The sequence below is a fragment of the Cryptomeria japonica genome, chromosome 4, assembly GCF_030272615.1.
Source record: "Cryptomeria japonica chromosome 4, Sugi_1.0, whole genome shotgun sequence".
NCBI lineage: Eukaryota > Viridiplantae > Streptophyta > Pinopsida > Cupressales > Cupressaceae > Cryptomeria > Cryptomeria japonica.
Window position 1 is genome coordinate 747,600,928 of NC_081408.1, and position 144,179 is coordinate 747,745,106.

Below are 144,179 nucleotides of genomic sequence, written 5' to 3' on the forward strand. Positions count from 1 at the left end.
TAGACATAAACTTCAACTCCATTGTTTGCAGATTGAGAGTGATCTCACCAAGAGATCACAACCATTGAATGCCAAGAACTGCATCATTAGTACCTTCGATACTCACCACAAAGAAGTCATCCTTGACTTCATAGTTTCCCAACTTCAAAGACATGTTGGAAACCATTCTGTTGCAAGAGATAGCTAAACCATTAGCTACCATAACTTTGAATCCATCAACCTCCTCAGTTATCAAGCCTCTCTTTGCAACAATCCTTTCATCAATAAAATAGTGAGTTGCTCTAGTATCAATAAGGGCAATAACTCAGTTCTCTCCAAGTACTCCCTGAACTCTGAATGACTCATTTTTATGAATGCTAGATAGTTGAGCAACTACACCCCTATCTTCTGGATCACTTTCAGGCCCTTTTGGAACCTCTTCATACTCACTCTCCTCCATGTTAGTCTAATGTTCTGAAATTTTAGAATCTGATCAATCAGCTGAATAGGCTTCCATATGATGTGCATTACCCTTTCCATTACACCTATGACCTAGGGCCCAAGGTTTCCTATAAGAGTAACATAAATTCTTCCTTCGAAGCTCTTGGAAAAGCTCATCATCCATCTGAGAAGGGAACTTCTTGGTATGATTTGTAAAAAAAAATTAATCCTTCCTATAGGAGAAAGGCTTGGACTGAAACTTAGACTTAGGGGCAGCCAACTCCATACTCCTAGACTTCTTGGCAGCTTCATTAAGCGTGGGAGGATCAAATTCTTTCACCCACCCCTTCAATGGCTCCTCCAATCCTTTGATAAAGAGGACCACAAGTCTCTTCTCTGTAATGTTCGGTATCATCACAACTAATCTTTAGAAATCAGCAATGTAGGTGTCTAATGACCCTTGTTGTTTCAGTTGTACAAGCTCGAGGAACTTCACCTTTGGGTCCTTAGTGTCAAACCTTTCAATGGGCTTGTTGGTGAACTCATTGTAGGTGATAATCGAGCTATGGCCAAGGGTGACCAACCCATGATACGACCACTCGTGAGAAGCTCCATCCAAGTGCAAGGTAGCGAACTTGATGGCATCTTCCTCCGACATTGATCTCAAAGACAAGTAATTATCCAGCTTCTGCACCCAAGCTCTAACAGAACACTTATTGCTTCCATCAAAATGAGCTAGAGTCACCTTCCTAAGAGCTTGTTGATAGTCACTTGGAGCATGAGGGCGGTTGTCATATCTTCTACCTCTTTTCATCTTTTGATTCATAAACTAATCCAGAGTGAGGATATTCTAGATCTCAGCAGGGAGGGAAGCATATTCCATGTAACTATTCCTTATCTCATAAGCTATTGGGATCTCAACTTTAGGTTGTGGCACTTCCCTAGGTAGGAAGACAGGTTGTAAAGGTCTTGAAACTGAACCTCCATTGTTGCTCCCATTGTTACTCTCGTTTCTATTTCCATTGTTACTCCCATTTCCATTTCCTCCAGGGTTGTTGGAAGTGATAGCTTCATGGCCATTAGTGGGTTGATTAGGAGTTCCCATAACATTCTGGTTAAGCTTAGCCAAGAGTTGTGACATCATATCCATCATGGCATTAAACTGTCTTTCCACTTTGACGTTAGGAGCCTCATTTTGTTCTATTGTCCTCTCTACCATAGTATCAAATGAATCAACTAAATCAATTGCTTTCTCTCTATTTCTCAAAACCTCTGAAAAAGTCTCTTCAAGTGGCACTGCAGGAATATGATATTGTTGCCTTCTCTATTGTAATTTTTTATGTCTCTGTCACTCATGGAGAACCCTTATCACACAGGTTGGCATAATAAGTGGCTCTGATGCCATTGAAATATGCCCCTTATTTTTATTTTTTTTAACACAATAAGATTCGCTCATTAAGGTTAGAATAATCAAACTTGCACAGAAAGGAAATGTTGAAAGTAACCCTTTCACTTTCTGATCACCGAGAGCCTAGTGTGGGAGGGTGAGAGCATATGGTGTCAAGGGGGTCATTAGCTCAAATAATTGTTGGAAATGAAATCTCAAATACAATATTGGGTGACAAGCCAACCCCTTCCACTTATCTAGCGGGTGTAAGAACTTATACAGTAGTATGGTGGTGCAACCAACCAATTAGAAGATTACAAAATTGAAAGTACAACAATCACTCAACCGCTTATGCAACAGGAGGACAAGAAATGAAATAGCAATCAACTCAACCACTTATCAGTGGGAGGAAAGCGTTACAATAGATAAGAAGGCAGCAAGCCAACCTCTTCCACTTATGCAATGGGACAAGAGCAACAATCCAAGTATATAGCTATTAGTACTATTAATCAGCTTTACAATGCAACATGGACTACAAAATTACTACAATCACTATCCAAACTAGGCGGCAAGGCCAACCTCTTCCACTTATGCAATGGGACTAAGAGAGTTCAAAGAAATTGTTGTTAGTACTACTAACCAACATTACAATATGATCCATCATATATATTCAATGGCCAAAACCCAAACTAATAGCTGCAACTTATTACCAAGACTCTTCACACCACTCCAATGAACTCACACACCTGAAAACCAACTTCAACCCCCAAAACTAAATCTAATATGAAAGAACAACAGGTTGGAAATACATACCAACAACATGAAAATCCTCACAAACACTTCTAAATCACTCCTAACGCACCCAAATTATCTCTAAACACACTCCAAAGACCCTAGGATTAAAGAAACTAAGGCTACACTGAGAAAATGACACCATCAAATCACAAACAACATAACACACAACCCCAAACACCTCCTAGCAAAGAAACTTACAATTGAAAAGTTTGACTTGTTAAATAAAATCTAATACTCCAAGATATTCAATAAAAACTTACAAGAAGAATTGCCCAAGGCATAGGAAATGAGTGAGCAAGTACTCAGAATGATCCGACGTATACACAAAGAACTACGAACGAAAACACACTTTATCTACATTGGAACACACTACAACACTCCCAAAAATCAGAAACCTATAAAATTTCATCTTCAGTGAGCTCCAATTTGTTCCTTTGGATGAGAAATAGTCACAGATTCAGCTAGATGCTGTCTCTCAAGCACGAAACTGAAGAACTAGGGGGTAAGCATCCCTCGAAGTAGAAAGTCTGACAACATTTCGACAACACTTCATTATCAAACAAGAATGGACACCAAAATGAGAGCCCAAGGCCTGAATTTATAACTTTTTGGCAGCCAAATTCAAATTCAAATGCTCTCCAAATACGCCCAAACCAAATTCCATTACATTTCACCAACATTTGGCATTGCATTTCATTTCATTTCCCTTACACAAGTTCGCCCAACTCATTTTCACCATAAATCGCTATATTTGATAAGTTTAAGACACATAAAATAATGTGTAAAGTGGGCGCTCAACTTTAACTTCAAAAATAAAAATATAACTAAGGTAATGTACTTAGAAAATCACCCATTTGCCTTGAGTTATATTTAATTTCTAACACCAAGTCGACCCCTTGAAGTCATAACAAATTTCACCTAGGCCATGGTTAAAAATAAAATATTAAAAATACTTCCTCTTCTAAAAGCTTAATATTGCCATAATGAATTGAGGCCAAGGTACTGACTGCATTGTCAGAAATAGACACTGAGTTGAGTTGTCGAACCCCTACTAAAAAAAGCACTGCCAAAAATAGTACTTACTATAAATAGCATATTGCTAAAAATAGTAAGTGTTTCCAAAGTGATTTCTCTACATTTTGAGCAGTTGTCGAACTTACTAAAAATAGTAAGTTAGTCAAACTCTATTACTTACTATGCATGTACCCTTATTATGAAGCTTTTTGAAAACGTAGAAGGAATCCAGAACCCAAACTGACAAACTCCAACATGCTAGCCTTCGAAAATGCAAAAATGTCCTCCCAGAGGTAGGAAACCCTAATTTCTGCTTTTGACTAGCCTACGAGTCTCCAGAATAGGCTAACGGTCAACTACACTGATTACTGCCGAGAAGGGGACATTACATTTTGAGTGTGAAGCATCTCACTCTAAGAGTTTTTACTCTGGTTCTGAGAATGAACACCTCGTTTAAGACATGCAAAAATGATATGCAATAGGTATAGTACAATATAGTATGAAGGGAGTGATATGGGCGCCCCCCCCCACCCCCCCCTTAAGATGTCAACATAACCCTATGTTGATGTCTTAAGGAAGCTAGAGACAAGGATTCCTTACCTTCAACACCAAGGAGATATCCTTTAAGCAACAAGGTCATAAATCCAAGCCAAAGAGGGGATACTCTTCAATCAAGAATAAGATAGTTGAAAAAGAGATATCTTGCAATGTGTGTAAAGGGGATCCTTGGAGGAGAAGAGATCTTTGCTCAAAATACATCTACCTCCAAGAGTAGCTATCTTGAACAAACATAACGTCTTCTACCAAAAGAAAAGGAAGGAGGACAAGAATTCGTACCTTCCTCCCATTGCTAGGTGAAAGGGATTCTTGATGAAGGATGACATACTTTTGACCCAATGTGAGGGGTAAGTTTATGATAAATGTACATTGCCAAGTGAAGAAGAGGTTGTAGCCAAGGACGTACACCTCTTGTATAAGAGAGAATCCCTTGATCCAACAATAGCTTTACACAAGGAATGACATCAAATCATGAACAAACAACACTCCACAAAGGAAAAGTAGATCCTTAGAGGAGAGAGAGAGAAATAAATGATTGCCCCCCAAGTGTAAGGACAATGAGAAGAATTACACAATCTTATAAGAAGAGATTAAGCATAAGAAAATGCACAATATACTCACATGAAGAAAATACATTAGTATACGTAAAATGCATCTCAAAAGAAGTGGTAATCTTGAAAGAGAGAAAGAAGGAAAGAAAGATCACATATTCCCCTAAGGAGGGATTAATCATAAGAGACATACCATTGAAAGAAAGGATATAAACACATGCAAAATGCAGCCCCTAAAGGGAATGGTGATAGATTAGATAGAAAGGGAGATATAGAAAAAGGCATCCTTGCCACCCAAGCAAGAGGACAAGGAGAAGAACTACACGTCTTCTAAAGAGAAGTTATGCATAAAGGATGTGTCGTTTCAAACAAGGAATAGATCCTAACCAAGGAACAAACATATGCTCGCATGGAGGATATCCCTATGCAAGAAAGGACATCAAATAATGCAACACACAAGAAGAGGTAATATCTTCAAAGAGAAAGAGTGAGATAGAAGAGGGATCACAAATCCTCTCTAAGGAGAGATTATTCTTAAAACATGTACCTGTTTATGGTAAAAATGGAAACAACAATATTGAAAGACTAAAATGAATTCAACCACAAAACCCTAGCCTAACAATCAACAAAGATCCACCATAACATATGAAGATTACCTAAGACAATGCAAATCAAATGAAATCACAAAGATTATACCATCACATGTCCAATAGGGTTTGGATCTCCATTCTTCCTATCTCCATTGATCTTGCTTGATATATTTGCTCTCAAATTTTATATGTGCACAATAGCTCAACAAAGAATGGAAATATGGTTGCAAGTAGGCTTGATCGCATATGAAAGTTCGAATGCGTAGTTAGGAGTCAGTTAATGAAGGAAGCATCTCCTTATATAGAAGACACTGTAAGAAATGGAGGGATGAGATTAAGAGGTGTAAAAGATAAATGGTCAGCTAGGATTAGAGGGTAGGTAGAGAAAATAATAAAATAATGAGAGGGTAGGTAGCGTAGGAATTAAGAGATGAATGACATGTGTGATGGGTAGAAAAGGGCAATGAATTAATTAAATAAATACAGATTTATTTATTTAATAGAAGAAGGATCAATCAAATAAATAACATATTTATTTAATTTAGGAAAGGACAATTTAAATAAATAAAAGTATTTATTTAAATGAGAAATAAGGCTAGAAGAGGATAAATGAATTAATTAAATAAATAAAGATTGCTTTAATTAATAGAAGAATTAGGCTTAAAATAATTAAATAGATAAAGATATTTATTTAATTAGACTGGACAATTTTAGGTGTCTATAGTTGTTAGGGTTTCAAGTGGATCCGAAGCAAATATGAACTAACAATTATATGCAGATTTAAATACAAAAGATAAAGAAATAAAACAGGACACAGATAACACAGAGATTTAACGTGGTTCACCCAGAATGGGTTACGTCCACCATACACAGCCGTCCAATCTTTCTTATTATCTAGCAAAATAGTACATCAACCTTACAATGCCTTAAGCATCCCAGCCACTTATAACATGCGTTTTTAGGGCAACAAACAAAGTCGGCCTTTTTAGGGTTTTATTACAATGTCGGTTTTCATCAACAAAAACAGCAAAAAAAATTTTCTCGGGGGCTGCCGCCCCCGAACCCCCGCTTTCTCGAGGGCTGCTGCCCCCAAACCCCTGCCCGGGGCCCGGCCCGGCCCCGGACCCCGGCGAGGATACGTGTTGAGTGTACAGTACTTTGCTGATCAGTCGCCACATTTCAACAACAGTACCATTTAAAGAAAGTAAAGGTCCTAACCAAGGAACAAACATGTGCTCGCATGAAAGATAATTCAATGCAAGAAAGGACATCAAGTTATGAATAATGCAAGCCATAAAAAAAAATGGTGAAAATAAAAGAGATTGGATAGAGATAAAAAAGAAACATGTCGCTACCCCAAGATATTTGAAGTTGAAGAAGCACCACCTCTAATGAAAAAGAGCCCCCAATTAAGTTAACTACTTGTGTCAAAGGGTGAGGAGAAACATGACGGTGAAGGGAGTGCTAAGGCACTACCTTTTCACCTAGAAAGAGAGCAAGATCTGTTGAAAGGCATATATGAGCACAATCGTATTGTTCTTGAACAAATTCCTTAAATGCTTTACACTTTCCAAGAGAATGAGAACCACCATGATGAAAAAAACAATATCCATTTTCTTCTTTATGTTTATTGCTAAACTTCATAAAAGGAAAGACAACATTCTTATCATACTTCAATTTCCAAAATATTCTAATTGCCAATTTTTCTTGATCATCAATGGGTGTAAGCTTATTCTTTTGAGATTGAGGATAAGAGTTGTTATTAGAAGAAGAAGGATTGTATTCAATGACTTTAATGGTTCCATTATCAACTAACTTTTGTATGCCTTCTTGAAAATCTAGACAATTACTAGCATCATGATCATGAGTTTGATAAAATGAACAAAAAGAAATCTTTGAAGAAGAAACCCTTTTAGCTTCTTGAGGCTACCTCCGTCTTGCAAGATGGTCTTTCAATTATTGAATCCTAAGGGGATCATCCATAGGAGATTTATTATTGTTTCCTAAGCCTTTTGTTGTAACTTTTGTAGGAGGGTTTATAGGGACTTGAATTCCTTGGTCAAATTTCCCAAGTTCTTATCCTCTAAAACCTTGTTTTGATATTATGTTAAATCCACTCCTATAAGAGTCTTTTAATTAACAAGTGGGGGAAACATCATATTTCATAGTGTAAGGATGTTTAGAAGGAATTAAATAATTAGTAGATGAAGAAGGAATATCTTGTGGAGGAGGATTTTCCTTTCTTTCATCATTCATATCCTCTTTGGTAAATTGGGAAGGGAGATCCTTATCATCTAACGCCTCATCTTTACTTAATATTATATGGGGAGAGAGATCATGAATGAAATACATGACATCGTCTTCTCTACAAATGTTTTGATGTTTGAGATAGGCTCTTGGAGAATAAGGAGGATCTATAGAGATGGAAACACCAATACTATGATCTGACCCACTTTGCGTAAGGGTATGTGTATGAGAAGAAGATGGGGCCATGTCGCTCTTCAATGCTTTCTATCCATTAGAGAGATCATTGATATGAGTATTAGCTCTTTCTTCATTCACATTGGATACCATAGGAGGGGTACAAGTGTTAGGTGTTTCATTAACATCTCTAGGATTGGGATCTATAAAAGCAATACACTTTCCTAAAAACATCACCATAAAGTAATGTAAATGATAAATGCATGCTTTGAGATCTAGTTGATGAAAAGAAAGCAACTTAGAAATTCTAAAAATGCAATATGTCCAAGTGCTATGAATGAAAAGAAGTAACATGAAGTGAAAGAAGCCATTATCTGACACATGATTATAATAAATGTATGTAAAAGGCAATGTAATCATATGTGAAATAACAAATAGATTCAAATTCATTGATTGCCATGACAAAAATAAATTAGGATTTTATAAATAATTCTAATAAAACCTCTTAATTTATTTAAATTGATGAGATTTTCAAATTTGATGGTTTTTATTGTTAAATTTTGAAAAATGTGAAATGAAGTGAGAATTTGGAAGTTGAGATTTGGAAATTGTAATTTGCCAAATAATTGAATAATGCAAAATTTTAGAAAATTAAATTTAAAATTAGGATTATGTGAAAATAATCTCTTAATTTAGAATTAAAATTATCCAAAAGAGATGTAAATTTAAAATTAGGGCCTTGTGAAAATAACCTCTTAATTTTAAAATCTAAATTTGAAATGTTGAAATTTGGAATGGAAAGGATTAATTTAATTTTAAAAACTAGGGTTCTTTTAGTTAACCTCTTAATTTTTAAAATTTAAATTTGAAATTGTCCACAAGAAAATCAAATTTAAAATTAGGGTCTTGTAGAAAGAACCACTTAATTTTAAAATTTAAATTTGAAAATAGATCTAAGATTGGAATTTGCAAATGAAAAAACTGGAAAATGCACAAGATTAAATTTAAAAATTAGGGTCTTTTTAATTAACCACTTAATTTTAAAATTTAAATTTGATCCAAGACTGCAATTTTGACTTTGAATTGGAATTAACAACAAATTTGAAGAGGGAAATTCAAAATTTAAACAACCCACAAGCTCAACATTTTTATTTTATTTTAAAAATAGGGTTTTTGGAATCAACCACTTAATTTTAAAATTTAACTGTGAAATTTGACTTGTAGATAAAAATTTAAATTTTGAAATTGAATGAATGCTCATATCTAAAATAATTAGTCCAAATTATTCAATTGTTTTTTGATTGATAATGTTGTGATTTTTTTATTTATTAAGAACGCTTTTAACTGGAGCTACGAACCAGTGGGGGTCACAATGGGGGACCCCCTCCCTGAGGGATTACATGATGAGGTATTAACACCTCCTCGATGATCTGAATTCCACACTTACATATATTTTGTTATATCTATCTCTCCTTATCACTCCATATGCCTTATCTCTCCAAACATCTCCTTGTCACTCCATTACAATTCTCCTCATCTCTCCAACACAGGCTTTGTTGCTCCTTAAATTGGCAGGGGGGCATCATGATCTTGGTAGGGCACAACAAACATGAAGAGACATCAGCACCTCTAGGCAGAACGAACACAAAGAGACATCAACGCCTCACCAATGAGAACACACAACACAAGTCACAGGAGCAGCATGGATACCAATCACAGGAGGAGATCAGGTCAGCGGTCAAATACCGCTACAACATAAAATCCATGGTATGAACACCACCAAGAGAAAGTGTATCCGCACAAGACGAAGGGACTGAAACATGGGACTGCCCTCTCAACAGGGCTCGTGACAACTATCACGCTGCGAGGTCATCCCCTAAAATTAATGGTTTGAACCAAGGATGTTAGCACTACAGGCAAGAAGCCCCACTCTTTCTCCAAGGTTCTCCCCAGGGTAAGGGTACTCCATTTTTAACACAGTAGAGACAAACCCATTGGGGTTTCAACCTAGATTGTAGGCACTACAGGCAAGAAGCCCCACCATTTCATCAAAGGGTCATCCCCAAAGTCCAAATTATATAATTCACAAGCTCAATTTTGAAATAAAAACTAGGGTTTTAATGAAATTAACCAGTAGATTTTTAAAATTTGCAAGGAAGTCAAACTTGTAAATAAAAATTTAAATTTAAAATTGCATACACTCAAATCTGGAAGAAAAATCAAAATTAATGGTGTAAGGAGTCAGGTTCACCAAAATGTAAACTGGAAAATTTGGGCTTAGCAAATTCACCAAATGGAAGGGAGAAATCACTAAGCCGATTTTCACTTGGAAGACTTTACATTCAAAAGAGGGGATGAATTTACTAGATCCAATCCTAAATGAGATAGGGATTGAATACTAAGTAAATTGATTATGTTTAGAATGTATTTGACCCTCTTTTGTAAGTTGAATAAGTAAAATGCTGAAAGTGAATACAAAATAAGCGGAAATAGTGAGCTACAGATTCAGTATTTTGTCATGCACCTAGATCTGAGAAGTATGAGATGATTCAGAGCTGCTCTACGAAATCTGCCAAAAGTAGCAAGGACTATGTGTTCAGACCAAGACACCCACCCTCTTGGTCCTTTGCAATTTCCAATCGCTGAAAAGGGTTTTTTCCGTCTCTGTGTTTGAAGCTTATTTTTAGAGGTACAACTGCACACCTATTTCCTGCACATAGAAAGAAGGAGAAATGGGTTGGGAATAGGGGTTTGCCTAAGTCAAACCTTGGTTTTGAATCAACCTTGAACAAAATACTACAAATGCTTGAAATAAATGATGGAAAAGTATACCTTCAGATCTGCAATAGATGATGATGATGCTTTGCTTCTTGAATGTAATCACATATGTTGTATGAAATGGCATGAACATGACAAAACCCTAACACACACACATGCTTGAAAATGAATGATGTAATGTTGGTCCAAGGGATAGATGAAGAGTATGCAGCCTTATAAGGAATGATGCTTGAATGCTTGAATGCTTGAATGTAGTCTCCTTGCCTTCTCCTCCTATTTCGCCTCATGATTGTATATCATGCTATCATTGTTTATCAAAATGAGAGGGGAAGACCTCCTTATATACTTGCCTATTGTCAAAATATTTTAATTTTCTAACATAGGCCAACATGAGATTGTTTTCCCGCTCAAAATTGGGATAGGGCCTAGGGGCCAAAATAGGTCCCAAATAGGGAGGACCAAGGCGTGGTGCCCTGGTCCTACCCCAGATTTGGCTAAGAACAAGAGGCCATGCAAGGTGCAAGATGGAAAAATGAAGCTTAGTTGCATGGGGGAGGCACAAATAGGTCTTGATCAAGCATGGAGATGAGACCGCTAAGGTGAGGGCCCCAAATGCGGTAAAAATTGCAAGGAGTACAATTTTAGGACGCTACAAAAGAAAATATTGGCTACCATGCATGCAGTTAAGAAATGAAGACTTTATCTCATGGAAAGACATTAAGTATAAATAGGCTATAATAGTTTTAAATATTTCATAGAACAAAGGTTTTCATTAGAAGAACAACAAAAATGGAGCACAAAAATGTTGTTATATAACTTTGTGATTATATATAATAAAATAAAAGGGAATTTTGTAGTTAATTATCTATTAGGATGGATGAACCTACATAGTCACTATTATATACCATTTTCATCGTATAGTTAGAGTGGATAAATGAAGGATGATAAGAGTGGGAGAAAGAAATGAACAATCAAATTGCTATTGAGAACTTCTAATAAGAGTTAAGTGTGTTACACAAATTTATATGGAAAGGACAATATTTATGACATAAGGACAAGTTAATATTGTGTAAGAACTCAAACCTCAATTTTAAGATTTTGGTAGAGCTACATGCTTCTTCAGTAGGTGGGCACTCAAGATTCTTATCAATTTTGTTGAGCACACTATATTTGAAAGGGGGTGTGTGAATCATTATACCTTTGAAATTTAAACTTTTTTGCACTGACTTTTGATTCAAACCTTTAAAATAATCAGTACAAATGAAAGATAAAAACAATCAACATAAGTGCATAAGAGAGCACCAGATATACATGAAAAACCCCATAGGGGAAAAACAACTATGTGAAAAGTTGTTTGGAGCCACTGTCCAAATCCAACCTCATGAAAATAGAATCAAGATTACAACTTTGTTCTAGGGCTACAACCCAAGGAAGTTACAAATCCCTAATACACTATTTTATGGCTACAACCAAAGGAAATTTACTACTTCCTAAATATCACAACATTTATAGAAGAGGCTACAACCTTAGAATATCATGAAAAATTGATTGACTCCCACAAGAACACCTTTGTTTGACCACATCAAGTACCTTTGGCACACTCAATCTAGCTGACAAAAGTCACTTTTGTGAATTATTGCAACCATTGGCTTACTATCTCTAGTATGTCATTGAAAATCCACCTTGAAAGCAAGCCTCTACATCTCTCCAAAAGATGATCTTCAATATATATGCTTTACAACCTTCAATAACCCTTTCTCCAAGTTGGCCAGAAATGAAAAGCGTGAAACATGCATTAGGTCAGCCCAAATACCTCTGCATAGCAAAGAAACCTACTATCATATTATCCAAAAGATAAACATGACCAAAACATCTTTGACACACATTCCCAAGCAAGAGCGCATCCATCCAAGCATCGATGCAGGTCACTCCAAGTTGGCAACAAGGAAACATGTAGCATTTTACTGGTCAACCTTAAAGAGATCAAAATTTGATATATGAGTCACACAAAGATGTTCCATGAATGTTCACTCATATTACCATGCACTCATTTGATATTGTCATGCCAAATTAGACTGGCATAAGCAAACAAAGATAATTTTTTTCATTCTTAGTAGCTTGAAAAACACATTCTTGATATAGAATGTTGACAACCATAACTTTGGTACCCTTCAACACTTGAAACTTGAATGAAGACATTTCCCAAACAATATAAGCATGCTCACCAAGTTGCAGGAGCAAAAACATAAATGCAGAGAAATGCAGACTAATCCTTAGATATATTCTATAATACACCTACATTGTTTATATATTGTAATTACCAAAGAAATATGAAGCAACATACGTGTCCTAAAAAGGGAAAGATACATCATTCACAACACATGAAATCTAATTTCCAAACTGCAAGTCCATATCTTCAACTATAGAGAAATGTAGAGCATTCTCACAAACAGTTTCTAGGACAACTTCCTACACTCTCATTCTTTCAACTATAAGCAGAGACAAGAGCTTCTTGGTAACATCAATTCCTCACTCAAGAGTAGCAAGAGAGATAGAACAATATTTTATATCATTCTCAACAACATATCCAATTCATTTTCATACTCCTAATCCTCATCTTAATACTTCTAATCCTTGTCTTAATGCTTTTGATCTTAATACTTCTAATACTCATCTTAATGCTTCTAATCCTCATCTCAATGTGTCTAATCCTAATCTTAATGTTTCATCATGATACTCAGTATGTTGACCTTTTTTGACATCAATGGACAACAAGAAACCATATGCTGACATTGATGACAACAATATACAATAGATTTATCATACAATCAAGCAATATTTCTTTTGAGATTTGTCGAGCCTTTAAAATTTCAATTGAGATTTGGGACAAGTCTTCACATCTCAGCGATATAAATCTATGCTGAGAAATCCTTTATGGCTTAAAGGCTACACTTACTTGTCAACCAAGGGTAGTACAACTTGAAATGGTGCAACACTATACGTGCATTACAAACTTGCCTTGGGTTTCTATCCTATGTTAACTACAAAAATAGTTGTGAAAAAAAGTGTTGGAAAACAAGTACTGAAAATAACTATTATTGAAATGAAAATATCAAAGAAAGAACAAGTGCAAGGTAAACTAAACATTATACTACAATAATTCAATATAGAGTAATTGAAACAAAGTAACCATTTAATTATTGTTAAGCATACTTGCATTAGCAATTATAATTCAACTTAAATGTTACAAGAGCTAGTAAACAATGAAACTCTTATCCTTCAGTAGCGTAGTCCATATTTCAGGCCCTCGCCTTAGTGTACGTCCCCCAATGCCTAATTAAGGCTTGATTGTGCTTGTATCATGCCAATCTGACCTTGTCTTCATTTCATACACTACATAACCCCTTGTCTCGGCCCAAAAATAGGGTAGGAATAGGGCATGGCGCTCTAGTCCTTGTTGGGACCAGAGCACCATACTTTGGTCCCCCTTAATTGGGCCCCTCTTTGAACCCCTCTTGCATTCTCAAATTTGAGCGAGAAACCCCTCCTCGTGTCGGACTATGTCAGAAAATTCACACATTTTTCGACAGGCAAGTATATAAGGAGGTTCTCCCCTCTCATTTGATCATCACATCATAAGCATACAAGGATATTATGATACAAGGGAAAAAATATAATCATCAAGCAATCAATCATTGAAGTATTTATCATTAAGCATTCGTAGAGTTCTTCAAGGCTGCATTCTTCATTCATCAATTGTGGAGAAACATTACATCATTCATATGCAAGCATGTGTGTGATTAGGGTTTTGTCATGTTCATGCCATTTTATACAACATATATGATTCAAGAAGAAAATCATCATTATCAGTCATTCTAGATTTGAGGTATATCTTTCCATTACTTAGTTTAGTATTTGCAATATTTCAATCAAGGTTAATTCCTAAACAGAGGTTTGACTTAGGCAAACCCCTGTTTCCAACCTATTTCCCTTTCTTTCTGTGTGTAGGAAATAGGTGCGGAGCTGCGATCTTCAAAATCAACATTACTTGCAGAGATGAATCAACTCCCTTTGGTGTGCAAAAATTACGGAGGACCAAGGTGAATTTCGCTATGATCCCGACATCTTTGGAGTTTTTTCGCGGATCAGATCCAAATATGCTTATATTTCTTAGATCCAGGTGTGAGCCTCAATCTGACGACTGTAGCTCACATTTTTTGCATTTTTATCTTCACTTTCAACACTTTACCCTAATTTCAGCAATTCAACTCACAAAAGAGGGTAAACAAATCCACTCCCTTGAAATCCAATCAACATTCAGTCTTATCTTTTTGGTTTGTGATTGAATCTATTGAATTTCACTCCTCGTTTGAATGTAATGGTCATCCCAAGTAAAAATTAGTGGTTTTCATACATCTAATGGTGGAAACCCTAATTTTTCACCATTACACCTTCCAAATTCAAAAGAACTACTTCAACGTTAAAGACCTGATACAAATCTAACTAAACTAACTGTAAGGAAGTTAAGTAGCGGAAACAACTTCCTACACTAACCTTGAGAGGAGGGTAATGCAAAACTTTTTTTCAGATCATTACAACAGTTACAGAAAATAGAAATGGATATAATAGCATTCATACCACAACACAATGATTTACGTGGGGAAAACCCTTTCGGGAGAAAAACCCCACCCTCCAAAAGCAGCTCAATATTTTATTCAGCAATAAAAAACAGATTACAAAATACTTGCAGAGCAAGCTCTTCGCAGGAGTACCACTAATCAGAGATTCAGAGGCAACTCAATAGCCATAAGACTCTTACACACAACCTCTATCTCACACACCTCATAAATAGGAGATACAATACAAGAAACCGTCAAAACGGTATTACAAAACCATGGGCTAAAACCACCCAATAAGGTGTAGTCGACCTTATCTCCCTTCTAGATGCCCTATGACATGTTAAAGCACACATCAACATGTGTCGCTCCCTTTTACAGCTCATTTATGTATTCGATACAAATTATTTTTCCTATTTCAGGAGTACAAACATCCGGAGGCCATAACTTGAGAACCGGGTGTCCGATTGACGAACCGTTTGAAGCGCCGGAAAGCTCGCGAAGTGCTCTATCACCTCGTAACCAACTTCGCCAGTTACGGCAACTTTTCAGGGCGTTTCGGAGCCTCTAAAGTCCCCAAAATTAAGTTTAAACATTTTATTGCACCCCTCCAAGACGAAAACTTTAATATCTTCAAAACTAGCTGTGACCTTGCGACGCAACTTTACCGGAATGCTTATCTAGCCAACCAGAAGCTTCAGGGAGAGTTTCGCACCATTTCGTGCTCAAATGAAAACTTACTATAAATAGTAACCTCACATAAATGCAAGGTTGAGACACCATTTTTCCCAACAAATCTCCCACTTGTCGAACACCTTGCATGAGCGGAAGGGAATGTCAACACAATGAATCAATTGCTAGGGGCCATAAGGCCCATAGACTCTGAACACCATCTGAACTTCTCTGTGCTCACAGCCTTAGTTAAAGCATCTGCAACATTCATCAAAGTGTCCACCTTAACCAGCTTCACCCTACCATCTTCGACCATATCTCTAACAAAATGATACTGAACATCAATATGTTTGGTCCGGGCATGAAATGTCGGGTTCTTAGCTAGGCTAATTGCACTCTGACTGTCACAGTAAACTGTCACTGTACCTTGTTTTATTCCAATATCCGAACAAAGTCTCTTAAGCCAAATGGCCTCTTTACAAGCATGAGTAGCTGCCATATACTCTGCTTCAGTAGTGGATAAAGCAACCACAGCCTGTCGCTTACTAATCCAACTAATTGCACCACCAAACAAAGTAAACACATAAGCACTGGTGGATCTTCTGCTATCAATATCACCTGCCCAATCTGAATCCACATAACCATGGATATCAAGGGAAGTCATGTCTCCAACTGAATTACCATGATAACACAAAGAATACTCTGAAGTACCCTTCAAATATCTGAAGACTCTTTTGACTGCATCCCAATGAACTCTACCAGGATTAGACATATATCTAGAAAGTACTCCCACTGCTTGGGCAATATCTGGTCTAGTACAGACCATAGCATACATCAAGCTTCCAACTGCACTCTGGTAAGGCACTCTGCTCATGTCTTCCATCTCTAATGGGGATGTAGGACAATCTGAAATAGATAGTTTCATTCCAACTATAAAAGGAACACTCAATGGTCTATAATTCTGCATGTTGAACCTCTGTAACACTGAATTCACATACTTACTCTGGCCTAGCCATAGCTTTCTGTTCACCCTATCTCTTCTAATTTCCATCCCAAGAATGTGCTTTGCTGCACCAAGATCTTTCATTTCAAATTTAGCAGCGAGCTGAGACTTCAGTTCTGAAATCATACCTTTCCCTTTACCAATGAATAACATATCATCAACATACAATGCAATGAATAAGAAATGATCACCATAAGATTTATAATAAACACAGTGATCTGATTTAGAACGTTCAAATCCCAAACTCAACACATATGTATCAAATTTCTGGTACCACATCCTAGGACTTTGTTTGAGGCCATACAAAGATTTCTTCAATTTACAGACCAAATTACTTTTGCCTTTCACCACATAGTGCTCTGGCTGTGTCATATAAATATCTTCCTCCAAATCACCATGAAGGAAAGCAGTTTTCACATCCATTTGTTCAACCTCTAAATCATAAGCAGTAGCAATAGAAAGCAAAAATCTAATGGACGTCATTTTTGCAACAGGAGAAAATATCTCACCGTAATCAACACCCTCAACCTGAGAGTAGCCTTTTGCAACCAACCTTGCTTTATACTTCTCAATGCTTCCATCTGAACCAATCTTTTTCTTGAACACCCATTTACAACCAACAGGTTTTCGTCCTTCAGGCAATGGTACAAGATCCCATGTATCATTCTTTTTCAAAGCTGCCATTTCTTCCTCCATAGCAATCTTCCAGGATTCTGCATCATTCATACCCAATGCCTCTTCTACAGATTTCGGTTCATCCACACTAGTATTCAGAGCAAAAATACATCTCCAATCATCAGGTGAATACCTTTCAGGTGGTTGTCTATGTCTTGTAGACCTTCGAACAAGCTGAGTTGGAGGTTCTTCCTCCTCTTCTGAAGATTTAGAGCTAGACGAGCTCTCCTCAAATTCTTGCCTATCTAGGGGTCTCGATTCAACTCTTTCAGGTGTAGAAGGAAGTTGAATCACATCTTCTTTTTTAGTCTGTTCTGGCTGCAATGTAATAGAAGGAGACTTAATTTCTCTAAAAATAACACTTCTACTGTGAATTACCTTTTGTGCAACAGGGTCCCAAAGCTTGTATCCTTTCACACCATAACTATACCCGATGAAGATACATTTCACAGCCTTGTTCTCCAACTTTGTTCGCTTCTCCTTTGGCACATGTGCATATGCCTCGCAACCAAAAACTCTAAGATGTCTCAATGAAGGCTTGTGACCTGACCATGCTTCCATAGGCGTTTTATCAACAAGAGCTGATGTAGGAGACCTGTTAATCAGGTAGCAAGCAGTGGCAACAGCTTCAGCCCAAAACTTTTGTTCAAAACCAGCACCACTCAACATACTCCTAGCCTTCTCCATCAGTGTCCTGTTCATTCTTTCTGCAACTCCATTCTGCTGTGGAGAATACGGAGTTGTCTTCTGCCTGTTAATTCCACAGTCTTTACAAAATCTATCAAAATCATTAGAGCAAAACTCACCGCCATTATCAGTTCTCAAGCATTTTATTTTCTTTCCAATCTGCAACTCAACCATTGCTTTAAATTCTTTAAAACGACTAAAAACTTCCGATTTACTCTTTAGAAAATATACCCATGTCCTTCTACTAAAATCATCAATAAATGAAACATAATATGTGGATTTTCCAATCGAAGAGACATCTACTGGACCAAACACATCAGAATGGATAAGATCCAAAACACCACAAGTTTTATGAGAACTCGAGTAAAACTGAACACGGTTTTGTTTTCCATAAATGCAATGCTCACAGAAATCAAAGTCAAGATTACAGTCATTCAAACCTTCAACAAGGTTTTTATTTTTCAAGGTCCTTAGACCCTTTTCTCCAATGTGGCCAAGTCTCTGGTGCCATAACATAGTCTTCTCTGCAGGTAACTTTGCTTCAGACGAAAGAGCACCCTTAGGTACCCAAAAACCATTTCCATCTGCTGAAGGTGAAACCTTCAAATCTTCCAGTGAAGTATCCGCAGATTTACTTTTTACAGAAGTGCTATTACACTCAACAGTGTATGCTTCAAGCTTATACAAAGTGCCAAACTTGACACCTCTAGCAACTACCATAGCACCCTTAATCATCTTACATCCTGCTTCAGAAAAGACTACCTGCACACCCGCATCTATCAGTTTGCTCACAGATAACAGGTTTCGTTTTAATCCAGGGATATGCAGCACACCATTAATCCTTTTTATTCTACCATCAGAAAACCTGATTCTAACCTTACCTCGACCAACAATGTCTAGAGGTGAATCATCACCCAAGTACACCTTACCTCCATTAAATCCTTCATATTCAGAAAACCAATCTCTATTGGAAGTCATATGAAAAGATGCACCTGAGTCAATTAGCCAGGCATCATTACCTGTATGAGTCGCCAAAGCCGCAATAAATGCATCACCATCTTCCTTGTCGGACTCAGAATCAGAATCGAACTTTTTCTTTTTCTTCTTCTTTTCTTCTTTGCAGTCCTTACGGATGTGACCCGGTTTACCGCAATTCCAGCAAATGAATTTGGACTTTCCAGGAGATTTCGATCTCCCTTTGGATTTGGACTTGCCGCGCTTCTCATTCTTCTTGCCTTTCTCCTTAGGTCTTCCACGAACGGTTAGGGCTTCCTTTGAACTGATGGATACCTTCCTTCGCATCTCTTCACCGAGTAGGGCACCCACCACGTCTTCAGATTTCAAAACAACAGAAGTACTACCAATAGCCATAACAAGAGAATCCCACGAATCAGGCAAAGAACAAAGCAAGATCTGACATTTCTCCTCCTCGTCCATCTTAACACCGACGAATACTAATTGAGCCACAATCATATTGAATGCTTCCAGGTGGTCTGCAATTCGTCCACCCTCTTCCATCTTCAAGGAATACAATTTATTTCTTAAGAAAATTTGATTTAATAAAGATTTCACTTGATACATCTCACCAAGCTTAGTCCATAGCTTCTTTGCAGAGTTCTCTTCATGGACATTGATTAGAACAGAGTCTGCCAGGCACAGTCTGATTAGACCCTTGGCTTTTCGGTCCATAACATCATACTGAGCTGCTGCAGTAGGATCTGAGGGCCTTTGGACATTCGCATCAACAGCATCCCAAAGATCTCGATCTATTAGCAGATCTTCCATCTTCAGCTTCCACATCTCAAAATTACTTCCGTTAAATTTCTCCACCTCTATTCTCCCTGACGAACTCGCCATCTGAATATTCCTGCAACAAGATCAAAAAGTGTCTTCTGCACAAGCTCCCACTCAAATCTGGATTAGTTCAAAAAACCCAACTGCCCACAATTGAAACCAAAGGTGATCAGGCTCTGATACCACTTGTAAGGAAGTTAAGTAGCGGAAACAACTTCCTACACTAACCTTGAGAGGAGGGTAATGCAAAACTTTTTTTCAGATCATTACAACAGTTACAGAAAATAGAAATAGATATAATAGCATTCATACCACAACACAATGATTTACGTGGGGAAAACCCTTTCGGGAGAAAAACCCCACCCTCCAAAAGCAGCTCAATATTTTATTCAGCAATCAAAAACAGATTACAAAATACTTGCAGAGCAAGCTCTTCGCAGGAGTACCACTAATCAGAGATTCAGAGGCAACTCAATAGCCATAAGACTCTTACACACAACCTCTATCTCACACACCTCATAAATAGGAGATACAATACAAGAAACCGTCAAAACGGTATTACAAAACCATGGGCTAAAACCACCCAATAAGGTGTAGCCGACCTTATCTCCCTTCTAGATGCCCTATGACATGTTAAAGCACACATCAACACGTGTCGCTCCCTTTTACAGCTCATTTATGTATTCGATACAAATTATTTTTCCTATTTCAGGAGTACAAACTTCCGGAGGCCATAACTTGAGAACCGGGTGTCCGATTGACGAACCGTTTGAAGCGCCGGAAAGCTCGCGAAGTGCTCTATCACCTCGTAACCAACTTTGCCAGTTACGGCAACTTTTTAGGGCGTTTCGGAGCCTCTAAAGTCCCCAAAATTAAGTTTAAACATTTTATTGCACCCCTCCAAGACGAAAACTTTAATATCTTCAAAACTAGCTGTGACCTTGCGACGCAACTTTACCGGAATGCTTATCTAGCCAACCAGAAGCTTCAGGGAGAGTTTCGCACCATTTCGTGCTCAAATGAAAACTTACTATAAATAGTAACCTCACATAAATGCAAGGTTGAGACACCATTTTTCCCAACACTAACTAAGAGTAGCTTTCCCTCAAGTGGCCCCCCTTGGGTAAGTACTTGTTATGAAATCACAAGCTTACACAACTAGTTAAAAAATACATTATATTTTATTGATCACAAGTTACATAATTTCTTCAAAACATGGTTGTTATCAAAATCATAAAGTTGTTAACCTTTTGAGGTCATTTGCAAACTTATTTATAGAATTAAACCTATGACTAGTTCTTCTAACTAACTACAACTCGATCTCCAAATTTAGGGAGAGGTTTATTAACTCGATAAGATGAAAAAGAGTCCTATTGGGATTTTTATTCCTAACAACCATTAAGAGATAAATGTCCACTCGAATAGTTCAACAGATCACTAAGTGACACCTCCTCAGGAGGTTTAAACCATTATGAAGGGCATCCACATGTGAGTGTTTCCCTTGGATAGCTTGACCCGCTTAGAACTACTTTTGACTAAATCAATGTTGATTATACCTTTAGTTACAAGAACTAACACGACGCTTAGATGCAGGAATGATTGATTCTAGCCCAAGAGAAAGTGTTGCACGATAGGTTAGGTTACACAACATTGCAAATCATAACAATCAACCATTTCCATCGATAACATTCACAATTATAAGTATATATGTATTATATTAGACCTATTAATTAAATACATCAAAAGTGCTCTAACGAGGGCTTAATATCATAACATGACACAATATAACTAAAGTTTGTAATGCTTATATCATAAAACTTAACTAAAGTCTATAGTGTAAATAATAAAAGATTTACAAATTATGGACCTATCAGGATTGACCCAAAAGGGATGTTCAAATTTTTGCAGTAGAATGCATGAAATTATAATAAAATAAAGGAGAGACAATCTTAAGACTTATGAGACCCTTATCTATTCCAAGCCAAAGGTGGGAGGATGTATCCATGAATGTCATCATAGGGTTGCTTAATTTTGAAGGAAAAAAATGTTATAATGGTTGTTGTGCATCAACTCACCAAATATGCACTTTTTGTGCTTTGTCACACTCATTTGTAGCAAACACTAAAGCGATGCCTTTTATGGATACTATTCTAAAACTACATGGAACTCAAAAAGTCATGTAGCAAGTGATCATTGTCTTATATTTGTAAGTAATTTTTGGAATAATTTATTTGATGTTTGGGCACTCAACTTTCTCATTGCCCATCTTATCATCTTTAATTAGATGGACATAATGAGGTGCTTAGCAAGTGCTTGGAAGGTTATATTTGATGCTTTTATTTTGATAAATAAATTAGATAGGTACATTGACTACCAATAGAAAATAGTTGTACAACTCCTTTCCATACCTCATCCAAAAATTCTCCATTTTTGACACTGTATAAGTACAATCCACCATTAATGACCTCTTCATTATGGGCACACCCAAAGGTCTAAACAAATTGAAGAACACATCTGACATCAACAAGAGATGCTTACTAGTCTTAAAGACAACTTGACGATGACACATAATAGAATGAAGTGACTTGGATCAACATTACAGTGAAATAAGTTTTCAAGTAAGAGATTGGGTCTTTGTGCAATTACAACATTATAAGAAAATGATACTAAAAAACAAAAGAAGGATAACAATCTCGTTGCACCCAAGTATTATGATCCTTATCAAGTTTTGTAGAGGATTAGTAGTATAATGTACAGCTGGAGTTACCTATGTTGACAAAAACCCATCCAATATTCCATGTTTCATGGTCAAAGAAGCTTATCAAAAATAGAGTTTCAACTTAGATTAAGTCATTAGAGATTAACAAGGAGGATTTAATAAAATTAAAACTAGAGGGTATCCTCCAAAAATATGTTAAGAGGATATGGGAAAAGGTGATTATAAAGTATTTGCAAATGGAAGAATTCTCTAATTGAAGATGTTGTATGGGAAAATGAAGATTTTGTGCAAAATCATCCATAATCGATTAGTGTTGAGAATAAAACTTCTTTGAAGAGGAGGCAAATGCTACACCCTAAATCTCTTATTTAGAGTGGGATATGTGTAGCTAACCCATGACAAGCATAACCATTAATTAAGTTATATAATAATTTATGTAGTCTTCTGTATGTTGTTAAGACATCTAAGGTATAAGTATGATAAATAGGAGCTAGTGGCTAGTTTATGATGATCATATTGTGAATTGTGTTCTTATTGGAGAATTTCATATGTCTTCCCCTCAAAATGACTTGTTATTCTCAAGTATTTGTAGCATATCTTCCTCTTTATCCTTTCCTTTTACTAGTTATTTCTTTATAGTAAGAGGTGTAAGAAATAATTTATGATGACCTATAGTGAAGTTGGATGACCAAGTTCATGAGAAAGGTCTAAAAAGATGTTTGTAACTCTTGAACACATGTCATGAGATCTTTTTTACATGTTGACCACTTGACACAGTATTTAAGTTTATTGTATCGGAAACCATTTATAATTTATTGGATTGCATTTGCCAATATATTAAAGGCATGCCATAGTAGTTTATATGGTTTTACATGTTATGTTGTTGGACCAAAGGGGAAAATTATACTAATGTACTCTCTTTGGCAGTGGATTTTTTCACACAAAATGTTTTTCTCTATGTATATTGACATTCTTGTGGTTTGCATGTTTTATTGTGGCACTATTATTTTCATTTCCATACATGTTTTATCACTATTCAATGAATTTGTAAGCACTAAAGATCAATTAATGTTACAACATTTCACTTGGATTATCATAAGAAAATCCTAATTTTGTTTAATATCTCCTTAAATATGTTTTATATTATCTCAAATCTCCTAATTTACTTGCTTCAATGTGTCCTTGATCAACCCTTTAGATTTAGAGAAAATTTAGCATGGTGAGAGATAGTACAATTGATAATACAACCTCCTAAATTGAAAAAAAATGTCTTCTTTCTTACCTTCAAAGTGTTAAGATCATGATCCAATACTAGTTGTAATGAAATTACTTGCACAAGAGGAGAAAATAATAAAAAATAAAATACATTATGAGGGACGACCTTCAAAAGCCTTAATAAGAATAGAAATTTCAATACAATGCTTAACAACTACCCACTACCTCTTATATATGGATATTTTAAGGAAATAATAGCACCTTAATTTCCATAAGATCGACTTAACACATATTAATTATATATAGGATCTTATAAATGAGTCAATTAAGCATTATTTGAGCCACAATTGACTATAACATATCCTATGCAATCAATAGATTAGGGGTATCTATTGAAATTCAAACATTAGTATCTTTGTTGATAGATAACAACCAAATCCTAAAACTATCAATATTAGAATACAAAACTTTACATTTAAAAAAATTAAAATTGCAGTAGCCACCTTGTTTAAGAAAAAGATCCGATATTTGCAATTTTATCAAAGGTGAATAAATTGATAAAATAAAACGAAAATGACTACAAACAATATAAAATGCCATGTTAGAGTGGTAGATTAGATTATATGGAAGTGTATGAGTGCGATAAAATAATAGCCTAGAATTGTAAGTTTGTAATGTTGTCAATTGCATCCTGTGCAATTCCATGCTACATAAGTGCCTTCGCTTTATGCTGATTGGAGAATTCTTTCATCTCTTCCTTTTGTCCATTTGGCTTGCCTTGCCACCCTTTGTTTTGTCCTTTTCCCAACTCTGCTAATTGGTTGACTCGTGGACGCCTGTGCACCATAGAGACATTCACACACCACACTAGCGTCCCATGAATTTTGTAGTCCAAAGGTGGCCATTGAAGCATTACGCCTCTTCCTGCATCCACCGACGTTGGTTTTGTTCCCAAGCTTCATATCTTGCCTTGGGAGCTTCATTTTTCTTTCTAGATTCACTCTATGCACTCTCTCTAGCTCTCTAACATTCGAATCGAAGCTCTCATATCAATCTCCAACACTCTTGGCTCTCTTTGGTGCATCTTTGCTCTCTCATGTTCCAAAGTTTGTGCTTGAGACCATCACCATTTTCGTACTTTAAGGAGGACTTCGTACTTCTTCTTCTTCATCCGACAAGCTCTCCGCTTTGGGTGTGGAAGGGGAATTTTTCTCTTCTCACTTTTATCTCCACTAGCATATTTATTATTGCACTTACTTTTTGTCTTGTTTATCTATCAATCTATCTTGGTTGTCTATGGAGGTGGAAACACCAAAATGAGGGTTTGACTATGGCAAACCTCTAAAAGACAACCCCGACATTTTCTTTTCTAGCTTGTGCATAGGTTGCTAGGAGGAGTCTATTGCTAGAAGCTTCATTCATGGACCGATTGTGAGACCATCTCTTTCCTTCCTTTCATTCTTTCATTTTAATAGTTGTAGTCGTTTTACTTTTTGTTACATTACCACATTTAAAACACATAAGAAACACACATTCGTCGCATTGTGTTTTCTATACGAAACTTCGTACTTTGTACATGACACCAGTTCGCCACGTTGTCATCCACGATCCGCACATGCGTTCTCAAACAAAGAGTTGACAGAGGTCCTTAGAAAATCTTTGTGACCCATCCTATGTTATCTACAAGATACCTAACAACTTTGTGCGTATCATGAATAGAGTGGCTGATTAGTAAGTTCCCCAAAAATTGTTATCCGCCTCTTGAGAATGGTTCACTAATTCACTTTCCCCCTCTACAAAGTCGCAAATAATGATAAAACAAAATCCCAAATAATAAGAACTAAAATGAAAGAGCGTACATTATGCTTCTCCAATCTATCCCACCCTTGACCACATGAATTTTTCTATTCTATTGTCCTCTCTTAAATTCATTTATTACCCAATTAAAAAAAAACAAAAAATTGTTTGTGCTTAAAAAATCTTCTAGCTAGATTCCGTCCACTTACGGCTCAAAATGTTTCTTCCATCAGAAAAAGCTTTCAAACCTTCCCCAGTCCTGGGGACAGATGGTTTTGCTGTAAATCCCTCTTCTCATGTCACCACACTACATAAGTTGCATTCACGCCATGGGGATATTTAACATTGTCGAAGTCTAAGTTTTCAGGAACAAATAATTAGAGATGTTGAAACTCCCTGATTTTAACGCTTTGAGGATTGCTAATGGATATGGGCCGACACAGTTGAATCGCAGGAATTCTTGTTATCTTTTACACCAATGGAGCATGTACAGGAGCCCTATTTGCAGAGCAGGCCATTTTGGTGGCGAGTATAGTGGAAAGGGTGCATATAACAGGAAGAGAACAGGTAGAAATTCAAATGGGATAGGGGGCCAGCAGGAACATTACACGGTATTGGGATTGGCCAAAGGTGCCACTTCTGCTGATATCAAAAAGGCTTTCAGAACACTGGCTCGTCAGGTTGGCATTTTTTTTTCCTTTGAAATAGGGACAATTTAATAATGCAGAATTCGACTGTATAGTTTCGAAGGTATTTATATTGATCCATATTTCACCATTAATTGTGGACAAAAGTCATTTCTCAGAAGTATGAAGGGTCCATCTAATGCTCATCTCGTCTGTCCAGTTCTTCTCATGCTCAAGCATTCTTAATTACAATCAAGACCACTCAGCTTGCTAGCTCATTTACAAAACCCTCTGCAAGTTTTTTTTTAATTTGGTTGTCCTAAAGATTACTGGAAGCTAGTTCAATATGAAAACGTAGGTATCGTATTTTTAGTTTCAGTTTTATTCCTTAGGTCGATCTTAGATGCTTTTTAATATGGGCTGGGATTACGCTTGAATGTACTCCCAAGTTTTGAACTTACACTACACCAAAAAATTTATTTGTCCTATGGAGTTGTTTACCATCTTATCGTAGATGGGGATTTGAACCTAGGTCACACTCTTACTGCTTGGACAATGTTTCATTCGTACCTTGATTTTACGATCGAGTTATCATCCAGAAAGGAGAACTTTTTGGTGGAACGGATAATTTGAATCTGCCGTATTTATCTTCTACAAACTATACAAGACATGCCCCATTTGAAGTGATGTTTATATTAGAACTTGTTCCAAACATGGATGCCATTGAATTATTGGTGGTTTCCAATTACCTCTTTCTTTTAGGCCTGTGAAATCTATGATGGATATTTGGTAAAAGAGGAAACAGACCAATAACTATATAAAAATGTATTTTTCCTCAGTAAATTGGTAAACTCACTCGCACCCACTGAGGGGTGCGTTATTAAGCTTGTAAATTTATAATACCTCCAGGCTATGATGTCCTGTCTTAAGTGTAGGCATTCTGCCGAATTTGCTGGTAGCCACTCGCCCACTAAGTGGTGCACTACAAAGCTTAGATTGCCATTCAGCTAAGAATTTTCATCTCAGGGTTATCTATTCTGCCAAAATCTGCTTGAAACATGCACCCAATCTTATCTCCAGGTTTTTGGCCGACATTATTATAACTATTTTAACATGGGAAGTATGCGCAGTGGTGCTATTATCATGGCATTGCTCCACCTTACCACTAGACCATAATCTGCTGGACAACTGTATAGAAATGTTAGCTACAAAGTTCCATATACTAATTCATCTGAGGCTACCGTGAATATCCCATTTATTCTTTCTCAAGGTTTTTTCAGCAAATAATGGTTCACTGCTAGCTTAAATATGCAAACACGTAACCAGTAACATGCCATGTAAAAATTCTCTTTCTTCATCCTCCCAGTTGTATGTCTGTCTATATTTGGTGATTTAGTTTACTGGTCAGATGAGTATTCTAATGGGGACTGCCTCAAGATAAAGGTTGGTGTGACCTATACGTGGTCTGTAAAAAGACATAAAACTACAAAAATTGAATCATAAACATAAAAGGGGATGAGAGATTGCGTGGGGAAGGTTTTCTTCGACAGGCTTCAGTTTTATCAAAAGTGACTGAACTAAAATTTAATCTGTTAAAGCTATTTGACTATTTTGCAATCAGAGCCTTAGTAGCAGAGGGATAGTTTCTTCTATTTATTGTGAATGTCCTAGATAGGACACGAACCATGTAAGCATCAGACTTCTTCAACTATTCAATGATAAAGTAACGACATGCCAGTGGTTTGGACATTGGAGGATTTATGCGAAGCAGAGACAATCAGTGTTGGTCTGTCACCAGCAAATCAATTCTTCTAATGTGGATATCCAAGCAAGCAAGTTGCAGTAACATATTTAACATCTGCAATTGTGAATGATGCACACTCTAAGCAGTTCTTGCAACAGCATAATCTGTTCTTGATGCATGAAATGGTGTACTGTTTATAAAATCAGCATAGCCAGAATATGCATTCAGAGAAGTGCAGGAATGTGCCTACATCGTATCAAGTCCCCAAAATTCAGGGAAAGCCTGGAGACATCTGTTGCTCATCCTAGGGATGTTGTTGTTGGCAATGTGCTGGATTTGGTTAAGTGTTGTCATTGATGTCAACACTGTATCCTGGTTGGACCTATCTTGGTTAGTCTTGGTGATCATCTTGGTTTTGGCTACGATTCTGATCCGGTATGATCAGACCTCTGGAATCGGTTTTGTATTCTTACTCTGGATGGTTATATGCTTGCTATATTCTGTTGGTTCATGATTTGGTGCTTTGGCTGTTATCGCTTTTGGTATTTACTTGTAACGGCTAGCTTCTAGCTTTCCCGGGTAGCTTTACTGGTAAGTGATATTTGGTGTTTTGGTCAGTCGATCTTGGTCCGGCTTATGGAATTGGTTTCTATCATGCTGAAGGTGCTTCTTGATCATATTCCGAGTGTTTGGTGACTTTGCATTGGTTGACGTGCTGTTATGGTGGTCCTATTTGGATCTGGTTAGAATTTTTGTGTTACTTCACTAAGGGTTTCTACCGGTTGGTGAAGCGTGTTGGATTTTGGTCTTAGCGGAATTTCCGGTGGATGGAATTGTTTGGTTACTTGATTTAGGTCCATGCTATGTAATGTAAATCATAATATTGGTCTAGTGATACCGTGTAATGTAATTTTTGTTATTATGGGTATTTGGGTTTAGCCGACTTTGTCAATAAGGTTGATGATCTGTATTTATAGGTGACTTATTCATGTAATTTGAATATCGATGAGATGGATGGTTATGTTATCAGAGGAAGGTTTATGTGCGAACAAGTGATATATCATTCGGTGAAGGTTTTTGTATTGTAGGGCAGACATCTGTGCTTAACCGGAACTGTATCGAGCATTAGGAGATGCTACTTTCACAGTTCATTCTTTCCGGATTGTAGTCCGATGTTTTTGTAAGTTAGTGAGACTTCTTTTTGTGACGAGCAGTGTGCTCTAGGCTGTTGGCGTTTCTGCAAGTGTAGACCCCATTGTAATTGTTAACAATACTAATGCAGAGTATTCATCTGATTGTTGGTAGGGTTTCCCACTGAGGTTTTTCCCTTTACCAGGTTTTCCATGTCAAATATTGGTGTTGTGTGTACTGAGCTTTCATGTTGTATACTTCATTGTGTTGGTTCTTTTGTGCTCCGGTTTAATGGTTTTGATATGCATTAAGTTTTGATTTCTGATGGTAAATTGATTCACCCCCCCCTCTCAGTTTACTCCTGGTATCAGATTTGTCTAACAATTGGTATCAGAGCGAGGTCCTCTTTGCAGAAGCTTAACCGCTTGAGGAGATCTGATGGCAACTGCATCTAGTTCTACATTCAATCCCTATCGGAAGGAGAGTCCCAGATTTGATGGCACAAATTACAAAATATGGAAAAGGCGAATGAAGTTTCATCTCAGATGTCTTGGAGGTGAAGTTTGGGAGATAGTGGAGAAAGGGTATATATCTCATGATCCTAATTCTGGAACATTGACACCTATTGATGAACAGAAGAAGGCTGAAAATGATGTCAGAGCTAAAGAAGCATTGCTAAGCGCCCTATCTAATGAAAAGCTATTGAATGTCGTAGAGTTGGAGAATGCAAAGCTGATCTGGACAAAGCTTGAAACTCTTTATGAAGGTGACTAGGCTGTGAAAATTGCAAAATTTGAAGGTTTCCGGGTAAGGTATGAAACTTTGAAGATGGAAGAAGATGAGAAGATAAGTTATCTCATGGACAGAGTAAATGAGATTGTTACGGGAATCAAATGCTGTGGCAGATCGGTTAGTGAGGATGATATAGTGTCAAAAGTTCTGAGAGTTGTACCTCCGACTTGTAAGATGAAGGCTACTGCAATCAATGAATTTCGGACAATGTCAAGAACCCCTGTTATTAGAGATACACTGCTTTGAAAATTGACTGCTTTTGAGCTTGAGGAACTTGGAGATCAGAGTGCTACTAAAACTGAGACTGCATTTAAAGCATTTGCCTCCGGTAAGCAAAAGATAGATTGGAAAGAGATGTATGCTAAAAATATGGAGGACATTGAAAGAGAAGAAAGAGAACTTGAAGAGCTGGAAGCCTTGATTGCTAGAAGAATTCCTAAGGGACCAGTTGGAAGTAAGTATGAAGGAAAAGTCCCTTTTAAATGTTTTTCATGCAATAAAATTGGTCATTTTGCTTCTAGATGCCCTGAAAGAGCTGCTAGGAATCATGAAAGATTTGTGAAGAGTTATAAGCCTAATTTGGAATATCAGAACAAACCTAGATTCAAAAGGAATAAGGATAAATTATGCTGGTGATGATGATGAACCTGTGAGTGGAACCGGTAATGGAGTTGCCTCCGGTAAGGACTGGGTTTTTTATTGCTATCTAGGATGATTCTTTGGAACCTATCATTGAAGCAACTCATACTGAAGAAAAGGCTTTAGCTGCTAAAATTGAAGAAAAGGATGAATGGGTTATAGATAGTGGATGCTCACATCACATAACTGGTGACAAGAGAAAATTTCTATCACTACAAGAATTTGATGGCGGATTAGTCATATTTGGAGACAACAAGGCATGTAGGATCAAAGGCAAGGGAACAATATCATTGGATGGTAAGACTAACGCTGATAATGTTTATTATGTTGAAGGCTTAAAGCATAATCTTTTAAGTGTAGGTCAGATGGTGGATAAAGGATTTCATTTACAATTCAAGGATGGAAAATGTTAGATCATCAATAGATCTGGATTGGAAATAGCTTCTGGAACTCAGACCAATGGAAACATCTTTCATTTGAACTCCAGTGAGAAAGCTTGCTTGATTGCTCAGATTGATGAAAGCTGGTTATGGCATAAGAGGATGTGTCATTTAAATTTTGATTGCATAGTGATGACCAGTTCAACATAGGCTGTTAGAGATTTGCCCAAAAATGTCAAACCTCATAATCCGGTATGTAGAGAATGTCAAATGGGTAAGCAAGTCAAAACTTCTTTTAGAAGCATACATGATTAATCTAATGAAATTTTTTATCTTATTCATACTGATCTGTGTGGACCGACAAGGACTAAAAGTTTTTAAGGTGACAGATACTTTATCTTACTTATTGATGATTATTCTAGAATGATGTGGGTAGCATTTTTGAAAAAAATCTGAGGCTTTTGAGAAATTCAAAATCTTTAAAGCTATAGTTGAGACTGAGACAGGATTGAAGATAAAGTGTTTGAGATCATATCAAGGCGGTGAGTTTACATCCGGTGAATTCAACAACTTTTGTGAGAAGAATGGAATTAGAAGACAACTTTTTGCACCTAGGACTCCACAACAAAATGGATTGGTGGAAAGGAAGAACAAAACCTTATTGGATGCGGCAAGGACTATGATGACAAAAGCTAAATTGTCTGATATTTATTGGAGGGAAGCTGTCAATACAGTTGTATACACTTTCAACAGAGTACACATAAAAGGTGATATTGGTAAGACTCCTTATGAATTATGGTTTGGTCATACTCCTATTGTTAGATATTTTAGAATTTTTGGAAGTAAATATTACATTAGAAGAGATGATGCATTGGGAAAATTTGATCCTAGAAGTGATGAAGGAATATTTTTGGGTTAACCAAGAGCAAAGCATATAGATGTTATAACAAAAGATTGAATAGGATAACGGAGAGCATAAATGTCAAGGTGGATGTACATGGTAGTAATCAGATCAGATCATATGACTGTGGACCGGAAGATGAATTTATCAGACTTGAACCCGTAATGCATGAAGTTGCTCAGAACAGTGAACCTATCACTTCGATAACATCAGAAAACTCAACTGTGACAGAGGAACAACAGAAAGAGTTAGTACATCAAGAAAATTCAAAGACTCATAGGTATGTGAAACTAAATCATTCTGAAGATCAAATCATTGGAGATAAAAGCAAAGGTGTGATGACTAGGAGAAGGCTAGCTATTGAAGAGGCATGTTTGATTTCTCAAATTGAGCCAGAATCATTTATTGAAGCAAGTAAAGATGAAAATTGGATAAAAGCAATGGAAGAAAAAATAGATCAGATTGAAAAGAATAAGACATGGGAACTTGTTCCTAGACCTAAAGACGAGCATTATTGGAACTTAATGGGTTTACAGGAATAAATTGAATGAGGAAGGTCAAATTGTGAGGAACAAGGCTAGATTGGTTTGCAAAGGTTATTCACAGGAAGAAGGAGTTGATTATGGTGAGACTTATGCCCCGGTTGCAAGAATTGAAGTGGTAAGACTTTTTTTTGCTTATGCTGCACAAGAACTACAAGGTATATCAGATGGATTTCAAATGCGCGTTTCTGAATGAAGATCTTGAAGAGGAAGTCTACATTGAGCAACCTGATGGATTTTCTTTATAAGAAGACAAGGACATGGTTTGCAGATTGAAGAAAGCTTTATGTGTACTAAAACAAACCCCTAGGGTATGGTATGCTAGATTGGACAAATATATTTCTAAGCTTGGTTTTAGCAAAGGTAATGTTGATAGTAACCTATATTACAAAATTGAGCATAATGACATACTGATTATTGAAGTCTTTGTGGATGATACCATTTTTGGAGGAGAAGATAGTCTATGCATGAAATTTACTGATGATATGAAGAATGAATTTGAAATGTCTATGATTGGTGAGATAAATTTTTTCTTAGGTTTGCAGATTACTCAGACTGATAAAGGTATTTTCATTTGTCAAACTAAGTATGTGAAGGAGTTACTTAAGAAATTTAGACTTGAGAATTCCAAACATGTCGGTACTCCTATGATAGCCGGTTGCAAATTGTCAAAGGATGATGAATTCCCTAAAGTGAATCCAAGTAGATACAAATCAATGTTTGGTGTATTGCTGTACTTAACTCATACTAGACTTGGTATTGTGAATGCTGTTTGTATTGCCTCTAGATTTCAATTAGATCCTAGAGAAACTCATGATATTGCTGTTAAGAGGATATTCAGGTATTTGGCAGGTACAACAGACCTTGGGTTATGGTATCCAAAGAATGATGACTTCAGATTATGTGCATATACAAATTTTGTTTGGGTAGGAGATATGGATGACAAGAAGAGCACTACCGGTGGTGAATTCTTTCTTGGGAAGAAGTTGGTTTCATGGCTTAGCAAGAAACAATCATGTACTTCATTATCTACTGCTGAAGTGGAATATGTAGCTGCTGCTACCAACTGTACTCAGATTTTATGGATGAAATAAATGTTAAAAGATATAAGGGTAAGTTATGATGAGCCTATTGTTATTCACTGTGATAATACTGCTGCTATTGATATGTCAAAGAATCCGGTATCTCATTCCAAATCAAAACACATTTCTATAAGGTACAATTTCTTGAAGGAAAAGGTGGAAGCAAAGGAAGTCAGATTGGTTTATGTGCCTACTAAGGAGCAGATTGCAGATATTCTAACTAAACCATTGCTTAAAGATACTTTTGAATATCTCAGAGATTAGTTTGGGGTTACCAACCCTCCATAAGAGATTTAGGGATACATGAATGCATCAATCCGGTAAGCTTATCATATATTTTCTTTGATCTGGGTTGATGAGATGATGCTACTACTCAGGGGGAGTAGTCAGTTGTTTGGTTCAATAGCCGTCTTTTGCCATTGATGTCAAAGGGGGAGAGGTGGTATTCATGTGAAAATCAGTCACATCTTTGAGGGAGATTGTTGGCATTCCTCGGCACTTGGATATTTTTTACATTCAGTGTTGCCATCAATGCCAAAGGGGGAGATTGTTGGCAATATGTTGGATTTGGTTAAGTGTTGTCATTGATGTCAATAGTGTATCTCGGTTGGACCTATCCCGGTTAGTCTTGGTGATCATCTTGGTTTTGGCTATGATTTTGATCCGGTATAGAATCGGTTTTGGATCCTTACTCTGAATGGTTATATGCTTGCTATATTCTGTTGGTTCATGATTTGGTACTTTGGCTGTTATCGCTTTTGGTATTTATTGGTACAGGCTAGCTTCTAGCTTTCCCAGTTAGCTTTACCGGTAAGTGATATTTGGTGTTTTGGTCAGTCGATCTTGGTCTGGCTTATGGAATGGGTCTCTATCATGCTGAAGGTGCTTCTTGATCATATTTCGAGTGTTTGGTGACTTTGCATTGGCTGGTGTACTGTTATGGTGGTCCCATTTGGATCTGATTAGACTTTCTAGGTTACTTCACTAAGGGTTTCTATCGGTTGGTGAAGCATGTTGGATTTTGGTCTAAGCGGAATTTCCGACGGTTGAAATTGTTTGGTTACTTGATTTAGGTCCATGCTATGTAATGTAAATCATAATATTGGTCCGGTGATACAATGTAATGTAATTTTTGTTATTATGGGTTTATGGGTTTAGGGTTTAGGCGACCTTGTCAATAAGGTTGATGATCTGTATTTATAGGTGACTTATTCATGTAATTTGAATATCGATGGGATGGATGGTTATGTTATTAGAGGAAGGTTTATGTGCGAACAAGTGATATCATTCGGTGAAGGTTTATGTATTGTAGGACAAACATCTGTGCTTAACCAGAACTGTATCAAGCATTAGGAGATGCTACTTTCACAGTTCATTCTTTCCAGATTGTAGTCCGATGTTTTTGTAAGTCGGTGAGACTTCTTTTTGTTACGAGTAGTGCACTCTAGCCTGTTGGCTTTTCTGCAAGTGCATACCCCATTGTAATTGTTCACAATACTACTGTGGAGTATTCATCTGATTGTGGGTAGGGTTTCCCACCGTGATTTTCCCCTCTACCGGGTTTTCCATGTCAAAATATTGGTGTTGTGTGTATTGAGATTTCATGTTGTATACTTCATTGTGTTGGTTCTTTTGTGCTCTGGTTTAATGGTTTTGATATGCATTAAGTTCTGATTTTTGATGGTAAACTAATTCACCCCCCCCCTCTCAGTTTACTCCTAGTATCGGATCTGTCTAACAAATTTTCCTGTGTTTCTTGCTGATCAATACATCTAGATGTCTTCTAACCTAAGTGGCTACATCTATAAGTCTCCTATAGGGTCTCTTTTTATAACAGAGAAAAAATATATTTTCCTAGAGTTTTTCTAATTGCTGATATTCTTGTCCACCTCTCGAAAATGGCAGTATTTAAAAAGTATACCTCATTTCTTATCTCACCTTTTCTGCTTGGCAGTAGTATATAAACTTTCATGACTTATACTTTACTTGCCATTATTTCTATAGCTAAATGATGATATTTAATTTGCTTTCATTTTGATTCAATATTGATAAGTAAATTTCAATTGTGAATTCTAGATTGAATGTTGCATTACGTCATTTAAATGTTCATTTCATTGTCTTTTAAGATCATTTAGCCAAGGTTTTTCCAATTTGCAATACAAAATAACATTGAACTACAGGGAACTACAATAGTTCTTGTAGCCTATCATTCCCCTCATAGTGAGGCTTCTTATAGCCTTCCTCTCATTAGAATCCCCTCTTCACATTCGGGGGTCTTCATTTTTTCCCCTTCTCAGTAGAGGTCTCTCATCCCTCTCTCCTTTCTCTACTGAATAGCCTGCTAAACCCGAAAGAGTCTCTTTATACTAGAAGATCAAAACCTATGTAACAATGATTAACTCTAGTCAATAAGTTGTTATGAATCTTGTTGTCATCCAGCAAGAAAGAATAAAATTTTTAGATCTTGATGCCAACAATAAAAGAAAAATTGCCACAAGAAACAACTGTGTACTAGAGTGGTCACTGCTATTCCAAGATAACGACACAAGGATAACGACCTAGATGAAGCCAACACATCGTCACATGCAATGTCCCCCTTTTGAAATAGGATTTAGTAGTAAATAATAATAAAAAATTAAAAACTTAAAAAAAATAATAAATTGAAATAGAAAAAAAATAATAATAAAAATAAAATACAGTATAATTATAAAATATAAATTTAATTGAGTTTAATGAATGGTCAAAGAGCATGAAATAAAAATTTATGATTATTGAAGGATTAAAGGTATAAAAGGAATGAATCAATCATCAACTTGGAAAGGAATGGGGGAAAACATAAGTAACTTGAGGAAATGTAAAATAAATAATTATTTTCAAAAGACAACAATTAAGGATGAATAGTTGGACTCTTTCAAAGAGTAGAAATAGTGTGACTCCATCCCAATTTTAATATATAGAAAGGACATCAAATCATTTGGAGATGTATCAATTCAGATCATAACAATTTAGAGCAGAAATTCAGAATGACACTCAGAAATAAAGGAATCCAAGAGATTTGGAAAATAATTTATTATTTTCAAAAGGTAGCAATAAAGGGTGGTGACTCAATTCTTGTGAAAGGTGGTGACTCTTTCACCAGTAAAATATAAAGAAGAGATCATTTCAAGGATTCGATCATCACTCTATCAATTCAGAATTCATTCAATCATTACTCACCAATACATTAAATCAACAATCATTAAATCATCACTCATGAATCTATCAAGGGAAATCACTCAATCATCCATTAATCATCAATTGGGAAAAAAGGAATCAATCAAGCAATCAATCATAAAAACATCCATCATTCAAACAACAACTATTCAAGCATCAACCATTCATCATTCTAACATCAAATCATTCAAATATCAATTGTTAAGACATGAACCATTCAAACATCAATTCCTTTTAGTATCATTTAAGCATTCACTCATCAATCCTTCAAGAAATGACAATAAAGAGAAATCAAGCAATCAACAATAATCTAGTAATAAATTAAGATATTGGTTTCGAATTCTAGTTAGTACTTTCAATTTGGATGGGGTCTGGGTCCACGGGGTGGGCTAAGGTTTGGAAGGACAGGGTCTTTTCTTACCCTTTGACAAGCCAGGGACAGGGTCCTTGGTATTGTCACTGGGACAAGGTCTGGGCAAATGGGGTGAGCTAGGGTTTGGAGGGACAATGGCTTTTCCTACCTTTGACAAACTAGGGATAGGGTCCTTGGTTTTGTCACTATTGAGCTAGGGACGAGGTCTTTTAACTCAACAGATTTGTAAGGTATCTACATGTTGTGACCTTTTCCACACATCGCCCCATTGCAAATGGGGACCCTCTCTTTTCCTGCTTTCTAGGGTTTTTGTTAGTGTCCCATGGCCTTTCGCTTCAGTTTTGCCAAGCCTTGCTCAGTTTTGAACGGTTCAAGTGCTAGAGATTGAAAGCTAGTTTTTGCAAGCCAAGTGATAACAGAGTCTGGATATCGTCAAAGTGCCTAGAAAGGCCAAAGGACGAAGATCGCAATTGATTTGGACGAATTTGGACAACTTTCTATTTTTAGAAAGTTTGCTTTTTTTGCTTTTTCCTATTTTTTAGGAAGTTTCGTTTTTGGTGTTTTTAGCCCGTTCCTGATATGGCTATTTTTAGAAAGTTTTCCCTATTTTTTAGGGATGTCTGCTTTTTGCTTTTTCGGAATGGGGACCTAGGGTTTGCACTTACACCACTGACCAGCTTCGACCGGGACTCAAAAATTCCAAGTTTTGACTTAAAAAGCTAAATCCCTAGATTTTAGGCTTTTTGCTTTTTCGGGATGCGAACCTAGGGTTTACACTTGCACCACTGACCAGCTTTGACCGGGACTCAAAAATTTCAAGTTTTGACCTAAAAAGCTAAATCCCTAGATTTTAGGCTTTTTTTTGCTTTTTCGGAATGGGCACCTAGGGTTTGCACTGATACCACTGACCTGCTTCGACCGCGATCGAAAATTTTCAAGTTTTGACCCAAAAAGCTAAGTTCCTATATTTTAGGGGGTCATGGCACATTCAAAGGATAATCAGCTCGAAAAATCATCTAAGTCTGGAATGTCATCCTGATCCTGAAATTTGACTAAGTCTGGAAAATTGAAGAATCCTCCAAAATCTAGATTTTGTATTATTAGTCCCAGAGGTCCGAAACCACTCTCAAACATCCTGACAATATATATGAAATATAACTTAAAGTATAAGTCTCTTTCTTATACTTAAATGTTATATTTCATATATAGTCCGCCCTCTTGAGAGCCTCCAAAAGTCCGCTTTGAAGAGAGAGCTCTAAACTCCGCCCTATATTAGGAGATGCCTAAAGTCCGCCAAGGGCCTAGTCTAAACTCCACCTTGGTAGTCAAGTCAGCAAAAGTCCACCAGACCATGTGGGAACACCTTCCAAAGTCTGCCATCCTAGACATGCATTCAAAGTCCGGCATAGGAGATGTGTTCTAAACTCCGCCCAAGAGGAGCCTCCAAAGAAGTCCGCCATGCAACTTGAGGAGCCCATGAGGGGAGGTCTAGAAGTCCGCCATGTGGGAGCCTTGTCTGAAGTCCGCCCAAGCTAGAGGACTCACCAAAGCCTGCTCTAGGAAAAGGTAACACCAAAGTCCGCCCTTGGATAGAAGGTCACCAAGGGGTGCCACCAAACTCCGCCTTGCATGGAGGTGTCTTAGAAGTCTGCCATGTGTGTGTGGGGTGCATAGGGGTATAGCCAAAAGTCCGCCCAAGCATGTCAAGTGGTGGGGACCTTGTCTAAAGTCCGCCCAAGGTACAAAGTTAACGTTGAGAACCTCCTAAAGTCCGCCATGACTTAGGGTCACCTCCTAAAGTCCGTCATATGTTGGAAAGCTCATCAAGAGAGCCCTTCAAACTCCGCCATAGCCATATGGAAGTAACACCTCCAAACTCCGCCATGTTGGAGAGATGTTTAAAGTCCGCTCATGATGGTGTGTAAGCCTCTTAAGGCCTCCCAAACTCCGCCCAAAACTTGATGATGAAGATAGTCATGGCATCCTCCAAAGTCCGCCATAGAGGTAGACCAAAAGTCCGCCATGCTGGTTGAAGACTTCCTAAACTCTGCCTTGAAGAAAGCCTTCCAAACTCTGCCATACCATGTGGGAGGGCCATCAAAACTCCACCCAAGCATGCCAAGTGGTGGTCATGCTTTGTCAAAAGCCCGCCCATGTTGGAGACCCTCTAAAACTCCGCCCTAGGCCTTCAAACGTTGAAGAGAAGTCTTAGAAGTCCGCCATAAAGAGGTTGACCAAGAGTTCGCCATAGGTTAAGAAGACTAAGAAGAGGAAGCTCAAAACTCCGCCCTCCTTGGTGCCACCTCTAAACTCCGCCCTATGACTTGTGGAGTGAGGAAAGAAGATATGGGGGTCTTACCTAAACTCCGCCCTATCCATGAGACCCTCCAAAGTCCGCCATGAGGAGATGCCATAGAAGTCCGCTTGAGGAGAAGGTAGTTCAAACTCCGCCATGGTGGAAGTAACACCAAAGTTCGCCCTATCCAAGGAGATGATAGAGAGCTTCTAAAAGTCCGCCATGCTGGTTGAAGACCAGCAAAAGTCCGCCATGTCGAGGAAGATAGAACTCCGTCCTAGGCCTTCAAAGGTTGTAAAAGATGCCTTAAAACTCTGCCATGCAAAGGAAGAGCATCAAAGAAGATCTTCAAAACTCCGCTCTAGGCCATGTGAAGGCCTTCTCAAACTCCGCCATGCCTTGGAGAGGTAAGGAAAGTCCGCCCAAGTTTGAGGAAGATGAAGGTAAGCCTCCAAAAGTCCGCCTACACATGAAAGTCAAACAAAATCAATTAGAATGCAAGTGATGTCATGAAAATCCTCCAAGATTTCGAACTTAGAGACCAAAATAGAAAGTTCTTTGGAAGAGAATATTTGAAGATTGATAAGGATTTCGAACTTAAATACAAAATGGAAAGTTTTAAAAGAGAATATTGGAAGATTAATAAATATTTCGAACTTATAGCCAAATTGGAAACTTTTGGAAGATATTTTTCTCGAATTTGGAAACATGACAACACTTTCCTAAAGCATGAAGTTAAAATTGGAAACATGAGTTGGAAGATTTTAAGGGTTTCTGATTGAGGATTTAACTTTATTTACAAATACTTCGTTGTAAACTTCATTTCTACACCAAGAAGTTCGAAAATATTAAGGAGAGCATAGTAAAATACTTTCAATTTGGAGTTCATCTGGAGAAAGTTTTGGATATTGCTGGAAGTTGGATAAACTTTTTTTTGACAAAAGTTTCACAGATTTTTGGAGAAAGACAACCAATATAAGGAAGAATTATTGAATCTCTCCTGAATTTTTGAGTATTTTTGAGAAATTTCCCGCTTTACTTCCGTTTATTCGAAGGTGAAGTTGAATTTACGATGCAGATTTGTGCATTTTCTGAGTTTTTCATAGTCATCGAAAATGATTTTAGTGGATTTATTCGAATTCATAATGAAGGAAAATCATTTTATTGACTAAGTAAGAGGGTTATAACACTTGGTGTTGGATTGTGATCATAGTTATCTTGAAGGTTGGAGAATTGACATGTGAAAATCCCATTCTCATGGCTAAGTATGAAAATGAAATAAAATCTCCAAACACTTAGCCATTCACGGCCTCGATTTTATTTAATCCAAGATAGATTTTTAACTTATTTTCCTTTGGTTTTATAGGTCACAAGAGGAAATAGAAGTGGGATCATCATAGAGATCGCAACTGGAGTTCCAAGCCAAACGAAAGATTGAGGACATTTTCACAGGCAAGGTTCATCCAGGCATGAAGATAGCCAAAATTTGGCAAGCCAAATGAAAGATTGAGGACATTTTCACAGGCAAGGTTCATCCGGGCATGAAGATAGCCAAAATTTGGCTAAGTATGGGAAATGTTTTATAGAGAAAATTCCAATTTCCTCAATTATGAGGAAGGCAGGGAGAAATCCTTCTCCAAATTTCAGGGTATCAAGAAGGAGGGCAGGATCACATCAAATGTCTGAACAGCTTGATCCCATCATTTCATATTTGCAAGGGGTTATCTAGAGCTTTTACCCTCCTCCCACGCAACATAAATTGGCAGTTGAAGGCAGGATCGTCACAGAAAACACAAATGGAGTTTCAAGCCAAATTCAGAATTGAAGATAGGACCACGAGCAAGGTTCGTCCAAGCATAGAGAAGGCCAAAATCTGGCTAAGTATGATAGATACTTCACGAAGGGATTTCTTCTCCAAATTCGAGGCACTTGAAAGAATCTCAAGGCATCAAGAAAGAAAAGTTCTCAGACTTGGTGAAAATATGGAAAAGTTAAATAAACTTCCAACCTCTTGAAGGATTTCATCTCCTGAAGAAATTAAGAAGGACAAGCTCCCAAGCAAAATCAAATGGCGACAAGAAGGAATCAAATTTCCATACTTAGACGATTTCTTGACACAAATTGGAGAATTCAAGGAAGACATCCAACACGTTGAGGTGGCGCCTCGTCATCTTCCAACCAATCAGATCGCTCCAAGTCAGCATGTCCAGGTTCGATGAACCTGACTTATCCAGAAGCTTCTAGAAGGGCACACTTCACAATGCAACAACCTTCTATCTTCATTTGATGGTTCATATTTAGCAAGAAGGACAAGTGTCCCAAATGTAATTTTCTCATTGGTCGAGGGTAGTTAGTTTTGGGAAACCCTAATTAGGGTTTGTAGCTTTCAATCTGGGCCCTTGATCACTATTTGATCTCGGCCATTCATTAATTTTTGAAAACTATATAAGGCTACCTCCTCTCATTTGGAGAGTGTGAGGTTTTTGATGTATTGTTGCTTAAGGTCATTTCCAGATAATATATTGCATGTGCGTTGCTTTGTAATCTCTATTATTTGAATGATTTGCATGGTTTCAATTTCCTCAACACCTAGTTAAAATTAATCTAGATTTGCTTTCATTGTTGTTAATTTGAATGAAGGATTTGATAAGTGTCAATTGATGGTGTATCTCCGCTCATACTTTGGTAAATGGATGATTTCCATTTTACCGTGCAAAGTTAGTCTGAGCCTATCCCTTGTGCATCCCAACATCTCGATCATAAGCACAACCCATTGAAGATTGCATCGGCCTTGTGTAGTTGTCCCTAGTGTGGCGAAGCAAGGTTTGGTTTCTCGAGAACATCCAATTGATACCGTCTCCAGAGTTCGTAGGATTAGATTAGCCTTCTTAACCCTATCCTTTTTTCCTTTTCTTTCGAAAGTCTAAATCCCAGAAAATCCCCCCAAAAAAAGAAGAGCCTAAAATTGCTAAATCCATCTAAGTCCAGCAGTTCAGGATACTTGTTAAATGTAAGTCCCCCTTGAAATTTCAGCATACACTACCCAAGAAGCTATTCCACTAAAGTCGCTTGTTCGCACATATAGACCTTGGAATCAGTAGTGATTTTTCAGGAGAGGATAGGATACCTCCTTCGGGTATCCTATCCTAATGTTTGGTAGATGATAAAACAAACACCAACACTACAGAGAATTCACGACTTGATCAATTGAGTATTGTGCTATGATTTGCTGATTTGAGTATTATTGATCGTTGACAAGATTGACAAGACAGTTTGAAGGAGAATTATTGCAGAAAATCAAGATAAGTATTATCTTTTGAATTATTCATAGAATTATAAGTTCAATATTATAGTAAAATTTCTTCATTTTTGATAAAATTATATTTATAAATATATTGCAATTGTCATCTTAATTTGGAACCATTGTTTTAGGGCAAAAATTAGGAGTATCCCAAGAAGGGACATTACATCACAGAATTGAGGAATACACCAATAAGTGGATGGAGCATGGAGAGAGAGAAAACAACCAACTAAATTGTTGCCATGTTACCAAAGAATATTGTAGTCGGTGTACAATGCCTATTGTTATGTTTGATAATATTGGTTATTCGACAATGTAGTAATTGTCCAAATTAAGTTTGTTGTCACTCTTGGGTATTTATGTGTCGGTTGGTTGACAGTGATGTTCATCTTGGCAATTCTTGAGTCCTTTAAATCTGTTGTGCATCGTCAAGGAAAGTAGCATGTTATAGTTAGACGAACTGGAATCCTTGGCCAACCATCTTTGGTCTTTTACTTTGTAATAATTTCATGTGCAAATAAAGATATATATTACTCCTATATCTGGTATGCATTGTCATCTGTATTGTTACTTGTATTTAATTTATTAGATATAGCAGTAAACATTTGGCGCTATTGCCTTAAAAGAAATTGGGTTAGATTGAGCGATTCATGCCCTTAGATCCCAATAAAGTCGGGAAGAGGCCACAAGGTGGTTAAGACCAATCGATGGGGAGATCTTTACGGATTGTAGAACAAAGAGAACTAAGAAGAAGATTACGAGGAACATTTGAGGAAAATCTAGTTGGACGATTAGATAATTCGTTCGTATAGTCAATGCTGGATGAGGAGTGCAAAGAGGGAAATCTTGAACTCATAGGCATATTCCATCGACTATCCATCTTAGGGGAACCAAGAATTGGAGGATCCGAACCACAAACTCTCGAATAGAGGGAGTACAAGAATGAGTTAGAGCCTAGAAGTACTAGGAGTGTTGGGTACGCCGAAGGCAGATGTATAGAGGACGCGCGCGTGGCCCACAATGCTGGGAAAGCATCGAAACGTAGTGGTTAGAACAATCCACCCAAGTCCAGCACGCAAGGGAGTAAGTAGGTGAGAAAGATGGTGACTCCTTCAACAAGTATGAATATGGATCGACAAAAGTTGTCAAAGTTCACGGGAATGGGTCAGAGGATCCTACGCGACATTGCAAGACGTGCAAAACCATCTGGTTGGCAAGCGGTCAATTAGATAAAGACTACTAGTTGAGGGTATTTCTTGCAATGTTACGGTGAATCACCATCGATTGGTTCTCATAACTAGAAGACGGACACACAAAATCTTGGAAAAAGATGAAGGCGGCGTTCTAGGCAGAGTTTAAACTTCTACAAGATGATAATGAAATTGTTGCTGAAATCTACAATACCAAACAAGGGAAGCATGAGAATGCGTAGACATACTATCGTAGGCTCGAGGAGTTGTTGAGTAAGATGGAGAGTTGACCAACCGATGGGTTGAAGAAGAGGTGGTTCATCAAGGGACTGATCACCTCGTTGTACAAGAAGATGAAAGTATTGCCTCTGTCCTCTTATGTTGATGCTTACAATTAGGATATGATGAGATTAATGAAAGAATTGAAGGCAGAGAAAGGAATTAGTAAAGAAACTAATGAACTATGGTGAACTGAGTGCAAAATTGAGGGGCACACGAAAGCTAATTGTCCTAGAAAGATGTTCTATGAGATTTGCTAGGTGATGGATAGTTGATGGGTGACAAACACCATCATTGATTGAGGCTCAGGAGTCAATTTGTTGCCAGAGGAAACGTGGAAATGTCTTGGAAAGCCAACACTCTAGCCGCCAACCTTCCACTTGGTGGGTGCCGATCATCATGGCGTTAAGCCATTAGGGACATTGATGGCACAAAAAGTAACAATTGCCACATAGTACTTTTTCCTAGATTTCGTAGTTATCCCATTGTAGAAGAAGGCATACGACTCTCTCCTTGGGGGGGTTGGTTGATCATTGCCAAGGCAAACCACAATTAGAAGCGAAACACACTCTCGATTGAGAGTAAAGGGACAAAGTACATCATCTAACTGAGGAATCAGGTAGTGAGCGAAGAACTGACATCCTTCAAATTAGAATCCGAAGATGGAGAGTGGGGTATGGATAAAGGAAAACAATGGAACCTAATGATGAAGGCGTGCTCAAGTTGGAAGATTGCTTTGAAGATGAGATGAGTTCCTTAAATGGACTATGCCACTGGCAAATGGAGGACTACAAGGTATTTTTGCCAATGTGTAATTTTCTTGAAGCCACAACTTTTGGTGAAGAGAAACTGATGAAAGTGTGTAAAGTTATGGATGATATGTCTGATGGTACGGAGATGGAAAATGGAAGGAATAAGAAATGGAATCGAAGAAAATTAAAAATTTAAGGAGGCAAAATATGGAGTTGGCCAATGAGAAAAAAATAAAAAATGGAGGTATTAAACTAGTACAACACCCAACATTGGTATGACACTTAATACTCAATGCATGACCTCTATGGAGTTTTATAGTATGGCATCCAAGTCTTCATTTCGTATGCTAGCATTTGACAAAGCCCATCCAACAATCTTGGTACGACACTTTAATATTTTGGCATCTGCATTATGAGGTCCGACATACTATATAGCATTCCCAGACCCTCACACAGTACGACAAGGATCCAAGACCATATGCCATAAACAACCTAGCTAGTTTGTATGGAGGAAGGGACATCAACACATGGCCATACAGGAACATTAAACCGTATGAGGAGCAGATTTGAAAGCCGTACAACAAGAATAGAAGGAAACCGTATGAGGAGAAGAGGATGTCATATGGACAAGAAAAGAGCACACTTCGTACGGACAAGTACTAACTGCATATGATCGATATCATCCAGCCATACATAGAGCAGAAGTATCCATATGCAACCCACATCATGGGGCCGTACAGGGAACAAAGGAGGCCATACGGGGGTGGTATAAGGCCATCTGGGAGGGCAAGGCAGACGTATGTGATTTGTATCAGTGAGTGCGTGATTTGTATTAGCCCGTATGTGATTTGTATTAGATTGTACGTGATTTGTAGCGGGCCTTACATGAGGTGAGGTGGGCCGTACGTGGTCAGGATGCACAGGAAGGACAACAAAAATAGGTGGTAGGATTGGTATGACAATCTTATGTGAGTTGTGATACAACAACTTCTAGTACAACCATCAATTTTGAAGTGGAGAGTACAACTTGATTAGAATTTTGACATCATATGCTGGTTAAACACTACAAAATTCTATTTTTTTGGCTTCATCAACATTGTTTTTGGTGTCTTAAAAATCACAAATTTGATGTGCACTGCCCCGGGACCCTGCAAGGGGCAGTGCCCCTTTACCTCCATTTTTTCAAGTACACTTCCACTTTGAGTTTGCACAATACAAGTCATTGTCTGCATTCTTGTCATTAGTCTTCCTGAATATTACTTGATGTTTACTTCTTGTCTAGAAGACAACTTTTTTCTTTTTGGGGGGATGATGTACTCAACATACAATGCCTATTGTTATGTTGATAATATTGGTTATCTGACAATGTAGTAATTGTCCAATTTAAGTTTGTTATCACTCTCAGGTAGTTATGTGTCAGTTGGTTGATGGTTGTGTTCATCTTGGCAATCGTCAAGTCTTAAATATGTCGTGTATTGTCACGGAAGGTAGCATTGTATAGTCGGATGAATTGGAATCCTTGGCTGACCATCTTTGGTCTTCTTCTTTGTAATAATTTCATGTGCAAATAAAGATATATTTTACTCTTGTATTTGGTATGCATTGTCATCTATATTGTTACTTCCTGTGGTTAATTTATTAGATATAGCAATAAACAAATATACTTGAGCTTCTGGGTGAAAGAATGGCCAAAGTCGATAGCAGATTACCAACAGCCCTAGAGAATAAATAAATAGCCATAGAGAAAATAAAAGGCCATAATAAATGGGAAATCATGTGGAAGGATAACAATGAGAGTAGATGCCAACAAAAGAAGACATTCCACATCCAATCATCAGCCAGAATAGAGTATATGGCCAGCAGTTATTTTGTCCATCATCAATTAAAGCTGCTAAGAAAAGGATACCCAGCTAACAGAAAGTCAATTGCGACAAAGAAAGGAGCTGAGAAATCATGAGCTGCCCAAACTAGAAGGAAAAATAAAGCTTGATCCCTTACTCAGCTGCCAGGTTTAAAATCAGCAATAAATCAAGAAGAAACATCATTACATGGCGTCTACATTGCATTAACAATAATAGATGCAAGGAATACTCATTTCCTGCTGCTGCCAATGTTAGAAAAGGGTAAAAAGCACCATAGATTTAAAAGTCAACAATTGGAAGTTTTAAAAGCTCATGATAGATCCTTTGTATTTGGTTATATTGCATAAAGAAAAAATAATTAATTATCCAACCAACCAATGTTTGACTTATCATTAATATTAAAAGAAAACCTTTATGCATTAAGTCTTCTGTTGCAGCCTATCACCAAGGTATTATGCTTTCAAACACAGTTCTGTATCAGTAATATATAGGTTCTGTAGCAGAAAATACATAGCCCTTGCATGTTTCTTTGTGGCAGCTAATAAATTCATGAAATTGTCTTGTAGCAACTAGAAGAAAGTCTATAGTGGTGCTACAAGTCTAAAGCCTATTAGGAATCAATAGTTTTCCTATAGCACTTTGGAAAAAGTAAGCTGACATGCAGCTACAAATCAACAAACATCCCAAAATTGGATAAAACTGAAAGCATAACCTACTATTGTTTTTGGTGACGCAAGATGATATAGTCATGGCCAGAAGGTCCAAAGGATTATCCAACCATGTGACCAAACAAACAAAATCAAGGGAACAACAAACAATATAGCCTTATTTCAGTACTGTCACAACAACATTACAATTTGTTGCAATGGGCTTCCAACATGCTAGGCCTTAGTTGTTTGTTTACGATCTGCAAATTCTATAGTTCAAAAGTTATTGCTATACAAAGGAATGTTTTAGGAGTGAAACTGGGTTCAAACAGGGATGTCTGTTTTCTGCCACACTATTTGGACTGTATATTATCAAGTTAGAGTGGATTGTCAAGTTTGGTGGTGGGGGTGTTCACTTAATAAAGTTGCTTCTATATGTAGATGATCTTATTTTAATGGTGAAAACAATGCACAATTTGAGGAAACACTTGAAAGCTCTAGAGTTGTTTTGTTAGGAGGTTGGATGCAAGTGACCAAACTAAGGTCATGATCTTTACCTTGAAGAGAAAGAAGGTTCATAACTTTACATAAAATTTGTCTTTGAAGGAATGATGTAGGAGCATCCCTGGTTCTTGGCAATCTTGTATCGACCAAAAAAAACCATTTCTTTTCAGTTTGTTTCCTGTTTTTCAATTTTAGCATTTCTTTCTGCATTTTCTTGCATTTGCTCACCGTATCTTGCGGAGCTGGATTTTGTTCGTGGACATGTTCATCTACCTTAACGTAAGTCCACGAGACGTTTGGATCTATTTCTAGCAAGTTATCACTTTTGGAATCTAAGACAGTTTTCTGGCTTAGAACATCGGAACCGCTTGGACCTATTTTGCTATTGCCGTATCTTGCGGATTCTTTCCATAGCTTGCAGAGCTTCAGTTCGTTGTTTCCAACGTTCCTTGGCATGTGGCTGACCTTCCCTTTGGTCTGCACTTCATCCTAGGAATTTTCCGGAGGATTCTCTTTAGCGGAGGCTGACCTGGTGGTTTTACACGTTTCGTCTTGTTCATCGGCATTTGATTCATCTTGGGCCGACGTGGATCCCTCTTGATCATATAAATCAGTGTAATTAAGCTTGTAGAAATCAGTTCTCAGAACATAGAAGATCTATCTTGAGATTAAGAGGTCTGGAGTTGACCGATATTGTATTTGAGAATGTATGTACTCAGGCCAGTGAGCCGAATCTTGTAGCCCGCATGTTGCCGGTAGATTGTAATTGGCTTTCATGATATAATTCAGTCTGTTTTGCATTGCCCCCATCATATTGTCTTGTTTTCGTTGTGTTAACTCTTGTTGCACGGTCCAAACTGTTCTCTTTGAGGACCCTCCTAACCGTGACTGCACCAAGTGGTATCAGAGCGAGATTTCGTTCCAAAGATTGCGTTGTCTTGAAAGATTTTGTTGTAGGGTGGCAGATTGGGGATTCGACTTGTAACTACAGAGAATTGGTGTGAAGATGGCGCAAAGAGGAAATAGGAATGGTGGAGCATGTGGAAATGCAGACCTCGTTGTGATGGAAATGTTGAGAGGAATCACAGCCCGATTGGAAGCTGTTGAAACGACCCAGAAAAGAGGTCGACATGTTGAAGATGTGAGTGAAGATGATGAAGAAGAAGTGCCAAAAGAACAAGTAGCAAACCCGCCGGCGAATGATCTAGATGAAGAAAGGTTTATAAGAGAATTGTCAAGAGCGAATACCAGACTGCATTTTAGTCCATCGGATTATGATGGCAAGTTGGATTTAGATGAATTGTTAGATTGGATCACGAAGATGAAAAAGTATTTTGATTTTGAAGGCATCGCAGAAGATAAGAAGGTAAGATACGCTTGTACTAAGTTGAAAGGTCATGCATCGCTTTGGTGGGAACATTTGCAAGTTGATAGACAGAGAAGAGGTAAAGAAAAGATCAAATCATGGGAGCAGATGGTTAACAAGTTGAAATCAAAGTTTATGCCAGTTGATTATCAAGTGAATCTGTTCCGGAAGTTGCATATTCTGAAGTAGAAGGAATCTAGTGTGGAGGAGTATACCGAAGCATTCTACAAGCTGAATATTAGATCCGGACATACTGATGATGTGGTTGAACAAGTTGCGAGATATTTGAATGGGTTGCAGATGTCTATTCAAGATGAACTCAGTTTGATCAAGTTGCAAAGTGTTGAAGAAGCCTATCAATATGCCCTAGAAGCAGAAGAGAAGTTGAACAAAAGGCATGAGCAGAGACAAAGAGATAGAGGCGGAGGTTTTCCGGTTCCGAAGGAAGATTTCAAGGAGGAAGAGGATATTCCAGAGGGAGAGGAACCTGTGCAGATCAGAACAAGGACAGGGTAGTTAGCAAAGATGGTAGTTCACACCGGAAGGATGTGTTGACGTGTATTTTGTACACTGCCTAACACAGAATAAAATACCCAAGGGTACCTTGTCCTCTCTTGAATAAAGCCTCTGATTGCTGAAGATATCGTGAAAAAGGATCAATCAGGATGACTCCAAGGTTCTTTGATGTAGGGTCTCTACGTGTGGATAAGCTCTTTGTGGTATGATGTGATTTGCTGGAATCACAAGGGGACTTACATTTGATGATTGAACTTCTGATCTGCTTTGAATATTGCTGGAACACAGGATTTCACTAGCTTTGACTTAAAAAAAGGAAAAAAGATGAGGGCGAGCAAAGGATCTAATCCTAATACTAAGAATGTAGGAGCAATGATTGATCTTTGATGAAATTCTAACTAGGTCTTGTTTTGACATCGCAGGACCATCTCCACAAGGCTAGTGCAATCTTCGAAGGAAAGCTTTATGATGTTCAAATCATCACTGCAGGCATAGACACCATCACGCTGATGCATATCAATGAAGAAGCGATAATTGAAGTTAGGCTTAAGCTGAACGATTCCAGTTGACTACGCAAGGCAAGTCTGCAATCAACAAACTGCTAGTACTATGGATATACGAATTTCACCATCAATCAAGCACATTTCTTCCACTCATCTAATAACATGAAATCAAATATGAGAAGTATAGAGACCATGCAAATTGTTGAATCGACCCATAAATTTCACCATTTCTTCAATGAAGTTACAAGTCTCTTACAACAACATCTTGGCAACAATCTTTGCCTTCTCTCTCTACTCTACTCTAATTGCTATTCTATCAACTAGCTAACTACTCTCTATCTGTCTTCTAACTGCTTCCTATATCCTTCTAACTGCCTTTACAAAATGAAATGCCAGGGCTTATATAGTGCCCTCAATACAATTCGATGGCTTAGATCAATTCGAGATCAATGGCCAAGATTCAACAATGAAAACCCTAATTAGGGTTTGTTACAACCATTACATAACATTTAATGCTTGACCAATGATAAAATTGTATTGCTTGGACACATGTCCTCGCTAGAAAAATCGACCAATGGATAGCCGGGGTAGGTACATCGGAGTTTGTGCCACCTTCCATGAGTTAGGTACATTGAATCTGGACATGCTAAGGTGGACCACACTGACTGGAGAAGTGATGACTAGGATGCCACCTCGTCTGACACTTGTAACTTGGTAAATATTCAACTTGATGTTGTTGAGAAGCTAGCTTTAATTAATTCTTCTGGAACTATCTGCTTCTTCAACGAACCCTTTCTCTGACTTCTTGTGTCCTTGATTTGCAGGATGATGATGTACCTCGCCTTGGAATGCTAGACTGGAGGAGGCCGCCCTTGTCCTTGCTTGATTGTCCTTGAGGAGACCGTCCGACTTGTAGATCCTTCGAGCTTGGGAGTCGCCATCTTGATACCTACACAACATTTCAAAATTAGTAATATATCTTGAAATCTAAAAATTAAACTTTAAAAGGAAGATTCAAGATTTTAATTAGGAAACTTCATGATAAATCTTGAGTTATCATTTCCTAATTAACCATGCAATACTTAGACTTTTCTAAAAAAAATGTCTAAAAAAATCAAACCTTGAATAAGGGTGTCAAGATGATTTTGCCATACCTCTTCTTGAGAATTAACTCTAAGAAATGATGTAAAAATAGATGAATTTTGCTAGGCAAAGTGTAGATCAAAGCTCTCCCTTGGATACAATGCACCTCCTTTAGCTTGCAAAAGAACTCCACCTTCCTCTTCAAAAATATGGAAATTCGCCTTCAAATACCTTCAAAACATCTGGAATTTATCCTCCAATCTAGCAAGAAATACACCTCTCCAATAGCCTTCAAGGTGAATTTCGCCTTCCTCAAATTGCTCTTCAAGTTCGCATGAGAGATAATGCAAGAATGATTTGAATTGTGAAAAAAAACACCTCCAATATATAGAGCGCTCACCTTCCACTTACCCATGAGGCCGACCTTGCAAGTAAAGGCAAAAAATAAATAAAATTAAAAAAGGAAGAGGCCGACTTGATAAAATGAATAAAAATAATACCTCAAGCGCTTCATCTTTTAATTTTAATTTAATAAAAATTAATTTTAAATGCCTTTATAATTAAAATTTCGATTTTTCTAAGGCTCAAAAATTAATTTATTAAATGCCATGCACCTTTATTAAATGCCAATTTAATTGAAATTTTTTAAAAATATTTTGAAGTTTTTAACGAATTTGGCATCTAATGTGATTTGCTAAAATAAGGCAAAAAATAACGAATGTTGATAACTTCGCTCTGGTCCCTTGGAGAGGGACAGGAGCGCTTTTGCCAATTGTCATCGAAATTTGTGGTCCTTGCAACTCCATTCCACCCCGAAGCACTTTAAGTATCATTCCAAACTTGTGCTTTGGCCTAGATTCGTCCAAACTTGGCGAGAAGGACTGGATATTAGGTTTTTCGCCCTGGTCCCTTGGAGAGGGACAGGAGCTATTTTGCAAATCCAAGCTTATCCGTCCTTTGTTAGCCTTCCAAATTATATTCAATGGATAAATCATGTTTTCCTTGGTCTCTTCAAATCATAAAATTGTCTTGATCCTGCAAGAACAGTGCAAATTTGAAATTCAAGCTTCGGTCCTTTAGTGAGGGCGGGAGCACTTTTGCAATTACAAGCCAATTCGTCCTTTGCTAGCTTCGAAAATTATCTTCAACGGATCGATTGTGTCTTCCTCCACCCACCTCAAACGCGAAACTTGCTTTCCTTTTGCCAAAAACTTGCCTTGAGGGAAAATCGCTCTGGTCCCTTGGAGAGGGACAGGAGCGCCCTTTGAAAATAGCCCTGGTCCCTGGGTGAGGGACAGGAGCGAACTTGTCATTTAGGTTGGTTTTCTCCTTTGTGGTCCACTTAAATTATATTCAACGGACAGAGCACACTCCCCTTGGCCTCCTACAATCGCAAAATTATTTAAGTCTTGTGAGGATAATGCAAATTTGGGATTCAAGCTCCGGTCCTTCAGTGAGGGACAGGAGCGAATTTTGCTCTCTAGGCCAAATTGTTACAATTTTCATCAAAAAATGTCTTGGCTAAGGAAGATATCATCTTACTTCATGCTATGAATAAAAGTTAATGTCCAAAAAAAGTCTAAAATTGTGCATATAAAGAAAAGCGCTCTGGTCCTTCAGTGAGCGACAGGAGCGAATTTGACCTTCTAGGCAAAAACTTTATCATTTCATTGTTTTTGGTCAAGTCTGGATGCTCTATCATGCTCATTTCGTCCTTCACCATGCTTTTGATGTCTCAATTTAACCAAACAAGGCCAGGAATGGCTCAAATAAGTATTTTCGCCCTGGTCCCTTGGTGAGGGACAGGAGCGCTTTGCCTTGGTCCCTTGGAGAGGGACAGGAGCGAAATTCGCTCTGGATCCTCAGTGAAGGACAGGAGCGAAATTTGACTTTTTGAACTCTCTATCAGGATAATTTATATGGAATATAACATTCTTATACTTTAAGTTATATTCCATATATACTTTCAGGATGTTTGAGAGTGGTTTCAGACCTCCAGGAGTTATATTGCAAAATCTAGTTTTTTGAGGTTTTTCAGTTTCCAGACTTAGTCAAATTTCAGGATCAGGACATTCCAGACTTAGCCAAATTTCAGGACATTCCAGACTTAGCCAAATTTCAGGATCAGGACCTCACTCAAGCCGGACTTGCTTATCCATGTGATCCCTCGGGCGACACTCAAAATGCAAAGGCTAACTGACAAAACCCTAAAAAACCTAAAAAGACAAACCCTAAAAAGCAAAAAAAAGCAGGGGTCCCCATTTGCAATGGGGCAATGTGTGAAAACGTCACAACAGGATGACATAAACTTTTACCGGAGGAGAGAACCTGATGGATGCTGGAATGAAGGTTATGGGAAAGATGACAAAAGACAGGATAAGAGAGTGTTTAGAGGAACCTGCTTTAAGTGCGGAGGAGAAGGACATCGTGCTTTTGAATGTAAGAAGGCAGAGTACACTGGAAGTACAACATTGGTAGAAGAAGACCATACCGGATCAACCAACAAACGGGAAGATGGAGAATTGTTGATGATGAGGAGAGCTTTGTGTCATACCGGAGATGATGAAGAACCTTTGTAGAGGAAGAATTTGTTCAAGACCAAATGTAAGGTATCCGGTAAGTGTTGTAAAGTCATTGATAGTGGTAGTTTTGATAATCTTGTTTCAGAGGAGATGGGGAATAAGTTGAATTTGAAAAGATTGAAACACCCTAAACCTTATCAGATAGCATGGATTCAGGATGATCATAAGATATTAGTAAGTGAGCAATGTTTGGTGAAATTGAAAATTGGAAATTATCATGATGAAGTTTTGTGTGATATTATGCCTATGGATATTTGTCACATCTTGTTGGGAAGACCTCGACAGTTTGATAGATAGGCAATACATGATGGGAGAAAGAACATATACACTATTGTTGCGAATGAGATAAAGCAGATCTTGTTGCCCTTGGAGGAGCCCCTGAAGAGTGAAGTTTGTACAAATGCAAGAATTTGTTTGGTTGATGGAAGGAGATTCCTGGATGGAATGAGACATGAGAATGTGTGTTTTGCCTTAGTTCCTAAGAATGAGAATCCGGAGTGTGAAGAAGAAGAACCGGAGGAGATAAAGGAGTTGCTGATAGAATATGAAGACATAATTTCAGATAATGTACCTGATGGATTACCGCCTGTGAGAAGTATCAGTCATTGCATGGACCTGATTCCCGGAGCTAGTTTGCCTAATAAAGCAGCACATTAGATGATATCGGTAGAGAATGAGAAGTTGAATAGACAAGTACAAGAATTGTTGAGGAAATGTTTGATTAGAGAAAGTTTGAGTCCTTGTGTAGTACCAACAGTGTTGGCACCTAAGAAGAATGGAGAATGGAGGATGTGTACTGATTCCAAAGCAATAAACAAGATCACAGTGAAGTACTATTTTCCTTTGCCTCAGATGGATGACATAATGGATTGTTTGAGTGGAGCCAAATACTACACAAAGATAGACTTGAAGTGTGGATATCATCAGATCAGAATTAGAAAAGGAGATGAGTGGAAGACAACATTCAAGACAAATGAAGGATTGTATGAATGGTTGGTGATGCCTTTTGGATTGACTAATGCACCGAGTACTTTCATGAGGTTGATGAATGAGGTATTGAAGAAATTCTTGGGTAAGTTTGTTATTGTATATCTGGATGACATTTTGATATTCAGTAAAAGCAAGGAAGAACATTTGTTGCATTTGAGACAAGTTTTGCAGAGGTTGAGAAAAGAGAAGTTATTGATAAACATTAAGAAGTGCAGTTTCATGAAGGAAGAGTTAGTCTATTTGGGATTTGTGATATCTGCGGATGGATTGAAGATGGACCTGAGAAGGTATGAGCAATTGTTGAATGGCCTATACCATAAAGCATTGGAGAGGTAAGATCATTTCATGGATTGGCTAGTTTCTACCGAAAGTTTATTAGAAATTTCAGTTCAGTTTGTAGCCCTATGACAAAAACAATGAGAGGAGACATAAAGGATTTCAAGTGGACAACCGGAGCAAATAAAAGTTTTGAATTGTTGAAGTAGAAGGTGACTGAGCAGCCTGTGTTAGCTTTACCGGATTTTAGAAAAGTACTTCAATTGGACTGTGATGCTAGTGGAAATGCAATTGGAGCAGTGTTAAGTCGGGAAAGAAGAGCAGTAGCTTATTCAAGTGAGAAGTTGAATGATGCAAGAAGAAGATATTCAGTGTATGATCAGGAATTTTATGCCATAATTCAAGCCTTGAAGAAGTGGAGACATTACTTGTTGCTTAAGGAGTTTGTGTTGTATATCGATCATCAAGCTTTGTAGTATTTGAACAGTCAGAGTAGGTTGTATCAGAGACATATGAGATGGGTAGAGTTCTTGTAGAGTTAAATCTTGTGTTGAAGCATAGAAGTGGAAAGTCAAACAAAGTTGTTGATGCCTTGAGTAGAAGGAGGAATTTGTTGACAGAGATGAGAGTGGCAGTATTAGGATTTGAGGAGTTGAAGACCTTGTATGATGAAGACCTGGATTTTGCAGAACCTTGGAGAACATGTAAAGACCCAATTATGGTGGATAGAAGTAAGTGGTTAGATTATTTTATTCAGGATGAGATGTTATTCAGAGGAGTCCAGTTGTGTATACCTAAGAGTTCTATGAGAGAAAGTCTGATAAAGGAAAAGCATAGTGGAGGATTAGACAGACACTTTGGTTTTGACAAAATAGTGGCATTGGTGAGTGAACATTACTGTTGGCCTTAGATTCATAAGGATGCCAGGAGATTTGTGCAGAGTTGTAGATTTTGTCAAATTGCAAAAGGTAGTAGTTAGAATGTTGGATTGTATAAACCTTTGACAATTCCAGAGAGACCTTGGGAGGATATAAGCATGGATTTCATACTTGGATTGCCCAAAACATAGAGAGGAAATGATTCTATATTTGTGGTGGTGGATAGATTCTCAAAGATGACACATTTCATACCTTGTAAGAAGACATCAAATGCAGTGCATGTAGCAGACCTGTTTTTCAAGGAGGTGGTAAGATTGAATGGATTACCTAAGAGCATAGTTTCAGATAGAGATACTAAGTTTGTTGGATATTTTTGGAGGACACTTTGGAAGAAGATGAAGACAGATTTGAAGTTTAGTTCTACTTTTCGCTCACAGACTGATGGATAGACAAAGGTAGTAAATCGGAGTTTGGGAAATTTGTTGAGATGCTTAGTTGGAGAGAAGACTGGAAGTTGGGACTTGATCCTTGCACAAGTAGAGTTTGCCTATAATAATTCAGTGAACAGGAGTACCGAAAGAACACATTTTGAGATTGTTACCGGAGTACACCCTAGAGGTATATCAGTAATGAAGACAAGAGGAGTGCAAAAGCAGAGGAATTTGCAGATCATATGAAAGTATTGCATGTTCAGGTTAAACAACATTTGGAGGATATGAACAACAAGTATAAGGAGAAAGCAGATGAGAAGATGAGACATAAGGAATATGAAGTTGGCGATGAAGTAATGGTATATCTAAGAAAAGAGAGATTTTCAGTCAGAACCTACAATAAGCTGCAGATGAGAAAGTTTGGACCTTGTAAAATCTTGAAGAAATTTAGTTTCGGAAATGCATATGAAGTGGGATTACTGGATAGTTTGGGTATTTCACTTATATTCAACATTGCAGATCTACATCAGTATCATGAAACATAATTCAGTGAAGACAGTGTTGCAGACTTGGAGAAGTAGATGCCCCAGATGATACCAAATCAGATTGAAGACATTTTGGACAGTAGGATTGGGCGTAGCACTTGGAGGAACCAGTACAGAGAGTACCTTGTGAAATGGAAAGAAAGACTTGTTGAAGATTCTTCATGGACTTCTCAAGCAAAGGTGGACCACTTTGGTTTTCCTTTGACCCCAGCAAAGTGAGGGACTCACTTTTTCAACAATCCCAGATATCTGATGTAGGAGCATCCTTGGTTCTTGGCAATCTTGCATCAACCAAAAAAACATTTCTTTTCTGTTTGTTTCCTGTTTTGCAGTTTCAACATTTCTTTCTGCATTTTCTTGCATTTGCTCATCGGATCTTGCAGAGCTGGATTTTGTTCGTGGACATGTTCATCTACCTTATCCTAAGTTTGTGGGATGTTTGGATCTATTTTCAACAAGTTATTGCTTTCAAAATCTAAGACAGTTTTTTGGTTTAGAACACTGGAACCGCTTGGACCTGTTTTGCTATTGCCGAATCTTGCGGATCCTTTCCGTAGCTTGCAGAGCTTTAGTTTGTTGTTTCCAACATTCCTTGGTGTGTGGCTAATCTTCCCTTTGGTCCGCACTTTATCCTAGGGATTTTCCGGAGGATTCTCTTTGGCGGAGGCTGACTTGGTGGTTTTACATGTTTCATCTTGTTCATCGACATTTGATTCATCTTGGGACGACGCGGATCCCCCTTGATTATATAAATCAATGTAATTAAGCTTGTAGAAATTAGTTCTTAGAACATACAAGATCTATCTTGAGATTAAGAGGTCCGGAGTTGATCGATATTGTATTTGAGAATGTATGTACTCCGGCCAGTGAGCCGAATCTTGTAGCCCACATGTTGCCGGCAGATTGTAATTGGCTTTCATGATGTAATTGAGTCTGTTCTGCATTGCCTCCATCTTATTGTCTTGTTTCCGTTTTGTTAACTCTTATTGCACGGTCCGTATAGTTCTCTTTGAGGACCCTCCTAACCATGACTGCTCCAAGGAAGCTCCTTGCAAGTGGTTAATTAATATATATATCTTGGCCTCGATTTCCAAAATAATCTCAACTGGGAGACGTGTAGAGAGAAAAGGAGACAAGGAGGATGTAAAGCTTTATAGCTATTGCAAAATAGATGCAAAAGGGTTGAACTATTGGATTGGAAAACTAAGAAAACTCTTTTTGGGTTGTTAGTGGTGTTAGTGGTGCTATATGAGTGTGAAGTTTGGGGTGGCAACATGTCATCAATGAAGTGGAGACAAATAGAGATGTTACAAAAGCATGCAATCACAAGTAGTTTCAAAATTAAATTGTTAGTTCTCTACGAGATAGCCTTAGTTGAAGGTGGCACCTTTCCTGTGGAGGCATCAGTTATGATCCAACTACTAATTTACTTTAAGAGACTAGAGAACATGGAGCTGCCCTGCTAGCCCAAAATGGCAGCAAAAGAGAAATTAGATAGAAGGAAGAGCGCTTGGATGAAATGGAATGACAAGTGGATGAATAAGTGACATATTAGCTTGAAAGAGTGTCCAAATAATAATGGGGCAATCAAAAAGAACATGTAAGAAAAAGTCAAAGTAAGCATGTGCACAAGGCAACTTGTGAGGAAAAAGAGAATACTATATCAAGCATTTCAATTCTCTATATGAACATGAACAAAAAAACCATATAGGAGCGGAAATAAAATGGAAAGAGAAAATGTTAATGGCTCAACTAGGGACTAGTTCGTAGCTTAGGTGTGAAACTAGAAGGCAAGCAATGCCTAAAGAAGGATGTGTAGATAGAATATGTTGTTCTATACTTTGGAGCTAGTGGAGACAAGATGGCACTACTTCATGGGGTGTCTAACTTACATGAATATCCAAGTCAATTACATTGAGCTTTTGAATTTGGGCTCCTTGGATAACTTATTTGAAGAAAAAGGATAACAAAAATTGCAGATTATTTGATCAAGGCCCACATCAAAAGATCTAGGATCCAAAAGGAAAGGGAGATCAAGTAGGTGTTGTGTGGGCAACCTGCTTGTTTGGGCTTTTGTGTTTAGTAGTGTGGTTGCTTATCTGATGGTCCCATAGGCTACTTGGCCTTGTGGATGTTATTAAAAATCTTCATTCATTCAACTTGATTAGACTTTCTTCACTACTTTCTATTGATCCCCAAGAGTGTTTAGATATTGACATTTGAGCATAAGAGTGATCTCAATTAGCCACAAGTTGGCACAAAGCTTGATGCCTAATGAAATGTGTATGTGCATTTTTTTGGATGAATGCGATAATGTTGGATCAATGGATCTTGGTACAGTCTACACCATAAGGTATCTTTGGCCCAATGTAACTTTTGTGAGTTCCTTGGTTGTTGCAAGCTTTGAGAGTTTGGTGCAATCCTTAGATAGTGGCATTGAAGGTTGATTTATTAATCTGTTGTGCCCAGTAAAGGATCAAGAATTTATGTACACCATTATGGTGATCAACTTATCTTGAGATTTGGATAAGTTGTTGAAGGATCCAGGATAAACATATATTTCCAGTTGAAAGATGAGATTGGGAATTGTGGTGAAAATGGTGTAATCTTAAGTGACTGTTTGATGAAAGAAAATCTGCAAACAAAACAAACAAGTAAAGAAAATATTGTTTGGTTGATGCTAGATTGCTTTCACACCCTGGGATACTCCTAGATTAGACATTTGGGTTGATTGAAAAGTGAGTCACTAGAAGAAAATCAAGACTGTCTACCTCAGCCTTTGAAATACAAGATGAGTCCTCTTCAGATCTTCCTTTCCACTTTACTAAATCCTCCTCATATTGCTGGTGTTGGTCCTCCCAATTCTATTGTCCAGAATCTCCTCAATTTCTTCCCTTTGTTGTGGTGGTATTTGATTTTTCCATTGTAATTTTGTGCCACAATTCCTTGACTCTCCTTCATGATACTAATGCGAATTAACACCAGTGATATATCCAAGCCTTCCAACAACTCTGCGTCATATGTATTTCCTAAATTGAATCTTTCTACAATTTTGCAAGGGCCAAACTTCTTCATTTTTATCTTGTTATATGTTCCCATTGGAAATCTTACCTTTTGAGAGATATCTCTAATTTTAAATTCCTTACGTCTTCTTTTTTTATTAGATTTCTCCTTGTATTGACCATTTATTTTCTTTAAATGACTTATCACTTTTGCATCTATTTCCTGCATGCGTTCTGCAATTTATTTTGCCTTGACACTTCTTTTTTTCCATGATGAGATTTCTCAATTCTAATACTTTCTTGGGCCATTACCATATACAAACGCAAATGGTGCCTTTCTTGTACTCCTGTTAATTGAATTATTGTATGCCAACTTTTCCTTTAGTAGAACCATGTTCCAATTCCCTATTTTTTTCTTCAACCACACATCTTAAAAAGTTACCTACACTCTTGTTTACTACTTCCATTTGTCCATCAATTTGTGGCTGGTATACTGAATTGAATTTTAAATCTGTTTTCATTTTCTTCTACAATGTTTTTCAGAAATATCCAATAAACTTTCTCGTATCAAACAATACTCTATGGCAAACAAAACAAGCTTACAACTTTTTTGGAAAATAAATCAGCTATATGTATTGTATCGTTCTTCTTATATGAGATGAAATGCACCATTTTAGAAAATATATCCACAACTACAAATGTAGAATCATGACCTCTTTGGGTTCTCACTTCTCAACAATCCTATTGCAAAATCCATACTTGTCTCCCCCCAAGGTTTCTCAAGAATTTGTAATGACTAATGTAGAGCTGTGTTTTTGGCTACTCTCTTGTGTGATATGGCAAGTCCTACTCTCTTGGACAGATTTTCTCACATCCTTGTACATTTGTAGCCAAAATAGTTCTCACTTACCAAAGCAATTGTTGTATCCTTCCTAAGATGTCTTGCTAAACTACCACTTTGTTTCTCTTTGATCAAATTTTCTCTTATTAAGTTTTTAGGAATGCATAACTAACTACCTTTGAACAACATCTCATTCTGGATCAAATAGTCAAGCCACTTACTTCTGTCAACACTTATCAATTTCTTCCGTGCTTGCCATCCCTTTGCAAAGTCAGGGTCAATCTCATACAATTGCTTCAACTCTTCAAATCCAACTACATCTACTCTCGTTTTTGTTAGCAAATTCTATCTCCCACTCAGTGCATCTGCAACCATGTTTGATTTTCCGCTCTTAGCTCTAACACAAAAGTATAACTTTGCTTAAATTCTTCTCATTTCATATGTCTTTGGTTTAGCTACTCAAATTCTACAATGTTTGATGATTAGTGTATGATACAAACTCTTTTGGCACAAGTAATGCTGCTATTTATTTAATACTTGAATTATGGCATAAAATTCTTGACCATAGATTGTGTTGTGCTCTGCACAGCACACCCCGTCCTTGACGGAGACCCCCAGTTTGCCCGAGTAGGAGAGAGAGGCTCTAGTTAGATTATTGTTAGACTTTTAGGTAGTTAGACTGTTAGATTTCAGTTTTCAGATTAGGAGTAGAGTAGAACTGCTGCAGAATTGTTGTAATGGCAGCTGAAGCAAATGTATGAAGGTTGAAATATGGCGTTTATTGTCTTTGCTTTCTTCTGTTTGCATGGTTTCTTTCAGCTAGTTAGAATTAGAGTGCAAAGATTTTAATGGTGAAGTGTGGAAGGGTATGTGATGCATTTTTGGTTCATACCATTGGGGGCTTGCTGATTGTAGGCCACTGGGCATGGTTAGTCTGAATTTTACTGTGCTTAGTTCAATTGCAGGTGTTCGTCTGAGGCTGCGCCATAATTGGGTGCCTAAATGAATGTCTCCGGTCTGAAAATCCTTCATCCCTTGGAGATTGTATTGTCCTTGTCTAGTTGTGAGGGCGTCTTTGGTGAAACAAGAATTTGTTAATGGAAATCCGTCTAATTGCTACACTAGTCATTCTTATCGCTATCCGTCTCCTATCCCTTCTCTTTTGCTTTTTTTGGCAGCTTGAGAATCACAGAATCGTAGGGTGTAGACCAACTTGTTGCAAAACATAAGTCCCCTTGTGCTCCCAACAAAACACATCGACCGTTGAGTTATCCCGTAGTCAAGAACTGACATTTGGAACCTTGAGGTTGTCCCCCGTGATCAAACCAAACAGCATTAGGGCTTCCTTATACAAGAGAGGATAGGATACTCGGTGAGATCATTCTATTCTGCGTTGGCCAGAGAGAGTTGTAGGGATGCGACTTTCGACGCGTCAACAAATTGAAACATTAATGATGTGAGATCTCTCATTTGACATTAATGATTATGATGACAATTCAATGAAACAATTTTGCTCATACATTCTCACCAAACTTTCCAACAATCTCCTTGTTCTTTCTTTGACATTGATGATGAACATTTTCATCAATCTCACTCATACACCTTCAACATAAATGACAACAATCTTGCCCATATCTTTTGACATTAATGACAACTTCCAACTATCTCAATTGAGCACCTTTGACATCAATGACAACATTTTCAACAATAATATCTATAGTATTATTTAAAATTTTAAACACATTAGGTTTTTGGAGGAAGGGACATGATAGGTCCGCCCGAAGCAATCTCCACACTAAGCCCAAGAACGGACACTCACTCTATTGGCCTCGGTAACTAGGCAACATGGACATCCACCGGGGTGGCCTACTTAGTGGGGTGCTTGTACCTGCTTTTGCCATTTATGTCTCATCTTCCTAAAGACAATAGCCATCATTGTAGAGTCAGAGAAGATCGTAGTGGGGGTTTCTTGATTGTCCTATCTAAGCTCAAGAGTGGATCTTTCTCTTCTTGGCCCTAGGGGCAGGCAACATGGACATCCGTGGCCTACTTAGATGGCAATCTTCTAATTCCCCTCTTTTCTACACCGCCTTCCTTCCATACATGATGGAGGTTTCACACAAAATTATTGTAGACATATACATTCAATGGCCAGTCATATACATGTATATATAGATTAAGATAAACATTAACAATAACACATTGGCAGATATATACCATAGATGCAAGTATTAGTAGATGTCGTTATATAGATCTGAAATAGTAATAAATCTGCTGCTTCCATGTTGGATTGCAAACCATCTGTCTTGTTCCACTGTGATAATTGATTCTATCTTCTGATGATCGATGCTGGTTATAACAGATCCGAATTAGATTAGTGAGAATCTGATCTTGAATATGTATCTGCTGTTTACATGTTTGCTGATTCTGATTATTGTCCGCTTTCGCTGATTGCTGTGATTATTTTTGAAGTTGATTATGATTGCTTGATCCCTTCCTTTGCGTAATACCTTGGCCTATATATCCTTCAAGAGGGTGTGAAAGGTTGCGCTCCTTGATTGGTTATATGTTTCCAGAAAAAGGTTAACTCTTCCCTTTGTGTCTCTTGCCTTATTATTAACTTTATCATCTGTGCCTTAATCATCTATACCTTTTAACTCATGGTGGTTAACATAATGAGATCGCTTAACATAACGAGATTGCTGCCTTCATTCATAATGGGATTCACTGCCTTACTAACAATGAGATCATTGCTTGGATTAATGATGAGGTCGCTGTCTATGCATCAGTGCTGAGTTTGATTGCTTTCTCTTTGTCTGCCTTGGTCTGATTTAGACTACCAAAAATTGTGAAGTCTTATATAATAAGAGAATTTTCTCAAAGTATAGAAGTCATGGTGGGGGTGTGACCCCTGTAATTTTTTGCTGTTTTGGGGACGTTTCCTAAATTTTGACAAAAAAGGGGATGGGGTGGGGACGTTGTGTCCCTGAAATGTTCCCAATAGGGGATAGGGTCATTATGGGTAGGTGAAGTGACCTTGGGGAGCACTGTTTATACCAAGGAAGCAAAAATCGTTTGGGGAATTAATCGACAAATCAAAAGTATAAGATTTTTTTCAAAAAATCGGAAAAAAATCAGGGAAAAATCGGATTTACAAAAAAACGTAAAACATTGTAGAAAAACAATCAAAAGCTACTTTTTTTATATATATTAAGGCAGTTCCATAGCATAGAGATATTGTAGGCAAATAAAATAGACACTTGAACACATGAATTGAAGAAATAGATTTCCGTTGTTTATATTCATATCACCGATTACATTGCACAAAATATACTACACCATAAATAATATCTAGATGGTGATAGATGTCAAAATGTCAATTACAAAAGGGGGTTTCAGGGACCTTCCATTTGTGTTCTTTGTTTGAGCAGTGAAGAATGTTCTTCCCACTTGTTCTTCCACTGCCCCTACTCTCGTGAGATTTGGCACAGATGGTGGGAGGCTTGGCATCATGGTTGCATTCATGCTTCCTCTCTTATTGAGTTTTGGGAGAGTTTGGGCAGGCCTCCTGCGAAGACTCCTTTTCTTCAGGTGGCCTGGTTCATTGGGCCTAGTTTCATTCTTTGGAACCTTTGGCTGGAAAGGAACCGTAGAGTTTTTTGTGATTCCAGATTGGATAGTGGTCAACTGTGGACAAAGATTATCAGCAGGCTTCAGGAGACTATTCATGCTAAATGTGATATGTCTGTAAGTATTGATCCTGGGGATGTTACGGTCGTGCGAGATTTGAGCTTGGGTGTTAATAGTAGGGGTTGCTCTGCTAATATTATACCCCGTCGTGTCAAGAGACGGATCTGTCGTGATGGGAGATGGGCTCCTCCTCCTGATGGGGTCCTGAAGATTAATACGGATGGATCTTCTCGGGGGAATCCTGGGCATGCTAGTATTGGGGGTATTGGTAGAAGTAAAGATGGTGATGTTGTTTTTTGCTTCTCTGTCTACAAAGGGCTTTACTCTAATAACCTGATGGAGGCCCTGGCTATTAAGACTGCTGTTGAGCGGGGTTGCTCTCTTGGCTGGAGGAGAATTATCTGTGAGTCTGACTCTCAGATTGTTGTGGATATGTTGAACAACCAGAGGTTGGATGGTGTTAGTTGGCATTTAGCTTTGATGGTCAGACAGATTTTAAGTGTATGTAGCTCCTTGGAATCTGTCTCTTTCTGTCACATCCCTAGAGAATGGAATACCGTGGCTGACTGCTTGGCGAAGTGGGCCTCGGAGAAAGGGGATGGTTGGGATATTAGTGGTAGGGGTGAGTTACCTTCTGATTATCGAGGGATATTTGAAAGAGCTTTAATGGAAGACAGGACTATGTAGTGTTGTTGTTTGGTTTGTTGGTTGTTCTCCTTTTTGCTGAGCCTTTGGCTTCTGCCTTGTAACTCGATTTGGATTGAATAAATTTTATCCCCTTTTTCAAAAAAAAAAAAATGTCAATTACAATATAATTTGTGACTTTGAACAAAGTCAACTTGTAAACTAAGTACAAAATTCCAAAATATCAAATGTAGGCAATGACATGCTAGAGGGCATGAAGCTCTGATGATGAAGCTCCCGGGTGAGAGCCTGTCCTAATTTGATCAATCCATTGAGGACCAAAGTTGGCTTGCCCCATGATATCAAAATCTTCAGTCTCAAGTGGACGATCAACAACAACATCATAATCATCATAAACATCATCATCATCATCAACATCATCAGCAGCAATCAACTCACACTTTGGATATATCTCATCGAGGTCAATTGGCAAGCCATCCTCAATAGTTCCTGATTTTGCCCATGTAGAAATTAGTGTTTCCCTTACAAGTGAAAAACACAATGAATAGTGATACACTTTAAAAAACTGCAACAATATATTAATATTCTCACCTTGAGCTTTCCTTATCTTCAAGCGGAGGTTGTGATGAACAAATACCAAGTCATTCATCCGTTGTTGTGATAGGCGGTTGTGTTTCTTGGAATGTACGTGTTCAAAAACACTCCAATTACGCTCACAAGCCGATGAGCTGCATGGTTGGCTCAAAATGCGCATTGCTATCCACCTTAAATTTGGTATTTCGTCTCCAAAAGAAGCCCACCATGCAACTGAAAAACACATTACATGGAGATGATATTGTAAGACTGAGAATATCTTATAATCTTGTTAGCCTTATTGAGCATGTTGGCAAAATAAAGAGATTGTCAAAAGTTTATAGAGTCTACCTGGTTGAATGGTCTTTCTGCTTTGTATAGCAGCCTTAGAAGAGAGAAAACCCTTAGAATGCTTGTACACTTCCAACTCTATCGTAGCCGCATCAAATTTTTCCAAGTTAGGAAACATTTTTTCCATGCACTTGAAGAAGCCTTCTTTGATCTCAGCATCAATTTCCATGAAATCAGTCTTATAGAATAACAAGGGATTGAGCAAGTATCCCGCAGCATGGAGAGGAGTGTGCATCTGTCCATCCCATCTCCTATCAATTATGTCCCACAATGGCATATACCTATCCCTGTTATTTTTCATCTTACTCCTTATCATCTCCTTGGCCCTATCCATGGCCTCATACACATATCCCATGGGGGGTTTTTCCCCTTCCACTAGTCTCAGGACTTTTACTAAAGGCTCTGAAAATTCTACAATTTGTTCAATAGATTCCCAAAAGGTGGTAGAATACATATACTCTGCCACTGCTATGCCATTTGCTTGAGTTGTGAAGCCAGACTCCATACACTCAGCTGAAACAAACATTCGCCTCAAATTACCTTTTTGTTCACATAATGTTTGTAATGCAAGGAAATGTGTTGCAAATCTTGTCACCCCTGGTCGAACTAGCTCCTTGCCTCTTGTGAAAGAGCGCATTATAGCCAAAACCCTCGTGTGATTATAAACAAATTTGGTAACCTTGTGAGCCTTCTGAAATGTTGCTTTAACCCATTCAATTTTTCCAATGCCCTCTAGGGTTAGATCAAGGCAATGTGCTGCATATGGTGTAAAAAACATGGAAGGGTATTTATCTGTCGGATTCTCTCTGCAACAACACAAGCAACAACATTGTTTGTGATAAATTGAACCACATTTTGTGGCCCTACATCCGTAACTACGACGTCATACATCTCAAACAATGCATTTGTGGATTTCATCATATTAGATGCATCCACAGATTTCAGAGAAACAGTGCCAATCTCACAACAGACAAGGAAGTTAATGAGAGTTCGGTTCCTTCTATCTGTCCAACCATCTGACATGATACTGCAACTAGTCCTAGCCCACTGTAACCGATGTTGTTTAACATCTTGAACATCCTCTACTGCATCTTTCAGCATACCAACCCTCAATGACTCGTAAGATGGGGCTTGAAACCCAGGTCCTACGAGTGCAATAGCATCTACCATGGGTTGCTAATATGGATTTCTGGAAGCATGAAATCAGAATGCCATGTGAGAGGAGTACCAAAAATTACCAATTGCCTTCTTTGCCTATTCAGTGACAGTTTTCCTCGATCCTGTACTCTCCAAAGTGGTTTGTGATCCTGGTGTAGTATGAGGTTGGAAGAAAGTATTAATGTTTCCTCCACCTGTGTTTGGTCCACGTGCTATAGAATTAGGTGTTGACCCAGATTCCCTGAAACTGTCATCTTCACCATCTTCCTCACCCAAATAGTTGCTCTCGGGATCTGCAGAACTAGATCCTAGTTGAACCCCAATTCTTGCCTTTTTGGCTTTACTCTCAGCAATCCCATCAAGAGATTGCTTTGCCTGATACGCAACATCTGCAAGGCATACCTTGCATATCTTAGTGTTATTTCCTCGTTCTTTGGACAAATGCCGTTTGAAACGATAAATTCCACCACTGATATCTTGTAGACACCAATTGCACTTGACCTTTGTGCTACCTGGAACTGCTGTGCAATGTGTCCACGCAAAGTCTTTTTGACGTGGCATTGTGATCAAGAATCAATTCTGCAAAAGCACTTTATGTCAGTCTTTCAACAATTTCAATAGATAGTTTTCAAGATATGAGTTTTTATGACTACAATCAAATAGAATGTATGACCTTATACATTGGTTTCTCACTTCAAAGTTATGGCTTTTATATTGATTTTAGGAATTTTATATTAGATATTAGATTGAGAAATCTGTATAGTGAAGATACAGTCCTAAGACCCTGTCGTGATCTAATTCAGGATTGTGGACAGCTTGCTGATCCATATAATCAAGGTTTTTCAACTATTTCTAATAAAAAAAAAGTGAGGGGGAGAAGGAAATTAAAGTTATGGCTTAAAGCATTCTTATCATAATAAATATAAACAGATATAAATATTCTGATTGCTTAATAATCTCTGACTTTCAAATCAGAATAAAATCTGAAAGAAGTCTACCATAGATGATTCTAAAGGGAGTCGGTTATTATTGTTCACAAGCTAACATTATATCTGAAGAATTGGTTGGAAAACATGGTCTAGGAACTTATGAACACCCCAAGCCTTATGCTTTGGCTTGTAGCAGAAATGGTGCTGATTTGTCAATTAGTTGGCAACATGGAGTAAAGTTTGATGTTTAATCAAATCTTTGTTGATGAAGTGCTGTTGGGTGTTGTGCTTATGGATGTGTGTGGTGTTGTGTTTGGCAACAACTATTTGTGCTCACAAGAAAGTCAACTACTACTCAAGGGTCAACAAGTATTGCGTGTGAAAAGGTGTAAAAAGCTTCAAATTGTTTTCTTAGAAGGGCAAGGCCAGGCATAAAAGAGGCCCTAAATCTTCATGGAGAGAGGAAGTTGAGTGGACGGAGTAGATAAACACAAGTAAATTTAAATCCATGTTGAAGAATTGCACATTAGAATATTCAAGTCAATTATAGATCATGGTTCTTTTTTGAAGCACACTAGGGAAATATGTTGCAGTGATGTTAATCTGCCACTAACATTTTTTTGAGAGCTACCATTTACGCATTCTTGAGATAGCTATCACTAAATCCTCAAGGAAGACTGGAAGACAAATGGAATCCGATGAACTCTACAAAACCCATAAAGGCCGCATAAACATAATCTTAAGGTATCTACAAAGCTCACAAAGGCTGCATGTATTCCAACCATAACATATATATAATAAATAACAATATGATTGACACAAAGTATGATTGTTATTGATAACTGGAATACTGTCAATTTATTTAATCATATCGTTATTGTCTACAAAGTTAATCATATTATTGACAGTATGATTAAATAACAATCGAACATAATGATTATTCACTGGAATACTGTCAATATATTTAATCATACTGTTATTGACACAAAGTGTGATTAAAAATGTCAAAGCAAAAATACAGAGAGTTATGACTCAGACGCTAATGCAATTAATGAATATGAATTCAATCACTGGTACAAACCTTAAAAATCAATAATTATAAATCCAATCAGCAGTCTCGGGAATATCCACTCAGGGGAACAATTACAGTGAATAAACCCTAATTTCAAAGAAGCAAAGATTGCTCTTCAAGTTGGTGTGTCAAAAGACACATCAACACATACTTTCAACATTTTTTCACTTGTGGTAACATTTATGTTGGCACTTATGATTTGAACCTGGTTATGCTTGTTTCTCATCTTTTACTGTTTGAGACTTATCAGTGAAGCCTGTAATTCATTTTACTGAGCATTATAATATGATTAAGAGGAATGAAGTTAAAATTGAGGATATTAGTATAATATTGGAGGAATTTTTAGTTCTACATACATTTTCTCCAGCGAAAGGTAAAAAGAAAACTGGATTGTACATCAGCCTTCCAAGACAATGTAAGGGTACTGAATCAATAAAATGATACTAATTTCGTGAAACTAAGGATTGTATTATGTAACAAAAAAGGAAATTTAAAATTTACGAACCATCAACAATCAATTACAATCTTTACTAAGCTAAAAACTCAACATTATTGAAAAGACAGACACGAAAAATGAATGAAGACCAACCTCTGCTGCCGCTGTGCCGAGTTGTGAAACTACTGTTGCTCCCTTGCCAAATTGGATGTTGTTGAATTGGATGCCATCGAATTGGATGCCCCCCCGCGATGCAATTCATGCACATATGGCGTCGCGCGACATGATTTATGCTATTTTTCGCTGCGTTTCATTAACATTTTCGCGGGTTAATTTGCACTTTTAGGGTTTGCGCTATTAATCACGTTTTTTTCACGATTTTTTCCCGATTAAACCTGGAAAAAAACGTTGAAAATCGTTGACGGTTTTTTCGCGATTTTTTGGGGGTTTTGATCGCCGTTAGTGCAGACTCTCGATTAATCGGGTATAATTGCGATTTTTTGATGATTAATGCTTCTATGGTTTATACAATATTCATCATATCCTTTATTTCCATTTTATGAAACATTAGAGCTGAATTGATAATTCATGAGTCAACAAACAAATTTTATTCAACTCGAAATTGCCAATTTGTAATCATTTGAATTTGACTTTTAATTACCAAGGTGTATATACATAATACATAAAAAATTCAAAATGCAAAGGCTGAAAGTCTTCAAGTACAAAATGACAAAATGTAAACAATTTAACATCTACTACTGCTATGCTTTTGCTTTGTCCTCACCTAAATCAAAATCAGATTTTAAATCTAATTCATTGCCAATATCAAGGGCTACCTCATCCAATGGAATACCAACCAAACCCTCCTGTCTCCTCATCAATTTGTGTGGTGTCTTTGGGATCAACATCCCACCATAAAATTGTAGTTTGTTGATGCTTAGGAGTATATCAATCTTGAAGTCCCAAGGCACTATGCATGATCATCAACTTCTCTACTCATTGAGAGGCAATTGTTTTCCTCTTAATAAAGTTGATGAAGTGGTATGTGGATCAGTTCCTCTTTGTAGGAGAGGAACTAGCAACCTATGAAAGGAGGTGAATGACAAGCATCCTCAACTCTAGTGTATCCTTGCCACATGCCATTGCAACCATTCAATAAATTGAGCTAATGTAGCTCTATCCATCTTTGTCTCTAGTTTGTTGAATGTTGGACCGCTAAGATTAGCAAATGCAAGCCATAGTCGAATTAAAGTTGACTCACTTGCATACATCTTTTGAAAGGCTGTCACTAATCCTTCTTTTTCACCTCTTCGTCATCACAAGGAGGTACTCTCTCGCTTCTCGATGCATACTATTGTGAGGTATTCACACATCGCCCCATTGCAAATGGGGACCCCCACTTTTTCTGATTTCTGGGATAGGGTTATGTTGACGTGTATTTTGTACACAGCCTAACACAGAATAAAATACCTAAGGGTATCTTATCCTCTCTTGAGAAAAAGTCTCTAACTGCTGAAGATTCGCATAAAGGATCAATGAGGATGACTCCAAGGTTCCTTTTAGTAGGGTCTCTACATGTGGATAAGCTCGCCGTGGTATGATGTGATTTGCTGGAATCACAAGGGGACTTACATTTGGTGATTGAATTTCCGATCTACTTTGCTGGAACACAAGCTCTCACTAACTTAGATTAAAAAAGGGAAAAAGGAAGGGGGTGAAGAGAGGATCTAATCCTAATACTAAGAATGTAGGAGCAATGATTTGATTTTTGATGAAACTCTAACTAGGTCTTGTTTTGACATCAATGGAACATCTACACAAGGCTGGTGCGATCTTCTAAGGGAAGCTTTATGATGTTCAAATCATCACCGCATGCATAGACACCATCAAGTTGATGCATATCAATGAAGAAGCGACAAATTGAAATTGAGCTTAAGCTGAACGATTCCAATTGACTACACAAGGCAAGTCTGCAATCAACAAACTGCTAGTAGTATGGATATACGAATTCCATCATCAATCAATCACATTTTCTCCATTCATCTAATCATCTACCATCTAAGATTGAAGACTCAACAAGAAACCATGCAAATTGCAAGAAACGACACACTTCACCATTACTTCAATGAAAATGGAGTTTGTTTACAATCAATGGCAACAATTTCTTGCCTTGTCCTCCTATTCTACTCTAATTGCTATTCTATCAATTTCTAACTACTCTCTATCTACTAACTGCTTTCTATTATTTACAACTCTCTCTAATCCTTTTCTAATTAGCCTTTACAAATGAAATGCCTGGGCTTATATAGTGCCCACAATACAATTTGATGGCTTAGATCAATTCAAGATCAATGGCCAAGATTCAACAATAAAACCCTAATTAGGGTTTGTTACAACCATTACATAACATTTAATGTTTGACCAATGACAAAATTGTATTGCTTGGACACATGTCCCTTCTAGAAAAATCGACCAATGGATAGCCGGGGTAGGTACATCGGAGTTTGTGCCACCTTCCATGAGTTAAGTACATTGAAACTGGACATGCTGAGGTGGTCCTCACTGATTGGAGAAATGATGACTAGGATGCCACCTTGTAACTTGGTAGACATTCAACTTGATGTTGTTGAGAAGCTGGCTTTAATTAATTCATCTGGAACTATTTACTTCTTCAACGAGCCCTTGTTCTAACTCCTTGTGTCCTTGATGTGCAGGATGATGATGTACCTCGCTTTGGAACGCTGGATTGAAAGAGGTCGCCCCTGTCCTGGCTTGATCGTCCCGGCGAAGACCGTCCTTGATCCGGCTTGATTTTCCTTGATGAGATCTCCATTTGATGCCTACACAACATTTCAAAATTAGCAACATGATTTTGCAATGAATAGCATAGATTAAATTAATTTTAGGAAACCTCATGATAAGTCCTTGAATTATCATTTCCTAAAAAACGATTGGGCTACTGGAATTCAAAATTCAAAATTCAAAATTTGAAGGCTATGACGATCAACAATCAAAATCAAAACAATAAATCCATATCGCCATACCTCACTTGAGAGCTAACTCTAGAATGCAAAACAAGGAATTTGCCTAGGCAAAATTGACGTTAGATGGTCTTCAACGTGATCTCAAAGGATAATGAACGTTCTCTTTGTCAATTCGCCACCCTTGGGGATATCTTTGATGTGTTCCTCAATGTCCTTGGCAAGTTCGCCTAACTTGAAACTCGAACTCCTTTGATAATGCTTGCACCTCCCCTTTGAAGATGTTTCGCACCACCTTTGCTTTCTCCAAATTGCATGTAAGAGATGATTGAATAATGATTTGAAAATGAAACAAACACCTCCTTTTATAAGCACTTTCCTCATGCATTACCTTAGGCCGACTTGGTGAATATGAGATAATTAAAAGCAATTTTTAATAAAAACCAAGGCCGACTTTTGTAAAATAAACCCAAGCGCTCAATTTGTTTTTATAATTAATTAACTTTATGCCTTTATAATTAATTTTTTCGATTTTTAATAGGCAAAATTAATTAATAAATGTTATGCGTTATTTTTAAATGCCATTTAATTAAATTTTGAAAACCCATCGAATTTAACATTTAAAAATAAATTCAAAAACTTGTTTGAACGCCAAAATTGGAGAATTGAGAAGAGTACAAACCTCATCGCCCTGGTCCCTGACTGAGGGACAGGAGCGATCCATCAACTTGGTCTTGATCCTTGCATTTTTTTACGTCCAAAATCTTCATCTCCACGTTGAATTTGCCATTTTCGCTAGGATTTTCGAACTTGAGTGTCTTGCTTGTGTGAACAAATGTCTCTTATAACCATTATCGCCCTGGTCCCTTGGAGAGGGACAGGAGCGATCTTCATGTTTTCACTTGAAATTCTCCGTTCTTGATATCAACTTCTCCTTTATTTTCTTTCAAACAACGCTTTGAACCCTTTGCAACTTTGTTTTGTCATAATCTTTGAAGAATAACAAGTGACTTAGCAAATATCGCCCTGGTCCCTTGGAGAGGGACAGGAGCGATCCTGGTGTCCTGGCTCAAATTTGCTAACTTTTAATCTTTGCCTCTTGTTCATCACCTTCCAAATAACGTCCCTGATCTTGCCTATCCTTGCCTTGTCATGATTTTGAAGGAACATGGGTATTTTAATGAAAATCGCTTTGGTCCTTGTCCAAAGGACAGGAGCGATATAAGTCCCTTAGCTCAATTGATAACATTTTGACGTTCAAAACTCTTGCATATCATCTTCAAAAGACACCTTAGACCTTGTATGACCTTGCAAAACATTGACTTAACGCGATTTTTGCATGAATTGGCCAATATATTCAATATCGCTCTGGTCCCTTCCTGAGGGACAGGAGCGAACTTCAAGTTTTTTGGGTTCATGCTTGCGTTCTCCAACTTGTCATTGCTTTCAACGCGTAAAATGAAGTCCCTCGATCCTCCTTGGACACTTGATACATGACAAACTTTCAAAATTTATGCCTTTATGCAAATTTCGCTCTGGTCCCTTCCTGAGGGATAGGAGCGAACCTAGGTATTTAAGTGCAAATCTTTCAATGTGGTGACCTTTGATGCTTTGTGCTTGATAGAGATGCCTTAAGACTTCCTTGCCACCTTGTTCTTCATCTTGAAGTGGTTTGAACTTGGAGGAATAGCAATATAATCATTATATCGCCCTGGTCCCTTGGAGAGGGACAAGAGTGAACTTGTTCTTGTGGGCTTCATTTCACTTCATCACCTTCAAAAACTATCTTCAACGGATTCGTAATGTTCCATTCCATTCATCCATGCCTTGGGATCCATTCAAACTGGGCAAGAAAATCATCTAAGACAAAAATCGCTCTGGTCCCTGCCTGAGGGACAGGAGCGAACTTGGGCATTTGGGTCCCTTGTTGACGTTTGATAATCTTCAATTTGTCTTCAACAGTTTCAACTCACCTCTTTTCTTGCCTTCAAACTTATAACTTGCTTGATCTTTGCCCAGTGCGTGCCCTATGAAGAACTTCGCTCTGGTCCATTGGAGAGGGACGGGAGCTACAAAGAACTTCGCCCTGGTCCCTGACTGAGGGACAGGAGCGATTTTTGCATTTTGAGTCATTCTCCTTCATGACGGCACTTCAAGTTATATTCATTTGATAAAACATCTCTCCTTGGACTTCTTCAAATCGTCAAGTCGTCAAAATCCTGCAAGGACAAAGCAACATTTGATTTTGAGCTCCGGTCCTTCAATGAGGGACAGGAGCGATTTTGCTTCCTGAGGCATTTCCGTGTTCGTGAAATTCTTCAATTTATATTCAACGGAAAGATCACGCCTTTCTTCATCACTTCCAATTCGCAATTCATCTTGACCCTGTAGAGACAGTAAGATATTTGAAAACGAGCTCCGGTCCTTCACTGAGGGACAGGAGCGATTTTGCTCCTACAGGCCAAAACATCATGATTTTACACATTTAATCACTTCACAAGGCGAAAACAAATTATTTCCCATGCCCAGGATCAAAAATCAAAAAAGTCAAAATTTGGTCAAAATTGCTCAATTGGACAAAAATTCATATTTCATTATCAACACTTAGAAAAATTCAGACTCTGCACTTCAAAATTCCAATTGAAAATAGACCATTCTGGCGAATTCATTTCATTCAAAATTGCATCCTACAACAGGAAGCTCAAAAAGCTCTCAAAACTGACTGGATTCTGGCCTGAAAAGATCGAAAAAGGAACCCTAGGGCTTGACCCTAAATCCAGACAACTGACAAACTAAACCAAAACCCTAAAAAGCAAAGCGAAAACGAGCAAAACGAGCAAAAAAACATGGGTCCCCATTTGCAATGGGGCGATGTGTGAAAACGTCACAATAGGTTAGAGTCCTTAGCTATTAGCCTTTGCATCAGAGAGGTATGGGTGCTCAAATGGCTAGGAGTCAGGTGGATAGCAGTGTTCCACGGGCGTTGGGGATGGGGGGGACGCGTTTTCGGGACGGGGGGACCAAGGGCCTAAATTTGGGGACGGCGGCGGGGGGGGTGGCGGGGTGGTGGTGCTCATATATATACATATAGTACTTGAAAAAGTAGTTTTGAAAAGATGTATAACAGTATAACAATATAAGAATTAGATTTCAAATGAAACTATAGGAAATACCAAGATTACTTAGATTAGTAATACTAATTGCTAAATGCTAAATAAAATTTGACAAATGAAATTGTCAAATTGGAGATTTCTCATTTCTATCATATGAATATCGAAAAAGGAAAACGAAAATACGAATATCTTATGCCATTGCAAAGTCTATAATAATAAAGATGATTACATGATTCATCATTACAATGAGTAGCCAAATACAAATACGTGTAGCAATAGCATTACAAAAGAGACTAGAGTCAAAGACAAAATGACAAAACTCAAAATGTAGCTAATGGAGGCCTCTAATCATCTGCGAACTCCTCCTCACTGAAACTGCTGGACTCCTGAAGATCAAGGTCCCTCAAGCTCACACCAACTAGCCCTTCATCTGAAGTGGTAGGATCATCCTCATCAATCTGTGAAGGCTCCTCTGGCTCTACATCCCATCGTGTCGTTGGACTCTCCTTGTACACGAGTGTCTTGCGGTCTATGAGACGCAAAGCACTGTGTACAGCCACAAGCTTCTCTGCTCTCTTAGAGGTAAGTCTGTTCCTCTTAAGAGAGTGGATGAAGCTATATGTAGACCAGTTCCTCTCAGTAGCTGAAGAACTGGAAACCTGGGATAGGAGACAGATGGCTAGAGTGGTGGTCAAAGATTTCGGGCCATGACAATTCCACCACAAAAGTGGGTCCTCCTGTGCCATAGTGTCTATATCCATCTTTGCCGCATTTGAAAAACCTCTAAGAGTGGCAAATCTTCCCCACTCAGTGCGCATTGTGCCGGCATCTCTGGAATCAAACATCTTCTCTATGCACCTAAAGAAGCCCGCCTTCACCTCATCATCCTGAATCGGTGTCATTCTACTTGGTCTAGCCTTGTACCACTTAGGATTCAAGGCAAAGGCAGCCATATGCAAAGGAGTGTTCAACTTGTCCCATCTACTCTGAATGATAGGCCGGATTTGCTCGTTGTAGAATGCTAGAGAGGGGTCCTTCACTCGCACAACCACCCTCATCTGGTCAAGCATAGAGTCAATGCACTCATACACCTCTCCAAGGTTAGGTGCATCCCCATCCCCATATCTGGTCACCTGGAATACTGGAGAAATGATGGAGACAATGTATTTCGCATCAGTCCAAAACACATCACTCTTCACTATCTCCTTCACCCTTCTCCCCTGCTCTGTCTTGGCCTCAGCCCACCTATTCCACTCATTAGTCATAACCATGAGTTGCAATGCCTCTTGCAACTCAATCATTCTCTCCAAGAGAATGAAATAGGATGCATATCTAGTCTCAACTGGTTTCAAGAACTCCTTCTTCGCGAAGGTCCTGAAGAGTGCATGTGAAGTGTGGTGGTTGCAGATAAACATCTGCACATCTCTCGCATCGGTGACCACTCCTCTAATCCATTCAATCTTCCCCATGTCCTTGAGTGCATTGTTCATGGCATGCACACAACATGGGGTCCACCAAATGTGTCTATAGGCTGCCTCAACGAGTCTCCCTACTGCTCTACACACATAGGCTGCATCTGTCACTACTTGAACCACATTTTGTGGCCCAACCTCCTCAATAGCCTCCATGAGGACCTGAAATTGGAAATCAGCATCTTTATGATGCCCTGTACAATCAACTGCTCTAAGGAAGTATGGGCCCTCTGCACATGTGACCATGACGTTGATGAGTGGACGATGGCTAATGTTCGTCCACCCATCCATAACTATGCTACACCCCGATGCCACCAACATGCCTTCATCTTCTCCATCAAAATATTGATCTTGGAATAGCATTTATCCAAGATCGAGGTCCTCATTTTCGTCTCCCCTGGTGGCACATAAGATGGTCCTCCCTTGGCCACCATAGCCATCATCTCCCTATAATAAGGAGACCGTGGAACATGAAATGGAATGCCATTGGCAAAGAAGAACTTGCCAATGGATTCATCTATCTCATCTCTCAGCTGCACATTAAACATATCAGCAATGGGGTTGCTCTGTGGTGTCTGCAACCTACGTTTCCTAGGCCTGGCGGCAGTAGAAGTGGAAGTGGATGGAGATCCAAACATCATTCCTCCCGCATGCGAAGTATGAGAAGTATGTGGCACATTCTGGTTGTCGTGAAGTGATGCCCTAGTAGACAAAGTAGTAGGCATTGAATTATTTGTGTCATCTGGAACCCCCCAAAGCCTGTTAAACTCAATTTTGTACTGTATATTTTTGGGTTCCTCCAAAAACTTACAATGTTTCATGCCTTTTCCTCTCCAAAACAGAAAGTGTGCATTCACCCTACTAATGCTACCGAACCATTCTCTGTCACAAATATTGCACTTCCACTTCCTTGTTCCCCCACTTGAATGTGATGTGCCTTGTATTGATATTCGTGAAGCGAACTGTTTTAGAGGAGACTTAGGATCAAAATGACCCCTAGCATATGGTGCCAACAACTCTGAAGGGCAACCTGTACTAACTGGTGCACTCGCCATAGAACTAGATTGGGCTCCAGGATCAGCCCCATGGTCACCCCCCTCATTTTCAGGTTCATATTCTGAATCATTCTCACTATGAGAATGGATTTCCATGTCATTTTCACTCATGCCTTGGGAGCTCATTGTGAAATTGACACTGCATTTCACAAAATAAAAATAAAAATAAAATCAGCCTAGTTTAACAATATATTTTTAAATTTTTTTCCTATTCATCTCAAAATGAGATTTGATGTTGAATCTTGAGGGCAAAATGATTCTGAGGGCAAAATGATGAATCATTTTGCCCTCAAGATTCAACATCAAATCTCATTTTGAGTCTTGAGATGAATAGGGAAAAAAAACCAAAAATGACATAGAACAATGAAAATCAGAAAATAAAACAAAAAAAAAAGTTAAAAACAAGAAGAAGTTGAAAAACCCTACCTTGTGCTCGAAAAATCTCTCCAAAATGTAGAAGAATCTTCTTCTTCCTCTTCTTCTTGCTTCTTCTAGTTCCTATCACACTTGCAATCACTTTTCTCACCCCTTCAATCAATCTTCTTCAAGTATTTCCTCCTCTTCAGGTTGCTGGAAAAAAAATCAGTTTTCCAAAATGAGATTGAAATCCAAAATAAACATGCTTTTGTGTTGTTTTGGGGGGTTAGGGTGGGGCCCACGTCCAATTAGGGTTACCCCCTAACCCCCCCAAAAGGCACATGTTTAAAAAAAAGTGCCTTTTTCGCTCCTCATTCACGTGGGAACGCGGGAGACGCCCAGACGTCTCCACGTCTCCCTGGGAGACGTAGAGACACGGGGACGTCTCCACGTCCCGGCGGCATTTGGGTGGCGGTGGCGGGACGGCGGGGGACGTTGCGTCCCCATCCCCCCGTCCCCGAGACGTCTCTGATGGGGGGGCGTGCCCAAAAAGGGGGGGGACGCGTCCTCGTGGAACACTGGTGGATAGTCTTGCATGAGTGTGAAGTAAGTAAGTTTACAAAGTCTAGATATCACGAGTTCAATTATAAATGAAGAAGAATTGTTAGTTAGAGGGTCACTTCAAGTGCTACTCTTGTGGGCGAATTTCACTTCATGAACACTCTTTATGTAAAGAACTAAAATCCGCTCTAAGACCTCATGACGTTCATGCCATCATATATTAAAGTCAAGAGTGTAAGTGAAAGTGAGCAAGGGAGAGTTTAGTCTTGATTTGAAATCCACCTCATAAGCACAACCTTTAGAAGGACTTCATCTTCAAGGTCAGGTGAGTGAACTTCAAACTTAATGAACTGGCAAATTGGAGCGAACTTCATGAACTGGCAAATTGGAGCGAACTTCATGCTTGAGAGATTTGGAGCGAACTTCTTCATGTTGAAAGTGGAAGAATGAGGGAAATTTGAGAGCACTTACTTCATGTTCAAACCTTCAAGGGCAAACTTCATGAACTCAGGATTTGGAGCGAATTTCATGAATGAGCACACATGGATGACTTTCAACTTCATGAGTTGAGCTTTTGGAGCGAACTTCATGAGTTGCACTTTTGGAGTGAACTTCATGACTTAATAATTTGGAGCGAACTTCATCTGAGCAAGCCTACATGAGCGAAATTGAAAGAGAAGCGAAGGATGTTTGATAGCACTTGCCTTGAATGGATTCAATTTGAAATGAACTTCACAAACTCAACAACACAAGCGAACTTCATGAGTTGACAAATTGAGGCAAACTTCATGACTTGACCATTTGGAGCGAGCTTCATGTTTGAGAGATTTTGAGCGAACTTCATGAATCAAGGAAATGGAGTGAATTTCATGCAAAGGTGAACTTCATGAGTTTGAAAATTGGAGCGAACTTCACGAGTCAAGGAAATGGAGCGAATTTCATGCAAAGGTGAACTTCATGAGTTGTGAATTTCGAGTGAAATTCACAATTAAAGGGAGAAGAGCGAATTTCAAGTGTATTGAGAAGCATTAGCGGACTTCATGAGTTCAAAATTTGGAGGGAACTTCATGAGTTCAAGAAATGGAGCAAATTTCAAGTGAGTGAACTCTACTTCATGTGTTCCCAGTTAAAGGTGAAGGTGCAAGATTGGTTACATTATTACTATTGTTGAAGTTTGGAAAAAGTCATTTTGAGTTAAGCTCATATAATGAAGAAGAGTAAGTTCAAAGACAAGAACAACTTCATGAACATCAAGGGTGAAGTAAACTTCAAAGAGCTCCTCTCTAAGAGCAAAAAACAACTTCAAGTGTCCCTTCATGAAGGCGAATTCTCTTTATATGCTCTTATTAAACCTATATATCAAGTGTATTTGATACTTGCTTGTTTGTTTTGCAATAGATGGAGAAAGAAATCAAGGAGATCGCATTGGAGAAGGAATGAAACAAGTCGCTCGAGGATCAAATTTCAATATCAAGATTAAGATTCAAGGAGGATATCCTCAAGTGAGCTTCATAGAGAAATACAATAAGGAGGTTACACAAGAAGCATTCACTTACACAAAGACATGATCTACAACATCAACGACATGAAAGGAGTCACAAGAGAAGGAATTCCGAAGGAGAAAGGCAGTGGTTATATCAAGAGTTCGTTCCAAGACACATCAATACTTCAAAACCAAGATCTATACCTTGCACGCTCATGTTCGGAGCCCTCAAGAGGACAGTTTCAGAAGAGTTAATCAAAGTTAGAAGATCATCATCATCATCGCGGAAGTAGGATATTGTTGAGTATCAAGAAATATTCCTTCATGATGGTCTATCAAGCCTACAGAGTGCGAGTTGAAGTGGCATCCTAGATATCATCCCAGTCACCACTCACCAATCAAAGAAGGTCCACCTCAGCTTGTCTCGATTCAATGTACCTGACTCATCCATGAAGGCACAAACTCCGAGGCACCTACCCTCATTATCTATTGGTTATGTTAAAATATTGTAATTATTTCATTGGCCAAATTGAGTTTGTTGTAACAAACCATAATTAGGGTTTTTATTGTAAAATCCTAGCCATTGATCTCAAATTGATCTGAGCCGTTGAATTGTATTGAGAGCACCATAAAAGGCTCAGACTCTTCATTTGTAAAGGTTAATAGTTAGCTAATAGTTAATAGTAATAGAGGAATAGAATAGCAATTAGAGTAGAGTAGGAGAAGGCATAAATTGTTGCCTAGGTTATAAATGAACTCCATTTTCATTGAAGTTATGGTGAAGTGTGTTGTTTCTTTACAATGTGCATGGTTTCTTGTTGGATCTTCATGTTAGATGATAAATAAATTAGATTGAGTGGAGGAATTTGTTGAATGTATTTATGTGGAATCTGTTTAGTCCATACCACTAGCCTCTTGCTGATTGTAAGTGTGCCTTGCGTGGTCAACTGGAGTGATATGAACTTAAATTCAAATTGTTATGCATCCATTGTTTACGTGTTAACTTGAATGGTGAGCAATGTTTGATGGTAATGATTTGAACATCTTTGAAATGTCCTTAGAAGATTGCACTGAGTTTGTGTCAAATTGTTCAATTTGATGGTGAGACCTTGCTCAGTAGGATTCCATCTAGTCATTCATTCATCTTCTTACATTCTAAGCTTTAGGAGTGGCGTAGACTTCTCAAACCCCATCTCTTTTGCTCTTTTTTTAATCTTCCAACTGAGTAGACAGGACCTAAGTTCCAGCAAATCAAACATTTAGGCATTAAAATGCAAAGAAACGAGACTCGGACTAGGCAAGGCCGACTCGGACTCGGACTCGGGACTCGGAGTCATACTCGGCTTCATACTCGGGAAAGTGAAAAACTCAAGAAATTTAGAGATTTTTAAAGATTTAAAACTTGTTTCATTCACCCTTTATTGAATACACCTTAAAGACACTAACATTATCAAACTCGGCTCATTTGATTACATACACAAGTATACATCAATCACATAAGCATAAACGCAAATTGTAGCTGAAGGAAATAACAAACATAGATATATAAATATTGTCAAATGTATACAATATTACAAAACTCATGGAATAAAAAATCCATCTCATCATATGATCATCATCAAATGTTCCACACAAATACCAAAGGTAAATACAACTACAAGCCTATGGCTTAGAGGAGCGTGCACCCTCTCGCCCCGGCCCCCTGCGAAGGCGTTTAAGGTAGGTCCTGGATGATTCGGCAGCCATAGCCGCTCCCCGTGACACCATGCCATGCTCACCAACATTAGGAACATCTGTGTCACTATCAGTATCTGCCTCTGAATCTTTTGTCTCTGCTCGTGCTCTCCGCTCCTCCTGTGCCATGGCTACAGCCTCAACCTCTATATCTACCTGGTCGATCCAATCAGTGTCATCATCACTAAATACAGCCGCAGGATCTGTCTCAGTGGCCCACTCTGCATCAGGATCAACCTCATCTAGAATGATAGGAGAGATGTCAACTAAGGCATTCTTTCTCATTCTCAGGTGGAGGTTGTAGTGAACAAAAACGAGATCATTCATCTTCTCCACAGATAATCTATTGCGCCTCTTGGAGTGTATGTGCTCAAACATACTCCAATTGCGCTCACAACTAGATGTGATGCATGGTTGACTCAAGATGCGAATGGCCAACTTCTGAATATTTGGTGTCATTGGGCCAAAAAAACTCCACCAATTATCTGAGTTTGAAATGAGAAAAATAAATAAAATCAGTCTCACTCATGAACTCATTTAACAATATACAATAAAACTAAAATTAAGCCTTAAAATTTATTTTTACCTGGCATCATAGTTGTCCTACCCTCTTTGGCGACAGGATGAGAGAAGGTCTCCCCTTGTGCATTTGAGAACAACTGTAGCTCTCGAATAAGCTCTATTTGAGTAGTACCAGTAGGTGCCATCTTCTCCATGATTGAGATAGCCCATTAAGGACCTCCACATCAACCTTGAAAGAAGGGATAAAATGGAATGCCGGATTCAAATATTAGGTTGCTGCATGGATGGGCCTATGAAGCTGATGATGCCATCTCCTATCAATGATCTCCCAAGTGGGACCATACTTGCTCTCATCTCCTCCATAGATGGATTTGATGCCCTCCTTCACCCTATCCATGCCCTCATATATGTAGCCCATTGTAGGCTTTTCTCCATCCGCAACTCACAACAAAACCACCGAGGGCTTAACAAACTGAAAATTGAAAATATTGCGTAATTTAGAAAAATGAGCAAATAAGAGAATGTATATAATAAGTTATAAAACAAAAAGTTAAATTGTAGAATTTATAAAAAATTTACCTTCACTATCTCATCACAAGGGACCCAAAAGTCTTGCTCATAAAAAATGTAGTCTGCCATATCTTTCCCTGCAAGGGTGGTAGCATAGGATGAGGAAGACCACTCCTCACCAACAATCATATGTCTCAAGGCCGACTTAGAGCGAAGCATGGACTGCAATGTGATGAAGTTTGTGGCAAATCTTGTGATTCCTGGACGAGCTAACTCCTTTTGCTCTGTGTATTGTCTCATAAGAGCCAACACCCATGAATGATTATATACAAATTTGCATAGATTTCTCGCCCTTTCTACATATCTCTTGACCTATGGGAGTTTTCCAATATCCTCCAACATGAAGTCAATGCAATGGGTAGCACATGGAGTCTAAACTATAGATGGGTGCCTCTCTATCAATAGTCTACTTGCAGCAACATAATTTGTTGCATTGTAACTAATGAACTTACAAAATAGTAATTAATTTGCAAACAAAATTAGTTTGTAATCAAAAGTTTACCCGTAGCAACATAATTTGCTGCATTGCCAGTCACCACCTATACCACGTTCTCCTCACCCACCTCATCAATCACCTCCTCTATCTGCTCACATAGGTAAGTGGCATTCTTGCAACGGGCGAAGGCATTAATGGACTTGATTAAAACGATGCCCCCTGAAATAAAAAAATAAAGCAAGATCATTGATCATTCAATAAACCATTAAATAAAAAATAAAAAATTAAAGACTAAATGAAACTAAAATTAATCAATCACCTGCGGAAGAAACAAGAAAATTAAGGAGAGTTCTATTTCTCCTATCCGTCCAACCATCAGTCATGATGGTGCCACCTTTAGTGCTCCATATCTGGCATTGTTCACCTAATTCCTTCTTCACATCATTCACCAATTGAGTCAAAATGGGTCCCCTCAAATCAGACTCAGGAGGGGCTTTGAACCCCATCCCGCATATGGTAAGGGCATCAACCATTTCTTGCCAATAAGGAGACCTGTCACAAATAAATTCAATGAGATAAGTTAAGTATGTACTATGTACGAGAAAAAATAAAACGAAGAATCAAAATATAAAAATTAAAACAATCAAACATAAAACATTCACCTGGCTGTAAAGAATGGAACACTACCGTAGACCCAAAACCTGCCAACTGCCATTTTAGCGGCATCATGGACCTCCTTGTTCCAACCCATGCTCTCAAGCGACTGTTGGGACCCAGGAGTAGTGCGAGGCACAAAGAAGGTATCCAACCTAGATTTACGAATCCTAGGTCCAATGCTAACACTCCCACTACAACTACTAGTGCTAGGAACATGAGAAGTGGCAGTGGCACTGCCACTTACAGAACTAGAAGCGGAAGTACCAACACCAGCAGTAGCAAACTGAGTGGGATGATATGGAGGTAAGGAAGAATGGCCTCCAACACAACCTAATTGTGTCCCTCTTCCTAAAGTTGCCTCTCCCAATGGCCGCTCAATCCTCCTTTTGTTTCTTTTTCCTTTCAATTTCCTCAACCATTACATAACAATCACACACGGCCTTAGGAAGTGCTTTTAGGCATGGTTTGACATCATGTCCACACACACCAGAAATATGGTATTTCAGTCTATATATACCTCCATGGAATATTGTTTTGCAAAATGTATATTTTGTTTGCCCCTTTCCTTGCCCTGGAAAATCCTCATGATATTTCCAAGCAGGCTCCTTTCTAATGGGGGGTATAGAAGTTGAAGTAGACATTGTAGGATAGTTTTGTGAAACTTGAAGTTGAGGCAAATAATAAAGTGAAGTTTGCTGCAATAAAACATAATAAATTTATAAACATACAAAAGATTTTGGAAGAAAATGTAAAACTTTCAAAATAAATGAATAGAAAATGGAATTTTTGCATACAAGAAACAAAAAAATCTTCAAAAAAACAATCTTACCTTTTACAACAAGCTTGAAATGAGCTGCAAACTCTTCCTATCCAACTCTTGATGCACCAAATCCAAACACAATGCAGCCCCAATGTGATAAATGGAAGAAATCTTGAGCTTCCTCCTTGCTGGCTTTTCTTCAATGCACCCTTGTTTTTCTTCACAACTCACTTTTCTCCTCCTATTTTTCCAAATGAATGAAATGAAGTTCACTTTTAGGGTTGTAGGATAAATAACATAAAAAAAAGAAATTAAAAAAACTTTAAGAAATGCATTTTTTTTGGCCTTTTTTGGGCCTTTTCGTCGGCCAAGTCCCAGGCACGGGACTCGCTGAGTTTGGCAAGTTTATGCCAAACTTGCCAACTCGGTGAGTCTGGCGAGTTCGCCCCCTGGACTCGGACGAGTCTGAGTCCGAGCTTGCCAGACTCGAGGGGCATAGTCCGAGTCCAGGGGGCGAACTCGCCAGACTCTAGGGGCATAAATCGGACTCGGACTCGCTGAGTTTGGCGAGTCTGGGACAATTTTCCGATCTTTGTTAAAATGTAAGTTGCCTTGTGATTCTAGCATAATCACATCAACCAACAGAGCTTATCCACACGTAGTGACCCTACATTCATGAACCTTGGAGTCTTCTCAAGTGATCCTTAAGCTAATCTTCAACATTTGAGAGATCTTGTTCAAGAGAGGATAAGATACTTTTAGGTATTTTATTTTGTGTTTGATTGTGCATAAAAAACACATCAACACATACCAATTTGGATTTGAAGCGAAGATTGCCATATGAAGCAAGGTGTTAATGTTTTTCCACTGCCACATCACAATGGGCTTTAGATGCTACTCATATAATACCAAATTAGGATCCTTGTTATAAATTGTTTGCATTATCTGCCCAGTCACGATATCAAATGTCTCATAAATATGTCCAAGATTAGAAGAATCTATATCAAGTATCAACATATCTTGTGACATCCACAATAGGTGAGATAAAAGAGCAAAATTTCTAAAAAACAATAAGATTATAAGACTCAAATGACGAAAAGTGAATGTTAATACAAAAATGTACTAGACTATCTATTTCACTTTGGATTAATCATAATCAATTGTAGAGACTTGTTGACGTGTATTTTGTACACTATCAAACACAGAATAAAATACCCAAGGGTACCTTATCCTCTCTTGAGTAAAGCCTCTGATTGTTGAAGATATTGCGAAAAAGGATCAATCAGGATGACTCCAAGGTTCTTCATTGTAGGATCTCTACGTGTGGATAAGCTCTCTGTGGTATGATGTGATTTGCTGGAATCACAAGGGGACTTACACTTGATGACCGAACGTCTGATTTGCTGGAATCACAAGTCTTACTAACTTTGATCTGAAAAAAAGAAAAAAAGATGAGGGTGAGGAAAGGATCTAATTCTAATACTAAGAATGTAGGATTAATGAATGATCTTTGATGAAATTCTAACTAAGTCTTGTTTTCACATCCCAGGACCATCTCCACAAGGTTAGTGTGATCTTCGAAGGAAAGCTTTATGATGTTCAAATCATCGCTGCAGGCATAGACACCATCATGTTGATGCATATCAATGAAGAAGCGACAATTGAAGTTGAGCTTAAGCTGAACGATTCCAGTTGACTACGCAAGGCAAGTTTGCAATCAACAAACTGCTAGTAGTATGGATATACGAATTTCACCATCAATCAAGCACATTTCTTCCATTCATGTAATCATCTACCATCTATGATTGAAGATTCAACAAGAAACCATGCATATTGCAAGAAACGACACACTTCACCATTACTTCAATGAAAATGGAGTTTGTTTACAATCAATGGCAACAATTTCTTGCCTTGTCCTCCTATTCTATTCTAATTGCTAGACTAATTCGCTATTCTCCTTTCTAACTCCCTAACTGCTTCTATATATCTTTACAAATGAAATGCCAGGGCTTATATAGTGCCCACAATACCATTTGACGACTTAGATCAATTCGAGATCAATGGCCAAGATTCAACAATAAAAACCCTAATTAGGGTTTGTTACAACCATTACATAACATTTAATGCTTGACCAATGATAAAATTGTATTGCTTGGACACATGTCCTCTCTGGAAAATTCCACCAATAAATAGCCGGGGTAGGTACATCGAAGTTTGTGCCACCTTCCATGTGTTAGGTACATTGAATCTGGACATGCTGAGGTGGACCACATTGACTGGAGAAGTGATGACTAGGATGCCACCTCGTCTGACACTTGTAACTTGGTAGATATTCAACTTGATGTTGTTGAGAAGCTAGCTTTAATTAATTCATCTGGAACTATCTGCTTCTTCAACGAACCCTTGCTCTGACTTCTTTTTCTTTGATGAGAGCCTTTCGATTTGTAGATCCTTCGAGCTTGGGAGTCGCCATCTTGATACCTACACAACATTTCAAAATTAGTAATATATCTTGAAGTCTAAAATTTAAACTTAAAAGGAAGATTCAAGATTTTAATTAGGAAACTTCATGATAAATCTTGAGTTATCATTTCCTAATTAACCATGTAATACTTAGATTTTCCAAAACAAATGTCTAAAAAATCAAACCTTGAACAAGGGTGTCAAGATGATTTCGCCATACCTCCTCTTGAGTTTTAAACTCTAAGAAATGATGTAAAAAATAGATTTCGCTAGGCAAAGTGTAGATCAAAGCCTTCTCTTGAACAAATTGCGCCTCCTTTAGCTTGGAAAAGAACTCCACCTTCCACTAGCTTCTTCAAGATCTGGAAATTCGCCTTCAAATGTCTTCAAAAATCTGGAAATTATCCTCCAAACTAGCAAGAAATTCGCCTCTCCAATTTGCTCCTCCAATTCGCATTTTAAAACAATGAATGAATGATTTGCATTTGTCCACAACACTCCTCTCTTATAGAGCACTCACCTTCTTCAACCATGAGGCCGACTTAGCAAATAAAAGGTGAAATAATAAATAAAACCTCAAAAGGAGTAGGCCGACCTAGCAAATAAAGGCAAAATAATGCCTTGTGCGCTCAACTTTTAATTTTTTATTTCACAAAAATTAATTTTAAATGCCTTTATAATAGAAATTTGATTTTTTTGAGGCCCAAAATTAATTTATTAAATGCCAATTTAATTAATTTTTTCAAATATTTCGAAGTTGGCCAATTTAGCTTCTAATGCGATTTGGAAGATGTTAACGTCCAAAATATGGTAGAAAATAGTGAATGCCAATAACTTTGCTTTGGTCCCTTGGAGAGGGACAGGAGCACCTTTTGGAAAATCGCTTTGGGCCCTTGGTGAGGGACAGGAGCACTTTTTCGTTTTTAGGCTAGGATTCTCAATTTTTTGAAGTCAAACCTTTGTTCACCATGCTTTAGAAGATCCTTACCATCTCATACAACTTTGCCTTAGCATAATCTCAGAGGGAATTTGTTGTTTTCAAAAAAAGTGGGACGGTCCTTCAGTGAGGGACGGGAGCACTTTTGAGTCCATTGCATGAATTCTTGATCATATTAATCTTCAATTTACCCTCAAGTCGTAGAATATCACATTTCACACCATCTTGAGCCTTGGTAATAAAAATATCATTTCAAAATGCAAGGTAAATGGTCATATTTGGAAAAAGCGCTCTGGTCCCTTGGTGAGGGACGGGAGCACTTTTGCCAGTTGTCGTCAAAATTTGCAACTCTCGCATCTCAATTCCATTTCAAGGCATTTTAAACACTTTTCAAACTTGCGCCTTGGCCTTAATTTGTCCAAAATTGGTGAGAAGGCAAGATAACATGTTAAGTGCTTTGGTCCCTTGGAGAGGGACGGGAGCACTTTTGCAATTCCAAGCCAATTCGTCCTTTGCTAGTCTTCCAAATTATCTTCAATGGATGAATCTTGCCTTCTTTCATTCATTTCAATCACGCAACTTGCCTTGCCTTTGCAAGAAATTTGTATTTTTAGAAAAGTGCTCTGGTCCTTCAGTGAGGGACGGGAGAACTTTTTCACATCTTGGCATACTTTTTTGTTCTTTAAATCTCTCAATTGCGTCCAATGCATAAAACATCCTTCGTCTTTCCCATCCAAGTCCAGTTTTGCCATAAAATATCAAACAAAGAAGAGAAACTTGAAAAAGTGGCATGGTCCTTCAGTGAGGGACGGGAGCACTTTTTGTCATTTGGGTTGATTTACTCCTTTGTAGACTGCTTAAATTATATTCAATGGACAAAACATGCTTCCCTTAACCTCTTCAAATCATCAAATCAACTTAACCTTGCAAAGATAGTGCAAATTTGAAAAAAAGTGGCACGGTCCTTCAGTGAGGGGCGGGAGCACTTTTTGCGCTCTAAGCCAAATTGTCTCTCTTTCCACCTCGAAATTCCTTTGCTAGGGAAGATTTCATCTTACTTCATGCTATGAATAGAAGTTAATGTCCAATAAAGGTCTAAAATTGTGCATATAAAGAAAAGTGCTCTGGTCCTTCAGTGAGGGACGGGAGCACTTTTGACCTTCTAGGCCAAAACTTCATCATTTCATTGTTTTCAATCAAGTTTGGATGCTCTATCATGTTCATTTCGTCCTTGACCATGCCTTTGATGTCTCAATTTAACCAAACAAGGCCAGGAATGGCTCAAATAAGTCTTTTCGCCGTGGTCCCTCAGTGAGGGACGGGAGCACTTTTTCCTTTAACCTTAAAAAATTCACCAATTTTGTGCCTTCAAAATCTTCAAAAGTATCAAGTCATGTCCAATTATCATTCCGGAAGACCCTGCACAAAACAAAATAGAAAAGTCAGTGACAAATATGCATAAAATAATATTTGTGCTCTGGTCCCTTGGAGAGGGATGGGAGCACTTTTGTCCTTTCTGGCTAAAATATTCAAAATTTAGGTCTCCCATCATTTCACAAGGCAGAGTTAGGTCATCTTCAAGGCCAGGAATCAGTTATCTTGAAAAAGTGGCATGGTCCTTCAGTGAGGGACGGGAGCACTTTTTGTGTTTCAGGCATCATCTTGCCTCCGAAATTTGATCAAAATTTACCTAAGCAAGAATATACAATTTCATCTTCAAAATGCTAACACTTAGACAAAATTTGAATTTTCCCAAAAAGAACCCTGACTAGACCTAACCTGAGACATATCTGACTTTCCTGACAGACTAACCTTACTTCAATAATCTCAATCTTCGGGAGGACGCTTAATAACTTTCAAAATTTTGACTGGACTCAGCTTGAAAAATATCCAAAAGAAACCCCTAAAGCTTAGCCCTAACCTAGACAACTCACTCACTCACTCAAAACCCTAAAAGCAGAGAGAAGAACAGGCAAAACAAAAAGCGAAAAGAGGGGTTCCCCATTTGCAATGGGGCGATGTGTGAAAACGTCACAACAAGACTCTACCTCAAGAATTCTTTCTAGAAAATGAACTAACATGTCTAGTCTCGATAGGTTTGATGAATTCCTTCCTAATAAAGTCCATAAGAAAGCGAGGTGTGGTGGCGGCAAATAAACATCTAGATATCTTTGGCTTTTGCCACCATTTGCTTCAGACAATCTTTTTTTTCTATGTTTTTGAATGTGTTTATAAACGCATAATGCAACATGGGTCCAAAAGATGTGCTTGTAAGAGCCTTCTAGTGTCATGCTAGGTAATTTGTATATTAAATTGAATTTCTACATCCTTGTGCTTCTTTAAACAATCAATAGCTCTAGGAAAATAATAGCTAGTTGTAGATATGACTATGATGTTGACGAGTGGCTGACGTCTAATATTAGTCCACCCATCCATAACAATAGAGTAACTCATCCTCATCCAAGTCTATCTCATGTCCTCCACCACCAAATTCACCTTAGAATATTTTTTATCAAGGAGGGTAGTGCATAGTTTGTATTTTCTAGTGTGTAAATGAGGGACCAACATAAATTGCATCATTTTATATTTTTTTGAACTTGCCACATGAAATGGGATGGTATTGGCAAGGAAAGATTTGGCAACAAACGGTTTTGCCACTTCTCATGATTGCATATTAAACATACCTGCAATTGTTTCCAACCTCTCAACACCACTAGTCTTCCTCTTTCCTTTTGTATAAACATCAACATCACCACTAGCAATTGTGGATGGCATAGTAAATTATGTAGATTCTATTGGTATTGCATACCCTTAGACCTTCACTTACAATAAACAATTGATTAATTTCTGCCTTCTTAGCTATGCTTATTTGTGGACAAACTGTAATCCCTTGTCCTATAATGCCCAAGAGGTGACCATATATTTTAGTGTAGCTCCTTCTAAAATCTTTGTTGCAAATATGACACAGCCACACTCTACTACTCTCCAAATTTTTTTTGTCTTTGTTTATAACTGTTACAAATTGGAGAAGAGATTTAGAGGGTTTGAAGGGGCCTTTTGTATAATGTTTCAAGAGGTTGGAAGGGTACTGAAATAGATTATGTGCCTGTGTTTCTTCACCCAAACAACTCTTATATTTTTTTCATCTAGTTATTTCTGCTGCACATATTGTTTTGTGAGAAAAAGTAGGCAATATGAAATCACAAACTGAAAGTTATAAGGTTATGAAACTCATGCAATCTGCTTTTCAAGAAATTCAGTTCCACCCTCCTTTGTATGCAATCAAATTGCCTTAAGGAATATAATTCCCTCGCTTCATACTGAGTTTGCCCTAGTTTGAATGATGAAATGGAAAAGTCTACCCAGGAGGGTGCATTTGCAAACAACCCTTGCAATCTCCTTGGAAATTTCTATTAAAGAAGGGTGCAATTGCAAGACCCTCTTGCAATCCCGCCCAAGGTCATGTAACCCTTGCAATCCTACTTACAACATTTGCAATTAAGCATTCCGACAATGTAATAAAAAACTCAATCATATCAGAGAGAGGATTAATGAAAATCAAAGCAGAATTGCGAATTTTACCAAGGAGTGGTGGATATCCATGCAAATCAGTCACAGCTCCAACTCAGTTCAGATCTAAGTAAAGACCATGTGTGAATTCATATCATATAGGCCGAATCCATAGAATAGAATCAACTTTCAAAGAAGAAAAAGGATTAGATCAGAAGTATGTAAAATAAATATCCTTACAATAGAATCAACTTTCAAAGAAGAAAAAGGATCAGATCAGAAGTATGTAAAATAAATATCAGTAGCCTATTCAAGGAAGAAGTCAAAAACAAGGTGTGAAGTGTCGAGATTGTTAATGTTAGAACCAGAAACATAAGACACAGAAATCTGAAACAATAAAATTTTACAAGAACAAGATACACAAGTATTTATCCTGGGAAAACCCTCCACCTGAGGGTGAAAAACCCAGCCACACCAAAAATCAAACTTTATTGAAGTCACAAACTTGAATACAAAAGCTCTCAAACTGAATGATCTAGACACAATTGTTAACCCTTAACAATCAGAAGATGAAGCCGATGACATCTGAAACTGAAGGCTTCTACAATATGGCCAACACGAAGCTTTCTGAGACATATAATAATCATCCCTCAATCATACACGAGAAGACAGAGGAGATATATACGCTGAAGAAGATACAAAGATGCTACAGAAAATGATGTCAAAAAACTCCACACCTGAATGATCACTCATACAAATATATAATACTCTCTCTTTAAGGACTTTCCATGCTCCGAAATACGAACTGCTGACCTCCTTTAAATAAACAACAAGGCTTGAAAAATCTGAGATGGAGGAGACGAAAAGCCAACATCTAGATCATGCAATATGCTGGACGACTGTTACAATACTTGCCTTTACAAACTCCGGCACCGACAAGAGCCATAAGACGTAGACACAAGCGAACCTCTTTCTGGATGGAATACGAAGAGGAAAGAAACTGCTGCCAGCATGCACGAGGCTCCCACGAAGCTGCAAGTCATACATGCAGGTCGGTGACGGTTATCAAGGAAGCCGTTACACATCAGCTTCTCTTAGAAGTGTAGGAAGAAACCATTGCAGTCAAAATGAAATCTTCTGTTGCTAAAAACATTAACACTCCCTCTTAGCAAAGGAGATATCATTTACAGATTTTTCAAGTCATGGAGTCTCTCAACATGACAAACACAATGGCTACACCCATATGTGTAAAAAGCAAAACTTATCATGGATTCTCTCAACACGATAGCATCGTGGATTCACTCAACATGATGTTCACCATGGCTACTCCCATGTGTGAAATAAACACAAGTTCTCATCACGGAGTCACTCAATGTGATGTTGTCATGGAGTCTCTCGACTTGACATCCACTATGGCTACTCCCATGAGTGGAAAGAGCAACAAGGACTTTCACCTCAAATTTCTCCGTCGTAGAGAAAAATGCTTTACAAGGGCTTTCACCTCAAATTTCTCTGTCACAGAGAAAAATGCATTAACCAAATCTTCATGATGACGGGCTCCCTCTGAACCTGATATCAACCTTCTGACCTCCTTGTCCAAGGTTGCCTCTAATGAAATGTCAGGCTCCTTCTGAAGCTGAAATGTCAGACTCCTTCTGAAGCTGAAAAGTCAGGCTCCCTCTGAAGCTTAAATTTTAGGCTCCCTCTCACTGGGAGAGCCCCCTTGTCTCAATTTTAATATCTTCAGTGTTGAAGCGGTCAAGAAGTATGTTGGAGCATACTCCAATTCCAAATCTCCCATCAATAGAGTGACCAACACTTCCAGCAGTATGGAACATAATGATAGCTCAGATATAGCATTCAGTTTCACAAACACATGCTATGCACCTAGAACATGTGTAGCCTCCACCTCTTTATTGCTGGTTCCCATTGAGTTAGTCTCGTAGCTGAATCTTATCTTTTCATAAGACTCCTCCAACATTGTTCTTTATATCAAGAATCTTTTGGTATGCATTAAGGTCTGCTCAAATACACCACATACTGAGTGTTCTCTCCTTTGAACAAAACAAAGATTGCAGATTATAGCAATGACAACAATGTGATAAATGATCATAGCAAATACAAGATGATAGGATGCAGATGCCAGATAAGAGCAACGACACAGAGAAGCCGTGATCTTGTCCTTCCAAAAACAATAAAGTGGACTTCACACGATGTGATACCCTCAGATCAGTTGCATTGCACAGATCCCGTCGTGTTTTGCAGGGTCGCTCAAGAAATCCGAAATAGGAAGAAATGAAGTCGCAGCTTAGAGAATGGCGTAGTCTTAAAAAAAACATAGTTTGAATAACACCAAACAATAAACAAGCAACCCTCCTAGAATCCTGAGGCCTCCAATGAGGGAGACAACCTCAGACTTGCTCTGATACCATGTTAATGTTAGAACCAAAAACATAAGACACAGAAATCTGAAACATTAAAATTTCACAAGAACAAGATACAAAAGTATTTATCTTGGGAAAACCCTCCACCTGAGGGTGAAAAACCCAGCCACACCAAAAATCAAACTTTATTGAAGTCACAAACTTGAATACAAAAGCTCTCAAACTGAATGATCTAGACACAATTGTTAACCCTTAACAATTAGAAGATGAAGCCGATAACATTTGAAACTGAAGGCTTCTACAATACGGCCAGCACGAAGCTTTCTAACACACATAATAAGCATCCCTCAATCATACACGAGAAGACAGAGAAGATATATACGTTGAAGAAGATACAAAGATGCTACAGAAAATGCTGTCAAAAAATCTCCACCCCTGAATGATCACTCATACAAATATATAATAGTCTCTCTTTAAGGACTTTTCCACGCTCCAAAATACGAATTGCTGACCTCCTTTAAAGAAACAACAAGGCTTGAAAAATCTGAGATGGAGGAGACGAAAAGCCAACATCCAGATCACGCAATATGCTGGACGGCAGTTCCAATACTTTCCGTTACAAACTCCGGCATTGACAAGAGCCATAAGACGTAGACACAAGCAAACCTCTTTCCGGATGGAATACGAAGAGGAAAGAAACCGCTGCCAGCATGCACGAGGCTGCCACGAAGCTGCAAGTCATACATGCAGGTCGGTGACAGTTATCAAGGAAGCCGTTACACATCAGCTTCTCTTAGAAGTGTAGGAAGAAACCATTGCAAGCAAAATGAAATCTCCTGCTGCTAAAAACATTAACAGAGATAACAGCATATAAGGAAGCACTAAGCAGATCAAAGACTGATTCACAATCCAGAATATAAAATTCAGTGAGATGAATGCAATCAGCAGATCAGTTTTCAATCCAAGTGTGATTAATGATCAATGAAAAGATGTAATATTGAAAGAAATAGTGACAATGTTGAAATGTTCACACTCTGATTTGGGTGATTTCCTCACTTCACTGAACCATTTCCAGAATTGAAAACATTATTTCCAGAAGTGATTCCAAGGTGCTTGATTAATGGTGAACGAGTGAAGAAGATTCAACATCATGCAAGAGGATGCCAAGATGCGCAAGCACAAGCAAATTGCAACATGAAGATGTACACCAGACATTGCAACATGGAAGGACTCAACATCATAAAGAAATCAAGTTCAAAAAAGACAATCTTACAACGACCTTGGATTTCCTTGATCAAATGATCGAATTCAACAATGTGAAAGAAGGCAACATCAAAATCAAGAATCCTCAAGAACATGATGAGAAAGAGAAACACTTCAAGGAAGAATGAAGAGGCAGCTGTAAGATTGAACAGCATCAAGGGTTCATTCCAAGGAAAAACAGGAAGAATACTACTTCATCAGCATGAAGGAAGAAAGTCATGAAAGGAATAACTGCAATATGGGAGTTCTACATCAAATAATCGAGGTCAAGAACATTCAAGGTAAAGGGTTCCAAGATTGAAAATAGAAATGCATCACTAGGAGAAGAATTTCCGAATGTGAAGATGGAAAAGTGAAACGTGATCAAAGACATTGTGATAGTTTTCAGAAGAGTTAAGCAAAGTTAGAAACTTGATCAGAATAATGATACAATTTGGGAATATGACCCATTATTATCACATCAAGCAGTTAGATGATGTTGTGTATTGAGAGATATTGCCCAAGACACAAACATTTCTTTGTGATGATCTACAAGGAGCAATTTGAGTTGGCGCTTAGTTATTATCAAACCAATCAAATCGTGACAAGTCAACATGTCCAAGTTCGATCTACCTGACTCATCAACATTTCCAAGTTCGATCTACCTGACTCATCAACAATCACACATGTGGAGGGCACTAAGTTCATTGTATTAAAGTAATATTGTAATATTGCTATAGTGGTAATCTTAGTCATTTAGTTAGTATTTAGAAACTTTCGTTTGTGTCTTTCATCTTTAGCTAGTTTTAAGAAGTTTCCTTTCTGTTTTTCGTGTTTCTATTCTTGATCGTTTCCATTATGGAAAGATCCTCTTGTAATTTTCGATATAAGGAGTATTCCTCTCCTTAATTAATAACAACATCGATTATCATTTCAACAAGTCAATATGTCCAAGTTTAATCTACCTGACTCATCAACAATCACACATGTGGAGGGCACTAAGTTCAATGTACCGAACCTTATTTCCTATTGGTCATTCACCTAGAAAGACATGTAATCAAAGAATTGTAATGATCCCATTGGTCAAGAAAGAGTTAGTTGTAACTGACCCTAATTAGGGTTTATTTCTTAAATCTTGGCCATTGATTCCAAATCAATCTTGGCCCTTCATTGTAATTGGGGTATCTATAAAAGGCTTGGCCTTTCATTTGTAAGGGTGAATATTTAACGGACAATAGTTAATAGTGGATAGCCTTAGAAAGAAGAAGTAGAGTTGGAGGAGGAAAGAAGAAATTGTTGCCAAGACTATATTGACATCAATACATAAGTTTCATTGAAGTTATGGTGGTTCTTTGTGTTGTGTTCTACGTTTTGCATGGTTTTTTGTTACTTCTCAATGTTGGTTGAAAATTTTGTACACTCGTGAAAGCAAACAAAATTGTGGTTTCAACCACAATGTGTGAGTATGAAACTCTCCTAATTAAGGGAAGGCTCCCCCTATCTATCTAAAACTGAAATAAAAACAGGATGGGACAGCAGTCTTCCTTCTTTCTTCAAGGAAGCCTATATCCTTTTCTCTCCTTAGAAAAGTGATAGCAAAAAAATGTATAATAATGGTAACAACTTTAAATGAAAACGAGAGAAAGGAAATGAAGTTTCCTGAAAGCTCAAAGACTCCCGTCACTTCCTTCAGGACAGGACAACAATATCAAGCTCAAAGACTTGACTATTGGAAGTCCTATCTACCCTTTGTTATACTAAATTTTACAACGAATAAAAGACAACAGCTCTAAGACTGGAATAATCTATTCTTTCAACACAAAGACAAGAACTAATGCAAGCTCAAAGACTTGCTGCTATTTCTTATCAAACAATAATTTTTCCTCAAGAATAGATGCAAGCTCAAAGACTTGTTGCTCCTTCTAGAGATTTTCCTATTTTAATTAATCTTCTTTACTTGCAGCTCAAAGACTTCAAATCAGGTTAGACTAAGCTCCTTTAGAAACACTTTGCATAGAAGAAATAAAAAGATTCAAACTCAAACATGTAGCTCAAAGACTCAAAACTTGAGTAATCCTTCTTTATTATTCTTCAAAAACTTTCAATTCACATACATAAGCGCAAAGACATCTTGCTGTAATTTGGCAGAGTTTTTGCTTGCTTTTCAAAAAGATATCTATTACAATGGACCCTCTTTTCTATTTATAGGAGAGGAGCCTTGAGAAAAAGGTGGGAGGATCGTAACTAACTTGAGAAATTCCCTCAACCACCAAGGCTTATTCAATAACTAACTATGACTTCAATAAATAACAAAGACTTATTCCAACTACAGTCCTAACTGAACACAACTTGTAGTTGCCTTACATGTAATTACAAAAGTGCAAGTAATGAGTTAACTTGCATTTTACAAAAAACACTTTTATATGTAACTTGTCAAAACAAAATTACAAATGCATAACTAAAACTATTCCATGTGTCTAAAGACACGACTCTAACTGCATCATCCTTTGTCTGTGATGATTTTCATGTCGCTTCAGGATGCTAGAACTTGAAGTATTCTGGATCAGTGAAGGCATCTTGATCCGGAACGAGAATTTGCATCCTTAATGATCTTTGTGTCCTTGTCCAACGAACTTCAACCTTATCTTCTTGCTTGGGGTAGTACTAGCTTTTCAAGAGGGAAAGGGTTGCCTTCCTCTTTCCATGTCATGACCATATTTGTCTTGAAAGCATTATGTGCTCTCAACCATGATTGTTGTTGTATCTCTTCTTTGTATCATCCTCCAATCTTGAAATCTTCTTGCAAAATAAGGCCCATGCCTTAATTCATTGATTTGGTAGATTGTGTGTGCAAACCAGACTAACAAGGGAAGGGATAAATTGATGCAAAAATGGGCTCACAAGTGAATTTCGGGTTTTGGAAGCTGCATTACATGTGTGGGATAAACAAGAGTATTAACTTGCAATTGTGGAGAACAAACATGCAACTTTATATGTGTAATGGGTAACTACAAGTTTGCACTTGTAATTGGACCTTTAAAACTCATTTACATGTGTTTTTTGAGTGCATTTTGGACCAATTTCGGGTTCTGGATGGCTGACCATAGGTAGACTTTAAATGGGGAAAATGAATGAAAGTGTGAAATAAGTGGATGAAATGGTATGTATGGATGATGGAAATGAACATGAAAAGATTTTGGGAAGATCATCTTCAAGAAAATGGGAAGAACTTGATTTTTTAATCATTGAAGCTTGATTCTTGGACTAAAGAAGGTTAAGTCTTTGTCCAAAAAGGGAAAAACACATCAAAAGGTAGAACTTTTTACACTTGCAAATTTCTTTGCAAATTGGGAAGAACACATCTTTCTTATTTCGAAACTTGATTTTTTGGACCAAAGAAGGTTAAGTCTTTGTCCAAAAAGGAGAAGAACACAAATTTTCCTCTTACTTGCAATCAGGTTTCCAAAACCCGAATGCAAGTAAAGAAGGAGAAATTCCAAAGGGGAAGAACAACTTTACCTTACAAATTTCTTTGTAAAATGGGGAATTTCCTCTCATAAACCCATCATGAACATGAACAAAACTAAAACTAAACAAGAAAATGCAAGGAAAGAAATAAGAAAGAAATACAAAAATAAAAACTACCTTGCAAGGTTGAGAAGAAATCCAAACTTGGAGAATCAACCCAACATGGAAGATGAAGCCCTTTAAATAGAATTTAAACAATGGAAAAAACTTAGCCACGCATTGTGACAAAAGCAAAACCGATTTGCTATAAAAATGCCATGTAAAAATGCCAAGAAAAGGGTTCGAAACTGATTTCATTCATCATTAAATACAAGACAAAACAAAAACGACTTAGGATTGTAAGAATACCTCATAGGCGAAGAATGCATAACTCAGCAAAACACGTGACTGGTTTTTAGGGCCTTTTTTGCAAATCCAAAACCATAAATTCGCATAAAATGGTTTGATAAATGCTTAGAATCCAACGCATTTATGGTTGAGCGAAAAACGCCTTAGGGATAGATGGATTCAAACCCCTAAACCATGGCAAAATGCATAAATGCATGATTCAGAAAAAATGCTTTGAAGAAGACAAATGGTGAAAAATGGTTTGATAAATGCGTGGAAAATGGGTTTTGAATCCTTCAAAGTTGCAGCAAATCCACACTTGGAAGGAATCCCTAAATTTCCTCCAAAAAATTCAAACCCAAATCAGCTTGCAATGGCATGGAAGAATTTCGGGTTTTGGAAACAAAACAAGTTTTACAAAATGTTCATATTTTTGCCTCTTAAGGCAAATTTCGGGTTTAGAAAAGAAATTACAAGTAAAATTACTTGTAATAGGGAAATAGAATTCCTTTTACAAGTGATTTCACTTAAAACATGTAAAGGGGTTTTAAAATCTCATTTACAAGTTTTATTTTAACATTATAAAAACAACTTTAAGTTATGAAGACATGTAAAGGGGTTTTAAAATCCCATTTACAAGTTTTATAAACACTTAAAGTCAAACTACTGGTAATGGGGGTTTTAAAACCCCCATTACAAGTTTTATAAAAACTTGCAGTTGGAGAAAAATTCCCCAACAAGCCTAAAAGCTTCAAGGGGGGTTTGAAAAACAAATTACCAGTTACTGGTAATCATCGAAAAATTCCCCTACATTGAAGCAAAAACATAGCAAATGGACTCGAAACGCGACGAAATTCAAAACGTAGCTTGGGGATGGATCAACGATCGATCCAGCCCAAGGATGGGGCGAATTTCCGCCTCAAGAAGCGTGCAATAGAGTAAAATCTTCAACTTGCAGTGACTGTTCTGAAACCCGAAATTGCATAGAAAGCTAGGAAAAGGAAGACCAAAACTCACCAAAACTTGGACAATGATGGCAAAGACACCCTCCAATGATTTGACACTATCAAATGTGAGTTTTGTACCTCGTAAAACGTGCCTTGGAGACATAAATGACACTTTTTAGGCAAAAATTTGTAGGGGTTGTCACATTTTTGAGAATCCAAAAATGAGGACAACACTCAATTAGTTAAACTACATTGATCTTAATGGAGAAATGCGATGGGATTTGGTTCATAGTTTTTGTAGTTTGTTGATTGTAAGCTACGGTGCAAAGTTAGCCTGAACCTCGTTATTGCTAAGTTTGATTGTGAATGTTTCATTTGGATTGTGTTAGCATTGGGGATTTGAATGAATGGTTCACAGTATGAAAGTCTTTCATTTCCTTGGGAGATTGCACTAGTGATGCGTAGTTGTTATCAAGATGAAACAAAACTTGGTTTAAAGGGATTTGTCTATCAAAGCATAATCCATTGTCATCATTGTCCTTAGGCGTTAGACATGAAAGATCCCACTGATAGGCTAATGGTCCACCATGTTGAAGTGCTTATGAAGGGGACATGACATGTTTGAGTTGTTCATAATTTTTCAAATAGTGAATGGATTGTGTCTTTTGGTGTTGCTTGCTATATTGCTAATAATAATTCTTTGTTCACTTATTTGGAGCAATGACATATAAGTGATAATTCTTCAACTATTATTGTTGGAAGTGGTGGTATTGTTGTTGGGAATGATGAAATCATTCTTTTAGGAAATTAATGACTTTTATATGCCTAGTCTAAGTGCAAACTTACATGGTGACAATTCTGCTTTTGCTATTTTTGGAGGTGGTGATATTGTCGTTGCAAATGATGGAATCAATGATTTTAATGTGTCAAGTTTAATTAAAAACTAAGTCTCCAATGTCAGATGATTTTGACAGGAAAGGAAGTTGAGTTATGGTAGTTGTGCCTCACAATGCATAGATTCTCTAAATGTTGGAAGTTTACTCCTCTAACTTTTATCTCAGTTTACATGCATTTGTTACTCATGCTGGTGATAATGGAAACTTTTGGCATGAAGAAATAAGTTTCTTGAATTGTAACGGCTTCCATTTCTGAGTAGATTAAGCATATGCCATAGTTTACCTTTTTCTTGGATCGCCTAAATACCTTTGGTTTTTGAAACATTTGGATTTGGCAAGCAGCATCTGATAAGATCCAAAAATATGATTATAGAAAGTAACTAAATAGATTAGATTGCACAACATAAGATATGGACCTTAATATTCAATATATTCCATTTAGAAATTAATAAAATATGCTTAAGGTAGGGCAACACCAAATAAATGTCAAAGCAAAAGTCATATCCCTAGCACATTACATCATAGTTTAAGTTTTGAAAAAGTCAAGGTGTGAAGGGCTAAGGTTCATCCATGTTTTGCACATTGTACCCTTTCTGATCCAGTGGACTAGATCTCTCTTTCAGTTATGAGGTGTCTATTGATATTAAGCAATGATTTCTCGTAACATATTTGCGTATATTTGTTCGAGCATAACAAATTCCTAGTGATGTTTAATGGATTTAAAATCCTTACTGAAAATCAATATGGTTAAACTCCCAAAACCATTAGGACTCATAGTGGTGAAGAATATGTTAATATTGTTCTTGAGGTTATTTTTAATAAATTTGGCACATATTTGTATATTTTCTAGTATACACCTCAACATAATGGGGCCATCATTGAAACAGTTAGATGTGCATTGCTTGTTAAAGATACAGACTATATGTTTGGAGCAGAAGCAGGCAATTCTGCATGCTACGTTCAATGTTGGATGCCTACTAGAGCTGTTAGAGATGTGAATCTCGAAGAGGCTTTGAGTGGGTGGAAGCACGCAATTTCTCATTTTGATATCTATGGATGTGATGGTTGGAATCATGATTAAGAATGGAGGAGAAAGAAATCAGAGAGATGTGAATCTTGGAGAGGCATTGAGTGACTGGAAGCACATGTTTGCTCATTTTTCTATCTTTGGATGTGATGGTTGGAATCTTATTTAAGAGAAGAAGAGAAAGAAATTGAAGGTTAAGTGTCAATAATTCTTGTCTAAAATGAGTCAAAGGTTTTCTGTGTGTATGATTCTAAACAGGTCATTATTAGGAAGGATGTGGCCTTGAAAGAGAACCCTTCATCCACAGGTTTGCATTCTCCTCTTCCTTTCTTTGTTTTGATGCACCTCTTATTGATGTTTCTCTTAGTATCTCTTTGGCCAGTAAAATTACTAAAAACATTTTAGATAATGAGTTAGAGACTGCTGCAAAGACTTCTAGCATGGATAAGTTTTCTACTGCCAGTGCGGTGTCACCATCCCAAATGAGTTTCGGAGAACATAGGTGCTTCAAGTTGTGATGTAGGTAACTGATTAAGGATATTTTGGGTCTGGTATTGTCTCCTAATGCTAAAATGAATCCAATTACTGATATTCTAGACGAATAATTTTGCCGAGGGATTAGTCATAGAGAGAGTGCAGTTTTAAACTGCACTGGGGTGGAGTTCCTCTCCCTGCATGAGGGGTGTGAGTTGGATGGTTGGCTAGGAGCAATGATATCAATTCTTGGATGACTAAATTTGCCTAGATTCAAAGGATGCCGTTAATGTCAACAATGCTCAAATAGAGGCATAGTGAGTTATTATTGATTGCTGTCTTATGCTCTCATTAGGAAGTTTTGGCAAGTGTGACTATATTTCAAAAGTGCTGTGGAAACTGTGAAGGAGATACTGGATTTTGTTACCACATGACTTCAGCCCATCAATCTTAACCAGAAAACAATGGCAAGGTGTTTGGGCATTGCTTTGGACTATACCTACATCCCCGGCAGTGTTTTAGACATTCCAAGTGATTGGTAAGAGGTTGGTTTCAGTCACTATAAGCCTTGGTTGGATGTTTCTCTGCGTTTTGTTATGCTCTACTTAGTCTTTTTTCAGTTTAAGTTCAGTTGGAGCCCTGTTAGATTAATTTATATGGGTTTGGCTGAGTTTTATGTATGACCTCAAAGCCCCAGTGGTTGTTTTGAAGGGACAGATAATATTATTGATCTTTATGATAGGAAAGTCAAGTCGATTTGTCATGGGACTGGAAAATGACAGGTAAGTTATCTGGGTTTGGGTTTGGGTTTGGGTTTGGGTTTGGGTTTGGGTTTGGGTTTGACTTTGTTATGTATGTAGACAAGCATAACAAACCCAGATCCCATAATGTTGAGGATGTTGGTAGTTGAAAGGCTAGTCATTAATGGCTGCTATGTTGTGTCATATCCTTTAGATTTTATGTGTTTGGAATCCAAATATATTTTTTGTTTAATCTGTCCAGATAAAAGGATTTGATTCTGGTATACATTGACTATTCAAGCAGTAGTTTACCAAGAAAAGTTGGATTGTTTGTAGGTGGTCGCTAGTAGTTTCTAGTTTCTAGTAACATTAATGAATTGAGACACTACCTTGGTAAACGAAAATATTTGTTTAGAGATGGTGTTTTGAAATGGAACGCATAATAATTGCAACAAAAACACTAGTTTTTCATTTGTATAGAAATGTATTAGCTTTAATCATAGAAATTGCAGTAACACTTTGGTAGTATAGATTATGATAAAATTTTAAGAAACAGAGGAATACAATTAAGTAGGCTAAGTACATAAGGGAAAGATGATCAAACTCTTGAAACATATGCTGTGAACCCAACCTCTCCACATCCAATTTGCAGTGGATGATCAGGAGCCTTTGAATTGATTTGGCTTGTAAATCTTCAATGACCAATTGACTTATATTATTCTTGGGGATCCCAGCTTTTTTAACTTCCTTTCTTTTTAATACTTCAGATGTATTAAATTCTGTATACAAGAATAGCAAATAATAAGGTTCTTTGAAGTTAATTTTAATGGTTCTTTTTCATTTGTTCTTGCTTTCTATATTGGAAAGAATTTTCATGTAGCTTACACTTACAGTATGTAGCGTTAAACTAACCTGTTGCTGCAGAAAACCAATAGCTAAGGTTAGTTTTGTTCATGCTATTTTGATTATCTGCCTAATGTTGGTGCTTGGCTAGTATATTAATTAATAATGATCCTATTTATGACTCATTAGTTTAGGTAAACATTCTTCACCTTCTGTCCTAAATATTCTCCTTTTTAATTTGAATGCTTTACAGTATCATCCTGATGTGAATAAGGATCCTGATGCTGATGATTCATTCAAGAGCATTCGACTGGCATATGAGGTTAGCTACTCCATTATTTAATTTTTTCTTTCCATTTATTAGCTGCATACTTGTTTTTTGCTCTACTTTCTCCTTTCTTAGTTCATGAGAGTGAATCAGGTATTATCAAATGAAACCACGAGATATCAATATGACATGGCTTTGAGATTGCAAGAATCAGGCATAAATGGTCAATGGAGAGAATCTGAACTGAATGGGGGAAGAAGATATTCCTGGGCAGGTATGAAGCGACAAACACGAGGTGTAACCTGGGAAGATTATTTTGAGGCATATGAACCTTCATTTCGTTCTTATGAATATGAGGAATTTGTGGATACAAAAATGGAAGAGAAAGCACCTGTTCAAGATTTGTTGAGATATGTGTGGTTTACTATATTCTGTTGTCAGATCCTTGGGTCACACATAGCTTTGAATTTGTTTTGTTTTTGTGCTATACTGAATAGGCAAATGACAGCAAGTTACAAGGTGGCTCACATGATAGCGTGGCTAATTGGTGGTCAAAGGGGTATTCTCCTAATATTGGCCTTGTCTTTTACTAGTTGGTTTAGTGGGAAACAATATGATAATCTCGTTGCTTTGACTGCACTTGCACTGTGGATAGAAGTAGGCATTGCAAGGTTTTTTCCTATACCTCGGGGTGCCATTATGGCCATGACGTATTTTTCTTATAAATTACAACTTGAGTTAAGCTAGTGGTCCTCATTATCTACTTCATTGACAGTTGCAAATATTCTTATGTGAGCATTACTCTATCAACAGCCACTTTCCATGTTACTGGACTTTGTAAATTTAAAGATGCAAATAAATGTGGCTTAGCCAAGCAAAAGCCCATTTCCTGATATCTTGAAAGCAGCAATGTATTGGGAGGCCAATGGTGGAGGAATCGACTGTTGGAACAATGGGATCTCGAATTGGGCATGCTGACTCAGGTGATAGCCCATGGGAGCATAGCATCATATCACTTCGTTCAGCTGAAAGGGGGCATTTGATTTGTGGTGTATGATATTTTGATGTCTGCTTTCCTAATTTTTTTGTGATCAAAGAGTTACCGTGCCTTTAAATGTAAGATGATGTGGATAATTAGAATGCTCATTTGCATAAATGAGAGTTACACTAGTGCTGTAAAATATAGTGATATTCTGGCTGAAATTCCCTAGAAAGTATTCATTCTATCATAGAACAAGAGCATGAGAAGGCATACAATGTATACAGTTTCTAATATGGAAAGGCTTATCTAGAATATTTTTTCTTTCTGATGTTCATTTCAGCAAAGACGGAGGTAAAATATGATTGTTTTGAAATGTACCATAGTACTTTTGGGTTTTCATCTCATATTTAAGCAAAATTTTGGATAAGGCACTGCAGTTCTTTGGATATTGGTGGTTTTGAAGTTTGTGGCTTTCATTTTTTGAGTATATGAGCCATCCTTCTCGAGCATTGTTTTTATTTAAATATTGATGAAATTATTGACAGTCAGTGCCTTTATAAATATACGTGACAGTTGCATCATTATTTGATTCCTGGGGATTGACTTAAAGAGTAAATCTTTTTATCAATTGGTGATAATACTATATAGCATAATATTTCTTGTAACACAACTGTCATATATATTCCATTTACAATCCACTTAAAGTTTGCTTTGAAGTTTGAAATAACAAAAATTCTTTATTTGAGAAGCAATGAAACCAAGTTTATATGCTAGACTTACCAGTCCAGTGCTTTGTTAGTGTTTAATACAAACCCTATCAGTTTTTAATTTGAATAGCATCTGTAATGTGATGAGTTTGAATCCACAACCAGGGCTGTTTCAACTCAACAATAAATTACGCTTTAATTATTTGTTTTGTATTTAAGTTCATTTGAGACCATGAACTTTGCCTCAATTTACACCTACCCACTTGATATCTTAGAATGGAAAAGCTCCATTTTGTCATAATGTATAACCAACTCCCTGTCATAGGATATAGTTAATCTCTGATTTAAGATGAAATTGTCAACATCGTGGGTGCGTGATTCTTATCTTACACATTTGCTGCTTGCCGAATAGTTTGGTATGGTATTTGTTGGTTCATGGTAGGACTCCTTGGATTCAGTGCCTTTGACAACTAGAAGTATAATTTGTAATATTGTAAAGTTGAGTTTTCAAATGTGTGAAATCTTAAACCTAAGATAAAATATTCTGGATTGTGAGGTTTCATTTTCGCATTGACATATTGACCGAGTGATGTGGCTCTTCAATGGACCCAACTCAAACTTAACAATAGAAGACCCTTTGAGACTTTACAAATTGCCTCAATGCATTGACAAAGAAAAATCATTGCAAAACTACCACCTTGTTGCCATATTGATAGACCCTTACACAGTCACCCATAACTTTTGCAAATGAACAAATTTATTTGATCGCTCCGGTGAAATTATTTGTAACTTGGCTATAAAAAACATATCCAAAAATCAGCAAAATCCAACGGTAGAAATGTGAGATATGGCCCCCGTATTAGGACTGTATTTTCTGCAACAGTCTGCCCCTAAAATTTCAGACCTTTACTCCCACAATGCACATGCCATCTTGTGCATGGCATCCTGAAACCAAATCTTATGAAAATATACAATATAATACACCATCATACCCATTTGTGGGGTTAGATCAATCTGGAAATAAAATATACAACATTTTCATGCTCACTATTAACCCTAGGGCAGGGATATGACTGTTTTCACAAGAAATTAGACAACTTCACCAAAACAAAACCAAATCCTTCAAACCAAAGCCAAAATAAACTTATTTCATTATAGAGACATCTCCAACCATGAAGGAATGAAAACTAATTCATAAAAGCACTCAAAACAATGAAAAATCAGACTCTTCTATGTGGAAACCTAAAAAATATACATGAAAATCAGATTTTTATTGCTTCAAAACTCCAAACCTGATCAAAACACCTTTTCCCAACCACCACAAATGATTCAATTTCATCCATTTATAACCCTCAATGCCTTCTAGGTCGAAATCCAACCTAAAACCAACTTATAACTAACTTATGACAACTTTTTGCATTCTTGACAACTTTTTGACAACAAAAAGTTGCTCCAAAGTTGTCAAGTTTGACAACTATGTATGTCAACTTGTCAAACCTATATCTAAACCTTTTAAAACATTAAAATGGTCATTAGAAGACTTTATAAACATATTCTATCCACCTAAACACACTTCTACCCCAAAAACCCAATTTTAGCCTTTTCTAGGCCTAATTGCTCAAAATGACAATTTTACACTTTTTGACCATTACATTGCATTTCAGTACATTTTATGGCTCACATGGCCATGTTACATCACTGAAAGACCTTATAGGTCTTGTTTTTCTTCATTTTTCATCAAATCCTCCATAGGGCCTATCAGTGACCCTGCTCCACCTTGTCTTCCAGGTTGCTCTTGCACCACCAAGTTTTAATGGAAAGGTACACCCTTAAAAAGCTTAGATTAAGCAGTGAGTTCTCAAATATCTATCGTGCAATCCAATAGATGTTCTCTCATCGTTTAGTTCTCTAATTGCCATGATTGCATTTCCCTTGAAAGAAGACATGACTTATGTAAAGACTTTTTGACAATAGACACTTGATATTCTCTCATGCTTCTATTTGATTATTCATGGATAGTTTTTTCTTTTGGGCCTACGTGCTCTACTCAAAATGTCTAATTTATCTTATTGCTAGGATTAGGTGTGCTATTCACTTTGTATAGCCTAAGATCTGGTGTAACTTGTTTGTGGAGTGAGAAAAATGGGATATTTAGGTACGGGTGGAGACATAATTATTTTATTATTCTCTGGGGACTCAAAATTTGTTGTAATAAGACATTAATGAGGGGGTTATATGGTGGACTTGTAAAAGCATCTTTCATTATTAGTGATTATATGAAACTTATTTTTGCTGTTAAGTTGTCAAAGTTCTACTAAAGGAACATGAGTGTTGATTTCATTTCTGTATTGTATAAAGTGACCTTGTAAATATGTTGTAACCAAGTTTATTCCAATTGTGATAATTATTCCAATTGTGTTGAGCATATAGTAGATACTCAATCTTGTGCTTAAGGGGATGGACTTTGCTGTATGCATTTGAGTTGGAGCATGAAATTTAGAGGTGATCTTGGTTTCAATTTCTTATCTTTCATATTAGGACATGATGAAGTATTAGAGTGTTACAAACAATATAGTAGTCACTTGTAGATGTTACATATGCTTTGTTGAGTCCATGAATTCAAAAAAAAGTTGGTGCAACATGGTTATACCTGTTGACGTGTTTTTTATGACATCGTCGAACACAGAATAAAGTTGCCTAATGGTCACTTCACCCTCTCTTGATCAAAGTACGATTGCATGCTAAGATTGCAAAAAGTTCAAACAATCGACTCCAAGGTTCCTTTATGCTACGGACGTGACTCAGTTGGCTGATGTGTTTGCTGGTAATCCAAGGGGCCTTATGTTTGCATCATTCTTTCACTTATTTGTTGTGGCTGAAACTCCATCATCGGATATGACAATTCTGCGATGCTGCTGCTTCGAACGGACTGAACTGGAATGAACTGGAAAGGAAAGGGAAAGGGTTAGAAGGATCTAAATCTACTCCTAAGGGCAGTGATAACAATGAATAGTGCTCTGGTGGACAAATTTCAAATAAACCAAGCTCTGCTTCACCAAGTTCAACTACAACTCTGCAAGAACCGGTGCAATCTTTTGAGGATATTGAGGATTTTCAAATCGAGAAAGTACATTTGAATACCCAAAAACGACGCAATCCAAACGACCATCTACAATTGAACTTAGCACAAATTTAGGGGGTTAAGGCTAATTTTACACTGCAACTTACAATCAACAAGATGCAAAAAGTATGAACCATGGAAATTCATCAAACACCATTACATTCTCCATTGAAATCAAAGCACTTTACTACTTCTAATCTAAGTGAGGAAGGTGAAACCATGCAAGCTTTGAAAAAATAACTTAAGTGGACACCATCAGAGAACAATGTTTCACTATTATTATCTCAAAACTTATCGCAACAATTTCATACAAGGCTCCCTGCTTACAAATGAGGGGGTCACCCCTTTATATAGGCCTCAAGCCATGATTACATGCAAAACCTAATTAGGGTTTTCCCTAAAAGATTCTCCACTCAAGATGCAACAAGGTGGGAATCTCCAATTAATAACCCATCATGCCCATATACAAATAATTCAAAAGTACCTAAAATAGCATCCATTGCGCATTAAATGCACCACCTCCTTCAAATTTGCCCAACATGCGTTGAATATTCATCCATGCAAAAATCACCCCATTATGTCATAAATGCTCCATCATTTCCACATGCGGCGGCTGCATGCAAAAGGAATCTGCCATAAATTCAACATGCAATGACCAGGTTGCCATTTGGTCAAATATTTCGGCAATGATTGCACCGCCATATTGCCATGCGTTCAATAGATCCTCTCCATGCAAATGGACTCTGCCGTCGTATATCCGCTCCTACACATCTGGAATTGTTGGAGAGGGAAAACTCGATTCAAGAAGAATTTTCTTGAAGTCTCCTCAACTTTCCTTGCTTGAAGAAGGTTTTTCATCAATTCTGCACATTTCCTATTTTTTAGGAAAATTTCCCAATTAGGGTTCCACAGTCCAGGAGAGAGAAAATTCTCCTACGAATCCAAATGTGTAAAACTTTTGAAATTTGGATGTGATTTGATGCCCGAGAATGGATTTTTCAAATTTTTCCCTGGAGGGGAAATTTCTTGTTCAATTCATCCCTGATTCCTTCCTTGCCTTAGAAATTTTATGTTCAATTCATCCTTGGGTGTATTTCTTCCTTGCTTGGAATTTTGTCTCGAAGGAAGAAATTTCCAATATTTAGCCAAATTTTCCCATTTCCAAGAATTCCGTCGTGAAGGAAGGAATTTCCAACACTTCGCCAAAATTTCACCTTTCCCAGAATTATGTCCTGAAGGAAGGAATTTCCATTACTTTGTGAATTGTCCATGTCTCCTTTTCAACATCCCTATTTTTAGGGATCCTCCTAAAATTTAGGAGTCAGTTCATTGGATGGGGAATTCTGCCACGATTCCGAATCTATAAAATTTTCCACACTCTGTCGAGATTCGGTGTTTAAAAATAGCAAATTCAAAAATTTGCCCGAGGGGAATTTTGTTTTTTTTATTCCTCTTTGACTCCTTGGATTCCATTGCCTTAGGCAAAATTTCAATTTTTTAGCTTGGGCGGAATTTTCATCATGTCCATGGATTCATGGATTTTTCCACTTGTGAATGCCTTCTTGAATTCAACGCCCCAGCCCAGCCTTGGGCGCATTTTGGCTTTGTCCACGAACTGACGAATTTTTCCACTTGTGAATGTCATCTTGGTTTTGGCGCCCCAGTCCAGCCTTGGGCGCATTTTCACTTTGTCCATGGACTGACAGATTTTTCCACCTATGAATACCTTCTTGGTTTTGGCGCCCCAGTCCAGCCTTGGGCGCATTTTCACTCTGTCCATGGACTGACGGATTTTCCCACTTGTGAATGCCTTCTTGGTTTTGGCGCCCCAGCTCAACCTTGGGCGCATTTTGGCTTTGTCCATGGATACATGGATTTTTTTCACATGTTCCAGGCTCTTCGTCAGGATATAGATATGAAATATAACATTTAAGTATAAGTGGCATCTTCAATATGTCTTTTTCCTTTCTTATACTTTAAGTTATATTTCATATATATTGTTAGGATGTTTGAGAGTGGTTTTAGGTCCATAGGAATCGTAATGCAAATTCTAGATTTTGGAAGATCTTCCAAATTTCCAGACTTAGTCAAATTTTAGGTCATTTTCGGATTAGGATGACATTGGTGGATTGATGTGAATTTCTGGACTTGCATGATTTTGCATGCTTTCCTTTTCTGGAATAGGAGTTCCAAACTTAACCATTTTTTGACCCAAATTGTCTTCCTTCTGACTCTTCCAGATTTAGAAATGGTCTTCAGGAATGTTCAGTCTTCAACGTCTTCAGAGATATTCAGCTTTCAGTGTTTTCCTGTGAAGATCCTGCCAAAAATAGATTTTCCTAAATAGTAAGTGTTTCAAAATGTCAAGGTTTGGGCAAAATAGGTCATAAAAGAACTTACTAAAAATAGAAACTTACTAAAAATAGAACTTACTAAAAATAGTAAGTTTGATTTTTTGGCAAAATTAGACCAATCCGGAACTCAATAAAATCCCTAAAAAATAGGAACTTTCTAAAAATAGAAAGTTGCTCTGTTTTGGCTCAAATTTTATTGGGAGTTTCCTTGAAGGGTCCTAATTCCAGTCGTATGTTCACTTTTTCCAAAACCCTAACAGAAACCCTTAAAATCTAGGACAGAAGGCAAAAACCCTAAAATTCACAAAACGAGTCCTAAACTTAGCCGAATTCGCTCAAACAAAAAGCAGATTTAATCAAATGACCCTTGAACACCTGGAAAGTGGAGAGACTGACAAGATTGCTGCAAAAAGACCCCAAAAATGCAAGCCAAAAGACTGGGAGGGCCTAAAAAGTAGGGGGTCCCCATTTGCAATGGGGCAGCGTGTGAAAACGTCACAACAATACCCTTGGTAGTTATGTACGTTATTCACCTTACATATCCTAAGTTCATCATATCTTAACTTTTTGTAGACAGATAAATAATTTATGTCTCTCCAATACAAACTATGGTGCCCATGCAATTGTGCAGACATGCAATTTTTTTGTTTTTTGTTTTTTTGAGATCTCTAAAATATTATTGTAATGAGATAATGGTTAGGGGGTTATATAATGGATTTGTAAAGAACAATTTCTATTATTAGTGGGTGATATCAATATTTTATTGGAAAGTGCTTGGGAGTTACACATGCCAATTTGAGTGGTAAAAGTCAAAGATGCTTGTATAAGATTTATTTTCTATTCTAAGATGACTTCACACATGTAAAGGTTGTGAGAATTCATACCATGGCATTTTGAGTTCTTGTTTGTGATGAGCACACACTTATACCATGACAAAAGATTGCTTATATAAAATTTTCTTACAAACTTTGTAGGTATCAATATTCGCTTATCTTTGTAGCACCAATCCATTTGAGACAACAACATCTTCTATTGATAGACATCAAGCTCTAAAAGGATGAAGTCTTAGTCTTCTTGAAAATAATTCTCTCTCAAAAATATACTTTGAATGATCTTCTACAATTTTATCCTCAAATTTGTGTGTGCCTGTATGATATGTCTTTTATTCTTCACACTTTACAAACTTCATTTATACCTTCACGAAGGAGGGTAACTTCATCAAAGAACACGTCATTTGTGAAGGGAGGCAACTCTTCATTATATATGCAACTTTTCATTACATAACATGGGCGCTCACCATAAGGGATCAACCTTTTAAATAAAGATAAATTTATTTATTTTTAATTTACAAGGAGTGACATCATAAGGGGGGGTTGACCTATTATATTTAAATTTATTCTTCATTTTATAAGGTGCCAAAATGAATGAGGGTCGACCAACATTAAGATCAAATCGTCCAATTATATTTGAAGAATTTTATCAAACACTTAAGGTGTATTGTAGATCTATGCTTCATGTTTTGCATACATGTCTACAACATCTGACAAATTTCCTACCATGTATGAAGAGAGGTTGTGGAGATTGGATTTGGGCAGACCTAGTTCTACACTTGCAGATTGCATTTTTCCTAAAGTTTTTGACTCCCTTCTTGTAAACCCATTTAGTATATGATCTATGATCATAGAACATGGTGAGGTCACATTCCCTTGAGTCGGGGGAGAATTGAAAGACATGCTACATAACTTGAGTCAAACTATTAGCAACTAAACATTCTCAACTTTTGAAAAATGAAATTTATGACCGTTGGAAATAAAAGTTAAAACTAGATTGCTGCTAACTTTTAAATTTGAACTCACTTTTATTTGTTCAATCATTGAGAATAGAGTTTTAAACAAAGCTATAATTAGTAACTTATAAATATCTACGTTGACTTGTGCACAACTTCTATGGAGAACATATTGCATGCTTTCAATGTATTTTGTAATGGTCAAGTGATAGAAGTTGGAGAGAGGTAGAGGAGAAATTAAACTAAAGTAGAAAGCAAGCAACAAAATGAATGAATTAAAAAAGCTATATATTTATATATATTTTAAAAATATGGAAAGATTATTAACATAAAATGGAGTTGTTCTTTCTTTATACTTAAAAAATTGAAATGTCATCCCTTGTATTTGTTGGTTGCTTCAAACTATTGATACAACAAAATAATATATATTTTTTTCTCTTATATGTGATATACCATTAACTACTCTCATTCAATAAAGGTTAAGTAGAGAAAATGAGACAAACATAGATTAATTATAATTAATTTATATCTTCATTCAACATGAGAAAATATGAGGTAGATATAATGCAATTAAATTCTCAATTGAATTTGTCTTGGATATACTGAATGAGAAAATAAGAGAAATGGAAATGAGCTAGAGAAGTGAAGTTTCACATGCTTGAATGAACAAAGAGAACATGTGAACAACACAAAGAAAGGTTGGTTTATGGAGGAATAAAGGCAGGTAGTTGGGTCTAATATTCCAAAAACTCCCCATTAATCACAACTATTGCCATCTATGATGCTCAAATAGTCCTGTAAATATTCAAAGATTTTCTTTTCTCTATGACTTGGTGGAAATATCAGCACATTTTCTCATGTAAATGTACAAAGCTTTTCTTTTCTCATGGAACTGAGCTAGAGAAGTCAATTTTTGCATGCTTGCATGAATGAAGAGAACATGACAACAAGAAAGAAAAAGATTGGTTTATGGAGGAGTAAAGGCATGTAGTTGGGACTAATATTCCAACACTCTCTTTAATTGCAACTACTGCCATCTATGATGCTCAAATAGTCATGTAAATATTCAAAGAATTTCTTTTCTCAATGGCTTGGTGAAAATATTGGCATATTTTCTGACATTAATATTCTAAGCTTTTCTTTTCTAATGTAACCGAGCCAGAGAATTAAAGTTTCACATGCTTGAATGAATGAAGAGAACATGTCAACAACAAAGAGAAAGGTTGGTTTATGGAGGAGTAAAGGCAGGTACTTGAGACTAATATTCCAAAACTCCTCTTTGATCACAAGTATTGACATCTATAATGCTCAAATAGTCATGTAAATATTCAAAGATTTTCTTTTCTCAATGACTTGGTGAAAATATTAGCATATTGTTTGTCAAACCTACAATTTTTCAAAAGGATTTTTTCATTATGGAACAACTCTCTAATACCTTGTGTTAATATGCTTACTCCTCTTATAAAATATTGGATTCTTAGATAGTGTTATATTTGAATTGTTGTTATATATTTTGTTGCTTCTTCTTATCTAAGAATCAAATATTTCAACACTCTTATCATCCAAATTGCTTGGTATGATGTTGCTACATACTATGCTTCAATAGATGAAAGAGTGGCTATAGCTTATTTCTAGGATGATCATGATATTGCACTTGTTTTAAAATGAAAAACATAACTAGATGTGTTCTTCCTATCATCAATGCTACTTTCATAGTCACTATTTGTGTATCTTATAAGCTTGAACTCATTTGAATTTGAATACTACATTCTATGATTCTATTATACACCCACAACAAAATTATTTTTTCCATAAAATTGTGAGAGGTTTGTAATCTCTTTTATGGCTATAATAATAGATTCAAACCTTGTGGCTAATGTCCTTAAAATATTTTTAACTATTCTTCTATCTTCAAGAGTCCCACCATGAGATTTGATTTGATTAACCAATCTAAATAATTTGTGAAACTAAATCTTTGATTCAAAATCATTCTTGTATATGGTCTCAAAATCTCGTTTTAATGTTTGCAATTTAGCAGTTTTCACCTTGGCCATTCTTTAATATACCATTTGGAGAATATTTCATGCTTGTTTTAACATTTTTGTTGCTACAAACCTTAAAAAAATTCTCTTATGCATTTGTTGGAAGATGTAGAAGAGAGATTTGGATTCCTCCTTTCTATTATCCTTGATTAAGACCTTTGCTTGAGATAAGGCATTGTATGTCGATGCATCAACTAGGTTTGAAAAATCATAATATACAAGGTCCCATATTTCTTGATTAATTAATAATTCCTTCATCGTGATTGATCAATAATCATAGTTTTTTCCATTGAATTGGGTAACTTATTATTTTTTCAAGCCTGTGTTTGAGGCTATCATTGTTGAATATGTAGACTTATGCTAGATAATATCTTAGCTTCACAAAAACCTTTAGCTTTGATACTAGGTGAAGGAGAGAGGGAGAAAATAAATTAAAATAAAATAATGAATATGAAGATACAAATGAATTGAAAAGTTTATATATTTTATATTTCAAAAAAATACAAATATTAGTAACATAAAATAGAGTTGTTCTTTCTTTACACTCATAAAAATGTGGAGTCCCCTATATTCATTGGCTGCTTCAAATTGTTGCTACAAAAAAAGATTCTCATTTTTCTCTTATACATGATATATCATTGATTGCCCTCATTCAACAAATATGGTTGAACAACGAGAATAAGACAAAAATATTTTCATTACAATTAATTTGCATCTTCATCCAATGTGGAAAAAATTGAGGTAGAGATAATGCAATTAAATTCTCAATTGAATCTATCATTGATAGAGTGAATGAAGAGATATGAGAAATGAAACTAATATGGGGAAGTGAAGTTTCACATGCTTGAATGAATGAAGAGAACATGGTGGTGACAAAGAGAAAGGTTGGTTTATGGAGGAGTAAACATAGGTAGTTGGGATTAATATTCCAACAAACTCCCTTAATCAAAACTATTTCTATTTGTATCGTCTCTTATAACAACTAATGATTTGAGGCTATATGGTTCTACATCACAAATTTGGGATAATGTTATCCTATATGAAGCAATTAGTAATCATCTAGGATACATTCAATTGTCAACCAAGATCGTAAGCTTAAAATGCAACATGCATTATATGTAGATTAGGAGGTACTGCGTTTCTAATTAAGCTTCCTAATAATCAAATATTTCATTAATCTATGTTTAAACTAACCAGTGAATGGGTACATGAATTATAAAGTGTTGCTAAGTCATAGTTCTTAGCAATAAGAAAATGGTAGTTGCAGCTAATAATGATACTGCAATGTGAAAAGTCAATCACAATTTTAATAGGAGATAAATGACAATTCAAATAAAAGATAAATGACAGTTTAATAAAGGATAAATGGTAGTTTTAGATGGACACATATCAAATGCATATTTATTTAATTGCTACATGATCCATAAACTTCAAGATATCAATAACTAAAAACACTAAATGAGAACCAAATTTGAAATAATTAACAAACTAACTATAGGTAACTCCTTACCTCAAGTGGGCCCTACTTGGGTAAGAGTATTCACTAGACTAGATGATCAAAACACAACTAGTACTTCAATAATGTGTTATGCAAGATCATTCGTAGAGATAAATAATTGCAGATATTTGAAAATTGATAATAAGAAGAAATTTTACACAAGATGACCGATCCAATTCATTATTTCTTTACATCATATATAGGTCTAATGATTCTAATTGTCTTGGAATACTTGTCACTCATTCCTCACAATTAGAAAGATGATTATTTACTAAAGAGACACTACTAAAAGATAAAAACAAAGTCTTAGCATAATTTTGTTGGTGTAAAGGAGGTATTTTATCCAACTAGTTCATTAGTGTGTCATTTTTACATACCTGTTGTAAAGCGGAAAATCGAACCCTAGTAGCTCTCCCCTCTCCAACTCCAAGGAGAGAGAAGAGAGGTGACTAGGATTGACGGTTTTCACTTAGGGGAAACTTTACATTCAAAAGAGGGGTTGAAACCCACAAGATCCAATCCCACACAATGCAAGATTGGATTCTAAATGAGTTTCAAGGGTTAAGACAGCAAGGCTACCCTCTTTTGTAAAGAATGTAGATAGAAAGATTGAACTAGGAATGCATGAAAAGTGAGAAAGATTCACTTATAAACTGAGTTAGGGATATAGGATGAAGCTGTGGACCTGGAATTAGCAGTAAAATGTCGAGACGGCACTGTCCTGCAAATTTGAGCGAAAGTTGACGGGACGATGGCGCCCGGCGTGCACACGGTCCTCCGAAAAATCCACGAAACGAAGGGGGATCTGTTCGTCTTTGCACAAGGATTCCAGATCTTCAATTACAGCCGCGTACCTACAACCTACACACAGAAAAGCGAAGACGATTGGGGGGGTTAGGGATTAGGGGTTTGCCCTTAGGTCAAACCCCGGTTTTGGAATTAACCAAGAAATGAGAAATGCTGTAAATGTAAATGATTGTAATGTAAAACAAGTACTAGTACCTTGTTGTAAGAATGTTTGTATTCTTACATGCGAAGGTGTAATTGTTGTTGTATGTGGTAAGTGATCTCCTCTTCAATGGTTGAATCCTTGTCTTGAATGCAACACTTAGCCTTGAATGGAGACTTAGAATGCTCAATTGCTTGAAGGAATGCTTGAATGCTTGAATGCTTGAATGTTTGAATGCTTGAATGTTTGCCTAGCGCTTCCGCCTCTTGTACACATATGTCCTTCCTCTTTTCATCTACCAAAATGGGAGAGGAAATGTAGTTTATATACTTGCCAATTAGGGTTGATAGACTGATTTTTCCGACCTTAGGCCGACCAGGAAGGATTATTTTCCAATTTGCAAACATAAAGACCCGAGACCCAAAAGAGACCGGGCCCAAAAATAGGGCTAGGGACCAGGGCGTTGGGCGCCATGGTCCCACCTCCAGGGACAGCGGGGTGCAAGGAGGATCAGGCCAGGGTGCTGAAAAATGTAGTTTTTGATGTCGCGGACAAGTTTCGGGGTCTCCATTCAGGTTCCGTGTTGCGTCGCCATTGTGAAGACCCAAATGCGGTCGAAATTGCAAGTGTCGCAATTTTAGGACGCTACATTTAGCCCCCACTTTAGCGGGAGTATAAGCGTACGCTCATACTTCTGGTAAAGTACAAGGAAACAACATTGAAAGACTTTCACCACGTCAAGGAGGCAAGACACACCAAGCCCCCAGTGGACTAAGGATCTTACGGCTTCGATTGACAAAGTAAAAGGGAAGATCACGAGGGAGAACCATGACTGTCAATAGTAAGGTTCCCTCACTATGAGTCATGTAAGAAAAATACCAAAAATTTTCAAGGCAAAGCTAAGTTCACCAAGAAATTTTCAAGTATTCCTGAAGGGATAGACAGGGTGTATGCCCCCCTACGTTAAAGCGATTGCACTCGCCTCAACGGGGGTGATTGCTTTAAGGTAGTGATACACATAAGAAGTGAGAAGGGAAAGGAGCACGTTATCTCAAAGATTTAGCCCCCAAGTGTGAGATAAACCCAAGGATAATAGACACAAAACACAAAGCACGGGGTGACTTCGCTTTCCTCGGGGTCAGTATGCTGTATGATAATTCATGTATATCATATGTATGTATGCATAATTGTTCTTCATTCCCCAATCAAGGAAGGTCACCTAGAAGAAGGGAACACATGTGTCTTTTGAGTCAACATGAGAGAGACCAAAAGAGATCTCAATGCTTTGTATCGTCCTCAAGTAGACAACACTAAGGACAACAAATAGAAGAATGAGAATAACACATAGAAGAAGTAACAAAAGAAAGAGAGGAGGAGAGAGTCTGCTATGCCAATGAAACTAGTCTAGCACGTCATCTACCCCCCGATCTTGCTAATCAATATTTCGGGAAGGCAGGAAACACACTAGAGGAGGAACATCCAACACAGCAGATGGAGCTATCACAAGATCCAAACAAGGGCTATGTTCATGTTCCAAGCCACGTTGTTCTTGTCTAGGAGCTAGGATAAGTGCTTTAGAAAGTTCGTTAGATAAATGGTTATCAATATCAACAAATTCATATTCACTATCAGAAGCAAGAGGAGTAACATTTTCATCTATATCATCATCAAGATTTATAAAAATAGGATCTTTAACTCGCACAGGATCAAGACCATCATGCATCTTATGTTTAGGAGATTTTGGCTCAATTTTCGGCTGAGGAGAAAATGGAATAATGCTAGTTGAAGGTGTTTTTGGAGATTGCAAAGTTTGAGAAGCAGCTGCCTGAGCTCTAAGATGACGCTTTCGTCGGCCTTCACGCGCAGAACGATTTCGTCTAGTCTTAGTAGGAAGTGGAGAAGATTGAGGAGGAGGAATGTTCTCATCCTTATCACTTGGGTGTTTAGGTTGTGGTCTCTTAGGTTGGATAATAGGAGAAGAGGAAGGTCTCTTCTCTCTATAAAAGGAAGGAGGAGGAACTGCTCCATATAAAGGAGGAATATTTGGTTTAGGAAGGAGACCAAGTCCATCATGACGAGGAGGTATAGGTCTGCTTTTAGAAAGTTTATTAGACATAGACATAGTCACATCCATAGGAATGGGTTGGGAATCTTCTTGAGGAAAGACATTAGTTTTATCTTTCAAAGGAAGAACTTCCTTCTCAAGAACGATAGGAATATCAAGTTTGGGTGTTCTAGGTTCACTTAGAGATAGGATCATATCTGTTTTCCACTTTTGATAAGATTTGAAAAGATGATCACTTCGCGGTGGAAGAGATTGGAATTGTTTAGGCCAAAAATAATCAATAGGAACGCTAGAAGTTCTTTCAGCTGGTTTAAAGAGACTATGATTGACAGTAACAACTTCACTATTATAGGGAAATTTCAAACACTTGTGAATAGGAGAAGCAATAGCTTTCATGGAAGATAGCCAAGGATAGCCTAGCTTCACACGAAATTGTTCGGAAGAAGGAATAATAGCAAAGTTCACATCAAGGGATTTGTTACGGATCTCAATAGGTAATGTAATAGAACCAATTGCAGGAGAAGAAAATGCATCAAATAATTTCACAATCACATTTGCTTTGTCATAGATCACTTGATTCAATTGCAAAGTAAAAAGAAAGTCTTCAGTAATAACATTAACCATGCAAGAAGGGTCAATAAGCACTCCACGGCAAGGTGTATTCTTGACTTTTGCAACTATGTATAAAGGACCATCAGGTGCCCTGATAGTTTCACTAGAATCAAATGTGATGGAAGGTTCTTTAGGGTTTTCTTGCTGCTCTACAAAGTTAATCACATTCGGAGTCATAGACACAAGACCATCAGATGAGAGAGAGGAATCATTAGTCTCAATCACATTAGAAGTATGAGAAGGTAATGGATCAGTAAAAATCTGAAGATTTTGGTTAGGAGGAGCTACAGATGTGTTGCCTTTATCATTCACTCCAGAAATAGAGATAGTATTATTATCAATCAAATCTTGAATTTTACCCTTTAAAGCAAAACATTTTTCAGTATCATGCCCAGGTTGACGATGAAATTGACAAAAAGATTTGTTATCAAAATAGGGTGAATTAATCTTTGTAGGATCAATTTGCTTTATAGGAGGGAGAGTAAGCACATTTTGTTCCAATAACTTATTCATAATACTATGCAATGATTCATTCAAAGGAGTAAACTTTCTTTCTTTCTTGAAAAACTTAGAAATAGGAGGCACACCTGATGCTGCATTCACATTGTTGTTGATGATGTTTTCATTGGATTTAATGGTCTCTCTGTTCGGTTTAAACTTCCCAAGTGGTTGTTGACTACTATCACCCTTATCACTCGAAGCCATAGGATTTGCTTGTTCCATTTGACTCACAGTCAGTTGATAATTGTGAAGAGTTGCACACAACTGTTGGAAAGAAGTAAACTCAGAAAACAGAAGTTTGTCTCGAATATCTTTTTGTAAATTAGAAATAAAGATTCTTTGAATATCATTGTCAGGCACTGGAAAAGAAATTTGAGCATACAAATGATTATATCTACCAATGAAATTAGTCACTTTTTCTTTAACACCTTGTTTACAATGCATTAAATCAATCAAAGTAACTTTAGGACTTATATTGTTTTGAAATTGTTGAATAAAAGCATTTGCAAGTTGTTCGAAAGAAGTAATAGAATAAGAAGGCAATGAGCAATACCATTGTAGGGCTTTATCTCTTAATGTTCTAGTAAACAGTTTTGCAAGCAACCTTTGGTCATAAGCAAAATCGGTACATATTGTTTGAAAAGTCTTAACATGTGTTAGAGGATCACCTTTACCATTATAAAGCTCCAAATGCGGGATTTGAACATGTTTAGGAGGGATAGCTCGAACAATGTCAAGAGAAAGTGGGCTCGCAACATCAAATGTGGGCACACTAAACTTAGATTGATTCATAGAGGCAATTTGTTGCTGTAAAGAAGAGACAGTTTGTGCAAGATTGTTAATGGTTGCTTCAGTCGAAGAATTCATATTAGACGTGTTAGATTGTGATGGAGGTATTATGTTATTGAAAGAAGGTATTGATTGAGAGTAAGGTGGCGGGACACTATGATAGTTAGTCATAGGAGATGATTGGAAAGGAGGAACACTACAAGGAGGAATGGAATGGTTAAATGAATTGCCCTCTTGCGTCATGTTCATTTGTGGAGATGTAATAGGGACACTCATTGAAGGAATGAATGAAGATGTTGGATTGAATGAAGGAAGAGGGTTAATTGAAGAGGAAGGATTGCCCCCATGACTGGTGATCATAGGCAGAATGTCTTGTATAGAAGTAGTCATTATGTTTGATGTAAAGGTAGGTATGCTAGCAATAGAAGTTGTCAAAGGAACAGAATGATTGACTTGAGTGGGAGGTTGTGTATAACCTAAAGTTTCGGTACAACTCTTCATAGGCATCACATTCGAATCCACAATGTGTGCAATACCACGCAAAATATCAATTCCATTCTTATCACTTTGAACCATACATTTTAGACCCTCAATTAATGAAAGAGCTTGACTATCGGGATACTCTTGAGACATCCATTGTCGAAAATCATCAAATTGGTTATCCAATTTTGAAAGTTGTTCTTCAGAAACCTCATGGAGAGCTTCTTCATCATTAGGAGGATTAGAGGAATTTACCTTTGTCCTCGTAAAAAAGGCTATTCAAATTAGGTTCCATCTCCTCGGTAATTAAACCTCGGAAAGACTTAATTCTAAGGCTTCGTCTAACGGGAATAGTGTAAGTAGGGCTTATTGTTGTAAAACTCATGCACTAGAGAGGGAGAGAAGATTTTGAATTTAGAGGTAGCAAATTTCAATAAAATCAGCCAATCTCCTAAATTTAGGCTGTTAAATGCAATCACGACAATCTCCCGAAATTTCGGAAAAAATGTCAGGGATCGTGGCGCTCGGGGTGCACACGGTCCTCGCAACTTTTTTCAAAATTTTCAGGGATGAAAGTTATGATGATTTTAAAGCTAATCTGAAAAAATTGAGTGATTTTACGATCTGTAGATAGGCCAAATTAAAGTTGCAATCTCAAAATTGAACGCTACCAAGATTGTTGAAAAATGCAAAATTTGAATTTTGAAAAAGAGAGGGAAACTGAAATTTTGAATTTTATGATTTTAGAGGGAATACCAAAAGCAATGCAAGTTTTGAAATTTAAAAGTTGACTCAATTTAACGCAAAATTCAATTTTGAAAGCGGAAATCAAAGTTGTTGCGATTAAACACTTAATTTCAAAAGTCACAAATTGCAAGAATTTGAATAAAGCACTGAAATTTTGAATGAATGCCAACACACTTTTTAGATTTAGGACAGTAAGAACACAATTTTGACACAAAATTTCAATTTCAACAATTTTTGAATGATTAGGAGCCTTAATCCAAGCAATCACTAGACCAATTTTGACTTTAATTTTGAAAGTGTTATAATTGATAAAATCAGCCAAAATTTTGGATTTTAGCAGAAAAATACAGTAAGATCTAGCTCCCTAAATTTCGGAAAAAATGTCGAGGACGATGGCGCTCGGGGTGCACACGGTCCTCGCAACTTTTTTTTCAAATTTTCAGGGATGAAAGATATTATGATTTTGTTGCAGAATCCAAAGTTACAGCCAATTTGGGAATGTTTTGATCAGTGAAATTGTCGGTCAAAGGTTGAATCAAGAGGGTTTTAAAAATTATGATTTTGACACTTAATCACTTAATTTTCAAAATTAAAGCACAAATATGAATTGATAATTTGCAATAGAAGGGTAGATCTGAAACAAGCATTAATATTTAGACATTTCGCAAGCTCAAATACTAAAAAGAAAATTTAGGGTTTTTATGCAATTAACCTCTAAAATTTGCAAAAGATCAAACATGGAAATGTAATTAAGGAAGCAAATTTTCAGATCTAACCATGAATAATCAGAAAGGATGTTCACGTCGGGTTCACCAAAATGTAAAGCGGAAAATCGAACCCTAGTAGCTCTCCCCTCTCCAACTCCAAGGAGAGAGAAGGGAGGTGACTAGGATTGACGGTTTTCACTTAGGGGAAACTTTACATTCAAAAGAGGGGTTGAAACCCACAAGATCCAATCCCACACAATGCAAGATTGGATTCTAAATGAGTTTCAAGGGTTAAGACAACAAGGCTACCCTCTTTTGTAAAGAATGTAGATAGAAAGATTGAACTAGGAATGCATGAAAAGTGAGAAAGATTCACTTATAGACTGAGTTAGGGATATAGGATGAAGCTGCAGACCTGGAATTAGCAGTAAAATGTCGAGACGGCACTGTCCTGCAAATTTGAGCGAAAGTTGATGGGACGATGGCGCCCGGTGTGCACACGGTCCTCCGAAAAATCCGCGAAACGAAGGGGGATCTGTTCGTCTCTGCACAAGGATTCCAGATCTTCAATTACAACCGCGTACCTGCAACCTACACACAGAAAAGCGAAGACGATTGGGGGGGTTAGGGATTAGGAGTTTGCCCTTAGGTCAAACCCCGGTTTTGGAATTAACCAAGAAATGAGAAATGTTGTAAATGTAAATGATTGTAATGTAAAACAAGTACTAGTACCTTGTTGTAAGAATGTTTGTATTCTTACATGCGAAGGTGTAATTGTTGTTGTATGTTGTATATTGTATGTGGTAAGTGATCTCCTCTTCAATGGTTGAATCCTTGTCTTGAATGCAACACTTAGCCTTGAATGAAGACTTAGAATGCTCAATTGCTTGAAGGAATGCTTGAATGCTTGAATGCTTGAATGTTTGAATGCTTGAATGTTTGCCTAGCGCTTCCACCTCTTGTACACATATGTCCTTCCTCTTTTCATCTACCAAAATGGGAGAGGAAATGTAGTTTATATACTTGCCAATTAAGGTTGATAGACTGATTTTTTCGACCTTAGGCCGACTAGGAAGGATTATTTTCCAATTTGCAAACATAAAGACCCGAGACCCAAAAGAGACCGGGCCCAAAAATAGGGCCAGGGACCAGGGCGCTGGGTGCCCTGGTCCTAAAGGACCAGGGTGCTGGGCGCCATGGTCCCACCTCCAGGGACAACGGGGTGCAAGGAGGATCAGGCCAGGGTGCTGAAAAATGCAGTTTTTGATGTCGCGGACAAGTTTCGGGGTCTCCATTCAGGTTCCGTGTTGCGTCGCCATCGTGAAGACCCAAATGTGGTCAAAATTGCAAGTGTCACAATTTTAGGACGGTACACCAGTTTACTTAGGTCCTAGGGAATATTTATAGGTATTAGTTGTAATAAGATCTTATCTATCTTTGGACATTTGTTTTTAGTTACCTTAATTCATGTAATAAATGTCACTTTACTTGTCTCATAACACATGTCATGATCTTGTCTAATCCTATGTCTAAACAATGCCTTTATGATAAAGGCATCTCATTGTATATTACATACTCAAGCAATCATTTCAAGAATTCATAATCAGGCAAACTATTCCTACCACTTTCTCTCTTGTGGAAGATATTTTGGTTTGACAGCTAATCCTAGGGTGTTGGGAGTTTACCATTAACTCTTACATGGTATTACAGCTCCATTGTTGCATATTCCATTCCAAATTTGAGTGACATTATCAGGATTAAATAATTTCTTGGGTGCATTTTGGGGTTTCAAGGACCTCATGGTTGAATCCAAGACATCATAGAAAGTTAGGATTGGCTTTTGTTTCATCAAAATTTGTCATCTTTTGCCGGATCTACAAGGGTTTGAAGTAGGGTTAAAGTTGCTTGATCTAGGAGGTAGCTAAATTTTTGGAGCACTTTGGGCCAAACCAAACCTTACCATCAGATCTAAAGGGCCTAAAAACCTAAATATCACTTGTTAAATTGTCTAAGTTGGTGACTTTGGTTTGGGACATCAAAGGGTTTTTTGTGATATGACATATTTTGTACAGTTATACAATTTCGTATCCATCCGTACTCTATGGACGAATTGCTATTGGTGAAAAATCCCCCTGAGCATGCCAATTTTTTCTACAAATTCATTCGACATATTTTATTTTTGTTGTCATCACTATTTATGTTGTTTGCATCAATTGTACTCTATTGTAGTGTATGGTATTTATAGCATTAGAGCTTGGTCATTTGATGCCATTTTTTGTATGGATTCATGATGTAGGATCATCTTGGAGAACAAGATACCAAACCCAAAGATAGAGACATGCAAAACTTTCCCAAACCTTACAGATCTTGCACAACATGTTACACAATGGACATAGTGCTAGAAAACATCTAGATGGGTCTGCAACTCTCTACATCTAGTTTTGAACCTTCTTCAAGCAATTGGAATCGACGCACACATTACACTAGCAATTTGACTTAGGACCCAAGAGAGGTCAATGCAAATCATTTCTAATGTTTGAATTGTTAGATAGTTCAAATAACCAGAAGACAACTAAGATGGGGGGGGGGGGTTTGAATCAGTTGTCATAGATTACTAGAACCTTTAGCAATTTAAACTTTAATATCGGAACCCAAAACATTAATACCAGAATAGCAGATAAACCAATTAAGCATAAACAATAATTACATAATAAATACCGTCCACATGACACTAAGATTTGTATGTGGAAAACCCAGTAAAGGGAAAAACCACGATGGGAAGCCTACCCACAGTCAGATAATACTTCTGCAGTATGTGAATTACAATGAAGGGGCCTGCACTTGCAGGAAAGCCAACAACCTAGAGCGCATTGCTCATCACTAAAGGAGCCTCACTGGATACATAGAAATCCATAATACAATTCAGAGAAGTGTTGAACTGCAAAAGATAGCATCTCCTATGTCTGAGCACATTTTCGGTTAAACTAAATACCAGAGGAATAAATCCTCTTATATAAAGCCAATTCGATCTCTAATGATTGACCAACTCCTCTGCCTGAATGATATTACATTATTCGCACATTATATTCCCTGACCACGACCCCTAACAATAACCATGATGATCTACAATGAGATCTTACATCTATATATACAAACCCTCAACCATAAACAATCAGGTCGACCACCAGACAATAAACCAATTACATAATTACAAACCATGTTGGCCTTAGGCCAAACAAATAATATCCAACACATAAGAGATCCCATAAATACATCAATAGGTCCTATCCACACGATACATTAAAGTCGGTCCATAACCTAGATCAACTGGGACCCAGTATATGTCCACAGGCTACAACAATGATCTCCATCTACCAAGTCTTGAATATGATCACCAACAACATCCAAAAACTCCATCAGAAGCTACACTAACACCACTTATGCAATTCACAAAAGATCTCCACAAAAATCTCTATCAGTGAAACCCTCGCCGGAACCAAAAACCAAGCTTCTAGGCAAGCATAATAGCATTCGATCTCCAGACCAAAACCAACTAACCAAATATGAGTATGAGTATCATGAACAAGCCAATTCCATCACCAACTTATACCCGAGCCTACCGAATCATGTCAGATCCAAGTTAACCAGAAACCACTCAACCTATTGGAACCAGAAGGGTGCTAGTTAAGCATCCAAACAACTAGTGTTGGCATCAATGACAAAACATCAATGCAACACATAATCAATTCCACCAAATGGCCAACAATCTCCCCCTTTGGCATTGATGGCAATACTAGATGTGAAAACATCTAAGTACCAAGAAATGCCAAACAAGTCTCCCCCAATGGAAGACAACCAACAATCTCCTGCATATAGCTCTGAATATCAATATCTCTCCCCTTTTTCTTTTTATTTTTATTTTTCTTTTTCATGTGAATATCACTCCCCCTTTGACATCAATGCTAGAAATCTAACAAAATTATCAAAGCAAAAACATAAACCACTGAATCACACAGCTGACTACTCCCCTTGAGTAGTAGCATTCCACATCAGTGCTAGAATGAATAGTATCTCTGGTAATGCATGCCAGATTGATGTCAAACCGCATCAATCAAGTCCCTACCGAAGGGGTAGAAACTCCCAATCTATCTCTTAGGTATTGAAATGATTCCTTGGACAAAGGTTTAGTGAAAATATCTGCAATCTTCTCTTTAGTGTTCACATAAACCAGTCCAACTTCATTTGCTTCCACCTTCTCCTTCAAAAAGTTATACTTGATAGATATGTGCTTTGTTTTAGAATGAAATACTGGATTCTTTGATATGTCAATAACAACGGAGTTATCATAGTGAATAACTACCAGTGCATCGCAATTCACCTTTATATCCTTCAACATTTGTTTCATCCATAAAACTTGCGTACAATTAGTAGCAACAGTAACATACTCAGCTTCAACAGTAGATAAAGAAGTACATTATTATTTCTTGCTGATCCATGAAACCAACTTCTTTCCAAGAAAGAAAGCTCCACCAGAAGTACTTTTCTAGTCGTCAACATCTCCAACCCAATTAGCATTTGTATATGCACATAAAGTAAAGTTATCTTCCTTAGGGTACCACAAGCCATATTCTGATGTACCTTGCAAGTATCTAAAAATCTTTTTCACTGCCATCTCATGATTTTTTTCTAGGATCACTCGGAAATCTTGAAACAATACAAACAACATTCATAATGTCAGGCCTAGCTTGAGTCAAATAAAGCAGACCTTCAATCATAGATTTGTATCTTATAGGATTTATGGGTGCAGAAACATATTTTCTTGTCAATTTCTTATTTGTAACCATAGGAGTACTTACCGGTTTAGAATCTCCCATACCAAATTTGTTCAACAATTCCTTAGCATATTTAGTTTGACAGATGAACATACCTTTGCCAGTCTGAGTAATCTGCAAACCTAAGAAAAATTTCATCTCACCAATCATAGACATCTCAAATTCTTTCTCCATATTCTTAGAGAATTCTATGTATAACTTATCTTCACCTCCAAAAATAATGTCATCAACAAATACTTCAATAATCAGTATATCATCATCCATGATTTTATAATATAAATTACTGTCAACACTACCCTTAGTAAAACCAAGCTTCAAAAGATATTTATCCAACCTTGCATACCAAGCTCTAGGTGCTTGTTTGAATCACTATAAAGCTTTCCTTAACCTGCACGCCATATTTGTATAATCTAATAGTGAAAAACCATTAGGTTGCTCAATATAAACTTCTTCATCAAGACCCCCATTCAAAAATGCACATTTAACATCCATCTGATAAACCTTATAGTTTTTATAAGCAACATAGACAAGAAATAATCTTACAGCTTCAATCCTAGCTACAAGTGCAAAAGTCTCTCCATAATCAATTCCTTCCTTCTGAGAATATCCTTTACAAACCAATGTAGCCTTATTCCTTATAACTTGACCATCCTCCTTCAATTTATTCCTAAAATCCCATTTAGTTCCAATAACATTTTTATTTTTAGGCTGGGGAACCAAGGTTCTCAATCTGATATAATTCTTCTTCCATAGCTTTAAACCAATATTCATCTTTACATGCCTCAATTACTAATACTGGTTCAACTTGTGAAATTAAACATACCTCATTAGTTGCTAGTCTTCTTCTTGTCATCACTCCATTGCTCTTATCCCCAATGATCTGATCTTCTGAATGATTCAATCTCACATACCTAGGAGTCTTAAATTTTTGTTGCTCTTCCATGTTCTTTAGTTACTGTAGAATTCTCTGATATTGTCGGAGTATTTGGTTCAACTCTATATTCCGGTAAAGGTGCCACCAGCTCAAATATAATCATTTCCACTGCCGGTTCCTTCTCATAAACTCTGATTTGATTTCTGTTCAGCTCATCTACTTTGACATTAGCACTCTCCACATTTCTCTTCAATCTCTTGTTATAACATCTATATGCTTTTCTTTCATTAGAATAACCAAGAAATATGCCTCCATCACATCTAGGATCAAATTTTCTAATAATATAATCTCTCCTCATATAACATTTACTACCAAAAATTATGAAATACTTAACTGTAGGTGTAAATTGCTTCTCTCCAGTAGATATGAGGTAGACTAGCTTCCATTATCATTGTTCTAGCAACATCCAAGATAGTTATGTTCTTCCTTTTCACAATTCCATTCTGCTGAGTTGTCCAGGGAGAAGAAAATTATCTTCTTATACCATGCTTGTCATAAAATTTATTAAACTCACTGGATGTGAATTCTCCGCCATGATCTAATATCAAACATTTAATCTTCAATCCTGTCCCAGTTTCCACTTTAGCCTTAAAGATTTTAAACTTTTCAAATTCTTTAGATTTTTCTTTAAGAAAATTAACCCAAATCATTCTAGAATAATCATCAATGATTAGCATGAAATATCTATCACCTTGAAAAATTTTAACTCTAGTAGGGCCACACAAATCAATATGAATAATAGCAAGAACATCATTTGATTTATCTTGTATACTCCTAAAAGAGGTTCAGACCTGTTTACCCATTTGACATTCTTTACATACCAGATTATAGGGCTTCATAATCTTAGGTATATCCCTAACTGCCTTAGTTTAACTAATCTTCACAATGCAATCAAAATTCATAGGACACAACATTTTATGCCATAACCAACTCTCATCAATCTGTGTAATCAAACATGTCTTTTCATCGGAGTTCAAATGAAATATATTACCTTTTGTCTGTGTACCGGTTGTAATCTCCAAGACAGATCTGTTAATGATTTTTCATTTTCCATCCTTGAATTGTAATTGAAATCCCTTATCTACCAATTGTTCTACACTCAAAAGATTATGCCTCAAACCTTCAACATAATAAACATTGTCAGTGTTGTTCTTACCATCCAATGATATAGTTCCATTTCCTTTGATCATACATGCCTTGTCATCTCCAAATCTAACTAGACCACCATCAAATTCTTGCAAAGATAGAAACTTCCCTTTATCTCCATTCATATGATGTGAACAACCGTTGTCAATTACCCATTCATCCTTGTCTTCAATTTTAGCAGCAAGTGCTTTCTCTTCCAGTGCCAAATCATCTTCCTTGATAGCCAGATATACCCATTCCTTCCCATTGCGGGATCCACTAGCAGAGTCTTCTGTCGGTTCATCATCAGAATCAGTAATGGCTTCCTCATCGGCTATGTAGCATGATTTGTCTCTGTTTTTCTTGTATTGATACTTGTATTTATATCCAGGGTTAGGTTTAAATGATCTTCTAACTCTTTCTTCAAATCTTGAATTCGTTTCAGGACATCTAGATGCAAAATGACCAATCTTATTACATGCAAAACATTTAAAAGGTGATTTTCCTTCATACTTACTTCCTATCGGTCCTTTAGGTACTCTTCTAGCAAATAGTGCTTCAAGTTTCTCAAACTCATCATCTTCTCTCTTCATATCTTCCAATTCCTTTGCATACAAATCTTTCCAATCTTGCTTGTTGGTTGTAGATGTAGATGCATGAAAAGAAGGTTCAAACTTCACAACTCCAGAAGGTCTGAATTCTTCAAGCTCAAAAGCTAATAGTTTCCCAACCAAAGTATCTCTATTGATAGATGTATTAGCCATTGTTCTCAACTCATTAATACCAGTAGCCTTCATTTTGTAAGCCAGTGGTAGGGCTCTCAGGACTTTAAAAAAAAATTCATCTTCGCTCAGAGTTCCGCCACAACATTGAATTCCAAAAACAATCTAATTTACCCTTTCCATGAATGCAGTAATCCTTTCATCTTCTTCCATCTTCAGGTTTTTTCATATCTCACCTGGTAACCATCAAGTTTAGCAATCTTCACTATAGGATCACCTTCATTAAGAGTCTCCAACTTATCCCATATATCATTTCCAGATGATTTGTTAGTTAATATTATTATTTGTTGATTAGAAAGTGTGCACAAGAGGGCTTCTCTTACTCTACAATCATTATCAAGCTCCTTGTCCAGGTTTGTCCCAGGAGGATTGCCAGATCCCGGATTATAGGGTGTGACACCATTCTGTGTGATCTCCCAAATCTCCCTGTCAAGACATCTCAGTGTTGGCATTATGGATGAATTGATTATGTGTGGCATTGATGTTTTTTCATTGATGTCAACACTAGTTGTTACCGACAGATAGATTTACACTGGCTGATATGGATGGTTGTCAGCAGACAGGTTACCAGTATAAGATCTAGTGTTACCAGTAGAAGAGATTATCCAGTTGGCACTTCCGACATAATTGGATCAGTGAAGTATATTGGATTTCATGTGTTATATGCTCCATAAGCATGTTTTGGTCAGTTGGTATTGGCTTGGTAATTGGAAGTTATCATACACACTAGTAAACCCTTATTAACACTGGTTTAAGGCTTTACTGACAGAGCTTTCAATGATGAATTATGACAAGATGCATAAGTGGTGTTGGTGAAGCTTCTTGATGATGTTGAAGATGTTCATTGATCATGTTTCAATTTCTAAAAGATGTTGCTTTGGCGTGGTGGACCCAAAATAGGTCTGGTACCTATCTAGGCTATGGATCGGTATCATGCTAGCGTGTACTCTACATGTTACCTGGAAGTTTTGAGATGGTTTATGGATTTGATATTATTGTTTTGGTCTGAAGATGACATGGCATATCATTGTAAAAAAAAGGGAATTATGTAATGATCTTATTGTAATATCCTTAGGTGGATGGCCTAATTGGTTTAGGCCTTAGGGTTTGTATAAATAAGAGGTAAAATTTTTTGTAAAAAATCATGGTTATAGGAAATGTCATGGTCAAGGAATGTAATGTGCGAATATTTTAATATCACTCAGGCAAAGGAGTTGGTCGATAATTGGTGATCGAATTGGATTCAGAAGAGGATTTAGTCCTCTGGGATAGAGCTTAATCGGGACTGTAATCAGGCATAGTATATGCTATTTCCTGCAATTCACTTTATTGGATTGTTGTCCATTTATCTTGAGAAGGTTGTAGCCTCTCTGTAGTCAGTAAGACTCTTTTGTAATGAGCAGTACGCTCTAGGTAGTGTGCCTTCTTGCAAGTGCAGGCCCCTCATTGCAACACATACTTTCTACAGAAGTATCATCTGACTGTGGGTAGGTTTCCCATCGTGGTTTTTCCCTTTCCGGGTTTTCCACGTACAAATCATGGTGTTATGTGGTATGGTTGCTTTGCATTTATTATTTGGTTAATTGCTAAGTTGTATTATTTACCGATATCTGTTTCTACAAGCATCTATTTTCACTTTACCGATACTTGATCAGTTTAAGGTTATATGGTGGATTAAAAGTTATAATTTGTTAACAACTGATTCCCCCCCCCCCCCTCAGTTGTTCACTGGTTATTCTAACAATTGATATGAGATATTTGGTCCTCTTTTGCAGAAGCTTAACCGCTTGAGGTAGATCTCATGGGAACTAACACAACTAATCCACCGATAGCTATTTTCAGAAGAGAAATCCCTAAGCTTGATGGAACAAATGATGGGATATGGAAAATTTGAATGGAGACTCATCTTATAGTTCTTGGCAAGGATATTTGGGAGATCACTGAGAAAGGATACACACCTTATGATCTGACATCTGGCAATCTTGCTCCTGCAGACTTGGATAAGAATATTGAAAATGATTGCAGAGCTAGAGAAGCCCTCCCATGTGCACTTACTGATCAGCAGATCATGGGATTGACTGACAAATCATTGGCTAAGGTTATGTGGGATGAATTGTAAAATCTGAATGAAGGTGACCCTACTGTCAAAATTGCTAAACTTGATGGTTACCGGGTAAGATATGAAAACTTAAAAATGGAAGAAAATGAAAGAATTTTTGTGTTTATGGAAAGAGTAAATGAGATTGTTATGGGAATTCAAAGTCTTGAGAGCCCTTCCACTAGCTTACAAGATGAAGGCAACTGCAAATAATGAGTTGAGAACAATGGCAAACACTTCAGTTAGCAGAGATATTTTGATTGGGAAATTATCTGCTTTTGAGCTTGAAGAATTTGGATCTTCTGGAGCTGTGAAGTCTGAACCTACTTTTCATGCATCATCATCAACATCTACCGGCAAGAGTGATTGGAGAGCCTTATATGCAAAAGAACTGGAAGTCATGAGGAAAGAAGATGAAGAGCTTGAGCAACTTGAAGCCTTATTTGCTATAAGAGTACCTAAAGGACCTACTAGAAGTAAGTATGAAGGAGCAACACCTTTTAAATGTTTTGCATGTAATAAGATTGGTCATTTTGCATTTAGATGTCTTGAAAGGAATGCTAGGTTTGAGGAAAGAGTAAAGAAAACTTTTAAGCCTAACTCGAACATATATAGTTTCAAGAAGCAATGCTACATAGCAGATGAGGAAGGAGTAACATATGACTCTGGGGATGAACCAACAAAAGACTCTGGTAGTGGATCCGATAATGGAAAATAATGGGTGTTCTATGCTTTAAAGGAAGATGAACTGAAACTGACTATCAAAAATGAAGAAAAGGCCATGGCAGCAAAAGTTGAAGATAAAGATGAATGGGTAATTGATAGTGGATGCTCACATCATATGAATGGAGATAAAAGGAAATTTTTGTCCTTGCAAGAATACAATGGCGGTCAAGTCAGATTTGGAGATGACAAAGCATGTATGATCAAAGGTAGAGGTATTATTTCTTTGGATGGGAAGCATAATACTAATAATGTCTATTATGTAGAAGGCTTGAAGCATAATCTCTTAAGTGTTGGACAATTAGTTGATAAGGGTTTTCAACTTCAGTTTAAGGATAGAAAATGCAAAATCATTAACAAGACTCGTTTGGAAATTGCAACCAGTATTCAAACAGGAAGTAATATCTTTCACTTGAACACTGGTAATGACATGTTTGATTGCTCATATTGATGAGAATTGGCTATGGCATAAGAGGTTGTGTCATGTTAATTTTGATTCTACTGTTAAGATCAGTTCAACTAAGGCAGTTAGAGATATACCTAAGATTATGAAACCCCATAATCCAGTATGTAAGGAATATCAATTGGGTACGAAAATTAGAAGTTCTTTTAAAAGCATACATGATAAATCTAATGATGTACTTGATTTTATTCACATTAACTTATGTGGTCCAGCAAGGACTAGAAGCTTTCAAGGTGATAGGTATATCATGCTGATTATTGATGACTATTCTAGAATAATGTGGGTGACTTTTCTAAGGGAGAAGTCTGAAGCTTTTGATAAATTCAAGATCTTTAAAGCGAAGGTTGAAATAGAATCTAGATTGAATATTAAATGTCTAAGATCAGATCATGGCGGTGAGTTCACTTCTCATGAATTTAACAGTTATTGTGAGACAAATGGAATCCAGAGACAACTATCTGCACCTAGGACTCCTCAGCAAAATGGAGTAGTTGAAAGGAAGAACATAACCATTTTGGATGTAGCTAGATCTATGATGATGGAAGCCAAATTGCCTCATATCTTCTAGAGAGAAGCAGTGAGTACAACAGGTTACACATTGAATAGAGTTCACATTAAAGGCGAAACCAGTAAGACTCCTTATGAATTATGGTTTGGACATACACCTACTGTTAAGTATTTCATAATTTTTGGAAGTAAATGCTATATCAAAAGAGATGATTCAATTGGAAAGTTTGATCCTAGATGCGATGAAGGAATATTTCTTGGTTATTCAATTCAAAGCAAAGCATATAGATGTTATAACAAAAGATTGCAGAAAATTATTGAGAGTGCTAATGTGAAAGTGGATGAACAATACATAAATCAATCTATATCATATTGATGAATAGTGATGAACAATAGATACCCTAACTGGTACTGAGAGGGGGGGGGGGTGAATCAGTACAAACAAAAACTTTTTGAACAACTTATCAAGTTAAAGCAATACCAACTGGTTGTCTTGATTACTAAACTCAACCATGGCAATATCGGTTAAACACAGTAAGACTTCAGACACCATACACTGATAAGTCTAAACACTTCAAATACGTTTAATACTTGATAGCAACTTAACCCATAAACATATGCATGTGGTATAACAGTAATACCTTAACCTTATAACTCTGCATGCATAACCATTCAAACAAAGAATCACATGAAAAATGCACTACACATGACACAAATTTTTTTCATGTGGAAACCCAAATGAGAAAAACCATGGTGGGGATGAATACCCACAAGATTGTTTTTGAACTCTTTTGAAGCTCGCTCTGTTAGGAGCCTAGTCCTGTTAAAGACTTTACAATAAGTTTTTTCTAGGAACCGATCATGTTAAAGATCACCCAATTAAGGGATGGCTATATACCTTGTTAAAGGTTGAAACCCTATTAAAGGTTACCTTGCTAGAGGATTTAAAGAACTCAATAATCTTGAGTCACCTGGTTAGAGGATTTACATTAAGCCTGTTAAAGCTACCCGATAAAGGGATTTTCCAACTGTTGAAATGGTTAGAAGACAACAGGTAAAAACTCTAATCTGATAACAACACTACATGCCAAGGCAGATCCTTTTCAGTTCCTCTACTTCTGCAATCACACTCTGCAGTTTTCTTTTACTGGTCTGGCAAGTATCTCATCACTCAGATACACACACAACATTTGCCAACAACTTACAATAACAAAAATCATCAACCTTATAGACAATAGTTAGGTCGGTAGCATAAACCCTAAACCCTAAGCATCTTAGGTTTACAATACATGCGTTCCAATCCTGACCATCCAAACACTTTGCATAGAGTAATACAATTTCAAATAGATCACAAGACAATCTACATCGTTCATTCTTCATCACACATGGGAATCAGTAACTCATCACGCTTTCTTCTCATACCGCCAAGAAGAATGTTCATTCCCGAGGTAGACTTTTAATGCAATTGATCTTCTCATGCAAGATCCTCAAGGAAATCCTTCACGTGCACAAAGTTGACATGGCACCTCGATCTCATCCTCATCTCTTAGCTAACTCATCATAGAATATCATCAGTTGCATTGCATAAGATGGATTGCCAAATCGGAAACCCTAGAGCTGAGACTACCAACCGGTAGTCACACTTAGTGAAACCCTGACACCGGTTCACTGTATTTCTTCATACCTCTTCATACTGGCTCACCAACTTTTTTTAATCTGCATACCGGTTCACTTACACTTATTGACATCAATGACAACATACATTATCATCACATCAACATGTCAGTTCATCATATGCCAACAATCTCCCCCTTTGGCATTGATGCCAATACTCAGTGTATCATTGCAACTGTAGACATCATAGACTAGTGTGTTCTGCATCATCAGATATCTTCTCCCCCATACATTAGATATCTTCTCCCCCTTTGACAACAATGCCAAAGTGGAGGCACAAGCTTCCATTCTCTACTATGTTGCTCCCCCTATGGAGTAGCATCCTTCAACACATCAATCCAGAAAGATTTGACACTGTGGTACCTGATTGATGTGGAGCACACAACTTTTAGTTGACTTCATGAAGGGGCAGAACCTCTAATTCACCTCTCAAATAGATAAATGTAGTCTTCGGTAAGGGCTTAGTGAATATATCTACTAACTGCTCCTTACTAGAAACATGCCTTACTAGAAACATGTTGAAGTACAACCTCCTTATTCTGAACTTTCTCTCACAAGAAGTGATATTTAAGCTCAATGTGCTTAGTTCTCGCATGCAATACTGTATTCTTGGAAATATTTATTGCACTTGTGTTGTCATAAAATATACATCGATTCAGATACAGGTACTTTGAAACCTTCCAATACATGTTCAATCCAGATTGCTTGAGTGCAGTTCATAAATGTTAACACATATTTTGCTTCAACTGTAGATTGGGAAGTACAACTCTGTTTCTTACTCATCCATGAGACTAGTCTTCCACCAAGAAAGAACGCTCCACCGGTTGTGCTCTTCTACTCATCCACATTACCTGCCCAATCGGCATCGGTATATACTTTGAGGTTATAGTCACCATTATATGGATACCACAATCCATAGTCAATTGTTCCTTTCAAATATCTAAGAATCCTCTTGACAGCTACCAGGTGGGATTCTCTTAGACTTTTCTGAAAACGAGCTACAATGCCTACTACATGAACAATATTTGGTCTGTTGTGCACCACATAGTGCAATTTACTGATCATTGACTGGTACTCCTTCTCATTCACCAATGCTGAATCATCTTCCTTATTCAATTTACATCCGATCACCATCGGTGTACCAACTGGTTTGCTCTCATCCATGCCAAAGGTCTTCAATACCTCTTTGACATACTTGGATTGGGTAATAAAGATACCCTCTTTCATTTTCTGAATCTGTAAACCAATGAAGAACTTTATCTCTCCAATCAGAGACATCTCAAACTCTTTCTTCATTTCATCTGCAAAAGCATGACTCATTTTATCATCTCCTCCAAAGATTATGTCATCTACAAATACTTCATAGATCAAAATCTGATCACCTTTAGATTTTAAGTAGATGTTGCTATCCTCACTTGTTCTCTGAAATCCAATCTTCACAAGATGAGAGTGTAACCTTTCATACCATGCCCTAGGTGCTTGTTTCAATCCATACAAGGCTTTGTGTAATCTACACACTATGTTACTATCTTCTTGTGTGGGGAAAAAAAGCGAGACTAGGTTAACGTGCCCTAATCCTACCTTTTGACACACATTACGGTATACAAAAGAGCCTAGAGATATCGCACAATTGGCTACTTCTTTTTGTGAAAGAGAGAGCCACGGGATATCTATTAGGATTTCTATTCCCTTGTTGAAATTGAAAGCTAAAATGATACAAGTTCAAACCCTAATCCCAAAATGCAAGTATGGACTAATAACAAGATTGCAGAATTGAGATTAAACAATGAACAACTGTAAATACAAGGATGAAATAAGAATGCAGATGTGTACCCAGAGTCAAAATCGGACTGAAAATGTTCGGGACAGGAGCACGGGCGCAACTGTCCTGAAAACTGCACTGGAAACTATCGTTCTGCACTCTGAAACACTGTCGGAAAGCTGTCTGAAAGCTGTCTGTCCGGAGGACCGGGGCGCCCAACACCTCTGTCCCAAGGACCAGGGTGCCCAGCGCCCCTGTCCCAGTCTTCTGCTCTACAATTTGATGCAGAGTGCTGTCTCGACCTGTTCTCTCCGGATCTGTATCCTGCGGCGTCGTCCGATTCCCGAAACTTGCAATGATATCTGAAAAAGGGTGTATGGGTGGCTATATAGGGTTTTTCCTTAGTCAAACCCCCGCTTCGGTGATTTCCACCTCCACGAATAGCCAAGTTGTTTTGTAAAATGTATTGTGTGTGCAGACCTAGTGTGTGTGCAAGGTCCTAAAATGCAAGAAAGCAAACTAGAGCAACCTAGAAAGTAAACCCTAATTGCTTGTAAATGACAATGTAAATGCTCTAAATCAAGATGCAAAGTGATCTAAAGCATGAATAAGTGATATATTGAAGCTTATGCAAAGACATGAAAACAACATGAAATCATACCCAACCCTCAAGGGAGGAGTACAAGCCAATCTTCAATGTCTTCCAAGCCCTTAAGTAGATGAATGAAATTGATGAATGCTTGATAAAGGGATGTTGAACGTTGTTGAAGTCTTCAAAGATCTTCTCTTTCACTGCATATGAGGTTCCTGAAAATAAAAATTGGATCCCTTCAAATGAAGAAAGAGAGCTCTTATGTAGGAAACCCTAGATCGTAATTTCGTCTTTTGGCCGACCTAGAGATTGAATATCCCACCAATTTCTTGGGGTTAAGCTTTATTTATGATTGGATCGTGCTCCCAAAATTTCAGGAAAAATGTCCGGGACCATGTGCACTCCGGGCGCCACGGTCCCGACAACTTTTCACCAAATTTTCAGGGCCGTCGGATATGATGATTTTAGAGAGAATCCCGAAGTTACAGGTGATTTCGAGATGTTTTGACCCCAAAACCAAGCCCCCAAGTTCAAAATAGGACTTAATTAGGGTTTTTGATTAAGTGGTGTATTGGAGGAATAAAATGCGAAGGGCATGCTTTAGCGAAAGGGCCCAACTTTATGATGCAAAGGATGACGAAATAGGACCTTAGACCTAATTAATTTGATTAATTAAGTGCTAAAGGAGAAATGCAATGCAAAATGTAAAACGCACTAAGGCGGGTGCTAAACTAGGTGTGAAATTGTACCACCCTATCAAGTGCGTACAATTTACGACGCTACACTTCTGATAAGGAAAACCCTTCCGGTTGCTCAATATACACTTCCTCTTCTAGGATTCCATTCAAAAATGCAGACTTCACATCCATCTGATAAACCTTAAATCCCTTAAATGTTGCAAATGCAAGTAGCATTCAGACACCTTCTAGTCGAGCCACAGGAGCAAAGGTTTCTCCATAGTCTTCTCCCTCCTCTTGAGCATATCCTTTGCATACAAGTCTTTCCTTGTTCCTTACAACTATGCCTTCTTCATTTAGCTTATTCCTGAAGACCCATTTGGCACCTATGACATTTTTGTGTTCTGGTTTGGGTACCAAAGACCACGTTGCATTCTTGTCTATCTGGTCTAGCTCCTCTTCCATTTCTTTAATCCAATCTTCATCTGTAAGTGTTTCTCTGAAAGTCTTGGGCTCTAATTCAGAAATCATACAAGAGTTCTGCTTCACTTTTCTTCTTGTGAGTATCCTTGCATCTTTATCTCCTATGATTTGCTTCAGATCATGATGTATTTTGACATATCTAGGAATGACTCTAGCTTGATCTACTATCTTTTCTTCTTCTCCTTCACTTACCTCTTCTTCTTCTCCTACTGCAGCTTCTACTGGTACAAGAACACTGAGATCTTTACTTGTTTCTTTCTAAACAGGTTCCCAAAAGGCTATACCCAGTTCATCTTCCACTTCTTCGTTGCAGGTTTCCTCAGGGTCCTCAAGGGATTCATCAACCTTGACATTGATACTCTCAACAATTTTTTGTGTTCTATTATTGTAGCACTTGAGAGCTTTTTTCTTAGTGGAATATCGCAGAAATATTTCTTCATCACTTTTAGCATCAAATTTGCTCAAATGCTCACCTCTCTTGATATAGCACTTACTACCAAATGTTTTAAAGTAACTCACAGTGGGAGTTTTCCCGATCCAATAATCATAAGGGGTTTTAACTCTACCTTTCTTGATGAGTACTCGGTTCATAGTATAGACTGCAGTGCTCACCGCTTCTCTCCAAAAAGTGTGAGCAACCTTTCCTTGGATCAACATTGTTCTAGCTACTTCAACTACAGTCCTCTTATTTCTTTCTGCTATGCCATTTTGTTGTGGTGTCCTTGGGGTAGACAACTGTCTCTTGATACTACTTTCACAGAACTTGTTGAATTCATCAGAAGTGAATTCACCTCCTTGATCAGTTCTTAGGCATTTTATCTTTTGACCACTTTCCTTCTCTACTAATTCTCTAAAGGCTTTGAACTTTCCAAACACCTCAGACTTGTCTTTCAAGAATGTGACCCACATCATTCTTGAGTAGTCATCAGTAAGAATCATGAAATACATATCTCCCCGAGTACTTCTAGTTTTCATAGGACCACAGAAATCAGTACGCATAAGGTCAAGTAAGTTTTCTGCTGAAAAATACTTACCTTTGAAAGTTGAGGAAGACATCTTCCCAAGTTGACATTCTCTGCACAAGGAATTCTCTGGTTTGTTCAACAAAGGCAATCCTCTTACTGCCTTGATCTTACTAGCCTTTACAATATTACCAAATTTCATATGACAAAGTCTCCTATGCCATATCCAACTATCATCAAACTTAGCCATTAAACACTGATTTATCTTGGCATTCAACTGAAATAAGTTACCTCTGATTTGCTTACCGATGGCAATAAGTTCACCATTCTTTTTAATTATACTGCAGACTCCACCTTTGAACTCCAGAATGAGTCCTTTATCATTTAGCTAAGCAACACTCAACAGGTTATGCTTAAGACCTTCTACCCAGTAGACATCATCTGTACTGCTCTTTCCATTCAGTGAGATGGATCCTTTACCTTTCACCAAACATGGTGCATCGTTGCCAAATCTGACAACACCTCCATCATATTCTTCTAGAGACAGAAGCTTTCTCCTATCACCATTCATGTGGTGAGAACAACCACTATCAATTATCCACTCATTAGAGTTGTCAATGCGAGAGATAAGTGCTTTCTTGTCAGACACTTCTTCCTTTACAACTACAAATACTATGTATTCATTTTCATCATCCTCATATTCTTCATCAGTAACACCTTTATCAACTGCAACAAGACACTTTCTTTTATTTCCTCATTTATACTTTCTAAACCTCTTTGGTTTATCCTTATTGTCATTGTTAGGATAGTTAAAAACTATATGTCCTATCTTATTGCAAGAAAAACATTTCAAAGGAAGCTTACCTCTGTATTTTCCAATACCTTTTGGAAGTCTTTTGGCAAGAAGAGCTTCAAACTCCATCAGAATTTCTTCATCATCCATACCTCTTCTTTGCATGGATTCATAACTGGTACTAGCTTCTTTTCCTTTTCTGGTTGGTGCAATAGATGCTCTAAAAGCTAACTCAGTCTTCTGAACACTACCATCATAGCTATTCAACTCGTATGTAGTTAACTTTGCAATGATAGAGTTTAAGGATACCTTGGTTTTGTCAATAGACCTTAGTTCCTGTATAGCAACAACTCTGACTGCATAGACTGGTAACAATGATCTCAAAACTTTACTAACAACAGTGGCATCATCAATCATTCCACTAGTGCTCTTGATATCTCCAATAACAGTCTTGATTTTTATGCCATATTGTTGAATTGTCTCACCTTCAACCATCCTCATGTCTTCAATTTTTCCTATAAGGCTCTCTTCCTTAGCTTGCTTTACACGTTCATCACCACCATAAATAGTTTCCAATGTGTCCCATACATCTTTAGGAGTGTCCTTATCTTATACACCAATGAACTCAATATCAGACAAACTGCTAATAAGAGCTTCCATGACTTGCCCATTTTCTTGAATGTCTCTCTTCTTATCATCGGTCAGTGTGCCAGTGGGAATCACATAGGCATTCTCAACATAGCTCCAGTGTTGAGCACCCAAACTCTTGATATAGATCTTCATTATGTCCTTCCATATTTTGAAGTTATCTCTATTGAACTTAGGACCTTCCCTCTTCATCATTAAGGCAAGATCTTTTTACCTCAAGCGGTTAAGCTTATATCACCGAGGGCCTAGAGTTGCTCTGATACCAATTGATGAATAATGATGAACAACAGATACCCTAATTGGTATTGAGGGGGGGGTGAATCAGTACAAACAAAAACTTTCTCAACAACTTATCAAGTTAAAGCAATACCAACTTGTTGTCTTCATTACTGAACTTAACCATGGCAATACCGGTTAAACACAGTAAGACTTCAGACACCATACATTGATAAGTTTGAACACTTCAAATACATTCAATACTTGATGATAATATTAAAATCACCAAAGTTGCTTGGTAATGGTTGTTAGGATTCCAAGTGTCCTAAATAGATTTTTCATGATCAATATAGGGGAGTTGCAAAAAAATCATTGAGAAGAGCTAACAATCAATTTGATCATTTAAGTGTTCATTGTTTTCAATAAGAAAGGTATTCTTAGATGAACTTCTAGAAGGTATATTCAAAG

At 37.4% G+C, this 144,179-nt stretch overlaps 1 protein-coding gene across 2 annotated transcripts; it reads left to right on the forward strand.

Moving 5' to 3' along the window:
* Positions 1-25,866: 25,866 nt before the first annotated feature.
* Positions 25,867-106,407, forward strand: LOC131076690 (uncharacterized). Of its 2 annotated transcripts, XM_058013994.2 has the most exons (4): positions 25,869-26,372; positions 105,086-105,154; positions 105,254-105,374; positions 105,598-106,407. In XM_058013994.2, the coding sequence occupies exons 1-4, from the start codon at positions 26,076-26,078 to the stop codon at positions 105,603-105,605; spliced, it is 495 nt and encodes a 164-aa protein (XP_057869977.1). In that variant the 5' UTR covers positions 25,869-26,075; the 3' UTR covers positions 105,606-106,407. The 2 variants fall into 2 exon arrangements, with proteins under 2 accessions (XP_057869976.1, XP_057869977.1); XM_058013993.2 differs by having other exon boundaries at positions 25,867-26,372; positions 105,254-106,407.
* The last annotated feature ends 37,772 nt before the right edge of the window (positions 106,408-144,179 follow it).

Coding starts and splice junctions, on each gene's coding strand:
- LOC131076690 (XM_058013993.2), top strand. CDS start 26,076: ATGTTGAAACTCCCTGATTTTAACGCTTTGAGGATTGCTAATGGATAT. Junction 26,373..105,085: donor TCAGAACACTGGCTCGTCAG/GTTGGCATTTTT, acceptor AATGCTTTACAG/TATCATCCTGATGTGAATAA. Junction 105,155..105,253: donor GCATTCGACTGGCATATGAG/GTTAGCTACTCC, acceptor AGAGTGAATCAG/GTATTATCAAATGAAACCAC.